Genomic DNA, 144179 nt, shown 5'->3' on the forward strand with positions numbered 1-144179 from the left:
GCTCTCAAAATGTGGTAACGCAAAAAATATTTTTTGCAATAAAAAGCGTCTTTCAGTGTGTGACGGCTGCCAATCATAAAAATCAGCTAAAAAACCTGCAATAAAAGTAAATCAAACACCCCTTCATCACCCCCTTAGTTAGGGAAAAAATAAAAAATTTAAAAAATGTATTTATTTCCATTTTCCCATTAGGGTTAGGGCTAGGGTTAGGGCTAGGGTTAGGGTTAGGGCTAGGGTTAGGGCTAGGGTTAGGGCTAGGGTTAGGGTTAGGGCTAGGGTTAGGGTTAGGGCTAGGGCTAGGGTTAGGGCTAGGGTTAGGGCTAGGGTTATGGTTAGGGTTAAGGTTAGGGCTAGGGTTAGGGTTAGGGCTAGGGTTTGGGTTAGGGTTAGGGCTAGGGTTAGGGTTAGGGCTAGGGTTAGGGTTAGGGCTAGGGTTAGGGTTAGGGTTAGGGCTAGGGTTAGGGCTAGGGTTAGGGTTAAGGTTAGGGCTAGGGTTAGGGTTAGGGCTAGGGTTTGGGTTAGGGTTTGGGTTAGGGCTAGGGTTAGGGCTAGGGTTAGGGTTAGGGCTAGGGTTAGGGCTAGGGTAAGGGCTAGGGTTAGGGTTAGGGCTAGGGTTAGGGTTAGGGCTATGGCTAGGGTTAGGGCTAGGGTTAGGGCTAGGGTTAGGGTTAAGGTTAGGGCTAGGGTTAGGGTTAGGGCTAGGGTTTGGGTTAGGGTTTGGGTTAGGGCTAGGGATAGGGCTAGGGTTAGGGTTAGGGCTAGGGTTAGGGTTGGGGCTAGGGTTAAGGCTACAGTTAGGGTTGGGGCTAAAGTTAGGGTTAGGGTTGGGGCTAAAGTTAGGGTTAGGGTTTGGATTACATTTACGGTTGGGAATAGGGTTGGGATTAGGGTTAGGGGTGTGTCTGGGTTAGAGGTGTGGTTAGGGTTACTGTTGGGATTAGGGTTAGGGGTGTGTTTGGATTAGGGTTTCAGTTATAATTGGGGGGTTTCCACTGTTTAGGCACATCAGGGGCTCTCCAAACACGACATGGCATCCGATCTCAATTCCAGCAAATTCTGCGTTGAAAAAGTAAAACAGTGCTCCTTCCCTTTCGAGCTCTCCCGTGCGCCCAAACAGGGGTTTACCCCAACATATGGGGTATCAGCTTACTCAGGACACATTGTAGAACAACTTTTTGGGTCCAATTTCTCCTGTTACCCTTGGGAAAATACAAAACTAGGGGCTAAAAAATAATTTTTGTGGAAAAAGAAAAAAAATTTATTTGCACGGCTCTGCGTTATAAACTGTAGTGAAACACTTGGGGGTTCAAAGCTCTCACAACACATCTAGATGAGTTCCTTAGGCAGTCTACTTTCCAAAATGGTGTCACTTGTGGGGGGTTTCAATGTTTAGGCACATCAGTGGCTTTCCAAACGCAACATGGCGTCCCATCTCAATTCTCGTCAATTTTGCATTGAAAAGTCAAACGGCGCTCCTTCCCTTCCGAGTTCTCCCATGCGCCCAAACAGTGGTTTACCCCCACATATTGGGTATCAGCGTACTCAGAACAAATTGTACAACAACTTTTGGGGTCCAATTTCTTCTCTTACCCTTGGGAAAATAAAAAATTGGGGGCGAAAAGATCATTTTTGTGAAAAAATATGATTTTGTATTTTTACAGCTCTGCATTATAAACTTCTATGAATCACTTAATGGGTCAAAGTTCTCACCACACATCTAGATAAATTTCTTAGGGGGTCTACTTTCCAAAATGGTGTTACTTGTGGGGGGTTTCAATGTTTAGGCACATCAGGGGCTCTCCAAATGCAACATGGCGTCCCATCTCAATTCCAGTCAATTTTGCATTGAAAAGTCAAATGGCGCTCCTTCGCTTCCGAGCTCTGCTATGCGCCCAAACAGTGGTTTACCCCCACATATAGGGTATCGGCGTACTCAGGACAAATTGTACAACAACGTTTGGGGTCCATTTTCTCCTGTTATCCTTGGTAAAATAAAACAAATTGGAGCTGAAATAAATTTTTTGTGAAAAATAGTTAAATGTTCATTTTTATTTAAACATTCCAAAAATTCCCGTGAAACACCTGAAGGGTTAATAAACTTCTTGAATGTGGTTTTGAGCACCTTGAGGGGTGCAGTTTTTAGAATGGTGTCACACTTGGGTATTTTCTATCATATAGACCCCTCAAAATGAGTTCAAATGAGATGTGGTCCCTAAAAAAGATGGTGTTGTAAAAATGAGAAATTGCTGATCACTTTTAACCCTTATGACTCCCTAAGAAAAAAAAATGTTGGTTTCAGAATTGTGCTGATGTAAAGTAGACATGTGGGAAATGTTACTTATTAAGTATTTTGTGTGACATATCACTGTGATTTAATTGCATAAAAATTCAAAGTTGGAAAATTGCGAAATTTTCAAAATTTTCACCAAATTTCCATTTTTTTCGCAAATAAACGCACGTAATATCAAAGAAATTTTACCACTATCATGAAGAACAATATGTCATGAGAAAACAATGTCATAATTACCAGGATCCGTTGAAGCGTTCCAGAGTTATGACCTCATAAAGGGACAGTGGTCAGAATTGTAAAAATTGGCCTGGTCATTAACGTGCAAACGACCCTTGGGGGTGAAGGGGTTAAAAAATTCCTAGACTGGGGAAAACCTAACTCTTTGATGGAGAAATTCTTGAGTGTCACTGCTCTGCAGAACAGTCACCTGCCTTCTCCCTTTGGTCACCCCACTGCCTCTTCCTACCTGTTTTGGTGCTGCCTCCCTCTCAGTGCTGCTGGCCTTGCTCTGCATGCCAGTTTCTCAGGTTGGGTCCGCATGTTTGTCATCCACCACCTTAACCCAGACCTGGACGTATGGATACGTCAAAGTTCATGAAGGGTTTAAAGACTCATTGTGGCTTGCCAGAAAAAAAAAACCTGTCATAAGCTGGAAGAGGAAGTCCTCCAGGACTTTGCCTGGGCTTGGACATAGAAAAAAAATGTTACCCCTTATTCCTATCTGTGCCTATCTTCCAGTAAAGCTGTGATTCATTGTCACTTATCCCTTTTAACACTTCATACTTTACAAGAAACTTTCAGGGTCTAAAAAATTCCACGTAGATCATTTCTTATTAAAAAAAAAAAATAATTATATTGTGCCTTGAGGAAGAAAATTTCCTTAAATTTATTTGCTTTTCCAAAGGTGGGTCAATAAAATTTTGTTCCTTAAAATAGGCAACACTTTCCTTTTGCACAGTTTCTTTACCAGTGAAAATTCACATAACAAAGATATTTCTCTAAATATTAAACTCTTAACAAAGAAATTGAATGAGTCCCAAGCTGCGATGACACTTGTAGATGACAAAGTCAATAAATGATAAAAGTTTTTAGTGTGATTATTTATGCTAGGCAACCAATTAAAGTTAAAGCATAGTAGTGCATTGCCCACAGCTTTTTTTCTTCTAATAAACCATGGAAATAATAACCAACATTTCTGAGGACCCTCCTGAGATTTTAACCTATCTAAACCATAAGCTATTAAACAATTAAAGTTCCCCGAAATCATAATCGGGCAATTTCCCTTTTCAATTACCGGTTTTAATGAGTTATATACACAAAGGCAAGCAAGCAATGTAGACTCTTCAATATCTCCCATGTTATCTAATTTATTCAAAATTAACAGTGCAGAAACATTTTTGTGGATCAATACACTGTCCCCCCTTGTGAATAGAGGAGTATTAAGAGTGATACTCCTATCCTACCCTATCCACTTTTTTAAATAATATAATTTTTCTTAAGATGAGTTTTCTGCAAACACAATTCCTGGGAGATACTGAGTGACTAAATCAAAAAGATCACTAGTCTTTCATCTTCCATACATTTAATATTCCAAGTTGACACACTTACTCATTCTCATACTAGGCCCTTTTTCAGACAATACTACAAAAAAAGAGCCTTTTTCTTGTCCAGCCATTTCGTGGTCTCCATATAAGTGAAGTAGGAAACAACACCCCCAATATCCTTATTATTAAAGTCCACCTGGAAATAATTGCTGATGGTTGTCGATACATGCTCCATGTCCAGTGGTTCATTAAGCAATTGGAAAACATTGACTGTAATGAACAAGTACTTATTAAAAAAGCTCCATTCACCAGTTTTAGCATGCCAAATTGATCACATCCTGGAATAGTGGCTGCAGAGCTGAATACAATGTATCATATATATACTTGAGTATAAGCCGAGTTTTTCAGCACATTTTTTGTGGTTTAAATGCCCCCTCTCGGCTTATACTCGAGTGAGGGTCCAGAACATGGAGGGAGAGCGGCAGTGAGGAACGGAAGCGGCAGAGCAGTGGGTCACAGGAGGCAGGAGCCAGCTGCTGAAGCCTGTGCCCGTTGCTAAAGACAAATGAATATTCACTGCGCTGGCATACGACGACTGCTGGAACCTGCAGAGCTGAATCCTTGCAGTGAAGATATTACACACTTTTAGGATTGGCTACAGGGCTTCATTTTATAATTAAAGGGTGCGTACAGGTTTGAGATTTAAGTCTATGTGACTGCATGCTTCTGAAATCTTTCAGCACATGCACCATACATTTTAGGATTCTCCCATGCTGGTGGCAAGAGTGGATGGTCTTGTCAGCACACGTATGTGATTTGTATACATCTGGCCACATTCCAAATAGATGTGCCCAGCCTCGCTCAGTTCATTTTCATTGAGTGAGGCAACTTATGTCCCGTCGGCTTGTGACCACATGTATGTAAATTGCCGGCATGAGAAAATCCTGACAGCATGCAGTGCACACAGAGAGAATTCAGAAGTCTGCAATCACATAGAATGACTGCAGACTCATTACAAACCTAGACATCCCTTTTAATGCTTCAAACAAATAAAAACATAAGAATTAGTCAGTATCACAAATAACATTAATATTCGGGTACCTTATAGATGACGTCATCTCTGGAGTCGTACACTTTCTTTTCATCTTCATCTTGTGCAGACTTCATGAGTTTTCCCATCCACAGCCATCTCTGCAGACTTCCATCTTCTCCAGTCTTGTGCAGTACATCCCGACACGACAACCTTAAAAGATAGCAGTGTCATTATAATGCTCCTGAATAAAAAATCCTGCCCTACATTGAGCCCCTAAATAAATAATTGCCCCTCACTATATTCCCTGCACAAAATATGACCCCATGCTGTCCCTCGTATGGTTCATGCCCCCCTTTCCATACTAAGGCCCCCCTCTTCACCCTGTCCTCTCACACTCCTCCTCCTTGGCATACTGTCCTCTTCTGGCTGTGCCATTACACTGTCCCGCACACTATTCAGTCTCTATTCTGTGCCCAGTCACACTTTTATCTCCCCATACTTTCTACTCACACATTTCCCCCTCCATCATCATGTAAGTCCCCCCGCTAACCATACTGGCCCTTTTCATATTTACTCCCTTGTTCTCCATATTGTGTCCGCACACATCTCATCCTGTCTCCTGCTCTCTTCTGCCCGCTGGCAAGAGACATCAGCAGCACAATCACATGATCACGCTGCTGACATCGCTCTGACCCGGAGGTCAGAGCTTCAGTTGTACACTCGTCTGAAGGACCCGAGTACAATTGTTCACTGGACTCTGGGAGCTGGCGCTGCAGCTTTTCTGTGCTGGCTGTCAGCCCTGCCCCTGGCTGCCCCCGAGATACGCCTCTGGTGGGCATAGTAGTCGCAGCCGCCAGCTTCCTGTAGCACCCGGGTGGTCACATGTGCCCGCTACTTAAGAGTAATGAATATTCACTTCTCTCCACTCCCATGGACAGCTGTGGCTTGACACTATGCACGCTACTAAATTGTAATGAATACTCACTGCCCTCCACACATGCAGTCCCGGCATGGAGAGCATTGAGTATTCTGGCAGCTGTCCTCTGCTTGTAAGCAGTGCATGATGTCCCTGCCATGCGCTGCTTGCAAGCATAAATCAGCTGCTTGCCCCAGAGGAAGGAACTGCGAGGGAGCGCATGAACTGTAAATAGGATGGTTTATTTTTTTATGTTTTTTGGTGGGTGCCATACATACAAGGATAGGGATGGGAACCATGCAGACTCAGATAGGGATGATGAGCCATGCAGACCAGGATAGGGATGAGGAGCCATGCAGACCAGGATAGGGATGAGGAGCCATGCATACAAGGATAGGGATGAGGAACCATGCATATCATGATGGAGATGAGGAGGCATGCAGACCAGAATGGGGATGAGAGGGCCATGCATACCAGGATGGGGATAAAGAGCCATGCATACAAGGATAGGGATGAGGAGGCATGCATACAAGGATAGGGATGAGGAACCATGCATACAAGGATGGGGATGTGGAGCCATGCACACCAGAATATGAATGAAGAGCCATGCATACAAGGATAGGGATGAAGAGCAATGCATACTAGTATAAGGGTGAGGAGCCATGCATACAAGGATAGGGATGAGGAGCCATGCATACAAGGATAGGGGTGAGAAGCCATGCATACCAGGATGGGGATGAGGAGCCATGCATACCAGGATAGGGATGAGGAGCCATTCACACCAGGATAGGGATGTGGAGCAATGCATACCAGGATAGGGATGTGGAGCCATGCACACCAGGATAGGGATGAGGAGCCATGCATACCAGGATAGGGATGTGGAGCCATGCACACCAGGATAGGGATGAGGAACCATGGTGAACAGGATAGGGATGAGGAGACATCCTGGATAGGACCTGTGCACAGTATATACCGTATGGGAATAAACATACCAGAAATAGGAGGAAACCAATATGGCTAAATAAAGCTGTAAGGGGCGCAATAAGAGACAAAAAGAAAGCATTTAGGGAATTAAAGGAAGTAGGTAGTGAGGAGGCATTAAATAAATACAGAAAATTAAATAAATTCTGTAAAAAGCAAATCAAGGCAGCAAAGATTGAGACAGAGAGACTCATTGCTAGAGAGAGCAAAAATAACCCCCAAATATTCTTTAACTACATAAATAGTAAGAAACTAAAAAATGATAGTGTTGGCCGGGCCCCCTTAAAAATAGTCTGGGTGAAATGGTGGATGAGGATGAGGAAAAAAGCCAATATGCTAAATGACTTGTTTTCATCAGTATTTACAAAAGAAAATCCCATGGCAGACAATATGACTAGTGATAAAAATTCCCAATTAAATGTTACCTGCTTAAACCAGCAGGAAGTACGGCGGCGTCTAAAAATCACAAAAATTGACAAATCTCTGGGCCCGGATGGGATACACCCCCGAGTACTGCAGGAATTAAGTACAGTCATTGATAGACCATTATTTTTAATCTTTAAAGAGTCCATAATAACAGGGTCTGTACCACAGGACTGGCGTATAGCAAATGTGGTGCCAATATTCAAAAAGGGGACAAAAACTGAACTCGGAAATTATAGGCCAGTAAGCTTAACCTCTACTGTGGGTAAAATCCTGGAGGGCATTCTAAGGGATGCTATACTGGAGTATCTGAAGAGGAATAACCTCATGACCCAGTATCAGCACGGGTTTACTAGGGACCGATCATGTCAGACTAATTTGATCAGCTTCTATGAAGAGGTAAGTTCCGGACTGGACCAAGGGAACCCAGTAGATGTAGTGTATATGGACTTTTCAAAAGCTTTTGATATGGTGCCACACAAAAGGTTGATACATAAAATGAGAATAATGGGGATAGGGGAAAATATGTGCAAGTGGGTTGAGAGCTGGCTCAGGGATAGGAAACAAAGGGTGGTTATTAATGGCGTACACTCGAACTGGGTCGCGGTTAGTAGTGGGGTACCACAGGGGTCAGTATTGGGCCCTCTTCTTTTTAACATATTTATTAATGACCTTGTAGAGGGCATGCAGAGTGGAATTTCAATATTTGCAGATGACACTAAACTCTGCAGGGTAATCAATACAGAGGAGGACAATTTTATATTACAGGATGATTTGTGTAAACTAGAAGCTTGGGCTGATAAATGGCAAATGAGCTTTAATGGGGATAAATGTAATGTCATGCACTTGGGTAGAAGTAATAAGATGTATAACTATGTGCTTAATTCTAAAATTCTGGGCAAAACCGTCAATGAAAAAGACCTGGGTGTATGGGTGGATGACAAACTCATATTCAGTGGCCAGTGTCAGGCAGCTGCTTCTAAGGCAAATAAAATAATGGGATGCATTAAAAGAGGCATAGATGCTCATGAGGAGAACATAATTTTACCTCTATACAAGTCATTAGTTCGACCACACTTAGAATACTGTGCACAGTTCTGGTCTCCAGTGTATAAGAAAGACATAGCTGAACTAGAGCGGGTGCAGAGAAGAGCGACCAAGGTTATTAGAGGACTGGGGGGTCTGTAATACCAAGAATACCAAGATAGGTTATTACACTTGGGGCTATTTAGTTTGGAAAAACGAAGGCTAAGGGGTGATCTTATGTTAATGTATAAATATATGAGGGGACAGTGTAGTGAGCTGACCGGCTGTGACTGTTCTGTTATCAATGACATAGAATCTGTGACAGACACTGCCCCCGTGTGGCCAGAAGTTATACCTATGCCGAATGTGATTACAGAGAAACCAACTGTATTGGCTAAACTTCCCCCTGTTGTGTCATGTGAACAGGAAGGGGAGGAAAAGAGAGTCCGGGAAACTTTTCGGTGCAGAGAGAAGTCTGTGTGTGCTGGCGTCCTCCTGTAGATGCGATATAGAAGATTGCCTGGATGACCTCTCTCTCTTGGAAGCTGACATCCAGATTGTTCCCAGCTTCCACACTGCGGAGCACTCAGCGGTGACATATTCACAGATCCTGGAGCCCATGAACTGTAAGCGGGTCCTCTGTTGAGAGGCCGAACATTCCACCCTTACCTGCTGAACCCCAAGGACTACAGTCTGGACCTGAGAGACAGAGTTTGTTTAATCCCTGTTGTTTTCTCTTCGGCCGGAGCGTCTCCCTGCAGTGACAGACAGGCCTGCGACGTGGGAAGATAACCTCCTGGAGCAAAGGAACTGATAACGTGTGGATAGGGACAGTGATGGACAGTTTGTTATTACACGTTATCTCTGTGAATAGGCATATTTTGTATTGTCTATTATTGTGTTCCGCTGTGTGAAAATGTATAACAGTAAAGATACGTTTGTTAAGATGGAATCTGAGTGTGGAAGTTTTGCTGGGCCAGATCATGGATATACATGGGCAACCTTGCCCTCGGTCACTTCATCTGGCGTAGTCGGCAGGATCTGTGCCCAGCAAGATTCCCACCCAGGCCCAGTGTACAGTCAGAAACCGCCGCCGGTGTCCATTGTAAACCAGGAAGTTTGGCGGGCGAAACTACCCCGTACCAGAGTGGGCGGAACAAGTGCGGATACTGGGAGAAATGTATAATATTGACCCTAAGACCTTGGCAGAAATGGCGGTACTGACGCTAGAGGGCGAGGCATGGACGACAGTCAGACTGGAGACGGTCAGGGGGCAGCATGCGTTGGAGGATTTGGTGCGGGTGCTGGAAAAGACCTATGGGCCTACTACGTACCAGGGAACACTGCGATACCTGTTCTTTAGACGGACACAGCTTGAATGGGAGGACATTCCCCAATATGCAAATGCCCTTCAGGTACTCCTTGAACAAGTCTGTGCAAAAGGGGAACAACTGGCTAACCTAGCTCCTCGTGATCTGGTACTGAGAGATCAATTTGTTATAGGGCTGAGAGACCAGTATCTTAACCGTACGCTACAGGACTTGATTCGGATGACGCCGACACTCACCTTCGCTGAAGTCAAGCAGGAAGCCATAGAACGTTCTAGGGGACCCGTCATGGATGTGGGGACTCAAAGCGCTGCGTGCAGATCCATATTAGACATTAAACAGCCCAACAGCGACACCGAGGAGCTGAAACAGATGGTAGCAGATTTACAGCAACAAGTGTCACAGTTAACACTAGAACGACAGAGAGACCAGCGGATGCAACCTAGCCGTCCTGCGGGACCGTGTTGGTCATGTGGTGACCCTCATCATAGGGCGAATCGTTGTCCTCAACGAACAAACCATCAGTTACCACGACGAACAGAATATCAGCTACATCCACGAGCAGAGACGCCACGCCAGGTCTCACCACAATGGCCGCCGTTAAACTAGACACCCCTGCAGCTGAGGTTCGAGCAGCAGGGGGGGGCAGAGAATGGGGTGTAGAAAAACAGAGCCAGCAACGGAGTACTCTTGCCTCGAGTAGTCCTACACTTGAAGTTATTCTGGAGGGAGTTGCAGTGCAAGGATTGATGGACACTGGGTCGCAAGTGACCACGATCTCTGAACAGTTTTATGAAAAGTACCTCAAACCAAGAACTGCTTGTGATCCAGATACCACCATTAAGATAATTGCGGCTAATAACCTACCCATTCCAGTAACCGGAGTCGCCTGGATGGATACGAAGACCTGCGGACAAGACCTAGGGAAACGAGGAATCGTCATTGTCAAGGAAGGCTTTGGCTCCGAGACCCCAGTAATAATCGGAATGAATATCTTGAAAGACCTGGATCTTATGCTGTTGACAAGAAAAGGGCCCAAGTACTGGCATAAAGTTACCAAACATAAACCGACTCATCTGGCGTTCCAGCGCGTAATCCGGACCGTTGGACTTCAACAGGTGGCAAAGGAACAACTACCTCTAGCAGCCATTAAAGTGCCCCGCTGTACCCGGATTACTTTGCCCGCTGAAAAAGAGACAGTCATTTCCCTACCTCTTAACACCAACTGACAGCTTGAAGGAGTTGAAGTGTTAATCGAGCCGAGGGCTCCAAGTGGGAGTAAGCTAAACCCACTAGTCGCCCGCACCCTAGCCATCGTGAGGAATGGAAGAGTCCCTGTCAGGCTGAACAACACCGCAGACGTAGGTGTAGCCCTTGAAGCTGGCACGCAACTTGCCAGAGAATATGCTCTACCCACAGAAGTGAACCCCATGGGACCCTTACAATTCACCCCGTCTACAGAAGATGGCTGGACGGTAACTGTCTCAGCCATAAATGCTCAAGCAGATGATGAAGACATTGGGCGAAAACTACTAGAAAAAGTGCAACTGGACCCGTCCCAGTACACCAAACAGGAAGTGTCTCAAGTGGAGAAACTACTGCGAGAACACCAAGACTCCATTGCAAAGCATGACACCGTCTTCGGGTACACCACCAGTATCCAACACGAGATTCCCACGGGCGATACTGCCCCTATTCGCGAGAGGTACCGACAAATACCACCTCAACAATACCAGGAGGTGAAAAGCCTCTTAGAATCTATGCTACACGCCGGAGTGGTGCGGGAGAGCCAGAGCCCATGGGCTGCACCCGTGGTGATAGTCAAAAAGAAAGATGGATCCCTGAGATTTTGCGTAGACTACCGTCGGCTGAACGCCTGCACGATCCGGGACTCCTATCCACTCCCCCGGATCAAAGAGTCACTTACCGCCCTGAAAAAGGCCAAATATTTTTCGTCTCTAGACTTGGCCAGTGGATATTGGCAGGTCCCCATGAGTGAGAAGGACAGGGAAAAGACCGCCTTCATCCTTCCCATGGGCCTGTACGAGTTTGACCGGATGCCATTCGGCTTGAGTAACGCACCAGGGACCTTTCAGAGACTGATGGAACGCTGTCTGGGAGATTTCAACTTCGAATTCACAATGATATACCTTGATGACATCGTGGTATACTCCGCCACCTTTGAGGATCATCTTCACAAGCTTGGCAAAGTGTTCCAGCGCTTGAAGAGACACGGCTTGAAGTTGAAGCCCAGCAAGTGCCGTCTATTCCAGCAGGAGATCGATTACCTGGGACACCGGATCTCGGCCGAAGGTGTCCAACCCTCTCCGGAGAAGATAGCAGCTGTCCGAGAGTGGCCACAACCAACTACCATCAAAGAAGTCCAGGCTTTCCTGGGGCTAGCGGGCTATTACCGCCAATTTGTCAAGGACTTTGCCCGGCTTGCGGAACCACTGCATGAGACCCTCCGAGGGACCGCGAACAGTCCCAGAGGACGACGCATCAGCTGGGGGCCCGACCAAGAGAAATCCTTCCAGGCGCTCCAGGCTGCTCTGACATCACCCCCTGTTCTGGCATATGCTGACTACACCTTGCTGTTCCAGTTATACACCGACGCCAGCCTTCAAGGTCTCGGGGCGGTCCTCTCCCAAGTCCAAGATAACAAGGAACGCGTAATAGCCTATGCCAGTAGATCCCTCCGTGACACCGAAAAGAACCCCGTCAACTACAGCTCTTTCCGCCTGGAACTCCTGGCCCTGACCTGGACCATGACAGAGAAGTTTGCTGGCTACCTGACAGGGGCGGAGGTGCTGGTCGTAACAGACAACAATCCTCTCGCCCACCTAGAAAATGCCAAACTAGGGGCAATGGAACAGGGCTGGATGGCAAGGCTCTCTAGATTCCAATACAAAATTAAATACAGAGCGGGGACGGAGAATCAGAATGCTGACAGCCTTTCCAGAGTAACATCATCCCTGCCAGTGGGGGACCGGGATGAAGAGTTGGAGGAAGATGAACTGCCCGACATTGCCCGGCTAGCTAAACAAATAGAAGATAGCCGCCAGTATGCTGTAGGCGGGATCAAAGCCGTAGTGGGGTCCCCCCTGTCCCAACAAGAATGGGCCAAGCTTCAAGATCGAGACCCTGAACACGTCTTACTGAAGCAGTTCGTGAAGACACAAGAAAAACCACCCTCCGAAGTAAGAGCCCGACTATCAACCAGGGCCTCTGCCCTACTTGCCCAATGGGATCGGCTGATCATGAAGGATGGAGTCTTGTATCGCAGGGCCCTTTTATCCCATATGCTGGAAGAATGTTTGCAGATTGTCGTCCCGGTGCAGCTGGCCCATGAGATGGTGGCTGAAGCCCACAGAAGGAATGGCCACTTCGGCGTAGACAAGACCCTCCGGTGGACCCAGCAATTCATTTTTTGCCCAGGACTCCGTAAGCTGGTTGAAAACGTCTGCCTAAGATGTCGTACATGTGAACTCCACAAGTCTACTGAGCAGCGTGCACCCATCCAGACTATTAGCACATCCAGGCCCCTCGAATTGTTGATGGTGGACTATCTGTTGATCGGAACGGCGAATAGTGGCTACCAGTACAGTCTGGTGATGGTGGACCACTTCACGAAATTCGCCGTCGCTGTTGCTACCAAAGATCAGACTGCCGAATCAGCTGCACAGGCCATCTGTCAACACTTCGTTTGGGTCTACGGGTGTCCGGAGCGGCTACACTCTGATCAGGGGGAGTGTTTCGAAGGGCGAGTCATTGAAGAACTTCAGCAGATGTATGGAATCAAGAAGTCCAGGACCACCCCGTATCATCCACAAGGGAATGGCGCGTGTGAACGTTTCAACCGGACCCTCTTACAACTGATCCGAACCTTAGCAGAAGACAAAAAACCCGACTGGCCTCGATTCCTCCCAGAACTGCTGTGGGCCTATAACAATCAAGTCCATTCTGTTACCGGATACACGCCTTACACCCTCCTTGTTGGCCGCCCAGGCAAAGGCATCCATGAGCTACACCTGTCTAACTCTGATGAAGACACCTGTGGTACCCATCCTTCCTGGCTACAAGCACACCGTCAAAGGATGGAGACTGTCTACCGGCTGGTGGAACAGCAGATCCAGGACCAGGTCCACGCTGATCCACTTCCAGTACAAGAAGACCTACTGAATGTGGGTCAACTAGTCCTGGTTCGTATAAAGAAACCGCAAGGAAAACTCCGGTCCAAGTGGGAGACCGAAGTCTATCGAATAATCGGACACCCGTACCCTGGTGGCCCCATCTACCAAGTACAAGGCGAAGACAGCGGCAGCCTCCGCACCCTGCACCGTAACATGTTGCGCCCCTGCCGTTCTCAGCCTGACTCCCCTCCTGTGATACCTAGAGAGATGGATATCACTAATACTGTGGGAGACACCAATACCGGGGATGTAGAGGTGAAAGACATCCCTACCCCTGCTCGCCTGACTGACTTACCGACTGGGGTAGAGAGTGGGGTGACCGATCGGGGAGAGAGACTAGCACCCGTTAGGCGGACGGCGAGGACCACCGCAGGAGTGCCCCCGGGACAGTCCTACAGAGACCAATATGTGTGGCCCTCTTCACAGCCGGGTCCTACAACCTCCACAGCCATCGCCGCCCTGGAGTCAGTCGTTGACAGGGACTGCCAACCTTTGAGTGGGGGGGCGTGTAGTGAGCTGGCTGGCTGTGACTGTTCTGTTATCATTGACATAGAATCTGTGACAGACACTGCCCCCGTGTGGCCAGAAGTTATACCTATGCCGAATGTGATTACAGAGAAACAAACTGTATTGGCTAAACTTCCCCCTGTTGTGTCATGTGAACAGGAAGGGGAGGAAAAGAGAGAGCCCGGGAGACTTTTCAGTGCAGAGAGAAGTCTGTGTGTGCTGGCGTCCTCCTGTAGATGTGATATAGAAGATTGCCTGGATGACCTCTCTCTCTTGGAAGCTGACATCCAGATTGTTCCCAGCTTCCACACTGCGGAGCACTCAGCGGTGACATATTCACAGATCCTGGAGCCCATGAACTGTAAGCGGGTCCTCTGTTGAGAGGCCGAACCTTCCACCCTTACCTGCTGAACCCCAAGGACTACAGTCTGGACCTGAGAGACAGAGTTTGTTTAATCCCTGTTGTTTTCTCTTCGGCCGGAGCGTCTCCCTGCAGTGACAGACAGGCCTGCGACGTGGGAAGATAACCTCCTGGAGCAAAGAAACTGGTAACGTGTGGATAGGGACAGTGAGGGACAGTTTGTTATTACACGTTATCTCTGTGAATAGGCATATTTTGTATTGTCTATTATTGTGTTCCGCTGTGTTAAGGAAAATGTATAACAGTAAAGATACGTTTGTTAAGATGGAATCTGAGTGTGGAAGTTTTGCTGGGCCAGATCATGGATATACATGGGCAACCTTGCCCTCGGTCACTTCAACAGTACAAAGACCTTTCTGATGATCTTTTTAATCATAGACCGGTGACAGGGACAAGGGGGCATCCTCTACGTCTGGAGGAAAAAAGGTTTAAGCATAATAACAGACGCGGATTCTTTACTGTAAGAGCAGTGAGACTATGGAACTCTCTGCCGTATGATGTTGTAATGAGTGATTCATTACTTAAATTTAAGAGGGGACTGGATACATTTCTGGAAAAGTATAATGTTACAGGGTATATATATTAGATTCCTTGATAAGGCGTTGGTCCAGGGAACTAGTCTGATTGCCATATGTGGGGTCGGGAAGGAATTTTTTTCCCCATGGTGGAGCTTACTGTTTGCCACATGGGTTTTTTTTGCTTTCCCCTGGATCAACATGTTAGGGCATGTTAGGCTATGGGTTGAACTAGATGGACTTAAAGTCTTCCTTCAACCTTAATAACTATGTAACTATGTAACTATGACATGCAGACCAGGATGGGGATGAGGAGCCAGGCAGACCAGGATGGTAATGAGGAGCCATGAAGACCGGGATGGGGATGAGAGGGCCAAACATACCAGGATAGGGATGAGGGGACAATGCATACCAGGATGGGGATGAGGGGGCCTTGCAGACCAGGATGGTGATGAGGAGTCATGTGAGTCAGGGCCGTGGGGTACTCGGTACCGGGTACATTCTTTAAAGGGGTTTTGAGAATGTTTGTGTTCGTGATGCCACCTGTGATATTCAGTCAGTGGGGACCAACGCTGCTTAAAGGGGTCCGCTGGGGTGATGTTATGGCAGTTAGATGGTATAACTTCCCACAGGTGAAATAGGTCCCCAGGGCTCCCGGTGTTTAGATGGAGATGGTGAATGGTACAGTGTAGCACAAGGACACAGATTTGCAGTCTCTTTACCTGGTTTACTGTAGCTTCAGGCAGCCACAGTCCAGGGCAGCAGATCACAGGTACAGGCAAGGTCCGGCCGGCTTGGAAGCAAATCCAGAGTCCCCTTTAACAAGTGGAGATGAAAGCCTTCTTCAAAGTGCGGTGGTGTTGTAGTCCCTTACTGCCTATGGCTTCTGATAAGGTCCTCACAGTTCTCCTCTGTCCCCCATATAAGTTAGGACACAAACCCGTATGACAGGTGACTCGAGCCTTTATACAGGGTCTCTATCATGACCCGGGCTCTATGTGTTATTGTGCCTCCTGGGTATAAAGGCAGGCAGGTGATTTATAATCCAGCTGTCCTGCCAGTTTCTGCTGTGCCTCCTAGAGTCCGACACAACCTTGGTCTTCCAGCTACCGGAATCTGCGCTTGGCCAAGGAGGTAGTCCAAACGCTGCTATTTTCCCCTGGTGTCTCTCTCCTGTGCTTTGCTCTCCTGCACACTTTCTATAAACTGTCCTTACCTTCTCAGTTCTCTTTCTCTAGGAGCTGCAGCAACTCTGGCTACATGACCCCTTCAGTCCTTCTGACACTCAATGTCTGACTGCTCTCTTCTCTGTCCTCTGACAGACTCACCCACTTCCTTTCCCACCAGACCAGAATATAGGGAAATTCCCCTTAATCCAGGTTCAGAGCTCCCCCTTCTGGCCTGGAGTGTGAATATGTTGTGTGTTCGGTGATTACACAGTGAAAGAGATCTTTCATCGCTTCAAAGCATGACATCACTCTCCCCGTGAGGAAAGCCATGCCACTGTGACGACCAGGACCCTGGAGCATCACACATGCATACCAGGATAGGGATGAGGGGACAATGCATACACGGTTTAAACTTGAGTCAATAAGTTTTCCCAGTTTTTTGTGGTAAAATCAGGTGCCTCGGCTTATACTCGGGTCGGCTTATACTCGAGTATATACGGTAGTTTTTAATGTTTTTAATTTCTTCTTTCAGTTGCAGAGATATTTGCTTGCAAAGTTTAGATTCTTACAGTGCTTTGAAGAAGTATTCATATTCTGTGAAGTTTCCACATTTTTTCACATTACACCCACAAACGTAAATGCATTTTGTTCAAATTTTATGTGATACCAGCAGAAAGTAACAAGAATATTTGAATTGTAAAGGAAATTATTCTTTTTCTAAATATGTTAAAAAATATAAATCAGAAAATTGTGACATGCATTTGTATCCAGCTCCCCTGAGTTAATACTTTGTAGGACCACCTCTAAAAGGTTTTCCTCTAGGATTGCCTGTATTTAGTTCCATCCATCTTCCCATCAACTCTGACCAGCTTCTCTGTCACTGCTGAAGAAAAGCTTCCCCACAGTATGATGCAGCAACAGCCATGTTTGATGGTGTTTTCAGGGTGATGTGCAGTGTTAGTTTTCTGCCACACATAGCATTTTGCAATTAGCCCAAAAGGTTCTACTTTGGACTCATTTAACCAGAGCCCCTTCTTCCACATGCTAGATATGTCCCTTACATGGATTTTTGCAAACTGAAAAAAGGGACTTTTTATGACTTGCTTTCAAAAATGACTTTCTGCTTGCCACTCTCATATAAAGGCCAGATTGTAGAGCATATGACTAATTCTTCTGTGGACAGATTCTCCCACCTGAGCTGTGGATCTCTGCAGCTTCTCCAGAGTGACCATGGACCTCTTAATTGCTTCTCTAATTAGTGGTTTCCTTGCTTGGGATGTCAAGCTAGGTGGACTGCCATGTCTTGGTAGGTTTGCAGTTGTGCCATAATTAGTGTTGAGCATTCCGATACCGCAAGTATCGGGTATCGGCCGATACTTGCGGTATCGGAATTCCGATACCGAGATCCGATACTTTTGTGGTATCGGGAATCGGAATCGGAAGTTCCCAGTGTATGGTTCCCAGGGTCTGAAGGAGAGGAAACTCTCCTTCAGGCCCTGGGATCCATATCCATGTAAAAAATAAAGAATTAAAATAAAAAATAGGGATATACTCACCCTCTGACGCACCCTGGTAGTAACCGGCAGCCAGATTTGCTTAAAATGAGCGCGTTCAGCACCTTCCATGACGTCACGGCTTCTGATTGGTCGCGTGCCGCTCATGTGACCGCCACGCGACCAATCACAAGCCGGTGCGTCATTCTCAGGTCCTAAATTCCTAGAATTCGGAATTTAGGACCTGAGAATGATGTCACGGCTTGTGATTGGTCGCGTGGCGGTCACATGAGCGGCACGCAACCAATCAGAAGCCGTGACGTCATGGAAGGTGCTGAACGTGCTCATTTTAAGCAACGGAAGCTGCCGGTTAACAGCGGTAAGGTGCAGGGGCCTCCAGACAGGTGAGTATATCAATATTTTTTATTTTAATTCTTTATTTTACACATTCATATGGATCCCAGGGCCTGAAGGAGAGTTTCCTCTCCTTCAGACCCTGGGAACCATAAGGGATACCTTCCGATACTTGAGTCCCATTGACTTGTATTGGTATCGGTATCGGCGAGATCCGATACTTTTCGGGTATCGGCCGATACTATCCGATACCGATACTTTCAAGTATCGGACGGTATCGCTCAACACTAGCCATAATTCTTCCATTTTTGGAGATGGATTGAACAATGCTCCGTGAGATGTTCAAAGTATTTTTTTATAACCTAACCCTGCTTTACTGTTCTATACAACTTTATCCCTGACCTGTCTGGTGTGTTACTTAGTTTTCATGATGTTGTTTCATCCATAATGTTCTCAAACAAACCTCTGAAGCCTTCAAAGAACATCTATGATTATATTGAGATAAATAAGAAATAGGCTCAATTTACTAATTATGTGACTTCTGGAGGTAATTGGTAACTCAGGATATTATTTAGGGGTCAAAGAGAAAAAGGGGATTCCTGCATCCCCTTGATGTTGAGATTAAAAAATGGCTTTTAATGATAACATTTAAAATGAAAAAATCCTAATGATAAAAAAATATGAGGGAAGAAGGAGGGAAGTGAGGAGTGAGGGGAGGGGGAATTAGTATATCTGTCTATGTGTTTCAAGCCCATACATAAACACTTCTTACAGCTCTCTTCTCACAGTAGTCAGTGTGGGGAGGGTATGTACCTCATCTGACAGTGTAGTGAGAAGAGAGCTTGAGCAGTGTTTGTAATGATACTTAGGTCAGCTGTTCTCCCCATCCCCTAAGGCTGGTTTCACATTTGCGGATAAGAGCTTTGCGGAGGGCTGCGTAGTTCCTGCGTTAAGCACCGCCCACTGTCACGCCTCTTCCTTCAGCTCCGCCTACGTCTGCATGCGTCCTGCGTACCCTGTCTTTAACATTGGGTACACAGGCCATGCGGATGTATGCGGATGCCTCCGCATACGTCATTTTAACGCTGTGCTGACCTGTGTCAAATGCAACATGTTGTATTTTGTTGCGGCCAGCGCAGAATCAAAACGACACATGCAGAGGCATCTGCATACATCCACATGGCCTGTGTACCCAATGTTAAAGATAGGTACGCAGGCCACATGCCTAGGTAGGTGGAGCTGAAGGAAGATGCGCGGCAGTGGGCAGGGCTTAATGGAGGATCTACGCAGCCCTCTGCAAAGCCCTCATCCGCAAATGTGAAACCAGCCTTAGTAACTGCCATGAAATGAAAGCTGAAAGAGGTGGTTGTTATCATACTCAGCTTTGCTCTACTCTATACAGTTGCTGCTGAGAACTGGACTATGGCTGTGTGCACACGATGCGGATTTTGTGCAGAAAATTCTGCACCTCTTTTCTTACGTGTGCGCATAGCCTTACAAATCATTAAATGTCACATAGGAGAAAGCATGTTCTTCTGACCTTTGGACCATATTGTTTTTCCCTGGTATGAAACCTTCTGCTGATAATTGGGCAACATCATGCAAGGAAAACAATAAACACCCCCAGAAACGCCCCTGGTAATGCCTCATTGGGTTTGTCATAAAGTAGAACCTGAACTTTACAAGATGATTTATTCACAATGGAGATGCGGAAGTAAACAATAAAAATGACATTTCATTCAGCTACCCAGTCACTATTCCATAATGTGGCCAATTTAACATGCAAAAACTGGTGACGTGTCTTCTTTAAATGATTCATCATAATTTAAAAGGCAGTGGCTGAAAAATTAAATACAAATTCCATTATATCAGCCTCTGTACAGTATCAAAAGAAAATGATTGAAACATATCAAATGCATTTAGAAAATTGAACGGCAATAAATCTTTATAGAGACATGAATTCACAAAACATAGTCTGTTGAACAACTGTAGTGGAATGCATGGAAGAACCAGATACTAGTAAAGCACCAACCGTCAGCTTGAAAGTACCACGACAGCACAAGAGATGTAGACGTAATTATGGAGACGTAACATTTATCCATAGTATAAATGGATATACATATAGCATGGCTTTAACCTTCAAACTGATGAGGCTGAGCAGAATGTGAAATACACTTCAAAAGATTTGAACACCAAGAGATGGTCTGGTTACCAGTGGAGATGAAGACGCAGGATTAGGCCTAGAGTCTGGACACACGAATTGGCCTGGATACAGTCAGAGGTCTGGACACCTGCAAAGGTATGAACACCAACAGATGTTTGGGCACAGGCTGAGGCAGATGTTTAGCCACAGGCAAAGATATGGATGCGGAAAAGAAGAGGCCACCTTATCACCAGGTTCCACTAAACCCGTTGGACAAGGACAATCTCTAATTTTGCTTAAACCTAGATCAAGATGAAAGCACAGGAGCACCAACACAGCCATGCAAAATGCTAGCACAAAATAATGGTACATATCCTGCAGCCCTGTGTACGGCCTTTCGGACAGACCTGGATGGTGAGTAGGTGTAGCCATGTCATGAAGTCTAACCATATCACAATGACCTAGGCTTCAGGTGGGAGGATGGAACAGGAGCATGACATGCACACCTGTTTCTCATTAGTAAACCTTTTAGCCAGGCATTTGGAAGCACATAGTTTAGGCTTACTTATATATATAGGCCAAGCTAACATGATTTATTTAAAATAAAGTTTTAGAAGTTACAAGTTTCTTGTGGTGACCTGTTGATAGACCATAGCTCCATGTTTGATATATTTTACTGCTCCCCTCAGCCAAGCTTTAATATACCCAGCAGTCTACCTTAGTCCACTGCAATAATATGGCTGACAATGTTTTTAATGATGATTACATGCAATCCTTGTTCTGTTAATGAGTATATCAACACGGCATGAAAGCACACTTAAATGGCAAATGGATTCAATTCCTTATAATACCTTAATCAGAACTTTACAAATGCAGATTAGCTGCTCATAATAAAGCCTCACTAGGCGGCAATTTGGATTTTTTTGGGATTAATATTAGACATTTAAAATGCGCTTTTCTGTTAAATATTGACAGGTGACATTATCCTTACAATCCTTACACATTAATAGTCTGAAATAAAACTTATTCTAACCCATGCTGCTATCTACACACGGGCACCCTGCCCAGTACAATTGTTCTTATTACATTTCCAAGTTCTACTGTAGATATGACCCGAACAAACTATCGGAACTGATTAAGGCCATTGTTAAAAACAAATCAATTACCTAATTATCCCTAGTAGCGAGGAATTGAAAGACCAAAACTTTTTTTTATCTCCAACACCATATTATATAAAATATGATACCAGAATTCTGGAGAGAAGAAAATTGTCCTGGGAAAGAAATTGGCTCTAAACCACTCGAAGATCTTAGAGCATAACCCACATTGTATAAAAAAAGCAGGAGCAGTACTAGACCCAAGAAAAATAGTAGGAAAAAGCCACTTGGGATGTCTAAAAATTAACTTTTATTGGGTAAAAGGGTAAAAAAAAATCAAAAAAATAACAAACAACATGTAAAGTGCAAATGTGCCAAGAGCGTAATAAAATCGAAAGTTCCGCGGATGCGGTCCAGAGACCGGAAATACACCACACGCTGTATGTCATGGTAGCGTGGGAACATTTAAAATGCAAACAAGATCAGATACAACCAGCGGTAGCTCACTATCGGCATAGGACACATGCCCCTACTCCCCTGATGAATCTATATTGAGGAAACGCGTCAAATAAAGAGCGTGTGTTAGGGTTGGCGGATTGCACTAAATAAAATAAATAGTAAAGTGCAATCGCAACTCGGGTCCACTGTGCAGAGATGTTGAACTGCTGCTAGTGAGCAATGATGGAACACACGGTGAGCGATTACTTGTACATACAGACTTGCCGCCACTCAGTGTGAACAGGAGGTTGAGTTCCAAGCTTTGTTACTCACACACAGAAACGAAAGAGCTGCTCTGCAATAGAGCTGTGTCACTCGCACACAGAAATGGAGGAGCTGCTTAGCAACTGAGCTATGTCACTCGCACACGGAAACGAAAGAGGTGCTCTACAACTGAGCTGTCTCACTCGCACACAGAAATGGAAGAGATGCTCTGAGCTTAATACCCTGACTAGAGATGTGCTTGCTCTGGAACTTTACTGTGCTAAACACACACATGTAGGAACCAGATGCTAAGCCAACAGCTAATAGACCCCACTGACGCTAGCTGCCTGCCTATGTGTTCAGTCCCAAGCTAGACAGTCACACAACACTTGCAGACAGAGTGGTAGAGACTCCACTCAAATAGTCGTTGTGGGAGCTGGTTTGGGATAATTTGCCAGCTGGGGCCAGCACACCAGTGGGTGGTTAGATGATCAAAGACATTGGGCCTGGCTACATCTATATACTATAGCACCTTCCACCAGATAACATCTAGACTGATCCCAGTCATGGATATACAACAGTGAGGATTAAGTGCAATGCAGCAAATTAATTATACTAATGATTTAGCAGGCACAATAAAATATGTTGCTAGATGGTAAAGCGTTAGATGACAGACAGCAGACAGCAAGCAGACGGGAGTTGTACCATTAGAATATACTGCAGCAGCTGAGACAGCAAGCAGAGGGAAGTTGTACCTGTGTGAAGAGAGAAGATGGATGTTAGTTCTTTGCCATGGAATAACTGCTTCTTCTTGATGTTTAGCTTCTGTGATGCTTTGCTTATGGGATGCCTTCATGCACCCAGAGCATCCAGTCGCTGCTGCCTATCGCTGGTTACCAAAGACTTAGCTGGAGAGCCAGCAGTAACCAAATGAACAGCAAGAGCTTGAGCAAGATGCTGGGACCAATGTCTATGCTCAGCAGAACCCTCAGCGGCTGAAACTAAATGGGGGACCACAGAGGCAGACAAGACTTGGGATCTACCCTGTGCAGTGGGAGAATCCTGGTGCCTAACATCACCCCACCCAGCTAGCATCCACCCCGGCGATGCTCGCCATCCTTGAATGCCGAAACAAGCTGGGGTCATGAATGTGCTCTATAGGCTGCCAGGTCCTATCCTCAGGCTCCTGACCTTTCCAATTCACCAGAAAAACAACAATACAATAAAGTATACATGTAAATATTGGCTTGTGCTTTTACTGTATGCTGTAAATGACTGTTCAAGCATGCCCATTAAGTTTTTTTTGACTGGCACTTTTTTGATAGGCAGATACAGTGACACTCAATGCTATTTACATGGCTACTTACAGGACAGATCAAACGTAGTTTAGAATAGAACACTGTGACTGATACTCTAGTTGGCATGTGCCGATTGTGTGGTAACTGCTGAAACCGGCAAGAAGAGCTGAAACCTCAGGGTGAGGAACCAATTGAGGGACAGTAGGGTAGAAAGGGTGTTATAAGGAAGGGTCTCCACTACCCCATTCCCTAGTGTTTGGGCTTCCTTCCCCTCATCCCTTCGTATTGCAGTTAGTCTTTCCCACACTGTGTGTGACAATAAGGCAGTGTAAAGCATTTCCAAAAATACTAGTTCTGTTGCTATCTGGTGCTCACCTGCTCTAAAATTCTTGTTTAATTACTAAGAAAATTAGCTTTGCAAGTTTATTGGTGGATGTGTCACTGCTCTTGCAGTCTTCGGTTCCACTCCGCTTCCATTGATTGATATTGTGGATTCTGGCAACATTGTGACATAATATAACAGAGCTACTCTCTTCGCTATTTATCAAGAAATAGGGCTAGTAGTGAAAAGAAAAAAGGAACCGAAGACTGCAAGTGCACTGATACACCCACCTGTGCACTTGAAACGCAAATTAGCATATGAATAACATATCCCATTTATTTTGGTTTCAAATTTCACCATTCATTTTACCATTCAATGTAAAAAACAAAATGCATACAATAGAAGAAATTTCAATGAGATGTCGAAAAATGTGCAATTACACAATCATTTTTAGGGTTTGTTTTTTGGTTGTTGTTTTTACAGCATTTACTGTATGGTAAAAAACAGTAGAAGATACAGATTACATATTAGAAAAAACTATTTAACAGTGAGGGTGAACAGGTTGTCACTAGAGGTGGTGAGTTCTCCTTCAATGGAAGTCTTCAAACAGAGGCTGGACAGACATCTGTGTGAGATGGTTTAGTAAATCCTGCATTGACCAGTGGGTTGGACATGATGACCCTGGAGGTCCCTTCCAAATCTAACATTCTATGATTCTATTACTCTATAGATAAGTACAATTATAGAGAATCCAACCTTGCATGTTTTTTTCTATTTAAGTGATAAACTTTTTTTTTTACATTTTTTACACTGTATTGTTTTTTAGTTTCCTTAGGACATTTGAGCGCCAAAGCATCAAGGTCTTTTGAAAACTAGAGTGCTTTTAGTCTTCCCAGCTAGACAGTTCCTCTATTTTGCAAATAGGGTCCATTTTATTTTATGGATAAGGGGGAGGGGTGGTTGATAACCAATTTAGCAGGATGAAGAGTTAAGCTTCTGTTTTATGCGGAGGAAAGTTGTTTTTGCTCTAGGGAAGGACGGATGATGGCTTCCAAAATGGAAGTGGCAAGATCATGGAGGTTTACGCAGATTTCCACGAAAGTGCTTTATATTAAAAAAAATCCACATAATAGCTCTATGTGGCAGAAATCCAAAAACATATTATTTCCTTCAAATATGAGCTATATTCTTGTACAGAAGTGGCCCTTGTATCCTCTGGTCCCAATAGCAGCTTCTATCCCCATATCTAGGGCTTATATGTGTATGGACAATAGTATGTGCATATATTTGCACTTCTCTATTGACACATTATGTTCCAAATACTAGATAACGGGGATGGGGGATACTGGAAATCAATTCTGCCCTTTCCAAGGAATTAAGATACAGGGTTGGTGTAGCAAATAAAATCTTTTTCCCTTGGGAAAGAAAAGACTAGATGCAACTGTAAGGGGCTGGACCAGGGACGTAGTCATGGCCGAACACTCTGGTACTTCAGTGCCCTGGTCTCCCAATACATGAAAACATTGTCCATTACTTTGTGTACCTGTGGTTCCATTCTCTGCATCGTCGGGTTCACCTCTGTTCTGCTGTGGGTTCCCATCAGTCGGTGTAATAAAGATTGAGACACAGTCAGTAGCATAGCTACCGGGGCGGCAGAGGGGGCGGTCGCCCAGGGCCCCGCGCTCTGAGGGGGCCCACCCGAAGCTATGCTACTGTAACTGTATCAGCGTGCGCAGCGCACCGATACAATTACATTCTGCAGCAGAGCAGGGGGAATCGATCTCCCTGCTCTGCTGCCGGCCACTATGGGGCCCCTGAGCAGGCGGGGGCCCTGGTGCCAGCAGTGGGCCCCCCGCCTGTCATCACAAGGTCAGCTGTACCGGCATTTAGCCGATACAGCTGATTGCATTGATGGGAGAAGGAGCGCTATGCTCCTTCTCCCATCATCCCCTGTCAGCGTCTGACATCACCGACACTGACAGCGGGCGCGATGATGTCACTAACCGGCAACGCTGTCAGGAGATGAGCATGCGCTCAGAGCTGTGGAGGAACCAGGAAGAAGAGAGGAGAGTATTTATCTATTTATTTTTTATGGGGGCTGCCTTATACTACAGGGTCTGCCTATAGAGGTGCTGCCTTATACTACAGGGTCTGCCTATAGAGGTGCTGCCTTATAATACAGGGTCTGCCTATAGGGGTGCTGCCTTATACTACAGAGTCTGCCTATAGGGGTGCTGCCTTATACTACAGGCTCTGCCTATAGGGGTGCTGCCTTATACTACAGAGTCTGCCTATAGGGGTGCTGCCTTATATTACAGGGTCTGCCTATAGGGGTGCTGCCTTATACTACAGGGTCTGCCGATAGAGGTGCAGCCTTATACTACAGGGTCTGCCTATATGGGGTGCTGCTTTATACTAGAGTCTGCCTATAGGGGTGCTGCCTTATACTACAGGGTCTGCCTATAGGGGTGCTGCATTTTACTACAGAGTCTGCCTATGGGGGTGCTGCCTTAAACTACAGGGTCTGCCTATGGGGTGCTGCCTTATACTATAGGGTCTGCCTATTGGGGTGCTGTCTTATACTACAGGGTCTGCATATAGGGTGCTGTCTTATACTACAGAGTCTGCCTATGGGGTGCTGTCTTATACTACAGGGTCTGCCTATGGGGTGCTGTCTTATACTACAGTGTCTGCCTATGGGGTGCTGTCATATACTACAGAGTCTGCCTATGGGGGTGCTGCCTTATACTACAGGGTCTGCCTATAGGGTGCTGCCTTAGACTACAGGGTCTGCCTATGGGGGTGCTGCCTTATGCTACAGGGTCTGCCTATGGGGGTGCTGCTTTATACTACAGGGTTTGCCTATGGGGTGCTGCCTTATACTACAGAGTCTGCCTATGGGTGCTGTCTTGTGCTATAGAGTCTGCCTATGGGTGCTGCCTTGTGCTATAGAGCCTGCCTATGGGGGGTGAATTATACAATATTGAGTTTGCCTCTGGGGGCTGCCTTGTACTGCAGAGTTTGCCTATGGGGGTGCATTATACTATATGGAGGCTATCTAGGGGGGCATCATACAGTGTGAAGATTACAGTGAGGGGGCCATCGTACAGTGTAGGGATTACAGTGGATGTGCCATCATACAGTGTTGGAGCCATCAAACAGTTTGGGGACTACTAAGAGGTCAGTATACTGTGTGGGTGGTACTATACATTGAGGGGGCATTGTACTGTGTATAAGAGAGCATCATACTGTGTATAAGGGAGCTGTACAGGAGCTGAGACTCTGGACATTATTAAATGTAAAGTGGGCACTTATTGTTATAGGGGAAGTCATGTTACTGTGACTGTCAAAGGGGCACACAGAGGGCAATATTACTTTATATGGGACAAAATGTGGGCAATGTTTTCTAGGGCACTTGCACCCGGCATTACTATATTCTAGAGAGTTGCTTTAGAATTTCTAAAGCACAGAGAACCACACAGTAGGTGCAGTAATAGTGACACATATGGCAGCGGCTCAGAATTGGGGTACCAGCAGGATGAGGAGTTTGTGCAGGTTGGAGATAGATGGTGATGGGGCTGGAATGTGAGATGTGAAATGTGTCTTTGTTGTTTTCTCTGCAGCTGAGTCGTGGCTGGAAGAAGCTGTCATGTCGGTCTGGGCCAGATGGAAAAGACAGGAAAAATGAACGATGTTCTGTAGGACTGGTATCTACCACTGACCATATGGCGGTAATATCAATATTGGTCTTTATATAGAGATTATTTTCAGTAACAGCGCGGTCATCTGCTGAGGTTCTCCTCCACTATTAGGGTGCGTCACCCAGCTGTAATCAAGGTTACCTGGTTAGGGGCCCACTCAGAAGCTTCATCCCCCCTGAACCAAAACCCTAGCTACGCCTCTGGATGTAGTCCTTTTCAACTTTCAAATCAACAACTTTACTGTTAGCTTTACGCAGCACATCCAGATTCTTCACAGCAATTACAACAGGATCGGCATTACACATTTCCTCTTCTTTCCCTGTACCTTCCTTTCTGTCACATAACACGTACCAAGGTCAGACCGTGCTCTGCCACGGTTAGGCCTCCTTTAGTCTGTTTTGCCCCAGACAAGAGAGTTTCCATCTCCGAAGCTAGTTGCCACCTGGTGAGTGACCTGCCCTTCAGTATTGTGCTCTTTGATGTCCCAGCACTGTCCTGCTCCAAGCTCACAGCTTCTGGGGTCTGCCCCAGCCACCGTTTCACCCCGGTACTAGCTATAAGCTTCCACATTCTAGGGCTACCTGTGCCCACGTCTGTCTTTTTTCCTCCTTTCGCACTGCTTGCTGGCCTCCGCTCTTCTGGCCTGATGCTGTGGATGGCTTGGCTCTCTCCTCTTGGTCAAACAACGTTGCGTGGTAACTGCTATTGTCCTGGGCACTAAAGCCCATGTGGACTGTCTGGGCACCCGGGCCCTTCTGAACTGAATTAGGAAATGTTCCTTCTCTAGCTGCAGCTGACCCCTCCTACATTAACTAGTAATATGTACACTGATCCACAACCATGCTAACCTAGGTGTACCAAAATGTCCCATCTAGTGGTCAAACCTGTTCGTGTAGCAGTACCATTATATAAGAGGTGGTAATACACTTAACCGTGTAGCAATACCATTATATATTTAACCTATATGCAAACAGTGAAAACATATTTTACCATACCCCCTACATAACTATGCATGTGAATCTAGTACGAAACTGTATATTAGCACATATATAGTGCTTATGGGTGCAATACAGATTTATTAATAATAATATAAATAATTATAACATTACTGTTAATTATACATAACAGACATTGCTCTGAAAGCTACAGCTGGACAATTCCCTGTAAATATATAATAGATTTCCTATAACCACAAGGAAGTGCACATTTCAATAACAACTTTATAGTCATTGTGGTAATTGGAAATCTATATTTTTTAAATAACTTTTATTAATTTTCAATTTTATGCAGATTGCACATGCAAAATAAATAGATTTTAGCAGCCAGTAATGGAAATGGAGACTGTAACTCCAGGGTACGAGATGTATCTGACATATCAAAGTTTCAGCAGGTTTTACAATGTTTGCTATTACAAGAACCCTCCAGACAAAACTGATACGTTGTGTTATGCCTACTGCAGGGTCTGACAGGAATTATTTCTGTCTGATAACCTAGAATACAGATTTCCTTTTAAAAATCCTTTATTGAATAATTATAAAAGAAAAAGCACTTACATCCTGATTTTTTTTCATTGATCCTTACTAGTGATGAGCGAGTGTACTCGTTGCTCGGGTTTTCCCAAGCACGCTTGCAAGGGTGACCTCCGAGTATTTGTTAGTGTTCAGAGATTTAGTTTTCATCATGGCAGCTGAATGATTTACAGCTATTAGACAGGCTGAGTACATGTGGGGGTTGCCTGGTTGCTAGGGAATCCCCACATGTACTCAGGCTGGCTAGTAGCTGTAAATCATGCTGCTGAGGCGATGAAAACGTAATCTCCGAACAGTCATAAATGCTCGAAGACCACCTGAGCGTGCTCAGAAAAACCTGAGCAATGAGTACACTCGCTCATCACTAATCCTTACTGCTACCACAAAGCATGCATAATTATGTAGTACGGTTGAAAAAAGACACATGTCCAACAAGTTCAACGAAGGGTTGGGGGAAAAAATATAATGCAATATAAGTATTCTGACTCCATAACTAGGCTGCTGGTGTAGGGTCCTTTTGAGACACCATTTCACACATGCCGAGTTGAACTTTGTGGAGAGCTTTATCCTTTTGCTCCGCAGTTATATGGACTAGGGGCTCAGCGGGTAAAACCAGAGACTGTTCGCTACCGCCAGAAGCAGGATCCTGTATAGGGCAGAAAAGCCTGAAGATGCATTGTTGACCGCCGCCGGTGTTCTACCATCCTTAGGACCTCGAGCAAGTGACAAGCTGTGAAGCCACAAAAAGTTAAACTGTTAACAAAAGACTGTCTACTCAGTAGCGTAGCTACTGGGGGGGCAGAGGGGGCCATTGCCCTGGGCCCAGTCACCTGAAGGGACCCACCGGGAGATCCACTGCTGCATCTGGGGTGTCAGGGAGAGAGCAGCACAATGCCAGCTCCCCTGTTTGATAGACTCTGCACAGTGGCAGGCTGCTGAGCCTCCGTCCGTGCAGTGTGGGATGTGGTCTCACCCAAGGAGTCTCTTCCTGGCTGGGCAGGCAGCAGCTGCAGTTACTTTGTGGCTATACACGCTTGGATTAACTGAGACATGCTGGGTCCCAGTGCCCTCCTCGCATATATCTGGACACTTCCTGGTTCTCCTCACTGTCTGCCTGAAAACTTCATCAATAAGTGGGGATGGAAATTATTAGATTAATTTGATTTAGGCATATCATGGTCACTGTGGGGTGAATGTGAGAGGATTGTGGTATTGTGGGGGGCTGAAGTGGGGGAGGGGGACAGGGCACTGTGGGGTGAATGTGAGAGGATAGGGATTACTGTGGGTGTTGGGGTGTGCAAGGGGGACAGGGCACTGTGGGGTAAATGTGAGAGCATGGGGGTTATTGTGGGTGTTGGGGTGTGCAAGGGGGACAGGACCCTCTGGGGTAAATGTGAGAGGATGGGGGTAGAGTCACTCTGAGACTACAGGGCAGCACGATGGCTCAGTGGATAGCACCACAGCCTTGCAGCGCTGAAGTCCAGGGTTCAAATCCCACCAAGGACAACATCTGCAAGGAGTTTGTATGTTCTCCCCGTGTTTGCGTGGTTTACTCTGGTTTGGTTTCCTCCCACATTCCAAAGACACACTGATAGGGAATTTAGATGATAATGTGTGGAAACTGTAAGCGCTATATAAAGATTATTATTATTACAGACTGCCAAATCATGATGGGGTGTGCCTGCCATCATGAGACCCCAAGGCCACTGGTGTGATCAGGCGGACCACGTTTGCTATTTGCACATGTTGAATAGACAAGTTTGACTTTTCTCAATAGAAGAAAATCGTCACTTGACCTCCTGCTCGATGCTGGGGCCATTATTACTGTACATAGGGGACTCTTAAATATTAAGTAGGCACTTACGAAGCATTGAAGCCTAGCTGCTGGGTGGCAGACGGTGCTGAACTGGCTGTCAGTCTGTGCCAGGGCATCAGTTACAGACGCCGCTCATTATATAAAGAACGGTGACTGAAAAAGAGCCGAGAAAGTAACAGACTCTACGCATTACTTTAAACCAACGGCAGGGCACTTAACTTTAGGTTGGCTGTCTCACCTTTTACACCTAATGAAGACAACGGAGGCAATTGTGGTAGAGGGGCATCTCTAGGGTCCCTATAAAATAACTCCAGGCCTACCCCATCATACGGGTGCGTCCTATCCATATCATCTGGGGGACGGAGAGAGAAAGAACAGAAACATACATGACAGTTGTGAGGACTATCCCGTGGTGCTCAGCAGGGAAGTACTACAACACCCAGGTGCTAGTAGGTAGGCTACTGATTTCCACCTGCAAAGGGAACTCTGGATGTGCCTTCGGACCGGCCGGTCTCTGCCAGCCCTGTTAGCAGTGCCCTGGATTGCGGATGCCGAAGCCTTCAGTAAAGAGGTAAAGAGACTGCAACCCTGTGTACTCGTTATTTACTGCAACCTACACCGTCATCTACATCTTTAATTGGGCGCCCCTTAGCAGGGCCACGGACCAGGTCAGGCCACCGTGACATCCCCAGAACCGAGAGAGAGAGAGACCCGGTACCGAGTACCCCGCTGCCCTGCATCTGGGGGTGCTCCAGGAGCTAATGAGAGGGCCATTTGCAGTGTGGACTACTGTGAGGGGGCCCTCATAATGTGTGGAGATTATCTATGAAGTGTGGGACATTATACAGTATGGGGGCTACTGTGAGGACCAATAAACATTGTCGAGGCCACTGTGGGGGGACAATATAAGGTGAGGACTACTGTGGGAGTCACTCTACTGTTTGGGACAGCAGTGAGGACAAAATTCTATGTATAGGGTAACTCTGGGGGACATCATACTGTATGTAGAGGAGCTGTGGGCCCATCATACTGTGTATAAGGAAGCTGTGGAGGAATTATACTGTGTATTGTGGAGCTCTGTCAGCATTATACTGTGTATAGGGGAGCTGTGGGCCCATCATACTGTGTATAGGGAAGCTGTGGGCCCACCATACTGTGTATGAGATAGCTGTGGGAGCATTATACTGTGTATAGGGCATTTGTGAGCCTATAATGCTGTGAATATAAGAGCGGTGGATCCATCATACTGTGTATAAGAAAGCTGTGGGGGCATTAAACTGTGTATAGGGGAGCAGTTGTCTCATTATACTGTGTATAGTGGAGCTCTGTCAGCATTATATGGTGTGTTGGGGAGCTGTGGTCCCACCATAGTGTGTATAGAGGAGTTGTACATAGGGAACTTAATTAAATGTTAAGTGGGCACTTAAACATTATTATAAAGAGGGTCACTCAGTAGTGTGACCATCAAAGTAGCACATGGAGTATTATTACTTTCTAGGGACAAAATGTGGACAGCACATGCACAAGAAATTAATATTTTCTAGGGGCAATTTTACCATCTAGAGAGCACAGAAGCGGCATTATCACTATGTGAGGGCACAGGGATGGCACTACTATATAGGGCACTAAGAGGAGCCGTTATTGTGCCACACAGCAGGTGCAGTAACAGGGACACATACGGCAGCAGCAGCTCCGTATTGGGATATCAGCAGGATGAGCAGTTTGTGCAGGTTGGGGTTAGATGTGAACAGTGCCAGAAATGTGTGAAGTGAAATGTGTCTTTGTTGTGATCTCTGCAGACAAGTCGTGGCTGGAGAAGTTGACATGTCAGTCTGGGCCAGATAGAAAAGATGGGAAAAGTGAACAATTCCATCAGAAAGAACGTCCTCTGTATGTCACCATCTGCAACTGTACTGCGATCTCTATGGAGCGGCTCCCAGATGCAGGACGATGGGGTACTCGGATCCGGGTCTCTAGGTTCTGAGGATGTCACGGTGGCCTGATCCGGTCCATGGTCCTGCTAAGGGGCACCCAATAAAAGGTGTAGGTGGTGGTGTAGGTCGCAGTAAATAACGAGGACACAGGGTTGCAGTCTCTTTACCTCTTTACTGAAGGCTTCGGCATCCTCAATCCAGATCACTGTTAACAGGGCTGGCTGAGACCGGCCGGTCCGAAGGGACACCCAGAGTTCCCTTTGCAGGTGGAAATCAGTGCCTACCTACTAGCGCCTGTGTGTTGTAGTACTTCCCTGCTGAGCACCACGGGATAGTCCTCACAACTGTCATGTATGTTTCTGTTCTTACTCTCCGTCCCCCAGATGATATGGATAGGACACACCCGTATGACGGGGTAGGCCTGGAGTTATTTTATAGGGACCCTAGAGATGCCCCTCTCCCACAATTGCCTCCGTTGTCTTCATTAGATGATTTAGGTGAGGCAGCCAACCTAAAATTAACTGCCCTGCCGTTGGTTTGAAGTAATGCGTAGAGCCCAATACTTCCTCGGCGTTCCGGCCACCGGCTACGCGCCTCAGTAGGATGTTGCCGATCTCGGGGCACGACTCCTACTGGTTCTATCGCCTTTGTGCTGTGATCTCATTTTTCACTTCTCCACAATATCCTTCGCTTCGTGTCCTTTCTTAGGATGCCGCCGCAATGAGGTGCCGACACGGCTCCGTAACGATCTGTCCTTGTGCTAGGCCTCTGTCAGGATCCCACCCCTGACAGGGACCCCCCTGAATCTTCCCAAGTAACGCTCTTCTCTCACTAGATGTTACCTGGGCAAAACCCAGTCAGCTTCTCCCTAACTTCCTATCCAGCCCCCAGTTTTACCAGAGTGTGAGGAGTGGCCTAATACATAGAACCCTTTGCTCCCCCTGGTGGCCGGAGTGTGAAGTGTAATGTGTGACTGTGATACCTGTTCAGGTGAACTCCTTTAGTGCCATCAGATGTAACATCACTCCCCCTAGTGGCAGAGCGACATTACTGCAACAACCAGGACTCTGGGGCGCTGCATGAGCCCTTTAAGTTCACTTTCACAGGTGTGTTTCAACTTATCTGGCTATCTAGAAGTTTGAGTAATGTGATGTTATGGTACTTTATTTACCTGATATTCTGTTTTGAAGCACAGAATGGAAGAAATAGGAAGGTTTTGCTGACTGGAGGTGCTGCTCAGAATGGAGTTCTGCACTATACTATTGAATGACTGCAGATGAAGCACCTATAAATGTAAAAGTGAAAAGTGCATAAAGTGCAATGATCAGTTATTCACATTATACCGAAATGAGGCTGCCCGTAATGCAAACTCATTTAAGGACACATGAGGCCCTTGTGAAATCTGCTGCTCAAATGTAACTTCTTCTGTTGCGCTGAACATCTTTAATAAAAATCATCTAAGGTAGTTTGGGCTTACTACGTTTAATGACTGTTATAGGTGCGGTTGTGTAGCTAATGGAGAGAAAGGTTAATTACATAGATTTTAGACTGCTTTAATTAGATTTAAAGACTGAATTAATGTAAAACTACCTGCAGAAAATAGTCTAATGGTTCAATTACTGTGCAAGTGTATAAAATATACGATTAAGCAGCTACACTGCTCTTCTCTGTTACAGAGTTGTACAAGATACAGTAGATAGGTACGGGCACCATAATATTGCAAATTCATAAACATTGGGGTTTTTTCTTCATTTTTTCGCCAAAAAGGCTGAATATGTGCACTGTTAATTTCTCAGACACTTATAGAGGGCATTACTATTTTAGCAGTCTATTCTATCATCTATTCAAAATAAAAGTGGGAATTATATTTTGTAAGGGGCACAGTGGTGGCATTATTATGTGGGGCACTAAGAGGAGAACTGTGATTGTGCAACACGATAGGTGCAGTGATAAGGACATGTCAGAAGTGGCTCAGCATTTGGGTATCAGCAGGATGTGGAGTTTGTATAGGTTGGGATTAGATGGTGATGGTGTTGGAAACGTGAGAAGTTAAATGTGTCTTTCTTGTAATCTCTGCAGCCACGTCCTGGCTGGAGAACTTGTCATGTCAGTCTGGGCCAGATGAAAAAATGGGAAAAATGAATGACTACATCAGAAAAAATGTCAACTGTAAGGCTACTTTCACACATCAGGTTTCTGCCGTCAGGCACAATCCTGGTGAGTTTTGAAAAAAACGGATCCATTTTTTTTTCTGCCGGATCCGTTTTTTTTCTCATAGAGTTGTATTAGCACCGGATTGCGCCTGATGGCTGCAAGTTTAATCCGCTTTTTGCCGGATCCATCAAGAAAGCTGTTTCTGGCAGAGGAACTTTTTTTGTTCCGGCGAAAAACCTGAAGGTGCCAGAATCGGCGCAGTCCAGCTTTTCTTACAATGGACGCCTAAAGGCGTCAGATGCATCATATGACGGTTTCCGGCACCGGAGTCCGCCTTCCAGACTGAGCATGCCCTGTTCGCATGTTCCAGTGTCCGGGGAGAGATCTCTCTATCTCTTTTTACTATTGATGCTGCCTATGCAGCATCAATAGTAAAAAGATATAATGTTAAAAATAATAAAAAAATAAAAAATTGTGATATTCTCACCTTCCGGCTGCCCCAGCAGCCTTCCTGCTCCTCGCGATGCTCCCGTTCCCAGGGATGCATTGCGAAATGTTGACCCCAGATGTCGTAGCATCACACAAGACTGCTACGTCATCACAGGTCATCGCACAATGCATCCCTGGGAACGGGAGCATCGCGAGGAGTGGGAAGGCTGCCTGGGCTGCCGGAAGGTGAGTATTCCGGATCCAGTGGAAAAATTGATGTGGCGCATCAATTTCTCCACTACTTTCACTGGATCCAGCAATCCATCCCAGACGAATGTGTGAAAGTAGCCTAAGTCACCAGCTATAATCTCTTACATGTTCTGCAGAGCTGTCATTTACCAATATGGTCACCGTGTGGCAGTAATATTTGTCTATGTATAGTGATTTTTAGGGCAGAGACAGACTGCCATATTTCTCGTGTGAGAATCGCATCGCGCTGCATGGACTGGCCTGACACCTGTCCTGACCTGAGCAAGTACGGTCAGGAGGGCCCACAGCCACTACGAGGGTTAGGATGCAATTTTCGTACGAGAAATACGGCAGTCTGTCTCTGCCCTTATTCAGTAGCCGCATGGTAATCTGCTGAGGTTCCCTTTTACCCACTATGACACCATAGTTGTCAACATGGTAAGCTAGGTTAGGGGTCCACTCAGATGTGATTTCCCCTCCTGTTTTGGTATTGTGCTATTCTCTTTGGTAATTTTATGACTTCCAGGTTCTGATCTAAAAAAAAATCACCACTCAAAGCTGTTTCCACACATTAGTGAAATACGAACAATGCTTGGAGAGAAAAACTCAGCCCAACCTTCATGTCTTTTCGCCTGAGCTAACTGCCTCATAGGTACAGTACAGACCAAAAGTTTGGACACACCTACTCATTTAAAGATTTTTCTGTATTTTCATGACTATGAAAATTGTACATTCACACTGAAGGCATCAAAACTATGAATTAACACATGTGGAATTATATACTTAACAAAAAAGTGTGACACAACTGAAAATATGTCTTATATTCTAGGTTCTTCAAAGTAGCCACCTTTTGCTTTGATGACTGCTTTGCACACTCTTGGCATTTTCTTTATGAGCTTCAAGAGGTAGTCACCCATGGTTTTCACTTCACAGGTGTGCGCTGTCAGGTTTAATAAGTGGGATTTCTTGCCTTATAAATGGGGTTGGGACCATCAGTTGTGTTGTGCAGAAGTCTGGTTGATACACGGCTGATAGTCCTACTGAATAGACTGTTAGAATTTGTATTATGGCAAGAAAAAAGCAGCTAAGTAAAGAAAAACGAGTGGCCATCATTACTTTAAGAAATGAAGGTCAGTCAGTCCGAAAAATTGGGAAAACTTTGAAAGTATCCCCAAGTGCAGTGGCAAAAACCATCAAGCGCTACAAAGAAACTGGCTCACATGAGGACCACCCCAGGAAAGGAAGACCAAGAGTCACCTCTGCTTCTGAGGATAAGTTTATCCGAGTCACCAGCCTCAGAAACCGCAGGTTAACAGCAGCTCAGATTAGAGACCAGGTCAATGCCACACAGAGTTCTAGCAGCAGGCACATCTCTACAACAACTGTTAAGAGGAGAATTTGTGCAGCAGGCCTTCATGGTAAAATAGCTGCTCGGAAACCACTGCTAAGGACAGGCAAAGGGCAGAAGAGACTTGTTTGGGCTAAAGAACACAAGGAATGGACATTAGACCAGTGGAAATCTGTGCTTTGGTCTGATGAGTCCAAATTTGAGATCTTTGGTTCCAACCACCGTGTCTTTGTGACGCAGAAAAGGTGAACGGATGGACACTACATGCCTGGTTCCCACCGTGAAGCATGGAAGAGGGGGTGTGATGGTGTGGAGGTGCTTTGCTGGTGACACTGATGGGGATTTATTCAAAATTGAAGGCATACTGAACCAGCATGGCTACCACAGCATCTTGCAGCGGCATGCTATTCCATCCGGCTTGCATTTAGTTGGACCATCATTTATTTTTCAACAGGACAATGACCCCAAACACACCTCCAGGCTATGTAAGGGCTATTTGACCAAGAAGGAGAGTGATGGGGTGCTACGCCAGATGACCTGGCCTCCACAGTCACCAGACCTGAACCCAATCGAGATGGTTTGCAGAGTGAAGGCAAAAGGCCAACAAGTGCTAAGCATCTCTGGGAACTCCTTCAAGATTGTTGGAAGACCATTCCCGGTGACTACCTCTTGAAGCTCATGAAGAGAATGCCAAGAGTGTGCAAAGCAGTCATCAAAGCAAAAGGTCGCTACTGTGAAGAACCTAGAATATAAGACATAATTTCAGTTGTTTCACACTTTTTTGTTAAGTATATAATTCCACATGTGTTAATTCATAGCTTTGATGCCTTCAGTGTGAATGTACAATTTTCATAGTCATGAAAATACCGAAAAATCTTTAAATGAGAAGATGTGTCCAAACTTTTGGTCAGTATTGTATATATGAGGAAGTCACAAGACCTTTGGGTAGGTATTCCAATCCGAGCATGTTCTGCATTTCACCAATGAGTGAAATTGCCCCAAAGTGAATTATTTAGGTGGAACTAGATTCATTTGAAATATTAAATATTGCAAACTTCAGCTAACAATTTAGAACTGGCCATTCAGAATACTAGATGATGATTTGGTTGGCATAGGCCCTAATAGTATCGGACGATCCTAGGGTCCATCACAAAAACATATGTAATTTGGAGCTTATATGTCAATAATTTGCCATGAGACCTGCTCTGTACAGAAGCAAAGACAAAGGGGGAGTAATAGGAAGTTCATTTTCTTGGATAATTAGCAAAGGACATTTGGCAATTCATCAAGATGACAACAGAAACAATTCATCAGTTTGCATGCCAGTCGTCATGAACAGAGCACTGGAGTAAGTTGATTTCATTAACGAGTGAGTGCTTTTTGAGCTATGTGCACACGGAGTCTATTTGCAAAACTTTCGATGCAGAAACTAAGTAGAACCTCTAAGTTTTTGCTCAGTGTCTGCTCCAAGAACTTCTCAAAAACTCCGTGTGCACATCAGCAAACAATCCTCTGCTCCCCTCGCTACTCCTTAATCTCTTTGCGATCAATACCCCAACAGAAACAATTTGAACTACGAACACTGACCTACAAAGCCATCCATAATCTGTTTCCTTAATGTATTTCGGAACTAATTTCCCAATATCTTTCTACATGTAATGTCTGGTCCTCACAAAACCAAATACCAGGAGACCTGGGTGCTGTGTGTGGGTCCTTGGAGGAAACAGGTGGGGAAATACAGACAGGTAAGGGAACACGCTGCTATCCCTGCTGGGAGAAGGAAGGGCACATCTGCAGTGGCGCCTGCACTGTTCTAATAGTCTGTAATTGTTAGTGTTTTTATTGTAATCTATATTCGTGTTTTCTATGTAACCCCTTCTCATGTACAGCACCATAGAATCAACGGTGCTCTAAAAATAATAATAATAACACACTTTATCAGTTTCATGAGTTATTCAGCATAACTGCTAGTTGTGGGATAAAAATGTAATACTTGAAGCAGCAACAACACAACTAAAGTAAAACTGCTTGATGAATTAAACTCAATATATTTACTATACCAGCTTATTACCCCAGAAGTGTCACGTTGTACCGCTTTGTGACATAGTGCCACCTGTATTCTCCACCTGCACTGCCATACAGGGTCCTTCTAAAAACAAAACCAGTCTTTGAGAATACCTTCAGTATAGTATGTTGTTAATGGAGTGTGTAGAAATTGTGTTAGGCTATATTCATAAGGAAAGTCTCAGAAATAACCTCCTTATGCCTCCGAATTAAAGGGAATGCCGTCTATATGGGCATGTAGGTCATATGGAGCTGAATAAACCTATACCTTGATATTTCCAATCTGATGTCTTATTTCAGAGAAATCCTCATTTTACTCATAAAGTAAAAGTTTGGGCACCCCTGATCAAAATTACTGTTATGGTGAAAGTTAAAGGCGTGTAATATATTTAACTTTAGGCCTTTTAGAGATCATTTCATCTTCAACTTGCTTGTTTGCAATAACAGTAATTTTGGCATGGGATGCTCAAACGTTTACATGCCGCTGTAGGGGCTAAACACTGATCTCCTTGAGAATCTGCCTCCAGAGCTTATTTTAAATGAAAGGGGGTGTTACTAGTTGAAACATGTAATGACTGACAGTGTGCTCTCCTGATCTACATGTCTCACACTGGTAATGCTCATTTTTGTTTATAATAATCTCTGGAGGCAGATTCTCAGGAAGATCTATGTCCGGCCCCAAAATCTTAACAGCTCATTTACATTTTAAGAAAAACATGGATTTCTCTGGAGTAAGAAATCGGATCACTGATACCAGGGTATCATTTTATTCATCTTCCATTGACCTACATGCCCATATAGGTGGCTTATCAGATTCCTATTAAAAACATTGCAGTAAGTATTTAATGGATCTTTATAGTAGTGCTGATACCTGTAATACAGCCATGATGTGCAAACGCCATGACAAAGGCCAGTTTCACATGCCCAAAATTCATAGTCTGAGTACAGTTCATGATGCCCGAACAGGGCGCGGGTCTCTTGTTATATGCCTTTTTGCTTTGCTGCCTGTGCCCTGGGACCAGCTCTTTTGTCATAGTGATCACTTTCAGATCAGATTCCTCTGCTCTTTTCTGACTACATTTCCCTTCATTCCTTGTACTAAGCTATAGTGACCACACCCCATGTAACTCCACACTCCTCCCCCAGCTTCACAGACATAAGCACCATCTCTTGTTCAGGACACTGCAGGGAACAGAAGTAAAGCACAAAGCACCATTACAGCAACCCTGATAATAAGGATTATCCCCTGCTCCCCCTCTCTGGGATGGATGATGGGATGCATCAGTAGATGGGTAGAGATGCTAATGTAGAGAATCTTTGTACTATTAGTATAATGAAGGCAACTGCTTAACAGGCAGTGCCTTACACCAAAGACAACTGGTTAACAGGCAATGCATGCATTAAAGACAACTGCTTAACAGATGGGTCTCTGGGCTGCTTTCTGGTGTATGGAATTGCATTTATCTGGGTTCTGTGAAATGGCCTTTAAGCCGGTGTCTGTGGTGTATGACTTTTCCTTTAAGTGGGTGTCTGTGCTGTGTGACATTGCATTTAAGCAGGTGTCTGTGGTGTCCAATATTGCCTTTAATTGGGTGCTTGTGGTGTGCAACATTGTCTTTAATTGGGTGTTTGTGGTGAGCAACATTGGCTTTAATCGGGTGTCTGTTGTGTATGACATTGCCTTTAAGTTGGTGTGTTTGCTGTATGACATTGCCTTTAAGCGAGCATCTGTGCTGTGTGACATTGCCTCGGTGTCTGTAGTGTGCAGCATTCACTGAAACAGTTCTGCTGAATGCAGCTACCCCCACACTCTTGCTAAGCCCCGCACACACTCTTGTGAAACCCCACTGGCATATACTCTAAGCTTTGCCAACGCACTTGTTAAAGGGGTTGTCCACTACTAGGACAACCCAACCCCTTCTTGATATAAATATTTGGCCCTGACAAAATAAAAAAGCTTATACTCATCTTCCGTGCCTGCACTGTTCCAGCGGTGTCGGCAGTTGCCCTCCCGGGACTACCGTGCGGTTGTTGGGACACGTGACCCCAGTGCCCAATCTGGCGTCACTGTTCCCACCTTCGTACAAATTGGACATGATAGAAAGTCTAGGCTGCAGCCAATCCTTGACTTTCTCTTCATGTCCAATTTTTACAGAAGGCAGGGACATTGACGCCAATGCTGATTGTGTGCCGGGGTCACGTTTCACAACAACCGGACGGGAGCCTCAGGAGAGCAAGTGCTGAAGCCCCGCACAGTTGCACCCAACCCGTCAACTTCCAAAGCCTGGAAATAAGGGAGAATCTGATGTGACATCACCAGAAGCAGGAGATTCAGCAAGAGGAGCAGCTCAGGTCACAGCTCAGGTTACAACTAAGTTTGCAGCAGTATTTGGCACAGCTCAGGTGACAGCTCAGGTCACAGCTCAGGTGACAGCTCAGGTCACAGCTCAGGTAGCAGCTCAGGTTACATCTCAGGTTACAGCTCAGGTTACAGCTAAGTTATGGGCCAGGTCACAGCTCAGGTTACAGCTCAGGTCACTTCTCAGGTTACAGCTCAGGTCAACTCTCAGGTTACAGCTCAGGTCACAGCTCAGGTTAAAGCTCAGGTTACAGCTAAGGTTATGGCTCAGGTTACAGCTCAAGTAGCAGCTAAGTTTACAGCAGGATTTGGCACTGCTCAGGTCACAGCTCAGGTCACATCTCAGGTCACAGCTCAGGTTACAGCTCAGGTCACAGCTCAGGTCACCTCTCAGGTTACTATAAACATAAGGGTGAATGACCTCTGGGAGATCAAAACATCCAACACTGCGGAGACACCATCATGTGTTTCTCAACGCAGTGATCCAGAACACTGCCCCCATCCCTGATGGGAAATATGCAAATGCATGTAGAAAAGCCACGGAGACACCATAATGTGTTTCTCAACGCAAGCAATGAATAGCCAGGTCTTTCACCGGGAAGGAACAACCACGGGAAGGGCAGCATCCAATAAAGGAAAACCACCTATGCCAAAACATGGTATCCATCCACAGACAGCTGTTTTGGGGTATTTGCCCCTCATCAGTGTGGAGTAGGAAACTGGCTATTAGGAGCAGTGCCTAGTGAAAAGACTATAAACGTAAGGGTGAATGACCTCGGGGAGATCAAAACATCCAACACCGCGGAGACACCATCACATGTTTCTCAACGCAGTGATCCAGAACACTGCCCCATCCCTGATGGGAAATATGCAAATGCATGTAGAAACAGGGACATTGACGCCAATGCTGATTGTGCGCCGGGGTCACGTTTCACAACACCCGGACGGGAGCCTCAGGAGAGCAATTGCTGAAGCCCCGCACAGCTGCACCCAACCCGTCAACTTCCAAAGCCTGGAAATAAGGGAGAATCTGATGTGACATCACCAGAAGCAGGAGATTCAGCAAGAGGAGCAGCTCAGGTCACAGCTCAGGTTACAACTAAGTTTGCAGCAGTATTTGGCACAGCTCAGGTGACAGCTCAGGTCACAGCTCAGGTTACAGCTCAGGTCACAGCTCAGGTTACAGCTCAGGTCACAACTAAGGTTATGGGTCAGGTCACAGCTCAGGTTACAGCTCAGGTCAACTCTCAGGTTACAGCTCAGGTCAACTCTCAGGTTACAGCTCAGGTCACAGCTCAGGTTAAAGCTCAGGTTACAGCTCAGGTTACAGCTAAGGTTATGGCTCAGGTTACAGCTCAGGTAGCAGCTAAGTTTACAGCAGGATTTGGCACTGCTCAGGTCACAGCTCAGGTCACATCTCAGGTCTCAGCTCAGGTTACAGCTCAGGTCACCTTTCAGGTTACAGCTCAGGTCACAGCTCAGGTTAAAGCTCAGGTTACAGCTAAGGTTATGGGTCAGGTCACAGCTCAGGTTACAGCTCAGGTCACATCTCAGGTTACAGATCAGGTCACCTCTCATGTTACAGCTCAGGTCACCTCTCAGGTTACAGCTCAGGTCACCTCTCAGGTCACAGCTCAGGTCACAGCTCAGGTTAAAGCTCAGGTTACAGCTCAGGTTACAGCTAAGGTTATGGCTCAGGTCACATCTCAGGTTACAGCTCAGGTCACAGCTCAGGTCTCACCTCTCAGGTCACCTCTCAAGTCACCTCTCAGGTCACAGCTCTGGTCACAGCTCAGTTTATAGCTCATGTCACAGCTCATGTCACAGCTCATGTCACAGCTAAGGTTACGGATCAGGTTTCAGCAGGATTTGACACAGCTCAGGATACTGCTTAGTTTATAGCTTAGGTTACTGCAGGATTTGGCACATCTCAGATCACAGCTCAGGTTGCAGCTTAGTTTACAGCTCAGGTCACAGCAGGATTTGGCACTGCTCAGATCACAGCTCAGGTCACAGCTCAGGTTACAGCTCAGAGCACAGCTCAGGTTACTGCTCAGGTTTCTGCAGAATTTGGCACAGCTCAGGTCACAGCTCAGGTCACAGCTCTGATTACAGCTCAGAATACACAGCTCAGGTTACTACTCAGCTTACAGCAGGATTGGGCACACTCAGAATAACTCGGGTTACAGCTCATTTTACAACTCAGGTTACTGCAGGATTCGGCACAGCTCAGGTCACAGGTCAGACTACAGCTCAGGCTTCAGTTCAGGATACACAGCTCAGGTTACTGCTCAGGTTACAGCAGGATTGGGCACGCTCAAATTACAGCTCGGGTTACAGCTCAGGTTACAGCTCAGATTACAGCTCAGGTTACAGCAGGATGTGGCATGCTCAGGTTACTGCTCAGTTCACTGCTCGGGTTACAGCAGGATTTGGCAGCATGGTATTTAGTGAGAGGCTTACTTTATGTGTGGGAGTTAGGGCACATGAGAGGAACCTAGGAAAGTAGCGACCAACCTCTGTAACCTGATACGTTTTTCATGAGCAAAGACAAGGAAATAAAGCAAATCCCAAACTTTCTGCTCTTCGCTGAGGAATTGTTTTTACTACAAAGATCAGAAGTCAATGGTCCCAGCTCTAAATGTTTCTGTTATATGTAATTGACTTTCAGAGTCATTTCCGCAAATGACTAGAAGATTTAATGAGCCCCGTGCCTTTACAGACTACAGACGACACTGTGCGCCGTCAGCCATTCATTCCACATTAATGAATTGCTGTCCAGAGAAATAACTGGGTTTTCTCTTTGATCACATGAGCAAATAAAATAAATATCAGAAGAAAAACCATAAAAGCTTTAACTCCACTCCTTTAGAAATTATTAACAGCTCATGTTGCTACAGGATTGCTATAGTCATGCTTCTGTGCTTGTGGAGCAAAAGTCACTATCAAGGCTCATACACATGGCCATATTACAGGTGTGTACAAGCCTCTCACTGTACGGAGTAAACATACGGCACAAACTGATGGTTGTGAAGCTTTAGCTCCTTAAGGAAGCTGCCAATTAAAATTTTTGTGTTTTCATTTTAATCCTCTCCTTTTACAAGTAGCCATATATACAGTATATACAGTATATTTTTTTCCACTGATAGAGTCAGACGAGTTGTAATTTTAAATGACATTAACTTTACCATATACAGTATAGTAAGGGACAATGGCAAAAAAAAATTGCACAGAAATGTTCAAGTAAGCCATGTTTTTTTAATTTTATTCTTACCGTGTTAAGCAGTGTAAATGACTTGACAATATGATTCTCCAGGTCAGTACAGTAGCACTGATATCAAACTTTTATAATTTTTTTTTTACTTTTTACTGGTTTAAAAAAATTCAGACCTTTCTGAAACAAAAAAATTGGTTTGTGGCACCACTTTCCTAGACCCATAACTTTATTCTTTTCCATTAATAGAGCTGAGTGAATGCTTTTTTTGAGTGGCAGGCTGAATTTTTATATCATGAGGAACTTATTATGTTTTAATCAATTCTTATTGCATTTTTTACTTGTTGAATCAACTGAAAAATCCTAAATTCTGGCGTTTTGATTTTTTTTTATTTGACATTTACCAATCAGGTTAATTAGTTTTATATTTCCTCACCCATCCCTTGTAGATTGTGAGCCCTCGTGGTCAGGGTCCTGTCTCCTACTGTACCAGTCGTGACTTGTATTGTTTAAGATTATTGTACTTGTTTTTTACTATGTATACCCCTCCTCACATGTAAAGTGCCATGGAATAAATGGTGCTATAATAATAATAGATAATAATATTTTAATAGTACTTTTACGGATGATGCGATTAAAATATGCAATTTTTTTTTTACAGTTTACATTATTTTTAAGTGGGTGGAAAAGTGAGTGATTTGAATAATTTTTTAAATATATTTTTTAGAACTTTTTTTACTTTTCACTGTGTTTTTAGTTCACTTGAATCGTTTGACTGCTTTTAGAATATACTAAACGTTGCTCTATATGGCAAGAATCACCATCTCCTAGGATGCCCAGCCTACGGCTGGACGTCATAGGAGAAATAACATGATAGTCTGCTGAAGTACCCATGTCTATCAATGCAACTTATTGACTTTTTGTGATCTCATCAGCAGTATAGTCTGAGTTTTCATATACTGGCCTGCTGTCCCACAACTGTCATTATTGGTCCTGGTAAATCTGTAAAGGCCAAGCTCAGTTTGGAAGACTAGGTACATGCAGACATAGGTTAAAAGTTTTCAATTTAATGTAGGAGTACTTAATTTTTTTGTACCCTGTGGTTTCACAGTTATAGGTATACATTGCATATAAAGTTCAGGATTCGGTACCTGGGCTACAGAGAAAATAGACATGTGGGACTGTGGGCAAATCCAGCAGATGGTTGACCTCTGAAATCAAAGATGATAACCTTAAAGCAGCTGTCCATTCCCTTTATCATCCTTCCCAATGTGACATTTGCACAGAGACATGGAGGTAAAGTTCCTAAGAAAATTGACCAGTGGCCATCAGGGACCTAATGTAATAGTCAATCTAAATGGTAATTGTCATCAAATGTAACTAATATTATTATTACACAGATTTTATACACAGCTGTACATGCATTCTCAAACTCCGGGTGCATGGTGTATGGAGATATTCTCATCTATCTAAATGAAATGCAGAGAATGGTCTCCATATAGTTCGTAAGAATCTATGTTAAGGGTTCACCTGCTGAGGCGCATTCTTTAAGCTGTAGGTCAGGGTGAACATCACGAACCAGAGGTGACAGCATAGCATTGTGTGTCTTAACATACGACATATGGATCAATGAAGTCCAGAAGAGCAGGACATGCAGGTGCAGCGCCCCAGAGTTCTGGTCGTTGCAGTAATGTCGCTCCTCCACCAGGGGGAGTGATATTACGTCTGATGGTACTAAAGGAGTTCACCTGATCAGGTATCACAGTCACACACTACATTTCACACTCCAGTCCACCAAGGGGAGCCTTGCTTCTATCTATTAGGGCACTCCTCACACACGGGTAAAACTGGTGGGTTGGATAGGAAGTGAGTGAGAAGCTACCTGGGTTCGACCCAGAGAGGACCTGTCAGGCAGACAGGGGGAGAAGGAGGAACATCTGAGCTGCAGACAGAGGGTCCCTGTCAGGGGTGGGATCCTGACAGGCCAAGCACGAGATATATCATTACGGAGCTGCGCCTGCACCCATTGCGGCAGCATCCCAAGAAAGGACACGAAGCGAAGTGTATTGTGGAGAGTGAGAAACTAAGTCACAGCACAAGGAGATAAGACCGGGAGGAGTTCTGCCCCAAGATCGGCAGCCTCCTTCTGAGGCGCATAGCCGGTGGCCGGAACACCGAGGGAGTAATTGTCTCTACGTATTACTTGAGAAATCGTCAGGACAGTCAATTCCAAGTTGGCTGCCCGACCTTAATACCTAAGAAGACACGGAGGCAAATTGTGGGAGAGGGGCGACACTAGGGTCCCTATAAAATAGCTCCAGGCCTACCCCGTCATACAGGTTGTCCTATCCATACCATCTGGGGGACAGAGAGAGAAGATCAGAAACATCCACAAAAGTTGTGAGGACTATCCCGTGGTGCTCAGCAGGGAGGTACTACAACACACAGGCGCTAGTAGGAAGGCTACTGATTTCCACCTGAGTAAGGGAACTCTGGATGTGCCTTCGGACCGGCCGGATTCTGCCTGCCCTGTGAACGGTACTCTGGACTGTGGACGCCGAAGTCTTCAGTAAAAGGTAAAGAGACTGCAACCTTTGTGTCCTCGTTATTCACTGCACCTTACATCATCCACCATCACCACCAACACATCTGGGAAGCCCTGGGGACATACTTCACCTGTGGGAAGGTATATCATCTAGCTGCCATTCCATCACCCCAGCGGACCCCTAACCAGTGTTGGTCACCCTGACCGAATACCACAGGTGGCGTCACGAACACCGTACAAACTACACCTTTAATTGGACGCCCCTCAAAGGGCCACGGACCGGGTCGGGCCACCGTGACATCCCCAGAATCTAGAGAGATAGACCCGGTACCGAGTACCCCATTGCCCTAACGTGGGGGCGCTCCACAGGCACAGCAGACAAACAAGAGGAGCAGTTATCACAAATGATACAGAGTCAGGAGAGTGGATACACACAGGAACTTATCCGTATAGGAAACTGATATCTTAAGGCAGGGAAGCAGTTAATCACAGGAAGAGAGTCTGGTCTCTTACAGCAAGGCAAAGGTCAATAGTGGCAATGTAATAGAAAAGTACATGCAGTCTGGTATCTTTTAACATTACTATGATTAATAGCAGCAATGTAATAGAGAAGTAAAATAAGTCTGGTATCTTCCAGCAACACAATGGTTAATAGCAGCAAAAAAAAGAGAAGTAAATGCATTCTGGTATCTTCCAGCAATGCAATTATTATTCTAAGGAATGCAGTGAAGTATAGGCAAACTGGAAATTCCCTTGAATAGATTTATTAACTTGATTGCAGAGTCCTGGTGTGAACAATTCATAAGTTGGTGAGAGGTAGTTATGGACACTACCTAATCGAATAGAACTGAGCTTGGATATAGCTGTGGTTGTAGCTTGAAAGTTAATAGAAGCTGAGAAGATGACATACAACTGGCGGGAGCTGGACCAATTTAAGTAGCAGCAAATGTCTGACAAACTTGAGCCAACTGTTAAAAATGCTACTCAGTGACCAAGCACCTAACCTTTGTCAGAGCCAGCCTTAAAACACCTAAAGTTGATGATGTCAGACGAGTTTATCGGATTGCCTGAGGAACCTGGAATTGACTATTACAAATGAAAGTAACCATAAGAAAAGTGAGTCAGCCAGCAAGCCTCTTCTGCAAGGACAGCCAATACCATGGCATCATTTTTTCCTCTTTTTTTGTATTCCTCCAAAATGAAGTTTTTTAAATATTCTCTAGCATGCTGTGCACAATGGGAGGTGTGTTTTAGGCTGAGATTTTACTTTGAACACTGAACATAGTTTTCGAAGAATGTCCATGAATTTAGTTCCCATTTGCCTATATAATAATAATCATTATTTTATTCATACAGTGCCAACATTTTCGCCAGAACTTTACAATTAGGAAGGGACACGTACAGACCATAACAAAACAAAGTAGCACATAGTTCAACTGTTACAAGAGGAGTGAGGGTCCGGCTCACAAGCTTACAACCTGTAAGGACATAGGAGGTACACAATGAGTAAAAAGTGCTTATTATGTACTAGATGGCAGCCCGATTCTAAAGAATCGGGAGTCTAGAATCCATATATACTTTATTTATTCAAATGTAAGAATAATACAATTAATAAATAATAGTAAGAAAGAACAAAAAATGGCTGCACTCACCAGCTCTTGACAATTCTTGACAGTACGGCACATTTCTGATTGGTCGCTCGCGGCAGGCGGCAACCAATCAGAAAAGTGCCGCGCACCACGAAGGCATATATCTTTGTCCACCCTGAGCGGGTGTAGGACGCTGGTGACGTCACTTATCTCCGGACATTATCTCCGGACAAAGCCACGGAAGTTGGCACAAATTGCCGGAAGTAGTATTCTAGGCAATTATATATTAGATTTTAATGTTATCAGTGTTTACCTTTGAACGTTTATATTGTATTGTCCTGTCACCACTCACCAGCCATGTGTACGATTATCGGCCGAAAGCCTCTCTGGAACCAATAATCACCCCATGTAAAGGTATCTTTATAAGTTAAAGATTCAGAATACTATGACTTTTATCATATCCTGAACAGTCAAGTTTTTTATGAACCGTTAAGGTTTTCTGGTTGAAGTAAAAAAAACTCTGAGTGTTTACAGTTTGAAACCATAAAATGTTGAAAAATTATGTCATTCTTGAGTATATCACTCAATGGTGCTCATAAACGTGTCAAATTTGATCTATAATATACTTTAATATACGTTACTTTAATCTTTAATATACTTAAGAACAGGGCTCCAGACATCACACAGGGGGTCTGAAACACCGCACAGTGGTCCAAAATATCGCTGTGCTCTGCCTGGGGCCCCATATGCTGCCTGGGGCCCCTGTGCTCTGCCTGGGGCCCCATATGCTGCCTGGGGCCCCTGTGCTCTGCCTGGGGCCCCATGTTCTGCCTGGGGCCCCTGTGCTCTGCCTGGGGCCACTGTGCTCTGCCTGGGGCCCCATATGCTGCCTGGGGCCCCTGTGCTCTGCCTGGGGCCCCATAGGCTGCCTGGGGCCCCTGTGCTCTACCTGGGACTACTGTGCTCTGCCTGGGGCCGCATATGTTGCCTGGGGCCCCTGTGCTCTGCCTGGGGCCCCTGTGCTCTGCCTGGGGCCCCATGTTCTGCCTGGGGCCACTGTGCTCTGCCTGGGGCCCCATAGGCTGCCTGGGGCCCCTGTGCTCTGCCTGGGACCACTGTGCTCTGCCTGGGGCCCCATATGCTGCCTGGGGCCCCTGTGCTCTGCCTGGGGCCACTGTGCTCTGCCTGGGGCCCCATATGCTGCCTGGGGCCCCTGTGCTCTGCCTGGGGCCCCATATGCTGCCTGGGGCCCCTGTGCTCTGCCTGGGGCCCCTGTGCTCTGCCTGAGGCCCCATGTTCTGCCTGGGGCCCCTGTGCTCAGCCTGGGGCCACTGTGCTCTGCCTGGGGCCCCATGTTCTGCCTGGGGCCACTGTGCTCTGCCTGGGGCCCCATAAGCTGCCTGGGGCCCCTGTGCTCTGCCTGGGACCACTGTGCTCTGCCTGGGGCCCCATATGCTGCCTGGGGCCCCTGTGCTCTGCCTGGGGCCACTGTGCTCTGCCTGGGGCTCCATATGCTGCCTGGGGCCACTGTGCTCTGCCTGGGGCCCCATATGCTGCCTGGGGCCCCTGTGCTCTGCCTGGGGCCCCATATGCTGCCTGGGGCCCCTGTGCTCTGCCTGGGGCCCCTGTGCTCTGCCTGGGGCCCCATGTTCTGCCTGGGGCCCCTGTGCTCTGCCTGGGGCCACTGTGCTCTGCCTGGGGCCCCATATGCTGCCTGGGGCCCCTGTGCTCTGCCTGGGGCCCCATAGGCTGCCTGGGGCCCCTGTGCTCTACCTGGGACTACTGTGCTCTGCCTGGGGCCGCATATGTTGCCTGGGGCCCCTGTGCTCTGCCTGGGGCCCCTGTGCTCTGCCTGGGGCCCCATGTTCTGCCTGGGGCCACTGTGCTCTGCCTGGGGCCCCATAGGCTGCCTGGGGCCCCTGTGCTCTGCCTGGGACCACTGTGCTCTGCCTGGGGCCCCATATGCTGCCTGGGGCCCCTGTGCTCTGCCTGGGGCCACTGTGCTCTGCCTGGGGCCCCATATGCTGCCTGGGGCCCCTGTGCTCTGCCTGGGGCCCCATATGCTGCCTGGGGCCCCTGTGCTCTGCCTGGGGCCCCTGTGCTCTGCCTGAGGCCCCATGTTCTGCCTGGGGCCCCTGTGCTCAGCCTGGGGCCACTGTGCTCTGCCTGGGGCCCCATGTTCTGCCTGGGGCCACTGTGCTCTGCCTGGGGCCCCATAAGCTGCCTGGGGCCCCTGTGCTCTGCCTGGGACCACTGTGCTCTGCCTGGGGCCCCATATGCTGCCTGGGGCCCCTGTGCTCTGCCTGGGGCCACTGTGCTCTGCCTGGGGCTCCATATGCTGCCTGGGGCCACTGTGCTCTGCCTGGGGCCCCATATGCTGCCTGGGGCCCCTGTGCTCTGCCTGGGGCCCCATATGCTGCCTGGGGCCCCTGTGCTCTGCCTGGGGCCCCTGTGCTCTGCCTGGGGCCCCCCCATATGCTGCCTGGGGCCCCTGTGCTCTGCCTGGGGCCCCTGTGCTCTGCCTGGGGCCCCATATGCTGCCTGGGGCCCCTGTGCTCTGCCTGGGGCCCCTGTGCTCTGCCTGGGGCCCCATGTTCTGCCTGGGGCCCCTGTGCTCTGCCTGGGGCCACTGTGCTCTGCCTGGGGCCCCATATGCTGCCTGGGGCCCCTGTGCTCTGCCTGGGGCCCCATATGCTGCCTGGGGCCCCTGTGCTCTGCCTGGGGCCCCTGTGCTCTGCCTGGGGCCCCATATGCTGCCTGGGGCCCCTGTGCTCTGCCTGGGGCCCCTGTGCTCTGCCTGGGGCCCCTGTGCTCTGCCTGGGGCCCCATGTTCTGCCTGGGGCCCCTGTGCTCTGCCTTGGGCCACTGTGCTCTGCCTGGGGCCCCATATGCTGCCTGGGGCCCCAAATGCTGCCTGGGGCCCCTGTGCTCTGCCTGGGGCCACTGTGCTCTGCCTGGGGCCCCATAGGCTGCCTGGGGCCCCTGTGCTCTGCCTGGGACCACTGTGCTCTGCCTGGGGCCCCATATGCTGCCTGGGGCCCCTGTGCTCTGCCTGGGGCCACTGTGCTCTGCCTGGGGCCCCATATGCTGCCTGGGGCCCCTGTGCTCTGCCTGGGTGTAGGACACTGGTGACATCACTTATCTCCGGACATTAGCTCCGGACATTATCTCTGGACATTATCTCCGGACATTAGCTCCGGACATTATCTCCGGACATTAGCCCAGGACAAAGCCACGGAAGTTTGCACAAATTGCAGGAAGTAGTATTCTAGGCAATTATATATTAGATGGTCCGGCCATCATTATAACAAATAGGGGTTTTGAAATAAGCTACAAACTCCGATCATCAGCCAGAATCTGTCTAAGGACAGTTACCAAATACTTCAGCTTTAATGTCGCTCAAAATGACTTCACAGCTCCATCTGGTGGGTAAGAGAGGTTTATATTTGTAAAATTCTAGACACCAAAAGAAAAAAATCTACAGGACAAATAATAAAAATACTATATACGTTGTATATTTTTAGGATGCAGGCCACTAATGATGAGCGAGTATACTCGTTGCTCGGGTTTTCCCAAGCACGCTCAGGTGACCTCCGAGTATTTGTTAGTGCTCGGAGATTTAGTTTTCATTGCGCAGCTGAATGATTTATTACAGCTATTAGCCAGCTTAATTACATGTGGGGGTTGCCTGATTGCTAGGGTATCCCCACATGTAATCAAGCTGGCTAACAGATGTAAATCATTCAGCTGAGGTGAGGAAAACTAAATCTCCGAGCACTAAAAAATACTCGGAGGTCACCCGAGCGTGCTCGAGAAATCTCGACTAACGAGTATATTCGCTCATCGCTACAGGCTACACATGAGTTCTTGAGTTTCACAACCCCCTACCTAGATAGATTACAGGGTTACTCCAATGTCAGCAGAACATCAGATAGTCACCTGTCTTGCTACAGAAGAGGTCACGGGAAGTTCTGTCATTTATTAAAAAATAATTGCAATTTTATTTTTTGTTTTTTCCATAAATAAATTGTACAAGTGAAAATAAGAAACTTTGTAATTTATCTTATTAGCGAAATCCACTTCTTTCTTCTTTCTTCTCCTGAACTGATCGTTCATTCTCAAAATCTTCAATTCTTCTGCAAATACAGATTTTGCCATTATGGAGATGGGAAATGATATTTGGTGCCCAAACTGTTCTAGGGAGAACGGTAACTGATGTTTCAAGAGTTGCGTATTTTCACGTGTACTTTTCAGATATGAAATTAAGCTTAAAATGACGGCTTCTCTTTAAGAAACTGTGTTTTTCGTGGTATGCAGGTTTTACTGGTCTTTTAATCAGAATTAATTTAAGATATTGCATGTGAAATTGATTGTGTAAGGCAGAGAAACAAGATATAAAGCTGTACGTTTTTTGATTTACCGTAGACTCATTATTGATAACCCCTTCTAGGTTGGAGCTACATGGTCTTGTTAGGGCTCCAAACACCCTGATTTATCCAGCTAGGGACAACCCAATAATCTGTTCAGATTATTGAGTTATCCATGTGATAAGAACCATGTCACCAGAACAGGAAGTGGCTTTAGAGATTGGTTTTCTGTTATGGTTTTCTGTTCTGGCTCATAATGGGGAAGTCCAAAGTAGAGGACTCTACTTTATCATTATATGGATATTGGTATACCTTTGTGAGACAATCCCTTCAAAGAATCTTCACAGTGAAAGAACAGTATTGTTGATGATTAGTGTTGAGCGATACCTTCCGATATCGGAAAGTATCGGTATCGGAAAGTATCGGCCGATACCGTCAAAGTATCGGATCTAATCCGATACCGATACCCGATCCAAATGCAAGTCAATGGGACGAAAATATCGGAATTAAAATAAACCCTTTCTTTCCTTGTAGGTTAATTCTACATGAAGGAAAACAACTAAGAATAATGTAGGATGTATTGGGGGAGGTGGCGGAGACATTAAAGGCACAGAGGTTTAGCCCAAACAAATAGAATAGCAGTTTGTTTTTGTTTTTTTTTATGACGTTCGGCGTTAGAAAGATTTTGACTATGTTATTTTTTTTTATTATTTTGTCAGATATTGATGTTTCACTACTTCCACGCCCTTCACCTTCTTTTTTACTTCTCCCACACTTTCTTCTTCATTATCCTCATCATCAGCTTCTTTGACATCAACTATCTTCACCTTATTCATCTTCTTCTTCTTCTACCTATAATTTTTTTTTTTTACATTGTTCATATTCTTTTTATTTAACTATTATCTTTTTCATATTCAACTTCTTCATCATATTCTTATTTGTGACAGGCATTCCCGTAGTTGTTATCTATAAAAGTTTGAAGATTACACCTTCCGTTCTGCCTGTCACAAAAGAGTTACATTTGTCCACGTTCAGTTTGGCCTGCAGCATCAGGCTTTATCCAGGGGCACCACGAGGAGGAACGGACTCACCCCCATACACTGCTTAGTCTTCTTCTGCTTATAATTTAGATAATATCTTTTGCTCTGATATTTAGTCTTATGCTTAATGTTCTTCTGCTCTTTGTTCTGCAGCCTCTTGTTCTTCTGCTTCTCGGTCTCCCATGTCGTCGTCGTCTCCAGGGTCGTCGTCTCCAGGGTCGTCGTCTCCGGGGTCGTCGTCATCGGGGTGGTCTTCAGGGTCATCGTCTCCAGGGTCGTCGTCATCTCAGTGGTCGTCGTCTCTGGTGTCGTCGTCATCTTAGAGGTGGTCTTCCGGGTCGTCGTCTTTAGGGTCTTGAACTTGGAAATGTAGCAGAAGGTACAAGAAGGCTGAGAAAATGCCGAGAAAAAGCTGATGGAACTGGAACTCGGATGGCTACCCGAAGGTCCAAGAGCCAATGGAACTACCGAGGACCAGCTGACGTTACTGGAACCCGGTTACTAAGCAGGAGGTACCCGTGCCTGAAAGCACTACCAAGGACCACCTGACGTTGGTGGAACTCGGATAACCAGAAGGAGGCACCTAAGCCAAAGGCTCTGCCCGGAACCAGCTGACGGTACTGGAACCAGGATGGGGAGCAGAAGGTACAAGAGCAAAAGACACTGCCGAGACCAAGCTGACGGTACTGGAACCCGGATGGGTAGCCGAAGGTCCAAGAGCCAATGGAACTACCGAGGACCAGCTGACGTTACTGGAACATGGTTACTAAGCAGGAGGTACCCGTGCCTGGAAGCACTACCAAGGACCACCTGACGTTGGTGGAACTCGGATACCCAAAAGGAGGCACCTAAGCCAAAGGCTCTGCCCGGAACCAGCTGACGGTGCTGGAACCAGGATGGGGACCTATTCAAGCTTATCTTCCTAGAGCCCCAACTAGCGGTGTTGGAGCAAAGGGTCAGCAGGGGGAGCAGAGTGTAGGCCGAAGCCTGCACTGGCGGCAGCTTTGTGTCTGCGTGGCTGTTGCAGGACACGTTGCCGGCTACACAGCAGGGGAACAGCTGGCGGTGCTGAACCCCACTGACACATTGGCGAGGTGTTTTTCTCTGTGCAGCCAGCACTTCGGGGCACCAACTGGAGCACAGGATCTGCGGGAGGAGCAGAGTGTAGGCCGAAGCCTAATTGAACCAATTTTAAAGGTAACCTTTAACCCCCCCTCAGGGGTTACAAACTAGAAGAGCCACGCCTTGGGCAGCAGTAATGCTGCACAAGTCAAAGGTTGCTCTTTTAAATTCTGTTCCTTGCACAAGCTGAATGAAACACGTACAACATTTTGGCCCTTATACAGTCAATCTGTCTTGGAGGCGGGAGTTCTTCCCTTCGTAATGAGACGCAGCACAGCTGGCAAAAATACCACCTTGGTGCTTGGCGCGGCCTCCTGAGCATCGCATTTTGATGTACAGGAGTCTGCGTTGTTGCGTTATCCCTTGGCCATGCGCTGCCCGTCTTCTGACATCATTTCATGTTGGCTGGTGCGGTTCGCGATGCCCATGAATCCCAGCCCCGCAGTGTCTTTACAGTGTTTCACACTGCGGGCCTGGGATTCATGGCCTGGCGCAGTACATATGTTCGCCTCTCGCTCGGGTCCTTACACCTGCTTCAGACTGTGCGGCACCAGCTGATCCCTTATGGCATGCCACGGCCATGAGGCCGCACAGTGTGAAGAAGGTGGAAGGAGATAAGTGCTAGGCGAAGATAGGCACTGCTCATGCCCATCAATCACACCCTCGTAGTCAAAATTAATTAGACACCGAGGGGCGTTGTGTCGGGCAGGGCTGCCGCAGAGGCGCAGCCAGCCAAACAATGATGTGAGAAGATGGGCAGCGCTACCAAGGGGGTTGCTGCCTGTCATTACAAAGGAAAGTCACACCTCAGGGACGTTTTAATGGTCTCAGGGGACACATTGTAGACGTGTTCCATTCCACGTGTGCAAGGAGAATAAGTGTATGAGCCACCTTGCACACATGCAGCATTACTGCTGTACAAGGTGGCTGTAAAACACACAAACACCTGGGGGTGGGGCGACAGGATCCCTTCAATTTCAGTTCTTGTGTCTGCGTGGCTTTTGCAGGACACGATGCCGGCTACACAGCAGGGGAACAGCTGGCGTTGCTGAACCCCACTTACACATTGGCTGGTGTTTTTCTCTGTGCAGCTAGCGCATCTGGGCCCCAACTGGCGGTGTTAGAGCCCAGGGTCAGCAGGAGGAGGAGAGGGAGCAGAGTGTAGGCCGAAGCCTGCACTGGCGGCAGCTTTGGGTCTGTTGTGCCTGCGTGGCTGTTGCAGGACACGTTGCCGGCTGCACAGCAGGGGAACAGCTGGCGTTGCTGAACCCCACTGACACTTTGGCTGGTGTTTTTCTCTGTGCAGCTAGCATTACCGGGCCCCAACTGGCGGTGTTAGAGCCCAGGGTCAGCAGGAGGAGAGGGAGCAGAGTGTAGGCCGAAGCCTGCACTGGCGGCAGCTTTGTGTCTGCGTGGCTTTTGCAGGACACGTTGCCGGCTACACAGCAGGGGAACAGCTGGCGGTGCTGAACCCCACTGACACATTGGCAGGTGTTTTTCTCTGTGCAGCCAGCACTTCGGGGCACCAACTGGCGGTGTTAGAGCCCAGGCTCTGCAGGGGGAGCAGAGTGTAGGCCGAAGCCTAATTGAACCAATTTCAAAGGTAACCTTAAACCCCCCCTCAGGTGTTCCAAACTAGAAGAGCCACAGCTTATGCAGCAGTAGTGCTGCACAAGTCAAAGGTTGCTCTTTTAATTTTGTTCCTTGCACAAGCTGAATGAAACACGTACAACATTTTGGCCCTTATACAGTCAATCTGTCTTGGAGGCGGGAGTTCCCTTCGTAATGAGACGCAGCACAGCTGGCAAAAATACCACCTTGGTGCTTGGCGCGGCCTCCTGAGCATCGCATTTTGATGTACAGGAGTCTGCGTTGTTGCGTTATCCCTAGGCCATGCGCTGCCCGTCTTCTGACATCATTTCAAGTCGGCTGCTGCGGTTCGCGATGCCCATGAATCCCAGCCCCGCAGTGTCTTTACAGTGTTTCACACTGCGGGGCTGGAATTCATGGCCTGGCGCAGTACATATGTTCGCCTCTCGCTCGTGTCCTTACACCTGCTACAGACTGTGCGGCGTCAGCTGATCCCTTATCGCATGCCACGGCCATGAAGCCGCACAGTCTGAAGAAGGCGGAAGGAGCTGAGTGACAGCCTGGCGAAGATATGCACTGCTCATGCCCGTCAATCACACCCTCGCAGTCAAAATAAATAAGACACCGAGGGGCGTTGTGTGGGTCAGGGCGGCCGCAGAGGCGCAGGCAGCCAAACAATGATGCCAGAAGACGGGCAGCGCTACCAAGGGGGTTGAGGCGTGTCATTACAAAGGAAAGTCACACCTCTGGGACGGTTAAATGGTCACACAGAGGACACATTTTAGACGTGTTCAGTTCAACATGGGCAAGGAGAATAAGTTTCTGAGCCACCTTGCACACATGCAGCATTCCTGTCGTACAAGGTGGCTGTAAAACGTAGAAACACCTAGGGGAGGGGGGACAGGCTTCCTTCAATTTCAGTTCTTGTGTCTGCGTGGCTGTTGCAGGACACGTTGCCGGCTACACAGCAGGGGAACAGCTGGCGGTGCTGAACCCCACTGACACTTTGGCTGGTGTTTTTCTCTGTGCAGCTAGCACATCTGGGCCCCAACTGGCGGTGTTAGAGCCCAGGGTCAGCAGGAGGAGGAGAGGGAGCAGAGTGTAGGCCGAAGCCTGCACTGGAGCAAGTTGAAAGGGAACCTTTAACCCCCCCCCCAGGCGTTTGTAGCTGAAAGAGCCATCGTGTACAGCACTAATGCTGGAAAAGGTAAACTTAGCTCTTTTAATTATGGTCCTTGCACATGCTGAACCTAACACTTATGAAAAGTGTCCCCTCCTACCGTGATACCGTCCGGTTGGTGGAACTTTCCTTTGTGATGTGACGCAGCACAGCCGTCATTCTTACCCCCTTGGCGCCGTGCGCCGCCTCCTCAGCGTTGTTTGAATCAGTCCCGGAGCCTGCGCTGTTAGGTTAGCCCTTGGCCATGCACACATTTTGCGCTGCCCGTCTTCTGACATCATTAGGTGTCAGACTGGCTGCGCTTGTGCGGCTGCGCTGGCCGAGATCCCGCCTCGCAGTGTCGTCTAATGTAATCCTACCGCGGGCCTGGGATCCGTGGCCATGCGCAGTGCATATCCTCGCCTCTCACTCCCCTCCCTACGGCTTCTTCAGACTGTGCGGTGTCATGGTCGTGGCATGCTATTAGGGATCAGCTGACGGCGCACAGTCTGAAGAAGGCGTAGGGAGATGAGTGAGAGGCGGAGGTTCAGATATGCACTGCGCATGTCCATGTATCTCAGGCCCCCAGTGGGATGCAATCAGAAGACACTACAAGGCGGGATCTCGTCCAGCGCGGCCGCACAGGCTCAGCCAGCCTGACACCAAATGATGTCAGAAGACGGGCAGCGCAAAATGTGTGCATGGCCAAGGGCTAACCTAACAGCGCAGGCTCCGGGACTGATTCAAACAACGCTGAGGAGGCGGCGCACGGCGCCAAGGGGGTAAGAATGACGGCTGTGCTGCGTCACATCACAAAGGAAAGTTCCACCAACCGGACGGTATCACGGTAGGAGGGGACACATTTCATAAGTGTTAGGTTCAGCATGTGCAAGGAGCACCACGAAAAGAGGCACTTTTTCCCTTTGCATCATTACTGCTGCACAAGGTGGCTCCTTCAGTAACAAACGCCTGGGGGGGAGAGGTTCCCTTAAATTTAACTTGTTGTGCCTGCGTGGCGGTCGCAGTACACGTTGCCGTATACACAGCAGGGGAACAGCTGGCGGTGCTGAACCCCACTAACACATTGGCGAGGTGTTTGGCTCTGTGCGTACAGCACTTCTGGACAGCAACTAGCGGTGTTGGAGCCCAGGGACAGGAGGAGGAGGAGGAGGTGGAGGAGATAGGAGGGATTGCCACACACACAGCAGGGGAACAGCTGACGTTACTGAACCCCAATAACAGAGGAGGGACTGTTGACTGTGCGTACAGCACTTCTGGACAGCAACTAGCGGTGTTGGAGCCCAGGTACAGGAGGAGGAGGAGGAGGTGGAGGAGATAGGAGGGATTGCCACACACACAGCTGGGGAACAGCTGACGTTACTGAACCCCAATAATAGAGGAGGGACTGTTGGGACTGTGCGTACAGCACTACCAGGCAACAACTAGCGGTGTTGGAGCCCAGGGACAGGAGGAGGAGGAGGAGGTGGGGGAGATAGGAGGGATTGCCACACACACAGCTGGGGAACAGCTGACGTTACTGAACCCCAATAATAGAGGAGGGACTGTTGACTGTGTGTACAGCACTTCTGGACAGCAACTAGCGGTGTTGGAGCCCAGGGACAGGAGGAGGAGGAGGAGGTGGGGGAGATAGGAGGGATTGCCACACACACAGCAGGGGAACAGCTGACGTTACTGAACCCCAATAACAGAGGAGGGACTGTTGACTGTGTGTACAGCACTTCTGGACAGCAACTAGCGGTGTTGGAGCCCAGGGACAGGAGGAGGAGGAGGAGGTGGAGGAGATAGGAGGGATTGCCACACACACAGCTGGGGAACAGCTGACGTTACTGAACCCCAATAACAGAGGAGGGACTGTTGACTGTGCGTACAGCACTTCTGGACAGCAACTAGCGGTGTTGGAGCCCAGGGACAGGAGGAGGAGGAGGAGGTGGAGGAGATAGGAGGGATTGCCACACACACAGCTGGGGAACAGCTGACGTTACTGAACCCAAATAACAGAGGAGGGACTGTTGAAACTGTGCGTACAGCACTACCAGGCAACAACTAGCGGTGTTGGAGCCCAGGGACAGGAGGAGGAGGAGGAGGTGGGGGAGATAGGAGGGATTGCCACACACACAGCTGGGGAACAGCTGACGTTACTGAACCCCAATAACAGAGGAGGGACTGTTGGGACTGTGCGTACAGCACTACCAGGCAACAACTAGCGGTGTTGGAGCCCAGGGACAGGAGGAGGAGGAGGAGGTGGGGGAGATAGGAGGGATTGCCACACACACAGCTGGGGAACAGCTGACGTTACTGAACCCCAATAAAAGAGGAGGGACTGTTGGGACTGTGCGTACAGCACTACCAGGCAACAACTAGCGGTGTTGGAGCCCAGGGACAGGAGGAGGAGGAGGAGGTGGGGGAGATAGGAGGGATTGCCACACACACAGCTGGGGAACAGCTGACGTTACTGAACCCCAATAACAGAGGAGGGACTGTTGGGACTGTGCGTACAGCACTACCAGGCAACAACTAGCGGTGTTGGAGCCCAGGGACAGGAGGAGGAGGAGGAGGTGGGGGAGATAGGAGGGATTGCCACACACACAGCTGGGGAACAGCTGACGTTACTGAACCCCAATAACAGAGGAGGGACTGTTAACTGTGCGTACAGCACTTCTGGACAGCAACTAGCGGTGTTGGAGCCCAGGGACAGGAGGAGGAGGAGGAGGTGGAGGAGATAGGAGGGATTGCCACACACACAGCAGGGGAACAGCTGACGTTACTGAACCCAATAACAGAGGAGGGACTGTTGGGACTGTGCGTACAGCACTACCAGGCAACAACTAGCGGTGTTGGAGCCCAGGGACAGGAGGAGGAGGAGGAGGTGGGGGAGATAGGAGGGATTGCCACACACACAGCTGGGGAACAGCTGACATTACTGAACCCCAATAACAGAGGAGGGACTGTTGGGACTGTGCGTACAGCACTACCAGGCAACAACTAGCGGTGTTGGAGCCCAGGGACAGGAGGAGGAGGAGGAGGTGGAGGAGATAGGAGGGATTGCCACACACACAGCTGGGGAACAGCTGACCTTACTGAACCCCAATAACAGAGGAGGGACTGTTGACTGTGCGTACAGCACTTCTGGACAGCAACTAGCGGTGTTGGAGCCCAGGGACAGGAGGAGGAGGAGGAGGTGGAGGAGATAGGAGGGATTGCCACACACACAGCAGGGGAACAGCTGATGTTACTGAACCCCAATAACAGAGGAGGGACTGTTGACTGTGCGTACAGCACTTCTGGACAGCAACTAGCGGTGTTGGAGCCCAGGGACAGGAGGAGGAGGTGGGGGAGATAGGAGGGATTGCCACACACACAGCAGGGGAACAGCTGACGTTACTGAACCCCAATAACAGAGGAGGGACTGTTGACTGTGTGTACAGCACTTCTGGACAGCAACTAGCGGTGTTGGAGCCCAGGTACAGGAGGAGGAGGAGGAGGTGGAGGAGATAGGAGGGATTGCCACACACACAGCTGGGGAACAGCTGACGTTACTGAACCCCAATGACAGAGGAGGGACTGTTGACTGTGCGTACAGCACTTCTGGACAGCAACTAGCGGTGTTGGAGCCCAGGGACAGGAGGAGGAGGAGGAGGTGGAGGAGATAGGAGGGATTGCCACACACACAGCTGGGGAACAGCTGACGTTACTGAACCCCAATAACAGAGGAGGGACTGTTGGGACTGTGCGTACAGCACTACCAGGCAACAACTAGCGGTGTTGGAGCCCAGGGACAGCAGGAGAAGCAGAGGAACACAATGTAGGCCGAAGCCTGATTGGAGAAAGGGAACCTTTAACCCCCCCCCAAGGCGTTTGTAGCTGAAAGAACCAGCTTGTGCAGCACAAAAGATGCAAAAGGAAAAGGTGGCTCTTTTCATTATGCTCCTTGCAAACACAGAAGTAAACACTTATAAAATGTGTCCCCTGAAACCGTGAGACCGTCCCGGAGGTGGGACTTTCCTTCGTAATATGACGCAGCACAGCTGTCATTCCTACCCCCTTGGCGCCGTGCCCCGGCTCCTCAGCATTGTTTGAATCTGTCCCGGAGCCTGCGCTGTTATGTTATCCCTTGGCCAGGCACACTTAGCGCTGCCCATCTTCTGACATCATTTGGTGTCAGGCTGGCTGCGCCTGTGCGGCCGTGCTGGACGAGATCCCGCCTCGCAGTGTCGTCTAATGTAATCCCACCGCGGGCCTGGGATCCGTGGCCATGCGCAGTGCATATCCTCGCCTCTCACTCCCCTCCCTACGGTTTCTTCAGACTGTGCGGCATCACGGCCGTGGCATGCTATTAGGGATCAGCTGACGGCGCACAGTCTGAAGAAGGCGTAGGGAGATGAGTGAGGGGCGGAGGTTCAGATATGCACTGCGCATGTCCATGGATCTCAGGCCCCCAGTGGGATGAAATCAGAAGACAATGCGAGGCGGGCTCTCGGCCAGCGCGGCCGCACAGGCACAGCCAGCCTGACACCAATTGATGTCAGAAGATGGGCAGCGCTAAGTGTGCCTGGCCAAGGGATAACATAACAGCGCAGGCTCCGGGACAGATTCAAACAACGCTGAGGAGCCGGGGCACGGCGCCAAGGGGGTAGGAATGACAGCTGTGCTGCGTCATATTACGAAGGGAAGTCCCACCTCCGGGACGGTTTTACGGTATCAGTGGACACATTTTATAAGTGTTAAGTTCTGCGTGTGCAAGGAGCTAAACAAAAATAGCTACCTTTTCCTTGTGCAGCATTACTGCTGCACAAGGTGGCTCTTTCAGTAACAAACGCCTTGGGGGGACAGGTTCCCTTACATTTCAGTTGTTGTGTCAGCGTGGCGGTCGCAGGACACATTGCCGGCTACACAGCTGGGGATCAGCTGACGTTACTGAAACCCAATAACACTGGGTCGTATGTTTTGACTGTGCAGACGGCACTTCTGAGCCTCAACTGGCGGTGTTGGAGCCCAGGAATTTAAGTTCAGGTGGTAGAAAGATGAACACAACAGGAGACCTGGATAACGTAGACAGTCACCTAATTATTTAATCAGGAAGAGGAGTGGCAAATTCCTGCGAGATCCAGGCCTTGTTCATTTTCAGGAAAGTAAGCCAGTCAACGTTATCGGAGGATAGTCGCATGCGACGGTCAGTTAGTACACCACCTGCAGCACTAAAGACGCGTTCCGATAATACACTAGCCGCAGGGCAAGCCAGCACCTCCAATGCATACTGGCTTAGCTCTGGCCATGTATCCAGCTTTGAGACCCAAAACTTGAAAGGTGAAGAGCCGTCTGGGAGTACAGCAAGAGGGCAAGACATGTAGTCTGTCACCATCTGACGGAACCGTTGCCTCCTGCTGACTGGAGCCGTCTGTGATGGTGTTGACTTTTGTGGCGGGTACAGAAAACTGTGCCACAGTTGGGCCATACAGCTCTTGCCTTGGGCAGAGGCACTGCTTCTGCTCCCTCTTTGTGCAGAGCCTCCACCACTGCCTGGACGCACTGAGCTGCTTTGTAATGCACTAGCAGCACTTCTCTCACTTGGAATGGAGAAGATGATGGAATTCACCAGTGTGTCTTGGTAATCCCGCATTTTTCGCTCCCGGTTCAACGGTGTGATGAGGCTTTCTACGTTGTCCCGGTAGCGAGGATCGAGGAGGGTGAACACCCAATATTCAGACATGTTGAGAATGTGGGCGATGCGGCGGTCGTTTCTCAGGCACTGCAGCATGTAATCCACCATGTGCTGCAGACTGCCAACTGCCCAAGAAACGCTGTCCCCTGCTGGAGGCGTGATCTCTGCCCGCTCGTCATCACCCCACCCTCGCTGTACACACTGAGTACTGGACAATTGTGTAACTCCCTCCTCTGGACGGATGTCTTCCTCCTCCATTGACTCCTCCTCATCCTCCTCACAAACTGTCCCCTGCCTACGCGTTTGTGAGGAACCACGTGGCGCTGACTGTCCAGAAGATGATGGAAATGTTGAATCCTCATCCTCCACCTCTTCCACAACATCATCCCTTAGCGCTTGCAGTGATTTTTCAAGCAGGCAGATAAGGGGGACAGTCATGCTGACTAGTGCATCATCTGCACTCGCCATCCGCGTGGAATAATCGAAGGGACGCAAAACCTGGCAGACGTCATTCATAGTGGCCCACTCTGTGGTTGTGAAGTCTGAACGGCGCTGAGTGCGACTTCTTTGTGCCTGAAGCAGCTGGTACTCCATTACAGCTTGCTGCTGCTCACACAACCGCTCCAACATATGTAACGTGGAATTCCACCTGGTAGGTAGGTCACATATGATGCGATGTGTCGGCGCTGCAGAGCCGCAATGCGCGCTTTTGCCGTGCTGGAACGCCGCAAGTGAGCACACTCTAGGCGGACCTTGTGCAGCAGTGCATCAAGATCCGGATAGTCCCTCAAAAAACTCTGCACGACCAAATTGAGCACATGTGCCAGACATGGGATGTGAGTGAGGTTGCTGAGGCCCAGAGCTGCCACCAGATTTCGGCCATTATCACACACTACCATGCCTGGCTGGAGATTCGCTGGCACAAACCACACATCGCTCTCCTGCTTGATGGCATTCCAGAGCTCCTGCGCTGTGTGGCTTCGATTAAGAAATTAATTTCAAGACGGCCTGTTGACGTTTGGCCACGGCTGTGCTCATGTCGGTCGTAACAGGTAAACGTTCAGCACGGGTCCATGTGGAGGTGGACTGTGACGGCTCCTGCAGCGATGATTCTGAGGAACTGGTGTAAGAGGAGGAGTCAATGCGTACAGAATGGATTCCTGCAATCCTTGGAGTGGGCAGGACACGTCCTGCGCCACTCGCACGATCTGTACCCGGCTCAACGACATTAACCCAATGGGCAGTGAGGGAAAGGTATCGCCCCTGTCCATGTTGACTGGTCCACGCATCGGTGGTGAGGTGGACCTTGCTACTGACGGCATTCAGTAGCGCGTGTTTTATGTGTCCCTCCACATGCTTGTGCAGGGCAGGGACGGCTTGCCTGCTGAAGTGGCTGGGCACATTGTACTGTGGGACTGCCAATGACATCAAGTCACGGAAGCTGTCAGTCTCCACCAGCCTGAATGACAGCATTTCCAGTGACAGAAGTTTGGCAATGCCTGCAGTCAGAGCCTGTGCTCGTGGGTGGTTTGACGAGAAAGGCCGCCTTTTCTCCCATGCCTGTACTACCGATGGCTGTAGACTGGGCTGGGAGTGTGTGGATGACTGGGAAAGTGGTGCTGCGGGTGGAATTACAGCGGGTCTCTGGACAACAGGGCCAGAGGTTCTTCCACGGCGATCCTGGGAGGAAGCCGAACCAGCTGCGTGTGAGCTGGAGGAAGAGGCAACACGAGCTGAAGAGGTGGTAGCTGCCGCTGTTGGTTGGCCTAGCTCTTCAGTGTGTTTTTCTAACAACGCCGCGTGCCTGGTCCGCACATGTTTCCACATGTTGGAGGTATTGAGGCTGCTGACATTTCGACCTCTTTTGACTTTGTGATGACACACCTTGCATTTGACATAGTAAATGTCATCTGCAACTGTGTCAATAAAGGCCCAGGCACTGCAAGTCTTGGGAGCGCCCTTTTTGGCTTTTGGAAGAGACATGCTCCTAACGGGTGCCAAAGTGGAGGCTGCAGGATCCGCAGTCTTCCCCCTCCCTCTCCCTCTTTGGGCCGTACAGGGAATCTCTTCCTCAGAGCTGCTCCCACCACCTTCCTGTCCCTCACGCCAAGATGGGTCAAGGACCTCATCATCTACACTACCCTCTGCCCCCAACTGCTCCTCCTGGGTAGTCTCAGCAGCAGAGCACGCACCAGAAAGTGGCACCTGAGTGTCATCAGCGGATGCGGCCTGCGATGTGGTGACCGGAAGCACTGGCCCACCCGCCTCTTCAGAGGAGGAGAGAAAAAGCTGTTGGGCATCACTGCACCCTGCCTCTTCTTCCATTTCTCCAATGCTGCTTGGCTGGCCCCCTGTTTCCAAGCCAAGAGATTCAGAGAACAGAAGTCGAGACGGCTCCTGTCCTGGGCTCTCTGTCTGCCTGGGCAATTTGGCAGGTGGTGAAGAGACAGATGGCTGCTCTCCAGTGCTCTGTGTCTGAGAGGATGTGGCACTAATTGAAGTTGATTCATTAGCTGCCATCCATCCGACAACGGCTTCAATTTGTTCTTCACGCAGCAGCGGTGTACGGCGCTCTGCGACAAAGCTGCGCATGAAGGACTGTTCCCTGGTGAAAGTGGGTGCTGATGAGTCACCGGTGCCCGCAGCAGGCACAGAATCCCCACGTCCTCTCCCTGCTCCGCGCCCACGCCCACGTGCCTTACTCACTGCCTTCTTCATCTTGGTTGACTGACAAAGATAAGCAGAAAAGTACTAACGGCTTTGTGTGCTTATTCCTGAACAACTCCTAACAGGTATAAGAAACACTAATTTTATAAAGTGTGGACTAGACCTTAATATGAGCTAATGTGGCCTACACAAATGTTAAGTGGTGTCACTGGTGTGTTTGGTGAACTTTATTATTTATTTATTTTTTGGGGACTGAACTGAAAACAGAGAGAGCTGCAGTCACACGGAGACCGTGCAGACAGCCGTAAACGGCGCTGCAAGGCCCAAAAACCCTCCTCTACCTTATCCTATGTAGTGTTTTTCCACAAGTTAGCTGGAGACGGGTGGAAAGACACTAATAGGAATTTTTTGAAAAAATGTGCAGCAGCCTGCACTACTTAAAACAAAAGGAAAATTGATTTTACGGTATGACGCAGTGAAGAACCCTGAGCTGGAGACAACCAGGCTATGGCTGCTCACAGACTACAGGGCGAGCTGCAGTCACACGGAGACCGTGCAGACAGCCGTAAACGGCGCTGCAAGGCCCAAAAACCCTCCTCTACGTTATCCTATGTAGTGTTTTTCCACAAGTTAGCTGGAGACGGGTGGAAAGACACTAATAGGAATTTTTTGAAAAAATGTGCAGCAGCCTGCACTACTTAAAACAAAAGGAAAATTGATTTTACGGTATGACGCAGTGAACAACCCTGAGCTGGAGACAACCAGGCTATGGCTGCTCACAGACTACAGGGCGAGCTGCAGTCACACGGAGACCGTGCAGACAGCCGTAAACGGCGCTGCAAGGCCCAAAAACCCTCCTCTACTTTATCTTATGTAGTGTTTTTCCACAAGTTAGCTGGAGACGGGTGGAAAGACACTAATAGGAATTTTTTGAAAAAATGAGCAGCAGACTACACTACTTGAAAAAAAAAAAAAAAAAAAAACAGTATGAGGCAATGAACCACCCTCCCTGAACTGAATACAACCAGCTATGGATGGCCTATGGCTGCACTCAGACTAGAGAGTGGGCTGCACTCACACACACACACACACACAGACCTTGCAGATCGCTGTGAAAACAGCGCTACAAGGCAAAAGCAAGGTGAATAGTAGGTGAACACAGCGGTTGCTAAATTAGCCTTTGAAAAGCACAAAGAAGCAAATCGCTATCTCTAAACTGGCCCTCAGTCAGCAAACAGCATCCTGTCACTAACTGAATTCACAGCAGAGTGAGCACAAAATGGCGCCAGCGACTTTTAAACTGCATCATGACATCATTTCAGCAGCCAATCACAGCCATGCCAGTAGTTTCATGCCCTCCATGCTGAACAGGATGTGCCCACACTTGGAATCATTCTCATTGGCTGAATTTGTGCAGTTTGAATCTGGGAACTTCCCATTCCGGTATCCGATACGCGGCAAGTATCGGATCTCGGTATCGGAATTCCGATACCGCTAAGTATCGGCCGATACCCGATACTTGCGGTATCGGAATGCTCAACAGTATTGATGATATTCAATCTTTGTAACTTTCTAACCTCTTTCTTTCAGGATTATAGGAGCTGGAACTTCTTTTTTCTCATGCATTATGCTTGCCATTGTCCAATGGTTTGCCTGCCCTGAACTGAAAGACTTACTCTCTGCCTCTTTGTTCCTCTTCTCTTGACCGTCAAACTGCACACACTCATAACAAATACTTGTCTCCATTTACTTTTGACTAAAACTTCAGTGACCATTTAAATCTGATACTACTAACTTATTCCAACATATTCTACTTATTCTATCATTACTGAACAGTGTTGAAGTTCCTAAAGGAGAAAAATTTGGCGCTATCTAAGCGTAGTGAAACATAATCAATTGAGTGGGGGAGTATCTATAGGAATTTGCTCACCTGATACGGTTGTGCAAACTGTGCAAAGAATGGATGTATTTGCAAGAGACCACTGGTGACCTGGTGGGGAGGGATTGGACCCTGAAACTGGAGAATCCCACAAAGTAGATGCCAGACAGAAGGACCAGGAAATGGCGCTTTCTTTGCCACCAAGAGAAATCAAGATGTAGAAATTTCAGGTTGGTTGTAGGTAAAAAATATTTTATTCAAACTGATAAAAACTATATACACAACCTGCCACACCTGTAGAAGGCTGCAAACTGCCGAAACGTGTTGAGTATATAGTTTTTATCAGTTTGAATTAAAAAAAAAAATTACCTGCAAGCAACTTGAAATTCCTGCACCTTGATTTCTCTTGTTGGCAAAGACAGCGCCATTCCCTGTTCCTCCTGTCTGGCATTAAAACATAACTATCTGTCATGATTAGGAATAAGCGTACTCATTGAAATTCGAGATTATCGGGTTCGACCAAACTGTAATCCAAAGTTTGGTTCTGGTACCAAAACTGTACCACAACTTGAGCCCGAACCCAATAAAGTCAATGGGGATCCAAACTTTTGGTGCTGTAGAGCTAGGGGGCTGCTAAAGGAAGCAGAGTACACTCAACGAGTCTCTCTCTTTCTTTTGCTCATCTCTAGCCGCGATACAACTCCTTAAATAGTTATTTTAGTTTGTGTTCTATATCAATTCAACTACCCTATATGTGTCGATAAAGTTCTAGAAAACAGATATCGAATATATATATACAGCTGTGCTCAAAAGTTTACATACCCCGACAGAATTTTTGATTTTTTAGCCTTTTTCCAGCAAATGTGAATGATAACACCAAAACTTTTTCTCCACTCATGGTTAGTGGTTGGGTGAAGCCAGTAATTGTCAAACTACTGTGTTTTATGAAGTTATTAACAATCTCTTAGAATTAGGGAATCATTTTAAACTGTGTGAACATGTAAACCCTTTAAAATACTTTTTATTAGATATCTTTAAAATTAAATATCCCAGTGACAAAAAACAGGATCAAAAAAGGATCAAACGAATGATCCAAAAAAATGTGCACCACTCCTACTGCTCTCCCTGCGCTCGACTGCTCTCCCTACCTAGCAGTGGAGGTTGGCACCCTGATAGAATAATTTTGGCGCCCCCACTCAACGGCGGCTATCCACTGCTACCCCTATTATCTTCCTGGATAGCTATAGGTGGGAAAACAATGAGCTTTCAAAAGAGATGAAATAAAGCGCACGAGAAAAACACAAAAATATAAAAATAGGTGCGCATAAACAAACCCCAATTGCTGTCTAATTAGGAACTAATTCACACCTGACAGTGATAGCATGGGGAATGGCAATATATCAATATCCAAGAAAAATGGTTCACAAAAAAAATATAATTAAACCAGAACTAGGACCACATAAGCCTCTTACGTTGAGTGGGGGCGCCAAAATTATTCTATCAGGGTGCCAACCTCCACTGCTAGGTAGGGAGAGCAGTCGAGCGCAGGGAGAGCAGTAGGAGTGGTGCACATTTTTTTGGATCATTCGTTTGATCCTTTTTTGATCCTGTTTTTTGTCACTGGGATATTTAATTTTAAAGATATCTAATAAAAAGTATTTTAAAGGGTTTACATGTTCACACAAAAACTACTGTGTTTTCTCTTTTTAAATCATAATGACAACTCAAAACATCCAAATGACCCTGACCAAAGTTCACATACCCAGGTGATTTTGGCCCGATAACATGCACAGAAGTTGACACAAATGGGTTTGAATGGCTACTAAAGATATCATCCTCACCTGTGACCTGTTTGCTTGTAATCAGTGTGTGTACATAGAAGCTGAGTGAGTTTCTGGGATCCATACAGACTCTTGCATCTTTCATCCAGCCACTGATAATCCTGGATTGAGACATGAGGAAAGCAAAAGAATTGTCAACGGGTCTACGGGAAAAGGTAGTTGAACTGTATAAAACAGGAAAGGGATACAAAAAGATATCCAAGGAATTGATAATGCCAGTCAGCAGCATTCACACTGTGATTAACAAATGGGAAATCAGGGGCTCTGTAAAAACAAAAATATCATCCACAACTGTCTGAAAAATTGTTTGGGATGCAAAGAAAAACGCACAAATAACATCAGCTGAAATACTGGACTCTGAAAACTAGCGGTGTGGCTGTTTCAAGATGCAAAATAAGGAGGCACTTGAAGAAAAATGGGCTGCATGGTCGAGTCGCCAGAAGAAAGCCATTACTGTGCAAATGTCACAAAGCATTTAGTCTACAATAAGCAAAACAGCACAGAGACAAGCCTCAAAACTTCAGGAAGAGAGGTCAACAAGGCCTATGATGAAAGGAACACCATTCCTACTGTTAAGCTCGTAGGTGGATCGCTGATGTTTTGGGGATGTGTGAGCTACAAAGGAACAGGAAACTTGGTAAAAGTTGAAGGAAAGATGAATGCAGCACGCTATCAGCAAATACTGGAGACAAATTTGAAATCATCAGCCTGGAAGCTGCACATGGGATTTACTTGGACATTCAAACATGAAAACACAAGGCAAAGTTGACCTGTCATTGGCTGCAGCAGAACAAAGTGAAAGTTCTGGAGTGGCCATCTCAGTCTCCTGATCTCAATATCTTTGAGCCATTCTGGGGAGATCTCAAGTGCACAGTTCATGCTAAACAGCCCAGGAATTTACAGGAACTGGAGGCTTTTTGCCAAGAAGAGTGGGCTGCTTTACCATCTGAGAAAATAAAGAACCTCATCCACAACTACCACAAAAGACTTCAAGCTGTCATTGATGTTAGAGGGGAGCAAAACACAACAGTTTAACAATAAATGGCTTCACCCAACCACTAACCATGAATGGGGAAAACGTTTTAGTGTTATCACTCATATTCTCAGAAAAAAGGCCAAGATAGCAAAAATTCTGCCAGGGTATGTAAACTTTTGAGCACACTGTACATACACCATATAGAGATACTGTAAATTCCATAAACCATATCGTCATAGTGTTTCTAAAATCAAGGAAAGTCTCTGGTGTACAAATAGATAAATACTGACCTCTAGTGATCATGCTAAAGAATTATTGCCAGATCATACAGGTCTTGTAATGCAAATTGTCTCTTCAGAGAAGAAGAGGACTAGAACTCTAGCACCACCTATTGAAAGTAGCAATCTTAAAAGTCAATATCGACTCTTTAACGAGCCTTGCAATATGATTTAGGATAAAAGCCAAACTAGATTCTCAATCTGACTTATCCTAAGTCATATTGCAAAGCTTGTTAGAGTCAATACTAACTTTTAGCATTGCTGCTTCCAATAGGTGGAACTAGAGTTCTAGTCCTCTTCCTCTCTCCGAAGAGGCAATTTGCTTATTTCATTTCCTAGAGGAGCATGCATGACTTATAAGTATCCTCAGTCCTGGCTTGTCACTCTCCACAACGAGAAACTTTACCCCTTGGACCAGAGATCTTGTAAAAAAATATCCTTTAATCTCTTAGTATTATTTTTACTATTTAAATTTTTTTTTCATTTCGTAGCTCTTATAATTTTATTTAATTTTTTTTTAACATATTATGAATGCATGTTGAATATTTGTAGCATCTTTTGAATAAAATGGATTTTTACATGGTATTGTTAATTTGTTCACTATATTTACATTATTTACTAAATATTTTTTATGTATTAGTTTATATCATTGCGGCTTACAGCAGCAGGAAACATGGTCTTATTATGGAATCATTAGATCCATGTTTTTGTCTTCTCAGCAAGACACTGACAAACTAAAAGTAGCAATGTCATCAATGACATCCAAAGTTTCCATGCCAGCCATTTGAATACACAATCAATTGCTACTGTATTAAGAGACACAGCAATAAGCATTGTGATTGGTTCATTTTGCCAAAAAATAAACAATTTGTTTAGAATATTCACACAATGATTTTCTGCTTTTTTTTTAATCAGTCTGATCTAAAAAATGGCTGAATAAGTGATCACATCCTATTCTTTTCAATGAAAAACGGCTTGGGACAGGACGGCGGCTCAGTGGTTAGTATTGTTGCTTTTCCTGTGCTGGGGTCAAATCCCACCAAGGACAATGTCTGTAAGGAGTTTGCATGTTCTCCCCGCGTTTCCGAAAGTTTCCTCCGGGTTCTCCCGTTTCCTCCCACACTCCAAAGACTGATACAGAATCTAGATTGAAACGTATGCACAGTGCTGCGGAATGTGATGGGGCTAAATAAGGAAATTAAATATGTTCAGGGTTTTAAGTGTCTTTTAACCCCTTAGTGACAGAGCTTCACTTCACTTTCTTTTTTTTTTTACATGATCGCTGTTATTCATTGATTAATGGCAATCACATGACCAGAAAAAACGTCCCTGATCGTGTTCTCCGGGGGTAGCTGAATCCCAGAAAATTTTGGACACTGGAGGGGTGCTATACCCTTATTGCCAATTGCCATTTTAAAAGGGCAATGAGGGAATAAGGCCCCTTAACGGCTGCCGTTTTAATGAGTATCAGCAGTCGTAAGACTTTGACTCATGGAATGTTTCCACGGTCAGTAAACGCTGCAGGTTGGATGCTGCGTGCAGCCGCAGCATTCAACCCGCAGCGTCCAGATGTTACAGAATAGTGGATGAGATTTCCCATCTCCACTATAGGTGCATGGACGCCTCCGGCTTCCCTGCGTATACGCACATGCGGCGCGTCTTTATAGACTGCAGCATGTCTATTTATCTCAGTCTCTGGAAGATAAAGTCACCCATACAATGTATAGGATGCAGTGATTCCACATGGTTCAATGAACATATGCGGAATCACCGCGCATACAAAAGCCGGCAGCGCTTTGGAAGGAGCGGACATGTGTTGCATCCAAAGCGCTGTCAATACTGACCATGGAAACATACCCTTAAAGGGAATCTGTCAGAGGGGTTTTGTTAATCTGATTGCAACATGATGTAGGGGCAGAGACCATGATTCCATCAATGTGTCGCTTGCTGTAGTTTCAATACAATCAGTGTCTTCTCAGCAGGAGATTATCGCTGCAGGACTAGGTGACATGTGCCAGGTAGTCAGGGTAATCTGTATAACCCCGCCCCCTACCACTGATTGGCAGCTTGCTCTCAATTTACACAGAAAGCTTCCAATCAGTGGTATGGGCAGGGTTATACAGGGCTCATATTTAATATTATTTGCTTTCTATAGTATGGGAGGAATAAGCTACTGACAACTTGTCCAGATGGACAGCAAAAAGTTTTGAAATATTTATACTTGATACTTGTCTAACCCCACATTAAATGGTCAGCTGGTCCTGCCGAAATCAACAAGTTTGTATCACTGTATCCTAATGTGTATGGTGGCCTTTAGACGGTACCTTCTGCTACGACGCATTGCAAAACATGGACAGCAGCTTCCTACTTTGCAGACATCTTTATTTCTTCCCGAATCTATCTCAACACAACACACAATGGGTGTGAGTAGGCACGGGAGATGATTACATATTTTGAAAATCGAATTTGCCAGGTTCAGAAAGTATTTCTACAAACAATGTGATTGATATTAGTGAAATAATTCTTTGTGAATCACAATAGTACAAAACCTCTAAAAAGACGCATGAAAGACTCTGGGGACTTCTAGGACTGTATCCAAACCCTGTTAATCTTTTTACCTTGATGTACAATAAAAAAAATTATATTCAATGTACATACTTTTACGTCCAAAATGACAAAAGTATTTTAGCACTGATATCTTTATTGATTGCCTAACCTGAAGAATTATGTTTGCAGCTTTCAGAGCACAGGGGCTCCTACGTCAGGCAGGTTTACAAATAAATTGCTGAGACAAGAGCACAACATTTAAGTGATATTAAAGCAGGACAATTGTGCTTAGGGTGGCTGGGGTGATGCTTCCATAACCAGAAGACAAGGAAATCAAATGAAGGTTTTGGGGCTTCATGTATAAAGCCAGCCGGTCTCTCCATATGTTTCATGCTCTGATGCCATCTAGTGGCCAAAATTCATGTTTGCAAGAAACTCCTTATAGTGATGAATGATATTAATTGCCCAAATCGCAATTTAAAGGAGAATTTCCATAAAGTTTATTGGGTGTATATGTGAAGAGATCCAAATCTTTGTAGCTCCCTAGTATTTTAAAGCTATGTTGTTTGCTGTCAGTGAATGAAAACACTCCAAATGCTGCATATCTGTTGAATGTATGATCCATGAGCAGATACATCAGCAGCTGCTGGTAGTTTGCTACAATGTTTAGGCTTCACTAGATTTGGTCAGAGAGCATTGTTTACACTGAATACAATTGTATCTGCTTTTCTTGGTTGCCTAATTGTTTCCTTAAAGGGATATTCTGGTTTTGGAAAATCTTCTATCCTCCAGCTTCAGTTTATTTTATTTTTTTTAAATCAACTAACTGAGCTTTACTCTCCCTTCTCTGGTCCAGTGCTGAGTCTTCCGGTCCTTCTGGTGTCTGCTATTGTCTGCAGTTCAGCCAATCAGACATCTCATTAGCTCTGAGCGACTCGTGCTGCCAACTCTGGTAATGCCGCTGAGCTCGCCGATTGGCTGCAGCACTGCCAACGTGAGACCATAATGACAAACACAGGGAGCAGTGGAAGAAACTCAGTGCTGGACCCCGGGAGGGCAAGTTAAAGTACAGTTTGCTTGATCATCGCTCCATTCATTCTTTATGTGGCTGCCAGAAAAAGTCAAGTGTAGACCTCGTCAGCCCATAGGGATTGAGCCGATTGGCGGTGTGCTGCTGCTCCATTTTTATGGAGATAAACGTTCTCTGTTCTGCTGATCAGTACGGGTCACAACGCTTGGACCATCACCAATCAGTGGGTAGGTGATAGCTTGTTTTCACCTGGGAACCCTTTTAATGTCTGTAATGGAAACCATCCCAACGCTATACTATAACTACCTTGACCTTATTAGCTCATATTGTTTCACCAATTACTCACTGGACACCAGGATGAGCTTTCAGTCTTCTTGAATAATATTTTGTTTGAGTTTTTGGTATCTTCCATAAGCCGACATGTAAGGTAATGGTCAGATTTTCACCTTCTATGAGAAAGTGGCAGAGCCACCAGTCCTGGGTAGCGCTGGCCTGTAACTGCTCCACCCTTCCAAAGATAATGGAGGATTACAGAAGATCGACTCTTCACTCTACTCTCAAGATCGCATCTAACCACCTGTGCACTTGACTCGCTCCCGTCCCAATTCATCCCAAACCTCACCACAGTCTTCATCCCAACCCTAACCCATCTCTTCAACCTATCACTAACAACTGGTGTTTTCCCCTCAAGCTTTAAAAATGCCTCAATCCAGGGGTGGATTAAGGGTAGCCAGGGCCCCGGGCTGTTCAGACACTGTGGGCCCCCCGGTCATGTGACGGGGGGGTCATGTGACGGGGGGGTCATGTGATGGGGGGTCATGTGACGGGGGGGTCATGTGACAGGGGGGTCATGTGACGGGGGGGGGGTCATGTGACGGGGGGGGGTCATATTATACCCGAACCAGATTATTCCAGAAAAATGGCCGGGCCCTACTCTACTGTAACCTATTAAATATTTGTTAAAATCTGCAATATAATTTAGGTATATTTTGACCAATAATATCACATACAAGGAACAAATACCACCGCGCCATGACCAGACCACAAATTACAAACACAGTGATCGAATAATATCACATACAAGGAACAAATACCACCGCACCATGTCAAGACCACATATTACCACCACTTGGTGACCAAATAGCACATTCAAGGGACAAATACCACAACACCATTTCCAGACCACATATTACCACCACATAGTGACTGAATACTACAATACTGATCAGTAATAATAAAAAAAACAACACAATCACCATAAGTGCCAGTATTCACAGGAGATCTATACTTAGTATGCAGTGTCTGTGTAGAGGTAATCCAGAGATCACTGGTGACATTATACACAGGAGCGCTGTATATAATGTATAGGTAATACAGTGATCACTGGTAACATTGTACACAGGACCTCTGTATATAGTATAGTGTATAGTGTCAGTGTATAGGTAACACTGACTCACCAGTGACGTCTCTAGGTGAAGTCCTTCATCTTTCATCCAGCACAGACCGCCATCATTTCTTCCAGCCAGGACTCGTTTCTGCAGGAAATAACACAGTTATCTCGAGCTCTGCTTGCAGAACACATTACTTAATTTTTCACAACTTCTACATTACACATGGAGAAAAAAAGGCGATATAGAGTCACTCTGCACAGTAACAGGACCGCCCCCTCATTTAAAACAGTATACTCAAAAAATAAAATAAATACATCACTGCAGTAATAATATCCCTTAATTAGCCCCTATGGTAATAATATTCCCCACCCTGGCCCCGTGTGTCTCATTCCTGGCTCCAGCCATATGTTCTCGCATCCTGCCCTCATGAGTATCCATCCTGCCCCATATGATCTCCCATCCTGCACTCATGAGTATCCATTCTACCCCATGTGATCTCCCCATCCTGCCCCATCTGTCTCCATCGTATTCTCCTGCCCCATGATCCAATCCTGCCCCATGTCTTTCATTCTGCCCATGCCTCCAGTCCTGCCCCCAGTGTGTCCAGCAATCTGCCTCAGTGTGTCCAGCATATTACCCCCAGTGTGTCCAGCAATCTGCCCCAGTATGTCCAGCATATTGCCCCAGTAACCAGCAATCTGCCCCAGTGTGTCCAGCATTGCCCCCAGACAGTGTCTCCAGCAATCTGCCCCAGTGTCTGACTCCAGCATATTGCCCCCAGACAGTGCGTTCAACAATCTGCCCCAGTATGTCCAGCATATTGCCCCAGTGTGTCCAGCATATTACCACCAGTGTGTCCTGCAATCTGCCCCAGTATGTCCAATTGTCCAGCATTGCCCCCAGTGTGTCCAGCAATCTGCCCCATTGTCTCCAGCATATTACCCCCAGTGTATCCAGCAATCTGCCCCAGTATGTCCAGCAATCTGCCCCAGTGTCTCCAGCATTGCCCCAGTGTCTCCAGCATTGCCCCAGTGTCTCCAGCAATCTGCCCTAGTGTCTCCAGCAATCTGCCCTAGTGTCTCCAGCAATCTGCCCCAGTGTCTGCAGCAATCTGTCCCAGTGTCTCCAGCATTGCCCCCAGTGTGTCCAGCAATCTGCCCCAGTGTCTCCAGCATTGCCCCAGTGCCTACAGCAATCTGTCCCAGTGTGTCCTCCAGCATTGCCCCAGTGTCTCCAGCAATCTGCCCCAGTGTCCCCAGCATTGCCCTAGTGTCTCCAGCAATCTGCCCCAGTGTGTCCAGCAATCTGCCCCAGTGTCTCCAGCATTGCCCCAGTGTCTACAGCATTGCCCCCAATGTGTCCACAGTCCACCGTTAGCTTATAAAAAAAACCCGAAAAAACCCAAAACAGTCTCCTCACCTTACCAGCGCTCCACGCGGCGAGCTCCCTCCAGCAGCGCACACTCGCCGGCGACTGACAATGACGTCAGACGCCGGCGACGTGTGAGCTGCGGCCAACTTCAGCTGCCAGCCTCCAATTGGCTGGCTGGCGGCTGTTGTTAACTATTGAGGTGCGGGCGCGCGCACGCACGTCAATAGGAAAGCGCCGCAGCGCCGGAAGGGGCCCGGTGAGCAGATGAGAAGGGGCCCGATGCGGACCCCCTCTCTCTGCCCACCAGGTCCGGGGGGCGGGGCACATAAATGCCGGCGGGCCGGGCATTCAGTCACACTCCGGCGGATTATCAGAGGGTCAATCTGCGGTGGCCCAGGGCCCCCCAAGCCACTGGGCCCTGGGCTACCGCCCATATTGACCCTCTGATAATCCGCCCCTGCCTCAATCACACCTATCCTCAAAAAGCCCTCTCTTGACCCATCCTCTGTGTCTAGCTATCGCCCTATATCACTTCTCCCCTATGCCTCAAAACTACTGGAACAACACGTCCATCTTGAACTATCTTCCCATCTCTCTTCCTGCTCCCTCTTCGACCGCTTACAATCAGGCTTCCGACCACACCACTCCACTGCAACTGCCCTAACTAAGGTCACCAATGACCTCTTAACCGCCAAGAGCAAGCGACACTACTCTATCCTCCTCCTCCTTGACCTGTCGGCTGCCTTTGACACAGTGGACCATTCCCTATTATTACAGACCCTCTCATCCCTTGGCATCACAGACTTGGCCCTATCCTGGATCATACCTCACAAACCAGACATTCAGCGTCTCCTACTCACACACCACCTCATCACCTCGCCCCCTATCTGTCGGAGTCCCCCAAGGTTCAGTTCTAGGGCCCCTTCTCTTCTCCATTTACACCCTTGGTCTGGGACAGCTCATAGAATCTCACGGCTTTCAGTATCATCTCTATGCTGACGACACACAGATCTACATCTCTGGACCAGATATCACCTCCCTACTAACCAGAATCCCTCAATGTCTATCCGCTATTTCATCCTTCTTCTCCTCTAGATTTCTGAAACTTAACATGAACAAAACAGAATTCATTGTTTTTCCCCCATCTCACGCAACCCCCCCAACGAACCTATCCATTACAGTAAACGGCTGCCCACTCTCCCCAGTCCCACAAGCTCGTTGACTCGGGGTAATCCTTGACACTGACCTCTCCTTCAAACCACATATCCAAGCCCTTTCCACTTCCTGCCACCTTGAACTCAAAAATATTTCACGGATCCGTACATTCCTAAACCAAGAATGTGCAAAAACCCTAGTCCATGCCCTCATCATCTCTCACCTTGACTACTGCAACCTCCTGCTCTGTGGCCTCCCCTCGAACACTCTCGCACCGCTCCAATCTATTCTAAACTCTGCTGCCCGACTAATCCACCTGTCCCCCTGCTATTCCCCGGCCTCTCTCCTCTGTCAATCCCTTCACTGGCTCCCCATTACCCAGAGACTCCAGTTCAAAACCCTAAAAATGACATACAAGGCCATCCACAACCTGTCTCCTCCATACATCTGTGATCTTGTCTCCCGGTACTTACATGCACGCAACCTCTGATCCCCACAAGATCTCCTTCTCTACTCCCCTCTTATCTCTTCTTCCCACAATCACATACAAGACTTCTCTCGCGTATCACCCCTACTCTGGAACCCTCTACCACAACACATCAGACTCTCGCCTACCATCGAAACCTTCAAAAAGAACCTGAAGACCCACCTACAAGCCTACAACCTGCAGTACCCACCGATCGACCAAACTGCTGCATGCCCAGCTCTACCCTCGCCTACTGTATTCTCATCCATCCCTTGTAGATTGTGAGCCCTCGCAGGCAGGATCCTCTCTCCTCATGTACCAGTTGTGACTTGTATTGTTTAAGATTATTGTACTTGTTTTTATTATGTATACCCCTCCTCACATGTAAAGCGCAATGGAAAAAATGGCGCTATAATAATAACATAGTAACATAGTAACATAGTTAGTAAGGCCGAAAAAAGACATTTGTCCATCCAGTTCAGCCTATATTCCATCATAATAAATCCCCAGATCTACGTCCTTCTACAGAATCTAATAATTGTATGATACAATATTGTTCTGCTCCAGGAAGACATCCAGGCCTCTCTTGAACCCCTCGACTGAGTTCGCCATCACCACCTCCTCAGGCAAGCAATTCCAGATTCTCACTGCCCTAACAGTAAAGAATCCTCTTCTATGTTGGTGGAAAAACCTTCTCTCCTCCAGACGCAAAGAATGCCCCCTGGTGCCCGTCACCTTCCTTGGTATAAACAGATCCTCAGCGAGATATTTGTATTGTCCCCTTATATACTTATACATGGTTATTAGATCGCCCCTCAGTCGTCTTTTTTCTAGACTAAATAATCCTAATTTCACTAATCTATCTGGGTATTGTAGTTCTCCCATCCCCTTTATTAATTTTGTTGCCCTCCTTTGTACTCTCTCTAGTTCTATTATATCCTTCCTGAGCACCGGTGCCCAAAACTGGACACAGTACTCCATGTGCGGTCTAACTAGGGATTTGTACAGAGGCAGTATAATGCTCTCATCATGTGTATCCAGACCTCTTTTAATGCACCCCATGATTCTGTTTGCCTTGGCAGCTGCTGCCTGGCACTGGCTGCTCCAGGTAAGTTTATCATTAACTAGGATCCCCAAGTCCTTCTCCCTATCAGATTTACCCAGTGGTTTCCCGTTCAGTGTGTAATGGTGATATTGATTCCTTCTTCCCATGTGTATAACCTTACATTTATCATTGTTAAACCTTATCTGCCACCTCTCGCCCCAACTTTCCAACTTATCCAGATCCATCTGTAGCAGAATACTATCTTAATAAATAATAATAATAATAATGATGATTGTTATTAATCACTGGTAGGGCTGGTTTTAGACAAAGTGGATCCCTGGGCAAAAGTTTAAAGCGGGGACCTAAATGCCAATAAATTGCACCATCACCCAGAAACATTTCGGTTTCATTTAAATCGAGTGAGTTCAGGCCATTATACGGTTTAATCGATTGAAGTAATTCGATACTTTTTTCCCTGCCTTGCTACACTACCTAAGAAATCTAGCTAGAAATCTATGTAATGCTATAGATAAGCCCCCGATGTATCCTGAAAGAGGTTAGATTATACTCACCCATGGGCAGTCCCGCTACGATGGGCGTCGCGGTCCTGTCTGGGGTCTGCCATCTTCTTACGATGACGTCCTCTTCTTGTATTCATGCTGCGGCTCCGGCGCAGGCGTACATTGTCTGCCCTGTTGAGGGCAGAGCAAAGTACTGCAGTGAGCAGGTGCCGGGCCTCTCTGACCTTTCCCGGCCCCTGCGCACTGCAGTACTTTGCTCTGCCCTCAACAGGGCAGACAAAGTACGCCTGCGCTGGAGCCGCAGCGTGAATACAAGAAGAGGACGTCATCGTAAGATTTGGACTCATCAGACCAAAGCACAGATTTCCACTGGTCTAATGTCCATTCCTTGTGTTCTTTAGCCCAAACAAGTCTCTACTGCTTGTTGCCTGTCATTAGCAGTGGTTTCCTAGCAGCTATTTTACCATGAAGAAGCAAATAAGAGTTCAGAAACGAACGGCACTAGGCGGTTTTGTACCAGCTCATACAGTAAAGAACATAGGATTCTAGTTAGGACTTTTATGGCACATGAGTGATCTGCAGTACCCTGGAGGTGCTCAACGAAAGTTCATAGCGCGATATACAAAGTAAAAAGAGACGTGGCACTCACCCAGATTCTGCTATAATTCAATGTCCTTTATTCATCTGTATGGCAATGAGGACATAACGTGGAGAGGTGGCTGGTATACGAAGGGGTGCGTAATATACCTTAATGTTGTATTACATTGGAGGCCTCTCATAATAATAATAATAATTTTTATTTATATAGCGCCAACATATTCCGCAGCGCTTTACAACTTATAGAGGGGACTTGTACAGACAATAGACATTACAGCATAACAGAAATCACAGTTCAAAATAGATACCAGGAGGAATGAGGGCCCTGCTCGCAAGCTTACAAACTATGAGGAAAAGGGGAGACACGAGAGGTGGAAGGTAACAATTGCTTTAGTTATTTGGACCAGCCATAGTGTAAGGCTCGGGTGTTCATGTAAAGCTGCATGAACCAGTTAAGTATGTAACAGTACAGACACAGAGGGCTATTAACTGCATAAAGTGTATGAGAACACGATGCAAGGAACCTGATTATGTGTTTTGTTTTTTTTTTCTATTTTTAATAGGCCACACAGGGATAGTTAGGTTAATGCGTTGAGGCGGTAGGCCAGTCTGAACAAATGCGTTTTTAGGGCACGGATAAAACTGTGGGGATTGGGGATCAATCGTATTAACCTAGGTAGTGCATTCCAAAGAATCGGCGCAGCACGTGTAAAGTCTTGGAGACGGGAGTGGAAGGTTCTGATTATTGAGGATGCTAACCTGAGGTCATTAGCGGAGCGGAGGGCACGGGTAGGGTGGTAGACTGAGACCAGAGAGGAGATGTAGGGTGGTGCTGAGCCATGGAGTGCTTTGTGGATGAGCGTAGTAGTTTTGTACTGGATTCTGGAGTGGATGGGTAGCCAGTGTAATGACTGGCACAAGGTAGAGGCATCGGTGTAACGGTTGGTGAGGAATATGATCCTGGCAGCAGCATTCAGGACAGATTGGAGCGGGGAGAGTTTGGTAAGAGGGAGGCCGATTAGTAGAGAGTTACAATAGTCCAGACGGGAATGAATAAGAGAAACAGTAAGAGTTTTTGCAGAGTCGAAAGTAAGAAAAGGGCGAATTCTAGAAATGTTTTTGAGATGCAGATAAGAAGAGCGAGCCAGTGATCGGATGTGGGGGGTGAATGAAAGCTCGGAATCAAGGATGACCCCAAGGCAGCGGGCATGTTGCCTTGGAGTAATGATTGAACCGCACACGGAGATGGCAATGTCAGGCAAAGGTAGGTTAGTAGAGGGAGAGAACACGAGGAGTTCAGTTTTTGACAGGTTCAGTTTCAGATAGAGGGAGGACATGATGTTAGAGACAACGGTAAGACAATCACTGGTGTTTTCTAAAAAGGTCGGAGTGAAAGCAGGAGAAGAGGTGTATAATTGGGTGTCATCAGCATAGAGATGGTACTGGAACCCAAATCTACTGATTGTTTGTCCAATAGGGGCAGTATACAAAGAGAAGAGGAGGGGGCCTAGGACTGATCCTTGAGGAACCCCAACAGTAAGGGGAAGGTGAGAGGAGGAGGAAGCAGCAAAACATACAGTGAAGGATCGGTCAGAGAGATAGGAGGAGAACCAAGAGAGAATGGTGTCCTTGATGCCGATGGAGTGGAGCATAGTGAGGAGGAGCTGATGATCCACAGTGTCGAATGCTGTGGAAAGATCCAATAGAATTAGCATGGAGTAGTGACCATTAGATTTAGCTGTTAGTAGGTCATTAGAGACTTTAGTGAGGGCAGTTTCAGTAGAGTGTAAAGAGCGGAAGCCAGATTGAAGCATCCATACATCATGGCCTCCTGAAGATCCGTGAAGGTGAAACGCGTAGAGGCGTATTATGACATCATAAAAATGATAAGTATCTCTTTTTGCTTGCTGCTATACTTTATCAATATTAGTGTACATTGGTAGACAATTTTGTCTTAGCCTGAAATGGTATATCTGTTGTTTAATCACTGACATGGCCTCCAATGTAATACAACATTAAGGTATATTACTTCTGCTTTTATAGCTACCCATAGGGTATCTAAGGGATAGAAGTCGTGGAGTGGGGGCGCCATATCCGCTGCACAGTAGGATGCCAACCGCCACAGCTAGGCATGATTTACAACAGCAGGGAGCTGCATAGTTAGGTAAATTTATGTTCACTTCAGCACTATTTTTGCACTTTTTGCACTTTTTTGTCTGTGTCTCTCACCCTGCCACTAATTAGCCCTTTTTGGCAAAGTATTAGCCAATATTGGCTTTATCTTATCTCTATCTTACTATCTCCTGTTGAGCAATTGTTAGCCCAACTGTGACACTAGTTCAGGGCAGTAACAGGAGATTTAGGGACAGCCGACGGTGAGCGGGGGCGCCAATCTCGATTATATTTATTAGGGTGCCAACCTCCGCTGGCAGGTAGTGGTAAACAGGGTTTATGATAGGGTTATATCTAGAGAGCACGGTTGTCTGTTGTGTCTGTCTGTGGTTGGTTTTCATGGTTTTAAAAAAACATTGATTAAAGGTATGTTTTATCTGCAATATCAAAAAGGATTCTAGGTCACTTGTTTATACTTTTGATTCCTCTTGGCCTATAGGTGGTATTGACTTTTTGGCTTTTTAGAACTCTGTGTGGCATTGACCTGGTCTCTAATCTGAGCTGCTGTTAACCTGCGATTTCTGAGGCTGGTGACTCGGACAAACTTATCCTCAGAAGCAGAGGTGACTCTTGGTCTTCCTTTCCTGGGGCGGTCCTCATGTGAGCCAGTTTCTTTGTGGCACTTGATGGTTTTTGCCACTGCACTTGGGGACACTTTCAAAGTTTTCCCAATTTTTCGGACTGACTGACCTTCATTTCTTAAAGTAATGATGGCCACTCGTTTTTCTTTACTTAGCTGCTTTTTTCTTGCCATAATACAAATTCTAACAGTCTATTCAGTAGAACTATCAGCTGTTTATCCACCAGACTTCTGCACAACACAACTGATGGTTCCAATCCCATTTATAAGGCAAGAAATCCCACTTATTAAACCTGACAGGGCACACCTGTGAAGTGAAAACCATTCCCAGTGACTACCTCTTGAAGCTCATCAAGAGACTGCCAAGAGTGTGCAAAGCAGTCATCAAAGCAAAAGGTGGCTACTTTAAAGAACCTAGAATATAAGACATAATTTCAGTGTTTCACACTTTTTTGTTAAGTATATAATTCCACATGTGTTAATTCATAGTTTTGATGCCTTCAGTGTGAATGTACAACTTTCATAGTCATGAAAATACAGAAAAATCTTTAAATGAGAAGGTGTGTCCAAACTTTTGGTCTGTACTGTACCTCCCATAGTCCTTCATATAGTATAATGCACATCCCATAGTCTTCCATATAGTATAATGCACCCCATAGTCCTCCATATAGTACAATGTGCTCCCCATAGTTCTCCATAGAGTATGATGCAGCCCCCATAGTCCTCTATACTGTATAATGCACATTTCATAGTCCTCCATAGAGTATAATACACACCCCATAGACCTCCATATAGTATAATGCACCCCTTAGTCCTCCATATAGTATAATGCCCTCCCCATAGCTCTCCATAAAGTATAATGCAGCCCCATAGTCCTCCATGCAGTATAATGCACATCTCATAGTTATCCATATACTATAATGCACCCCATGTACATATAGTATAATGCACTTACCATAGTTTTGTATAGAGTATAATGCAGACACATTGTCAGCCTTACTTAATGCATCTCATAGTCCTCCATAGAGTACAATGCAACCCCATAGTTCTCCATACAGTATAATTCTCTCCCCATAGTCCTCCAAACAGTATAATACACTCCCCAGGGTTCACCATACAGTTTAATGCATCACAAAGTACTCCATATAGAATAATGCACTCCCCGTAGTACTCCATACAGTATAATAATGCATCATATCGTATAATCCAGCACCCCAATAGTCCTTCATATAGTATAATGCACTCCCCATAGTCCTCCAGATAGTATAATGCATTCCATACCCTCAATAGAGTATACTGCAGTCTCCTAGTTCTCCATACAGTATAATGCATTTCATAGTCCCCATAGAATATAATTCAGCCCCCATAGTCCTTCATACAGTACAATGTACTCCCCATAGTCCTTCATACCGTACAATCCAGTCTCCATAGTCCTCCCTACAGCATAATGCATTCCATAGTCCTCCATAGAGAATAATGGAGCCCCCATAGCCTTGCATACAGTAAAATGCACCCCTTAGTCCTCCATAGAGTATAATGCAGCCCCCAGAGTCCTCCATAAAGTACATATAGTATAATGCAGAACCCAAAGTCCTTAAGTATTATGGCCACTATATCGTACTCACTGATTTAAAAAAAAAATACAATACTCACCTTTCCCCATTCCCAAGCTGCTCAGGTCTCCACAGTGCATCTCCTCAGCAGCTCCACTGCCTGTCACAGCGTGGTGCGATGAAGTGACATCATCGCACCTGCTAGCTAAGACGTCAGACTCTGTGGAAGAATAATGGGGGAGAGAGCAGACGAGTTCTCTCCTCCATCATTGCTTTCAACTGTATCGGCATCCTGGATGCCACTCACTGGGAGCCCCTGGGAGAGTGGGAGCCCTGAGAAAATGCCCAGTTTTTCTGTGAATTATGCCGGCCTTGATAACTGGTCACATGCACAGGGCTGTATAAATTGTCCATGTTCCATATTCCTCATATTTTCTGTATCTTTTTCTTGTTTAGATCAACAACATTGCAAAGCTGAAGGATTTTTTCCTAGAGCATAGGAAGGATTATATTAATGCCTGATCCAGACCAGGTTTTGAGTCATGTTTTTCCTTTTTCTTGATCTGGTCATGTCAAGAGTTAACCTTTCTCAGCTTCTGCCTGGGTTCAGGTTGGCTATTTATCACTGCTGCATCCTTCAGGTGATGCAAGTTAGTGTTTGAGTAGTGCTGCTGTAGCTGACTCTGTTTGCTCTGATTTGTCCTGCTGCATTTGCTGTCTGAACCCGTGTCTCTGTTTTCCCCTATTCCGTCTTGACTCCGTGTTTCCCTTCAGTGTGCTGACTCCCTGGTTTTGACTTGGCTTGCATCCTGACCTTCTTCAGTCTTTTGTTTTTTGGCTTATCCGCTCCTGACGATTACTGACTCCCTGGCTTGTCTCTGACCATGAGTTTGCTTATTCCTTTGGTACTGCTCTACAGTTTAGGATTTTATCCAGCTTGTTTGACTATCCTGCTGCCACCTGTGGTGGCCTCACTGCTGCACTGCAGGTCAGCTCTGTTTAGGTGCAGTCCTGCTTCACTCTACTGCCATCTAGTGGAGCCTGCACCTACCTGCATTACAGCAGCGTGACATTATAACTAGTGTTGAGCGATACCGTCCGATACTTGAAAGTATCGGTATCGGAAAGTATCGGCCGATACCGGCAAAATATCGGATCCAATCCGATACCGATACCCGATACCAATACAAGTCAATGGGACTCAAGTATCGGACGGTATTCCTGATGGTTCCCAGGGTCTGAAGGAGAGGAAACTCTCCTTCAGGCCCTGGGAACCATATTAATGTGTAAAATAAAGAATTAAAATAAAAAATATCGCTATACTCACCTGTCCGACGCAGCCGGGACTTCAGCGAGGGAACCGGCAGCGTTGTTTGTTTAAAAATCGCGCTATTACTTGGTTACGTGAATTCCCGGCTTGTGATTGGTCAGGTCGGCCATGTTGCCGGGACGCGGACCAATCACAGCAAGCCGTGACGAAATTACGTCACGGCTTGCTGTGATTGGTCCGCGTCCCGGCAATATGGCCGCCCTGACCAATCACAAGCCGGGACGTCACGGGAGGCTGGACACGCGCTCATTTTAAAATGGGCGCGTGTCCAGCCTCCCGTGACGTCACGGCTTGTGATTGGTTGCGCCGCGATCAACCAATCACAAGCCGGGAGGCTGGACGCGCTCATTTTGAAATGGGCGCGTGTCCAGCCTCCCGTGACGTCACGGCTTGTGATTGGTTGCGCCGCGATCAACCAATCACAAGCCGGGAGGCTGGACGCGCTCATTTTGAAATGGGCGCGTGTCCAGCCTCCCGGCTTGTGATTGGTTGACCGCGACGCAACCAATCACAAGCCGTGACGTCACGGGAGGCTGGACACGCGCCCTTTTTAAAATGAGCGCGTTTCCAGCCTCCCGTGACGTCACGGCTTGTGATTGGTTAATGGCGGCCATGTTGCCGGGACGCGGACCAATCACAGCAAGCCGTGACGTATTTTCGTCACGGCTTGCTGTGATTGGTCCGCGGCCCGGCAACATGGCCGCCCTGACCAATCACAAGCCGGGACTTCGCGTAACCATGTAAAAGCGGGAATTTTAAACAAACAACGCTGCCGGTTCCTGCGCTGAGGTCCCGGCTGCGTCGGACAGGTGAGTATAGCGATATTTTTTATTTTAATTCTCTATTTTACACATTTTAACATTAATGTTGTTCCGATACCCGATACCCGATACCACAAGAGTATCGGAATCCCGGTATCGGAATTCCGATACAGCAAGTATCGGCCGATACCCGATACTTGCAGCATCGGAATGCTCAACACTAATTATAACTTACCAGAAACTGACAGTTTTTTCTCTCTTCTCTGCTTTCTGTGGATCCGCTCCATACACTAGAGGGTCAAATGACTAGTTTGACACAAATGATGCAGGATCTCTCTGTGGAACATAGGGCCTTGGCAACATCTCATAATCACATGCAAAGAGAGTTTTCTGACACTGTTGATGTCTCATTGCACTCTCCTCAACCTATGGTCAGACTCCCAGATACCTTCTCCAGTGAAAAGGAGAGGTTCCGTACTTTTAAGGAGAGTTGCAAGCTATTTTTTTCTCTTAGACCCTGATTTTCTGGAGACGAGAGTCAGCATGTGGGGATAATCATTTCCTTACTTCGGGAGGGACCTCAATTGTGGGCTTTCTCTTTACCTGCTTCTGCCTATGAATATATGTCTGTGGATAGGTTCTTTGAGGCCCTAGGACTTATTTTTGACGAGTCTGACTGGGTCAGAGTGGCAGAGGACATAATCATATGTCTCTTTCAAGGTAAGCTCTCGGTTGAATGGTATAGCTCCGAGTTCCGTCGATGGTCCATTGATGTATCCTGGGATGATTCTGCGCTGAGATGTCAGTTCAGGAGAGGACTGTCGGATCACCTGAAGGATGTTCTGGCTCTCCATCCACCACCCAGCTAATTGGAGGAGGCTTTGACTCAGGCTATCCGTATGGATCAGAGGCTGCGGGAGAGAGGTGTTGCACAGCGAGAGGTTCCGTTGCTCCATGTTGTTTTGCCGCCATCTGAACCTATGGAGGTGGGGGCCACCAACCTCAAGGAGAAGGAGATGGCAACGTGAAGGAAAGTTATGTTTTTACTGCAGAGATCCTGGACATTGGAAAAAGGACTGTTCCTCCTGCCCACTGACTAACAAGCGGCTGAGTCTGGGTGATTGTCACAGAGGTCACTCAGACTCTCAGGTACCTTTTTCCTCAAGTTTTCTTGGAAGTGGAACTTAGTTGCGGACATTGCTTCATGCCCACTACTGCTTTCGTGGACTGTGGGTCATCCATGAACTTTATTAACTCTGACTTGGTGACCAAGTGTAAGTTAAGGACAGTTAGGGTATGTGTCCACGTTCAGGATAGCATCAGGATTTGGTCAGGATTTTACATCAGTATTTGTAAGCCAAAACCAGGAGTGGGTGATAAATGCAGAAGTGGAGCATATGTTTCTATTATACTTTTCCTCTAATTGTTCCACTCCTGGTTTTGGCTTACAAATACTGATGTAAAATCCTGACCAAATCCTGATGCAATCCAGGACGTGGACACATACCCTTAGGCTGGAGACTCCTATTCATATTGTTGCTATTGACAAAACACAACTGGCTAAGAATGTAATTAAATTTGTCTCTGAGGAAATTCTCCTTAAAGTGGGTTCCTTACACCAGGAATGTATTTCATGTTTTGTTCTGGACAATCTGCCTGTTGGACTGGTGTTGGGGTTCCCCTGGTTACAGTTACATAACTGTGTGATAGAGTGGGAATCTCAGGACATTGTCAAATGGGGTCCTAATTGTGACAAAAATTGCCTTTACTACTGTACTTGTATCATCCGTTAATCTGGAAGGTATTCCGGAGTACCTAATGGATTTTGAGGATGTGTTTTTCCAAAAAAGGAGGCCGAGGTCTTACCACCACACCGCCATTTTGACTGTACTATTAATCTGGTTCTGGGTGAGAAAGTGAGGAACTGCTATATTGGGTCACTAAACTAAGAAAGGAAGTGGTAGAGCAGTTGTTGGTTTCGGGTCCCTTTAGGAGTAGGGTACTAGACCTGGCCCATTCTCATGTCTTGGGTGGGCATCTGGAAGTGGACAAACCTCAAGAACGGATTCTTCAGAGATTCGACTGGCCTGGATCTCAGAGAGAGATTGCTAACTACTGCCTGTCCTGCCCTACTTGTTAGCTAAGTGCTCCCGTATCCCACTTCCAAAGTATCCTAGTGCTGTTGCCCATTATAGGAGTCCCATTTGACCAGATTGCCAAAGACCTTGTAGGGCTCCTAGTTAAGTCCAACCAGAAGGCACCAATACATACTAGTGGTGATGAACTATGCAACACGGTACCAGGAGGCAGTACCACTGAGAAACTCCTCCGCCAGGAGTATAGCACGAGAGCTATTCCATATTTTCTCCCGGATGGGCCTGCTAAAGGTGATCCTGACAAATTAAGGAACTCCTTTTATGTCCAAAGTGATGAGAGAGTTGTGAAAGGCTCTCCAGATTACACAACTCCAGACATCGGTGTACCATCCGCAGATGGACGGCCAGGTGGAGAGGTTCAACAAGACCTTGAAATCCATGCTTAAAAAGATCATGGAGAAGGATGGCCGAGACTGGGATTGCCTACTGCTGTACCTGTTGTTCTGTATCAGGGCAGTCCCACAGGTATCTATGGAGGTCCTTGGACCGAGACAGCCATAGGGCTGGAAACCACAGGTCCACAGTTCGCATCGTGCCCGCCCGCTCGCTGTCGCCATTGTCTCCATATGTGCTGACTGCATTGATGAAGGAGGGGCCTCTGGCCTCTTCCTACACCAATCAGCATTTGACATATGTCATTTCATCACGTCAGCTGTGTATTGCGGAGAGTCAGCTTACAGGTGGCAGGGAGTGCCCGGGAATGGGACTGAGGTGAGTATGTGTTGTTTTTTAGCTTTTTTTTCCTCATGTGTATGGGTTTTGTGGGTGGGCATGGGGAGGCTATGGGGATGACATGCTGCACATGGTGCTGCTTAAGGGGGTGACATGCTGCACATGGTGCTGCACATGGGGGTGACATGCTGCAAGTGGTGTTGCATAAGGGGGTGACATACTGCTGGCTATGGGGGAGACATGCTGCACATTGGGAAGCTATGGGGGTGAAATGCTGCACATGGGGAGGCTATGGGGCGTCATGCTGCACATGGAGAGGCTATGGGGCATCATGCTGCACATAGAAAGGCTATGGGGGCCTCATGCAGTATATTGGGAGACTATGGGCGTCTCATGAAGCATATGGGGAGGCAATAGGGGCCTCATGCAATGTGTATAGGAAGGCTGTGTGGGGCTCATGCAGTGTATATAGGGAGGCTGTGTGGGGCTCATGCTACATATGGGGGAGGCTGTTTAGAGCTCATGCCGCATATGGGGAGGCTGGTGTGGGGCTCATGCCGCATATGGGGAGGCTGATGTGGGGCTCATGCCGTACATGGGGAGGCTGGTGTGGGGCTCCATGCTACATATGGGGAGGAAGGTGTGGGGATCATGCCGCATATGGGGGAGGAAGGTGTGGGGCTCATGCCGCATGTGGGGGAGGAAGGTGTGTCGCTCATGCCGTATATGGGGAGGCTGATGTGGGGCTCATGTCACATATGGGGAGGCTGGTGTCGGGCTCATGCTACATATGGGGGAGAAAGGTGTGGGGCTCATGCCGCATATGGGGGAGGAAGGTGTGGGGCTCATGCTGCATATGGGGAGGAAGGTGTGTCGCTCATGCCGCATATGGGGAGGCTGATGTGGGGCTCATGTCACATATGGGGAGGCTGGTGTGGGGCTCATGCTAAATATGGGGGAGGAAGGTGTGGGGCTCATGCCGCATATGGGGGAGGAAGGTGTGGGGCTCATGCCGCATGTGGGGGAGGAAGGTGTGTCGCTCATGCCGCATATGGGGAGGCTGATGTAGGGCTCATGCCACATATGGGGAGGCTGGTGTGGGGCTCATGCTACATATGGGGGAGGAAGGTGTGGGGCTCTTGCCGCATATGGGGGAGGAAGGTGTGGGGCTCATGCCGCATTTGGGGGAGGAAGATGTGTCGCTCATGCCGCATATTGGGGAGGAAGGTGTGGGGCTCATGCCGCATGTGGGGGAGGAAGGTGTGTCGCTCATGCCGCATATGGGGAGGCTGATGTAGGGCTCATGCCACATATGGGGAGGCTGGTGTGGGGCTCATGCTACATATGGGGGAGGAAGGTGTGGGGCTCATGCCGCATTTGGGGGAAGAAGATGTGTCGCTCATGTCGCATATGGGGGAGGCTGTGTGGGTCTCATGCTGCATATGGGGGAGGCTGTGTGGGGCTCATGCCGCATATGAGGGAGGCTGTATGGAGCTCATGCCGCATAGGGGGGAGGCTGCATGTTGCTCTTACAGTGTATAAGTGGCTGTGGGGGGGCTCATACGATATACAGAAGGCAATGTACTTGGGTTAAAACTAAATATAGGCAAATGTCAGCACAATTAATTTTGCTCAATATTAAGTGATACAATTAATATTAATATGATTATCAATAATAAAATAATTATAATATATGAATATTAATATTGAGTTTTTTTGCATATTTTTTGTAAATGTATATACAGCTCTAGACAAAAATTGAAACAACTTGGATTTTAGTAATATGCTGTCTGTGAAAAATGCTTATGCTAGTGGTGCTGGTGTGCTATGTATTCTTGGCCAGGAAAGGCTTCTACAGGCTTGGACTCAGCACTCCACGGGCTTTAACTAAATCAGGCCTGGGGAGCAGTGTGCCACAGTCCATCATGTGGTCCAATGCTACAGGCAACCTCTTACTATCTTCATCTTCTGCTGCAAGACGTCCTTTTCAGCCATCTTCACTTCACTGTGCTGGGGCAATAGGTGCTGAGTAGGTCTCTGACATCACAGTGCACATTAGGGTATCATTACATGCGTTCCCTAGCAAGTTGCTCATGTGTTCCACTTCATTACATCATGATGTAAAAGGCCTGATTGGTGCTGGAAGCCCCAACACAGAGTAACTGGATCACCCCGTCTAGGGCTAGAGGTACTCGGTACTGGATCCTTCAGTTCTCAAGGGGGATGTCACAGTGGCTGACCCAGTCCATGGCCCTAGGGACGTCCATGTAAAAGGGGGCAAAAGGTCTTTAAAGGGGAATGTTCGTGACGCCACCTGTGGTATTCGGTCAGGGTGACCGATGCTGCTTTAAGGGGACCGCTGGGGTGATGTTATTGCAGCTAGATGGTATACCTTCCCACAGGTGAAGTGTATCCCCAGGGCTTCCCAGTGTGTAGATGGTGGATGGAGACAGGCGCAGTGAAGAACGAGGACTCAAGGTTGCAGTCTCTTTACCTTTTTCTGTAGACTTCAGCATCCACAGTCCAGAGCACCAGACCACAGGGCAGTCAGAGTCCAGCCTTTTTGGAGGCAAATCCAGAGTCCCCTTATCCAGGTAGAAATCATTAGCCTTCCTCTAGCGCCGTGGTGTTGTAGTACCTTACTGCTAAGCTTCTCATAAGGTCCTCACAGATGTTGTAGATGTTATTAGTGTGATGTCTCTCTCTCTCTCTGTCCCTCAGATGGATAGGACAAACCCGTATGACCGGTAACTTGAGGCTTTTTACAGGAACTCTATCATGCCCCGGCCTCTCGTGGGTGCCACCTTGCGTCCTGGGTATAGGGCAGATCAGTAACGTGAAATTAGCTGTCCTGCACGTCATTGGAGCAAGGCATAAAGGACTGTTGCACCCTCGGTGTTCCGGCTACCGGGATCCTGCACCTCAGAACCAGATCCACTCCTTTGCTATGACTTATTTTCCCTCTGTCTTCCTATCAGGAACTGAACCCTTTCTGTTGTGAATTCCGCTCTTGGGCTCCTTCCGGTGGTTGTAAGTGGCACTTTTGTGAGTTCTGCTCTTGGGCTCCCTCCTGTGGTTTTGAGTGGAATGGCTGCTTCTTGGATTTAGCATCAGCAGCTGCTTCCACTGATCGTCTTTCTGGCTCGGCTATTTTAGTCTGGCCTTATCCCTCAATCAATGCCAGTTGTCAATTGTTCCTGCTTGGAGTCACAGCTCTTTTGGATTTTCCTGACACTCTGACCTGTTCAGCAAAGATAAGTCCTTGCTTGTCCTTTTGCAGGCCACTTGTTGTGGACTTGATTGTTCAGCACATTCTATGTTTTTCTCTTAGTCCAGCTTATCAGTATGGATCTATTCAGCTAAGCTGGAAGCTCTGGGCAGCAGATTTTGCCCTCCACACCTTTAGTCAGGTGTGGAGATTTTTGCATTGTCTGCGGTGGACTTTTTCTAGTTTTTATTACTGACCGCACAGTGTTCTGTCCTGTACTATCTGTCTAGCTATTATTGGCCTCCTTTGCTACATCTTGTTTCATTCTACGTATGTCATTTCCCTCTCCACTCACAGTCATTATTTGTGGGGGGCTGTCCTATCCTTTGGGGATTTTCTCTGAGGCAAGATAGCTTTCCTGTTTCTACCTTTAGGGGTAGTTAGTTCTTAGGCTGTGACGAGGTGTCTAGGGAGTGACAGGAACATCCCACGGCTACTTCTAGTGTTGTGTTAAGATCAGGAACTGCGGTCAGTATAGTTACCACCTGCTCAGAGCTAGTCGCATGTCGCTCCTAAATCACCAGTTCATAACACCTTTCCCTCCAGATCAGGATGTTCTTATAGGGGAGTTCACCTTAAATAGGCTTAGAGCTCCCCCTTCTGATCTGGAGTGTGAACATGTTGCATGCATTGTGTTACCTGATAAAGAGATCTCCTTCATTATCTCCAAACGTAACATCGCTCCCCCATAGAGAAAAATGACATTACGGCAACGACCATGACCCTGGGGCGCTGCATAACAATAACTAAGGAGGATGCCATAAGACAAAGGAAAGAGAAACAAAAAGACCAAATTGAGAAGATGACCAGACGGTCGGTTGTGGCAGCGGCAGGATAAATGAGGTACAACTTCAGTATTACATTTTTATACATTTTCTCAACCTTTTACAATTTAATAATAACTGCAATTTTGCTGAATTTGCTGAAACATTTGGATTCAGGAGAATATGATTTTTTTTTCTAAAATTTTAAGTGTCACAGTCCATTATTTGTTTTTTTGCTCCATTTGACAACTTCTTTCCTCCTTCCTCAAGCATATGAGGTCTTCTTTGTCCATCTTTTCTCTGTCCTGGGGCCTTCAGGGCCATGTAGGCCTTTGATGTCATGACGTGCATCATCTAAGACATTGGCTAGGCCTCTGGCAACATCAGAAGCTACTAGACACCAAAAACCCCAGTGTATAGTGAAGGTGGCCAAAGAAGACATCATATGCCAGATAAAGAAGAAAAAAAAGGCCAATTAGAGCTGAGAACCAAACTATGGACTAGGGCGGCTGCGGAACAGGTAAGCGCTGAGGTAAGTATTACATTTTTTTACATCCTGTGTTTACTATGCACTGACATCTGGTGAGACCCTAGAGCATAATAAGGAACATTCAATTTGTAACACAATATGTGTTTGCGACTTGTTAATATCTTAGCTATTTGTACTAGGTCAAAAACACTCACTGTATATTAATGTAGCAAAAGTATACACGGTGTAGGATCCTGTACATATTTAATGGACCGCCTCGGCATCACTCCACAGTTTGCATTTATATGCCAGCTTTGTCTTACTCTTCCACACATGTTGTTTGACATTAGCCATTTCATCCCAACACTTACCACGTACTTGAGATTAAGACCTGTCAGCCACTTTCTGGAACAGAAAAATGGGAATGTTTAGCCCAGCTGTGTGAGTGTTTCCTAAACCTGTGTGGCATTGGCCTTATAATGCATAAAGGTTTGTAAGTGAGCTGGAACAGGAATTTAGCAGAAGCTGGGTCCCAGAGTGAATGCATGGCTGACATGCAGCTGAGTACATAAAGACTCGTAAAGAAAACCAAAACAATGACATTCCCTGTTGTTACTGTTTAGTCTTTCAGAAGAGACTCATGAGGTCTAATATATTATCTATTTTTAAAGTGACTTGACCCAAAGAGGGAGGGATGCTACCATATGTAAAAATGTAAAAAAAAAAAATAGATGATACACCATTGGAAATTCTGTGTGCTGAATGAGTCTATTTCCAGAAGTTGAACATCTTGTACAATCATTAAGTTCATCTATAACTTGTTTTTTTCCTTAATTTTTTGGTGTTTGTTTTATTTCACAGATGTCAAAAAATTATTGAGAATGACGTGAACATATTTTTTTCTGTTTGATTTGGAAGTTACAAAGGGATACATGAAAAAACATTAAGACGGTAGAAAAAATTGGCAGGACCATAAAAATGAAATGGCTAAATATGTGCATTGTCTTAAGATACGACCCTAGTTAATCCTAGTAACCCGTCAGGAGGACATTGCACGATCAGGCATTGACATGATCCATCTCTAATTCAATGTGGCTCTTTCACGGGAGCTACATTACTGTGTGAAGGAAAGGCCTGTCAATCTACTTCCGTATCATGCCAAGAAATGTTGGAATTTGATATAATGCTGGTCGAAAGGCACTCAACAAGTGCTGAGGAAGAGCCAATGGTCGACTTGAGTATGACCAATGCTCATGATGGGCCAGGATCAAAGCCCCAAGGACGTCTTGCTGCTGACATCGCTTAATCAAAAGGTATTATCAAAATCTTCAGAGATATCATAAAGTTCGGAGCATGGAATGGACAAACCATGAAGCAAGGCAAATTCAACAGCATAAAAGTGAAATGTACAGAACAGGACTTGCCTTACTTGAAATTAGCGAGCTAATATGGACTCAATCCAGACATTTCTAGTCAAATGAACATTGGGTCTTACCCATATTCACCACATGGACAAGCAAGTCACCAGCCCCAACATGTGTTTTGCGTGGGCTTCCTTGGGGGACAGCAGAGGGCTTCTCCAATGAGATACTACAACTGATAGCAGTTGAGTGATATGATGTCTTTAACAAAGGTGTGATACTATGTTCAGACACTGGCACTTTATTTTAATAACTCTTCTTGGCTAAAATCAATACCCCTTATACTTGGTAATAGATGAGCAATTCCTCTGTCACCTTAGCTTTTTCTACTTGATGTTGTCTATTTATATTTATATTTGTTTGTTATACCTGTATATCTTTAGTGGCTTTTTCATGTACAACGTTAGAAAGTGAACTTGTGAAGGGCAAGACCAGGAAGGCATACCAAAAGATCAAATAGGTAATGCGAAAGTTTCTACTAAGTGGAAATGTTGAAAGATGCCAATGAGAGCAAGCTAATTGAGCCAGAACAGACCAAGGATAGATGGAAATAATACACGGCGCACCTCTTCAAGAATGACTCAGTGATACAGGAAGAAACTGAGACAGGAAATAATAGCGAGCAGGACATATTGAAAGGCTAAGTCATTGCTGTGATAAAGCTTCTGTCAAAAAACAAAGGCCCTGGATGTGACAATATTCCAATAGTGCTAATAAAATCTTCTGAAGCCGTAGTTGATGTCATCACACGCCTGTGTCAACAGGTATGAACAACTGGTAAATGGCTCAATGACTGGACAAGATCCGTGTTTATTCCTATTCCAAAGAAGAGAGATGCTAACGATTGTGGAAAATATCTCATTATTGCATTCTTACCTCATGCCAGCAAAATAATACTGAAGATCCTACAAAGATAGCTACAGCCTTACTTTGACAAACAGTTGCCAGAGCAACAGGCAGATTTCAGAAAAGGCAAAGGAACATGAGATGTATATGTTAACATTAGATGGATATTGGAAAGGTCAAAGAAAACAACAATGAGATCTATTTTTGCTTCATCGACTACAGTAAAGCCTTTGATTGTGCTGATCACCAGAAACTGGAACACCATGAAGAATATGGGTGTTTTGAACCCTGATCAGTCTCATTAGGAACCTTTACATTGATCAAGAAGCAACAGTACTAACAGAACACGGCAACACTGCATGATTCAAAGTAGAGCGCGGCATCAGACAAGGCTGCATCCCGTCAACATTTATCTTCAATTTATATGCAGAAGCTGTGTTCAGGAAGGCTGGATTTGCCAAAAAAGAAGAAGGAATCAAAATTGCTGGATGAATTATCAACAATCTTAAATATGAAGATGATACAACATCGATTGCAACAAGCGTAGATGGAATGAAAGACTTATTACAGAGGCTCAAGATGGAAAGCTCAAGCATGGGACTCCTATTCAATACAAAGAAGACAAAGATATTAATTACTGCCAGGTACAACCGGGACACATTTGAGATTGACGACAACAGACTGAAAGTTGTAAAGAATGTCAACCTAGTTGGATCAATGATCACTCAAGGTGCAGCGATGACACTGGAAGTCAATAGGAGAATAGCTATTGGCAAATTAACAATTAAGTCACTGGACAATGTCTTCAAATCAAACAACATTTCACTGGTGACAAAGACACGGCTCATATATAGTCTGGTCTTTTCTATAGTAACATATGGATGTGAAGCCTGGATGATAAAGAAACAAGACAGAAGAAGAATCAATGCCTTGGAAATATGGTGCTGGAGAAAGATGCTATCAATACCATACATGGCAAGAAGAACAAGCAAATCAATTTGGGAACAAATCAAGCCAGACATGTCACTTGAAGCAAGGATCATCAAGCTACAACTTACCTACTTTGAACACGTCATAAGAAGAGAGCAATCACTGGAGAAGGACATAATTGTTGGAAGAATAGAAAGAACAGTACAAAGATGAAAACTAGCAACCCAATGGCTTGATACAATCTAGAAAATTGCAGAGAAGACCCTGGTTGATCTATCTAGGCTCGCACAAGATCGATCATCCATCAAGTCACCATGGCTCAAGTTCGAGTTGAAGGCCTTTAACCCCTTCCTGACATCTGACGTACTATCCCGTCGAGGTGGGGTGGGCCCGTATGACCACCGACGGGATAGTACGTCATACGCGATCGGCCGCGCTCACGGGGGGAGCGCGGCCGATCGCGACCGGGTGTCAGCTGCATATCGCAGCTGACATCCGGCACTATGTGCCAGGAGTGGTCACGGACCGCCCCCGGCACATTAACCCCCGGCACACCGCGATCAAACATGACCGCGATGTGCCGGCGGTGCAGGGAAGCATCGCGCAGGGAGGGGGCTCCCTGCGGGCTTCCCTGAGCCCCCCGCAGCAACGCGATGTGATCGCGTTGCTGCGAGGGTCTTACCTCTCTCCCTGCCTGCTCCAGACCCGGATCCAAGATGGCCGCGGATCCGGGTCCTGCAGGGAGGGAGGTGGCTTCACAGAAGCCTGCTCAGAGCAGGCACTGTGAAGCAGCCTGCACTTCTCTCAGATCAGTGATCTGTCAGAGTGCTATGCAAACTGGCAGATCACCGATCTGTATTGTCCCCCCCTGGGGCAAAGTAAAAAAGTTTAAAAAAAAATTTCCAAATGTGTAAAAAAAAAAAAAAAAAAAAATATTCCAAAATAATGAAAAAATATATATATTATTCCCATAAATACATTTCTTTATCTAAATAATAAAAAAAAAACAATAAAAGTACACATATTTAGTATCGCCGCGTCCGTAACGACCCGACCTATAAAACTGGCCCACTAGTTAACCCCTTCAGTAAACACCGTAAGAAAAAAAAAAAAAAATGAGGCAAAAAACAACGCTTTATTATCATACTGCCGAACAAAAAGTAGAATATAAATATAAATAACCATGGTACCGCTGAAAATGTCATCTTGTCCCGCAAAAAACGAGCTGCCATACAGCATCATCAGCAAAAAAATAAAAAAGTTATAGTCCTGAGAATAAAGCGATACCAAAATAATTATTTTTTCTATAAAATAGTTTTTATCGTATAAAAGCGCCAAAACATAAAAAAAAGATATAAATGAGATATCGCTGTAATCGTACTGACCCAACGAATAAAACTGCTTTATCAATTTTACCAAACGCGGAACGGTATAAACGCCTCCCCAAAAAGAAATTCATGAATAGCTGGTTTTTGATCACTCTGCCTCACAAAAATCGGAATAAAAAGCGATCAAAAAATGTCACGTGTCCGAAAATGTTACCAATAAAAACGTCAACGCGTCCCGCAAAAAACAAGATGTCACATGACTCTGTGGACTCAAATATGGAAAAATTACAGCTCTCAAAATGTGGTAACGCAAAAAATATTTTTTGCAATGAAAAGTGTCTTTCAGTGTGTGACGGCTGCCAATCATAAAAATCCGCTAAAAAACCCGCTATAAAAGTAAATCAAACCCCCCTTCATCACCCCCTTAGTTAGGGAAAAATAAAAAAATTAAAAAATTTATTTATTTCCATTTTCCCATTAGGGTTAGGGTTAGGGCTAGAGTTAGGACCAGAGTTAGGGCTAGGGTTAGGGTTAGGGCAAGGGTTAGGGTTAGGGTTAGGGCTAGGGTTGGGGCTAGGGTTGGGGCTAGGGTTAGGGCTAGGGTTAGGGCTAGGGTTAGGGCTAGGGTTGGGGTTAGGGTTAGGGCTAGGGTTGGGGCTAGGGTTAGGGCTAGGGTTAGGGCTAGGGTCAGGGCTAGTGTTACGGCTAGTGTTACGGCTAGTGATAGGGCTAGGGTTATTGCTAGGGTTAGGGCTAGGGTTGGGGCTAGGGTTGGGGCTACAGTTAGGGTTGGGGCTAAAGATAGGGTTAGGGTTTGGATTACATTTACGGTTGGGAATAGGGTTGGGTGTGTCTGGGTTAGAGGAGTGGTTAGGGTTACTGTTGGGATTAGGGTAAGGGGTGTGTTTGGATTAGGGTTTCAGTTATAATTGGGGGGTTTCCACTGTTCAGGCACATCAGGGGCTTTCCAAACGGGATATGGCATCCGATCTGAATTCCAGCCAATTCTGCATTGAAAAAGGAAAACAGTGCTCCTTCCCTTCCGAGCTCTCCCGTGTGCCCAAACAGGGGTTTACCCCAACATATGGGGTATCAGCGTACTCAGGACAAATTGGACATCATCTTTTGGGGTCCAATTTCTCCTGCTACCCTTGGGAAAATACAAAACTGGGGGCCAAAAAATAAGTTTTGTGGGAAAAAAAAGATTTTTTATTTTCACGGCTCTGCGTTATAAACTGTAGTGAAACACTTGGGGGTTCAAAGTTCTCACAACACATCTAGATAAGTTCCTTGGGGGGTCTAGTTTCCAATATGGGGTCACTTGTGGGGGGTTTGTACTGTTTGGGTACATCAGGGGCTCTGCAAATGCAACGTGACGCCTGCAGACCAATCCATTTAAGTCTGCATTCCAAATGGCGCTCCTTCCCTTCCGAGCTCTGTCATGCGCCCAAACAGTGGTTCCCCCCACATATGGGGTATCAGCATACTCAGGACAAATTGGACAACAAATTTTGGGGTCCAATTTATCCTGATACCCTTGGAGAAATAAAAAAATGGGGGCGAAAAGATCATTTTTGTGAAAAAATATGATTTTTTATTTTTACGGCTCTGCATTATAAACTTCTGTGAAGCACTTGTTGGGTCAAAGTGCTCACCACACATCTAGATAAGTTTCTTAGGGGGTCTACTTTCCAAAATGGTGTCACTTGTGGGGGGTTTCAATGTTTAGGCACATCAGGGGCTCTCCAAACGCAACATGACGTCCGATCTCAATTCCAGTCAATTTTGCATTGAAAAGTCAAATGGCGCTCCTTCCCTTCCGAGCTCTGCCCTGCGCCCAAACAATGGTTTACACCCACATATGGGGTATCAGCGTACTCAGGACAAATTGCAAAACAATTTTTGGGGTCCAATTTCTTCTCTTACCCTTGGGAAAATACAAAATTGGGGGCGAAAAGATCATTTTTGTGAAAAAATATGATTTTTTATTTTTACGGCTCTGCATTATAAACTTCTGTGAAGCACTTGTTGGGTCAAAGTGCTCACCACACATCTAGATAAGTTCCTTAGGGGGTCTACTTTCCAAAATGGTGTCAGTTGTGGGGGGTTTCAATGTTTAGGCACATCAGGGGCTCTCCAAATGCAACATGGCGTCCCATCTCAATTCCAGTCAATTTTGCATTGAAAAGTCAAATGGCGCTCCTTTCCTTCCGAGCTCTGCCATGCACCCAAACAGTGGATTACCCCCACATATGGGGTATCAGCGTACTCAGGACAAATTGTACAACAAATTTTGGGGTCTATTTTCTCCTGTTACCCTTGGTAAAATAAAACAAATTGGATCTGAAATAAATTTTGTGTGAAAAAAAGTTAAATGTTCATTTTTATTTAAACATTCCAAAAATTCCTGTGAAACACCTGAAGGGTTAAAAAACTTCTTGAAAGTGGTTTTGAGTACCTTGAGGGGTGCAGTTTTTAGAATGGTGTCACACTTGGGTATTTTCTATCATATAGACCCCTCAAAATGACTTCAAATGAGATGTGGTCCCTAAAAAAAAATGGTGTTGTAAAAATGAGAAATTGCTGGTCAACTTTTAACCCTTATAACTCCGTCACAAAAAAAAATTTTGGTTCCAAAATTGTGCTGATGTAAAGTAGACATGTGGGAAATGTTACTTATTAAGTATTTTGTGTGACATATGTCTGTGATTTAAGGACATAAAAATTAAAAGTTGGAAAATTGCGAAATTTTCAAAATTTTCGCCAAATATTCGTTTTTTTCACAAATAAACGCAAGTTATATCGAAGAATTTTTACCACTATCATGAATTACAATATTTCATGAGAAAACAGTGTCAGAATCGCCAAGATCCGTTGAAGCGTTCCAGAGTTATAACCTCATAAAGGGACAGTGGTCAGAATTGTAAAAATTGGCCCGGTCATTAACGTGCAAACCACCCTTGGGGGTGAAGGGGTTAATAATAATAATAATAATAATAATAGTAACCCTTGATAAAGGCAAGACTGGAAATGTTATGTTTTGGCTATTTATTTTAATTGTTAAAACCATTGGTCCTGCTAAGGAATCTCAAGTTCCCTTTGGTCTGCTTCCTCATAACAGACTAATGTCAAGCATGATATATCTTGGAAAGCAATTGTTGACCCCATTATCTGCTTTGTCTAGATAGGGACAATGTACCGTATGTATTCGAGTATAAGCCGACCCGAGTATAAGCTGAGGCACCTAATTTAGCCACGGAAACTGGGTAAGCTTATTGACTCGAGTATAAGCTGCGTATGCATTGTCCCCTCATCCCTGTCCTGCTATGCGTGGCTCCCCCATCTCTGTTTTGGTATGTGGCTCCCCTGTACTGTCCTGGTGTGTGGCTCTCCCTGTTGTATGCATGGCTCCCCCGGTCCCGCATGGCTCACCCCCCTCCCATTGTATGATTGGCTCAAACACCCTCATCCTACTCATCCTACTTGCGCACGTTGTGTACAACTATGTATTCTACTAATAATTATAGAATTTGTCAACTACCATTAGGAAGTGGCTATAACTATTAGGACTACTAATGTATTAGGAACCTCTATAGATCACAGAACTGTTCTTAAAGTATATTTACTTATATCTTTTTATTTCTTTTTTTTTAACTGAAATATTAAGTTGTTTGAATATATGAAAATTAGTTGGAAATTAGAGTGATATAATAAGTCATAATAATAATAATAATAATAAGTCATGCTTCTGTGAGCAACCTTCATAGTTTAAATATACTATCATGGCCCTAAATTATTAGGGATATGTCTCTCATTGAGTACATCTGGGACATCATTAGTTGGCAACTGCAAAAGGAGCTGCCAACAGTGGATCTTAGTGATTTGCTCAAGTATATTCAGCGCGGCCGAACATTCCATCTGTTAATATTCTCATTGATAGCATTACTAACATGTGATTCTGCGTGATCCTACCAGTGCTGTGATTTTCAGAATTCAACAACATTTCCTTCTTGGTGGTGCAATTTAATTATTGCGCAATTTAATTTTTTTTTTAATAAAAATTAACAGTTGCTGTTTGGTTACAGCCTATGTAGGTTCATTCTGTTAACGCTCCTACATAGGCTGGTTACAGTGTGTGTGTGCTCGCGTGTGTGTGTTTACTTATCAGCTTAGTAATAAGGGTGTCTGGCTGATACCAAACCCTAATTCCATGCATCAGAATGAAAAAGGTGTTGAACCAAGAAATTACATCACAAAACTTTTTTTGAAATATCTTGATTTAGCTAAAAAAAAAGCCTTCATTGCTGTGCAAAAACGCATTCAAAACCACAGTAAAAAATGGCAAAACTTTTACTATAATCACCTGGGGGAGCGGTCCGTTCCGAGGGGTGTCGCTGGTCTTGGTCTGCTACCTCTCATCTTCTTGCAATGCTGTCCTCCTGCTTGCTTGTGGATGATGCGTCCCTCCATAATCCACACAGGCTCCTCAGAATTGTGCTCCTGTGCAGGCGTACTGATCTGCTCTTTGAGGGCAGAGCAAAGTAATGCAGTGCACAGGCGCTTGGCCTCTCTAACCTTTCCCGGCGCAATTCCACCTAGGGGGGTTTCTGCTGTTCTGGCACTTTAAGTAGCCCACAATCTATTCAAATGAAATCTGTTTTCTAAAAGCCAAGCAGTGCTCTTTCCAACTGATCCCTGTTATGTGCTCCACCAGCAGTGTTCAACCACATATGGGGTACTGTCACATTCGGGAGCAATTGCATTAAAATATGTGGGGTCCAATTTCTCCCATTACCTCAAGTGTAAATTATAAATTTAAAAATAACCTGTAGGTTAAAATGCTCAGTACACCACTAAATGAATTCCTTGAGGGTTCTAGCTTCCAAAATGGGGGACTTGCATCAGGGTTTCTGCTGTTTTCGCATTTCAGGGGCTCTGCAAATTCAGCATGGCATTCACAATATTTTCCAAATAGCGCTCTTTCCTTTCCTAATCCTGCCATGTGCCCAAACAGAAGTTTTTGACCACATATGGGGTAGCATTGCGTTTGGGAGAAATTGCATAACAAATTATGGGGTCCATTTTCAACTATTATCAGTTGTGAAAATTACAAATTTGGGGCTCAAAAAATTTTCTTGAAAAAAAAAAGAAAATTTTCCATATGACGACCAAATACTATCGAATTCTGCATAGTACTTGTGGTTTAAAAATGCTCACTATACCCCTAGATAAAATCCTTGAGGAGTGTAGTTTCCAAAATGGGGCTCACTTGCGTGAGGGGTTCTTCAAATGTGACGTAATGTCCACTGGGCACTCCATCAAAGTCGCTCGTTTCCTTCAGTTCCCTGCCGTGGGCCAAAATAATGTTTTCACCCACATATGAGATATTGGCGTTCTCCGGAAAAATTTCACAACAAATTTTTGGTCCATCTTCTCCTGTTAGCCATGTGAAAATAAAAAAATTGGGGCTAAAAGTACGATTTTGTGGGGAAAATGTGATTTTTTTTATTTTCACAGCTCTACGTTATAAACTTCTGTGAAGCATCTGGGGTTTTAAGGTGCACACCAAACTATATATACATTACTTCAGGGGTCTAGTTTCCAAAATGGGGCCAATTGTGGATTTTTGTCACTGTTTAGGCACATCAGGGGCTCTCCAAACGCTACATTGTGTCCTCTATTGATTCCAGCCGTTTTTGCGTTCAAAAAGTCAAACGGTGCCAGTGCTCCTTTCCTTATGAGTCCTACCGTGTACCCAAACAGTAGTTTTTCCCCACCTATGGGTTATTGGCGTACTCAGGAGAAATTGCACAACAAAGTTTAGGGTCCATTTTATGCTATTACCCTTGTGAAAGTAAAACAAATTGGAACTAAATAAAATTTTTGTGAAAAGAGTAAAATGTTCATTTTTTTCTTCCACATTGCTTTAGTTTTTTTGACGCGCCTGAAGGGTTAATAAACTTCTTGAATGTGGTTTTGAGGACTTTGAGAGGTTCAGTTTTTAGAATGGTGTTACTTTTGAGTATTTTCGCTCATATAAGCTCCTCAAAGTCACCTCAAATGTGATGTGGTCCCTAAAAAATGGTTTTGTAAATTTAAAATTTGAGTTTAAAAAATGATGCAGGTGTAAAATAGACATGTGGGAAAAGTTTCTTATTAACTATTTTGTGTGACATAACTCTGGTTTACGGGAATAAGAATTAAAAGTTTGAAAATTGTTACATTTTCAAAATTTTTACCCAATTTCCGATATTTTTACAAATAAAAGCAAGTCATATAGGACAAATTTTACTACTATCATGAAGTACAAAATGTCCCAAGAAAACAATCTCACAATCACTGGAATCATCTGTTATTACCACATAAAATGACACTAGTCATATTTTAAAAATTTGACCTCGTCATTAAGGTCAAAATTATCTCCGTCACTAAGGGCTTAATAAACAAAATATAAATCTAAATCAAATCAATATTGGAGCGACCAGACTAAAATTATAGTCAGATGTATGAGTAACCAATTATACCATAATCATCTTAAAATATAGGTTGAAACACAATCATTAACTGGAACAGAAACAGCTGTGTAGATGGGTTAAAACTGGTTTAGGAACTAGCAAATTCTATTACAAAGGTGAGATGGTGGAAAACATTTTCATAGCACAGATCATACACCATGGAAAAACTAAGCACAGCAAAAATACGCAAGAAAGGTAGAATGCATCAACATGGTCTCTCCCAGGCAAATGTTTCAATAAGACTGGAGTTTCAAGATGTACATTAAAAAAAGCACGCCAATCAAAAACATTTTTTTTCTTAATATATTGCAATCATCATATTATTTAACTCATTATCTACCAATGTCCTTTTTTGGGGACGCCTAATCTTTAGCTTCTAGCACCTAAGATTTTATAATTTTTATAATTAGGTCCAATTTTTTGTGTTGTGTTTGTAAAATGAATGTTTTCAAAATAGGAAATCATGTCATTGTCCTTTTTAATTGAATATTGGGATGCCCTTTTCTGAAAAATCCGTACTTGTAAAAATTTTAACTTGGCAAGTAATGGGTTAACACTGTGTACTTACAATTGCTCATTTTGCCCTTATATCAAGTAAACTATTCTCTTTTCCATTAGGTCTATGACATCATGTGATTAAAAACTGACTAGCTGAGTCCTTCTAGGCTCTATGTAGCAACAGGAGATCAAATTTCCCCTGCGTGACTCATAAGTCATTGTAAATGTCCTTGGCTGGGGGGGGGAAGAGTTGAGCAACTGGGTCAGGAGTGGAAAGGAATGATATTAGCAGGGACAAGAGACTTCCTGTTTCTACACAGAGAAGAGAAAGCTGAAGAATTAGCTGAGTAAAAAGGCAAAATGAGCAATTGTAAGCGCAGAGTGCTGTATAATATGATAACTGCAGTATATTAAGATGATAAATACTTTGATGGGATTACTTCTTTAAGCTCTTTTGAGGAAATCCTGCTCTCAACATCATCGATTCTGGTCTTGGATTACATGAAGACACAAAAGGATTTGCATAAGTGACATTCACAGAAGATCTGTGGTTGTCCTCCAAGATGTTTGGAATAACCTCCCTGTTGAGTTCATTCAAAAACTGTGTGCAAATGTACGGGAGAGAAGAACTGATGCTGGTTGGAATGCAAAGGTTGAATCAAAGGCTTATAGATCCCGATAGGGTTAATGTGCTCCACAATGCACTAATCACAATAGCAATACCGACAAAGAGAAAATGGTTGTCAGGACTCTGAACATTTTTTACCTTTTGTGCATTACTGCCCTTTTCCAAGATGGCGTCTTTGGTCTCATGTGCACTGTGTCTTCCTGCTATAAAACTCCACCCCAGCCTTCAGTCTGTGCTAGAGTATTCTGCCTTGCATCCAGCTCCTGACCTCTGATTACTACCTGGCTATACACCTGCTCCTGTGAACCTGTGTGGTGATCCTGCTACTCTGCTCTGAGTTCCTGCTGCATACACCAGTTTCCAGTAATCCTCCTTCATCTGCTGTTCGTGTTTACTTCCATCTGCATTTGCTGGACATGTAAGCTGTTTCTGCTTTGCAATAACTTGAGACTATTAACCAGGCCTCCCTGGTTGAGCTAAGATATGATTTGAACTGCCTTATAAGCATATCTATCTGTGCCTGGACTAAGACAAGGATTTATTCGTGTCAAGTATCCTCAAGAATAATTGTGCTTCATAGACTTTCTGCTTGATTGCATTTTCCTCTGAAGTTTCCTATAGACTGCTAAGCTGCGTTTATTATTTGCACCAAGTGTTGTGGACTTGAGTTTCTCTCTGCACCTGTTTGAATCACCGTATGATAATATAGACTTTACCACTTATAAAACTGTGTCCTGTAGTTGTCTTGTTCCATGCAAAGAGTCTCCTGAGTTATCCCCTATAATTATTACAATGGTGCACAATTGTAACAAAAGTTATAGAAATTATATATATTAATTTTATTAAATACAAAAATACATAGAAAAAGTTAAAAAATTCCAAGACATACAGACACATAGAACAGCCCAGCGGGTGAGAAAACCCAAACAATTGTGAGTACCCTAAAGGTACAGAGATGCAACAGTTGTAGGAAATACAATAATATGATAGTTAAAGGGTAAACGGAGTGTCTCCAAAATCATCAGTCCATTTATAATATAGATCCATTCAAGAAATGCATCAAAGAGAGAGGAATACAGTAAACAGTGTGTTCGTAAAGTCATGGTGCACTTTTAACCAGTCACTGGAAAGCAACAAAAAATGATAGAAATGTGAAATCTGCTCCAAATAAAAGAAAAACTCTCCCAGTTTCATACCTATTCAGTGCAGTTCGATGTGGGCTCCATTTGTTTCCCTAAACACATCCAAACGATAGAATAAGCTTGTGGTTGCATGATGTCACAGACCTGGCAGTGTATTAATCAGAGTTCAGTTTATCAGGGGTTAATCTGACTGGGGGCTCAGCAACAGCTTAAATGAGTCTGTGTTGTTTGATTGGTTCTTGTTATCTCTGCTCATGAAAAGGTCTGATATGATTGGGCAGAGAAGGGGCACCAAAATGTAAACTATAAAAGTGCACCATGACTTTACAGACACACTGTATATCCCACAATTATATAGATCATACAATGTAGTACAGCAAATAGCTGAGTGCACAAGGTAAGTATCTGAATCACTATGAAAAGGGTCTAGAAATCCCCATGTATTTGATATCAAAGTGCATTAGACATAACGTATATGATATAGGTATAGATGGGGTATTCACCCACCAGGCACCCGATGCGCGTTTCACAGTTGCTTACCATTGCTTAATAAAATGAATATATAGCGTTCCTATACCTTTTGTCATAGCACAATTTTAAAAATGTTGGTTTGATTTAGATTTTTCTGTTGGTTATTCACTTTTACATATTGTTAATAATTAAAAAGAAACCATCAACAATAATATTCTTTTAAAGCATTCTTGCTGGATAACATTTTTTCCACACCTTATAGACTCCATATGCTGCAGTGCATGCTTAGTGTATACTATAGGCTACAGTATACTGTATGCACAGGCCTATAGGTTCCTGCACCCAACATTTAGGAACTATATCACTTTCTCAGGGACCGGTTAAATAGTACTCACCTCTTTAGCCATGAGTTTCCTGTTGGAGTGTGGCTAGGATGCCTGGGTAGGACTGTCAGAGTTGTACCACCACATGTAAATAGCTGAACAGACCAGTGTTTAGGTGTGCTTGTGCTTCCCCCTCTGCTAAGTGCTGGCTGTGACCTCAGGGGAAAGTGGTCTTTTTGCTTCTGGACCTCATGGGCCAAATAAATTGACACATGCTCTAACACACAAAAGAATTTGGTGAAATGAGCAGAAAGTGACATAGTTCTTAAATTTTGGGCAAAGAAACCAATTAGACTGTACAGTTTACACTGAGTGTGGTTTTCAGCATATGGAGTCAGGACGGTTTTAGATTTTATTGATCCAACGCAATGCCATTTTTCCATCACTCTTTCAGATACATATATACAGTATGGAGTCTGTATAGCTCTGCACACCCCTTGATCTTGTAGGAAGCCCATATAGTCGTGTGCATAAGTTTTAATTTTTAATAAATATTTAGTATGCAACACCAGACAAAGCCTGCAGACAAAGGTGGTGCTGTTTCTTGAAGAAACCATATATTTGCTTTTCTAATCCTGGATAACTTATATTAATTACCAATATCCCAGCCTGGTCAATATATTATTGTAACATTTTAATAGTTTACATTGTGGTGCCCATTAGTACATTCCAGTATTTGATGCATGCCATACATGTATATACATTATCATATGTAGATCGTCACTCCAGCAAGTGTTACTCTGCCAATAAATATTAGAAGCAGCTAAATGATAATATTTGTAGATGTATTCATTACAATAAAAAACTTTCCACAACCTGTTTATGTGTCCAGCGCTCTGCTACAAGCACTTTAGGACCTAATTGAGTGTGTGAGGGGTCTGTGATGTTTCATCTTGTTTTCAGCTGTGCAAATATTACATACTTTCCTTTTCCCCAGGAGAACCATATTGTTGTCTAGTAAAATATTCCTATGTAGCAAGGTAATGATGACTGAGGTTCTGCATGGTGGACTTGGTGGCCATCACCCTGACTGCAATGGTTGGATTTATTTTTTTTAGCTCTCATATAAATACATTAACAACAGTTTTGTATACATTCGAGTAGTAATTGAGTTGGAGAGCTCAACTTGTATTACAGCTTTTCCTGATTTGTAACATTCTAATAATCAAATGAATAGGAAACTCAGATTGAGCCGGGTTCTTGTAAAAAGAATGATTAAATGGGTATTGAAAGCAGAAATTCAGTGACTCACAGGCTATATTTGTAAGATATTGTCTGAACAGGCTTGGTACGTCTTTAAATCTATGGCTCATTAGTGTGTGTGTGTGTATGTGTGTGCATATATATGCTGTATATATATATATATATATATATATATATATATATATATATATGCAGCGCCCCAGAGTCCTGGTCGTTGCAGTGCTGTGGCTTCGCCGCTAAGGGGAGCCATGGTACGTTCGATGGCACCGAAGGAGTTCCTCCAATCAGGTATCACAGACACCAATATGTTTCATAGCTGGGCCTCCGGGGGGAGCTAAGGGTGCTATTCATTAGGCCACTCCCCACCATAGTGGGTAAACTGGGGGTCAGGCAGGAAGTTAGAACAGAACGCTGACGGGATTGAACGGAGCAACACCCTGTGGCAGGGGGTGTTGTGAAGGGAGAGACTGTAGGGTCTCTGCCAGGGGTGGGATCCTGGCAGAGGCTTGGCATTGAAAGAACGTAACGGGTCCGCGCAGGCTCCTGGAAGCGGCGGGACTCAAGAAAGGACTAGAAGCGAGATAGATTGTGCTGAGTGAGAAACGAGATCAAGCAGAAGGAGAATACCAGCAGGGGTTTTGTTGAAAGAGGCAGCACCCTGCTGAGGCGCAATACCGGTGGCCGGAACGCCGAGGGAGTGGATTAGAATACAGCTTCAAGCCATACTCCAAACAGCGGCAGGACAGTCGGTCTCAGGCGGGCTGTCTACCACATATCACCTATGAAGTCTTGGGGGGCAATTGCGGGAGAGGGGCGACTCTAGGGTCCCGGAAGAACTCCAGGCCTACCTGACAAACGGGTGCCATTCCAACCTGAATACAGGGAAGGGGTGGATTACAGAGGAACATCAAATCGAGTTGTGAGGGAACTTAAGAAACAGACACAACCGTTGTGGGGTTACTTTCCGTGAGCACAGCAGGGAAGGACTACAACACATAGCGCTAGAAGGAAGGCACAGATTTCCACCTGAGAGGAGAACTCTGGAGGTGCCATTGGACCGGCCGGACTTGCGTAGCCTGGTGAACCGTGTTCTGGACTGAGGACTCAGAGATCTCCAGTAAAGAGGTAAAGAGACTGCAACCTGGTGTCCTCGTTATTTACCGCGACTTACACCCCACAACCGCACCGCTCCATCGCTACCATTACTACCACCTATTACACCGGACGTCCCCCACTGACGGACAGGGCCACGGACCGGGTCTAGCCACCGTGACAACCCCGAGACTGAGAACTAGAGGCCCGGCTCCGGGTACCCCTCGGCCCTGCGGCGGTGCGGGGGCGCCGCAGACTTGGCGTCACGAACAGGATCTACTTAAGCCTGAAGAATCAGGTCATGTGTGCCTAGAGACTGTGATTTGTTGTGCTTGGACTGTACTTTATTACAAAGACTGTGCTGCGCCAGTTGCCGCCAAAATCCGCCGCCATTGCAGCGCTGAGGAAAGCGCAGGAAGAGAAGAGGGGCGTGGAGTGGGCGTAGACGAGCTGGAGAGCGCGAAGAATAATGGCCGCCCAGTCTAAGTATTTTTGTGTCCTGAGGACGTGCCCGTCAACTGCTGAGGTCCGCCTCCTGATTCTGGCCGGAGGGTGGATACCATGGGGACGGGGCCGCCCACGGAAGAGACCGCGGGAAGACGACGCGGAAGAGGAGAAAAAGATGGCGACATTCAGAGTACCACGCGGAGCTGACCCGGCTCGGCCTGAGGATACGCAGCCTGAGGTAGCCTCAGGGGCGCCCACATTGCGGGGTTCGGCCTTGGCAGGGCCACCGATGGGACGACCCCCTCCGCCGATGTCCGCGGAGTGTGCGGCTGCAGCCGAGACCCGACAGCTGGCACGCCGTCTAAAGAATGACACCCGTGTGCTAGCTCAGATGGGGCAGCCAACAGAAATCCGCCTGTCCCCAGTGTCCCCTGCTCATTCCCACCTGGCCGTGTCCGAAGATACACCACCGACGTCGGACTTGAAAATAATTCCGGATGCGGAACACTTCCGGCGTCTGATGGCAGCCTGGCGGAGCCGGCCCCAGCCCGCCGAGCAGATTGACCTGGTAAGCCCCCCAGGGATCCCACCGATGCACTGGGGTGTAGTGGTGGCCTTCAATCCCCAGTCTGGACGGGGAATAATCCAGGAGATTGGGGAGCAACTACAGGTCCGTGTGGATCGGATAGAGGTGGAACCAAGCAGCGGGAGGTTCGATTGCAACTTAGAGCCAGGTGATGCTGTCACCTACACGCGGTGGAGGAGGGCCGCGGGTGAGACGGGCTGGATAGCCCGAGGCGTGCAGCGATGCGTTGCCCTCCAGGCTGCTGCAGGGGCACCGGAAGACGATACTCCGGCGAGGAAAGCTGCAGAGCCCGGTCCCGCGGAACCATCAGAAGCTCGACTTCACCGTGCCCCGGGGGAACGTGTACGGTTGCCGACAACGAGGATCTCCCAGCGGGGGATTCTGGCAATGCTGGGACCGCAACGACGCCCTGGCTCACCGGAACGATCTGTTGGTTTGGTGAGGCCGGAGAGAAGACCCCCGGCCACATCTCAACGGTAAAGTAATATTACTGCTAAATGTACATAGTTACTGTTCTTCCAAGTTGCTGCTAGACCCGTTCAGGGTTAAAGGTGACCCCTTTGTTGACCCGGGGTCACTGTTGTTTTCCTGAAGTTTATACAAGATTTAAAGTTACACAAACTGCAGAAACCATGGACTGTGCATGATTCGAACTTTCTTTTGTAAATAGTTTGCACCTTCTTAAAGGTGCTCCCTACTGGTTTTAGCCAAAGACACTTTGCGAAGATATTTGCCCTATTGGTTTGAGCCAAAGACACTTTGTGAAGATACCTTTCCTACCGGTTCTAGTTAAAGACACTTTGCGAAGATACCATACCGGAACCTTTGCGTGGGCTGGTAGGCTGAGAAGACGAGCTACCTCAGAAAGACTTGGTCCCCTCTTAAAGGGGATGTGTGAAATTGAACTTGAGAAAGATACTGTTGCAGAACAGTAATGTGATAATGAAGCTTGAAAAAGAAATGTAACTGTTTTACATGCTAAGTTATATGTGTTGAATTTGTTGAAATGTGAAATCTAAATAATGTTTTGCAGAAAGAAAAGATGCAGAGAGCCCGTAGGGGTAGAGATAGAGATCTGCATAGCTGAAAGTAAGGAAGTAATGATGAAGGTGAGGATAGAAGGTCAACCCTGCGTCCCCATAGAAAGTTACTTTGTTACTAAGGACAGAAGGCGAACCCGTAGGGGTTAGAGAGTGAGTCCTTAAAGGAGCCGAGTAGAGCTGGCTCAGAGTTCTTTAAACGAAAGGAATGTTATGTCTATACTATGTATAGTAGCGAAAGGCAGTAGGCCCTGGCTGAACGGGGCGGTCCTGTAAAAGAAAGGAGAGGCAGTAGGTCTGGTGCCATAGGGACAGGCGGTCCTGCAGGTTCAAAGTAGGAGAATGTGAAGTTACCTTACCCTGTAATGTGATTATAGGAAGGCCTTTGGTAAACTAAGAGTGTATGTTTCTTAAAGGCAATGTTAATTTATTGTTCCAGAATTTGCACTAAGTAGAATACCCGGTTGGGTAACAGGAGTTATGCATAGCCTGTAATTTATAATGTTGACCATGTTTGTAACGTTAAAAGTGTCCTCACCTCCCATAAAGGGAAGCCTGTTCAAGTATACTTATCGTTTTGCACTCAACAAAATTGTATGTCTTTTTGCTAATCTGTATTGTTGTTTTTCTTCCCAGTCCCGGAGTACTGTGTTTAACCAGGGGGGAGTGCAGCGCCCCAGAGTCCTGGTCGTTGCAGTGCTGTGGCTTCGCCGCTAAGGGGAGCCATGGTACGTTCGATGGCACCGAAGGAGTTCCTCCAATCAGGTATCACAGACACCAATATGTTTCATAGCTGGGCCTCCGGGGGGAGCTAAGGGTGCTATTCATTAGGCCACTCCCCACCATAGTGGGTAAACTGGGGGTCAGGCAGGAAGTTAGAACAGAACGCTGACGGGATTGAACGGAGCAACACCCTGTGGCAGGGGGTGTTGTGAAGGGAGAGACTGTAGGGTCTCTGCCAGGGGTGGGATCCTGGCAGAGGCTTGGCATTGAAAGAACGTAACGGGTCCGCGCAGGCTCCTGGAAGCGGCGGGACTCAAGAAAGGACTAGAAGCGAGATAGATTGTGCTGAGTGAGAAACGAGATCAAGCAGAAGGAGAATACCAGCAGGGGTTTTGTTGAAAGAGGCAGCACCCTGCTGAGGCGCAATACCGGTGGCCGGAACGCCGAGGGAGTGGATTAGAATACAGCTTCAAGCCATACTCCAAACAACGGCAGGACAGTCGGTCTCAGGCGGGCTGTCTACCATATATCACCTATGAAGTCTTGGGGGGCAATTGCGGGAGAGGGGCGACTCTAGGGTCCCGGAAGAACTCCAGGCCTACCTGACAAACGGGTGCCATTCCAACCTGAATACAGGGAAGGGGTGGATTACAGAGGAACATCAAATCGAGTTGTGAGGGAACTTAAGAAACAGACACAACCGTTGTGGGGTTACTTTCCGTGAGCACAGCAGGGAAGGACTACAACACATAGCGCTAGAAGGAAGGCACAGATTTCCACCTGAGAGGAGAACTCTGGAGGTGCCATTGGACCGGCCGGACTTGCGTAGCCTGGTGAACCGTGTTCTGGACTGAGGACTCAGAGATCTCCAGTAAAGAGGTAAAGAGACTGCAACCTGGTGTCCTCGTTATTTACCGCGACTTACACCCCACAACCGCACCGCTCCATCGCTACCATTACTACCACCTATTACACCGGACGTCCCCCACTGACGGACAGGGCCACGGACCGGGTCTAGCCACCGTGACAACCCCGAGACTGAGAACTAGAGGCCCGGCTCCGGGTACCCCTCGGCCCTGCGGCGGTGCGGGGGCGCCGCATATATATATATATATATATATATATATATACGCTGCTCAAAAAAATAAAGGGAACACTTAAACAACAGAATACAGTATAACTCCAAGTAAATCAAACTTCTGTGATATCAAACTGTCCACTTAGGAAGCAACACTGTTTCACAATCAATTTCACATGCTGTTGTGCAAATGGAATAGACAATGAATGGAAATTATTGGCAATTATCAAGACACCCTCAATAAAGGAGTGGTTCTGCAGGTGGGGACCACAGACCACATCACAGTACCAATGCTTTCTGGCTGATGTTTTGGTCACTTTTGAATGTTGGTTGTGCTTTCACACTCGTGGTAGCATGAGACGGACTCTACAACCCACACAAGTGGCTCAGGTAGTGCAGCTCATCCAGGATGGAACATCAATGCGAGCTGTGGCAAGAAGGTTTGCTGTGTCCAGAGGCTGGAGCCGCTATCAGGAGACTGGCCAGTACACCAGTACACATGGAGGGGGCCGTAGGAGGGCAACAACCCAGCAGCAGGACCGCTACCTCCGCCTTTGTGCAAGGAGGAAAAGGAGGAGCACTGCCAGAGCCCTGCAAAATGACCTCCAGCAGGCCACAAATGTGCATGTGTCTGCACAAGTGGTTAGAAACTGACTCCATGAGGATGGTTTGAGGGAATGACGTCCACAGATGGTGGTTGTGCTCACAACCCAACACTGTACAGGATGCTTGACATTTGCCACAGAACACCAGGCAAATTTGCCACTGGTGCCCTGTGCTCTTCACAGATGAAAGTAGGTTCACACTGAGCACGTGTGACAGATGTGACAGAGTCTGGAGACGCTGTGGAGACTGATCTGCTGCCTGCAATATGCTTCAGCATGACCGGTTTGGCAGTGGGTCAATAATGTTGTGGGGTGGCATTTCTTTGGAGGGCCACACAGCCTGACTGCCATTAGGTACCTAGATGAGATCCTCAGACCCCTTGTGAGACCATAAGCTAGTGCGGTTGGCCCTGGGTTCCTCCTAATGCAGGACAATGCCAGACCTCATGTGACTGGAGTGTGTCAACATTTCCTGCAAGATGAAGGCATTGAAGCTATGGACTTGCCTCCCCGTTCCCCAGACCTGAATCCGATTGAGTACATCTGGGACATCATGTCTCGCTCCATCCACCAGCATCACAGACTGTCCAGGAGTTGGTGAATGCTTTAGTCCAGGTCTGGGAGGTGATCCCTCAGGAGACCATCCACCGCCTTATCAGTAGCATGCCCAAGCGTTGTACAGTAGGGAGGTCATACAGGCACGTGGAGGCCACACACAATACTGAGCATCTTTTCTTTGACACGAGGCATTTCCATTGAAGTTGGATCAGCCTGTAATTTGATTTTCCACTTTGATTTTGAGTATCATTCCAAATCCAGACCTCCATGGGATATTCATTTTGATTTACATTGATAATTGTTATGTTTTATTGTTCTGAACATATTCCACTATGCAATGAATAAATCTTTGCAACTGGAATATTTAATTCAGAGATATCTAGGATGTGGTATTTTAGTATTCCCTTTATTTTTTTGAGCACTGTAGTTATACTCAACCTGCTGTTCGACCCCTCCAGTACCTCTGCTACTCACCCCCTGACCAGCCTTCACCACATCATTTGATCCTCTGCCACTTGAGATGGAATTCCCAGATCTTTCACATTGTGCCAGACTTCTGGCTGTCATAGCCCCCACGAGGGTTGACATAATGACATCATGATGCCATTGACTTACTGCATGTGTGGCGCCCCGAAGGTCCAGATGCCACAGAGGTACTGCACCTCAGCCAGAGGTGTAGTATCCCAACTCTCTGGTAAGAAGGGAACACTGTACAGAACTTTAACACCTGCATCCAACACCGCACTTCTCCTGTCAGGGCACCTGTTCATACCCTAAGGGAGGATGGCCTCATCCCAGGCTGGAGAGAGTTAATAGGTAGAGGGTGTGGGTGGAGGAAGGTAGGAAAGAAAGAGGGGGAGCTAGGACACACTTAGACACAGAAGAGAGTTGGAGAAAGGAAGTGGAGCTGAGCAGACGTGAGGGTCTGCAGCTCCTGACAGGCTGAAGGGAGAAGGAAAGCAAGAAGCTCCCAGGGAGCCAGAGAGGGTTCCAGAGGCCCGAATAGTGACCAAACTACCCATGGGGCTCGTTCCAGAAGTGGAGGAACCAGGCCACAGTAGGGGACCGGTGCCTGAACTAGTGGGGCAGCTTCAGGCTCCAGCTAGCAATCCGGAGGCTGTTGTGACTGTAGGTGCAGCAGCCACATTTGCACCTACTGGCCAAAAAGGTGAACACTGAGGGTCCAGGGGACAGAGCACATCGCCCGACAAGACCTGTGTTCACTGGATTGGGACACTGGGTGGCAAGCCTATAGAAACAGAAGATCTGTGGTTCTCCAAGATGTTTGGAGCAACCTTCCTGCCAAGTGCCTCTCCACACTGAACAAGTCTAACTAGAAGAATTGATACTTTGATGCTGTTTTGAAGGCAAAGGCCGATCACACTAAATATTGATGTGATTTAGATTTCATTTTAGTTCATTCACTTTCCATTCTGTTAATTTATAAAAATAAATAAGCTACTAACACTGAAATCTTTCTTACTTTGCAGCATTTTGTCCACACCTGCTTAAACTGTTTTTAACACCTGCCTGTGGAAAGCTAAATAAATAAGGTGCACATTAATAAATGGGTTGTGCACCTTATTTATTCAGCTTTCCACAGTGGGTGTTAAAAACAGTCATGCACAGGTCAATATCTGACCTCGTCTATTTTGAGGCTTGGTAGCACATAGCAAGGTGAGAAATTAGATTTGTGGACCATCCTGATGAGCTGCACCTTCTAAAAGTAGGATGACGCTTAATGCTTTTTTGAGAAGAACTCTGTTTTTTACGTGTTACTATTTATTTACTTACTACAGTGTTTCTAGGCAATGTTTTTTATTCTTGATTACATTTGTGGTCAGAATGTATATTTCGACACTATTTTTATACTAGAGTGTTGACCCTTTTATTGGATTTGCGTTAGCTTTCCATTAAGTTTTAGGGTATGTGCACACAATGTCTTTTAGATGGCTTCATTCCCGACAGATTTTCAAAGCAGAAAACGCTTAGAAAATGACGGCATTTTTTCCAAAATCTCTTCGGTCATTTTTTAAGATATTTTTGCCACTGGTGTTTTTTCACTTGTACTATGTAAATTAATGAGAGGCTTCCAAATGGAAGCCACATGAAGAATGGACCGGTCACTTCTTTTAACCACTTAACATCTTCGGAAACTTGAATCTGTTAAAAGAAGCTCAAAAGACTATACAAATGAACAGCATCTTGTTATTACAATCTAATAGATCTGTTCATTCTTTTTAGTATTTAACCACTTTTTACAGGGTATTATGGAACATTCCTACCTGAAAAAGAAATTGTGTGCACATACCCCAATGTTTGCATTGAAAACCTTCAATACATTTTACTTGCAGCACTGTAACCAGCCACGTGGTAAAAATATTTTTAGAACATTGACAAATTCAATATTAACTTATTCTTCTGTGTCTACAGTGACACATAGTGGCTGTAGATAACAAATGTTTTTTTTTTTTTTAACCCCTTCCCGACCTTTGACGCCACGTAGGCGTCATGAAAACCCGTGCCAATCCGGCCCATGACACCTATGTGGCGTCATGGAAAGATCGCATCCCTGCAGATCGGGTGAAAGGGTTAACTCCATTTTCACCCGATCTGCAGAGACAGGGGGAGTGGTACTTCAGCCCAGGGGGGGTGGCTTCACCCCCCCCCCCCCCGTGGCTACGATCGCTCTGATTGGCTGTTGAAAGTGAAACAGCCAATCAGAGCGATTTGTAATATTTCACCTATGAAAATGGTGAAATATTACAATCCAGCCATGGCCGATGCTGCAATAGCATCTGCCATGGCTGGAGACCCCGATCTGCCCCCCCCCACCCCACCGATCGCCCCCCCAGTCGTCCTTTCTGCCCCGATCTCCTGTCCGCTCCCCTCCTCCCTCCTGTCCGCTCCCCCGGTCCTCTTGTCCGCTCCCCCGGTCCTCCGATCCCCCCCCCGTGTTCCGATCCCACCCCCCCATACTTACCTAGCTTCGATGTCCCTCCCGGTGTCCGGCCGTCTTCTCCATGGGCGCCGCCATCTTGGAAAATGGCAGGCGCATGCGCAGTGCGCCCGCCGAATCTGCCAGCCGGCAGATTCATTACAAGTACATTTTGATCGCTGTGGTAGGTTCTATCGCAGCGATCAAAATAAAAAAATAATAAATACCCCCCCCCCTTTATCACCCCCATAGGTAGGGACAATAATAAAATAAAGAAAATATTTTTTTTTCTTTTTCCACTAGGGTTAGGGTTAGAACTAGGGTTAGAACTAGGGGTAGGGTTAGGGTTAGGGGTAGGGTTACGGGTAGGGTTAGGGTTAGGGGTAGGGTTATGGCATGTGCACACAGTGCGGATTTGGCTGCGGATCGGCCGCGGATCCGCAGCGGATTGGTCGCGGATCCGCAGCGGATTGGCCACGGATCCGCAGCGGATTGGCAGCGGATCCGCAGCGGATTGGCCAAGGATCCGCAGCGGATTGGCCGCGGATCCGCAGCGGATTGGCCGTGGATCCGCAGCGGATTGGCCGCTGCGAATTCGAAGCAGTTTTCCATCAGGTTTACAGTACCATGTACACCTATGGAAAACCAAATCCGCTGTGCCCATGGTGCGGAAAATTCCGTGCAGAAACGCTGCGTTGTATTTTCCGCAGCATGTCAATTCTTTGTGCGGATTCCGCAGTGTTTTACACCTGTTCCTCAATAGGAATCCGCAGGTGAAATCCGCACAAAAAAACACTGGAAATCTGCTGTAAATCCGCAGGTAAAACGCAGTGCCTTTTACCTGCAGATTTTTCAAAAATCGTGCGGAAAAATCTCACACGAATCCGCAACGTGGGCACATAGCTTTAGGGTTAGGGTTGGAATTAGAGTTAGGGTTGGAATTAGGGCTAGGGTTTGAAATAGGGTTAAGATTAGGCTTGTGGTTAGGGTTACGGATAGGGTTAGGGGTGTGTTGGGGTTACAGTTGTGGTTAGGGTTGGGATTAGGGTTACGGTTGGGATTAGGGTTAGGATTAGGGTTAGGGTTGGAATTAGGGTTACGGGTGTGTTGCGGTTAGGGTTGTGGTTAGGGGTGTGTTGGGGTTAGGGTTGTGATTAGGGTTATGGCTACAGTTGGGATTAGGATTAGGGGTGTGTTGGGGTTAGTGTTGAAGTTAGAATTGAGGGGTTTCCACTGTTTAGGCACATCAGGGGTCTCCAAACGCAACATGGCGCCACCATTGATTCCAGCCAATCTTGCGTTCAAAAAGTCAAATGGTGCTCCCGCCCTTCCAAGCCCCGACGTGCGCCCAAACAGTGGTTTACCCCCACATTTGGGGTACCAGCATACTCAGGACAAACTGGGCAACAACTGTTGGGGTCCAATTTCTCCTGTTACCCTTGCAAAAATAAAAAATTACTTGCTAAAACATAATTTTTGAGGAAAGAACAATTATTTTTTATTTTCACGGCTCTGCGTTGTAAACTTCTGTGAAGCACTTGGGGGTTGAACGTGCTCACCACACATCTAGATAAGTTCCTTAGGGGGTCTAGTTTCCAAAATGGGGTCACTTGTGGGGGGTTTCTACTGTTTAGGCATATCAGAGGCTCTGCAAACGTAACATGATGCCCGCAGACCATTCCATCAAAGTCTGCATTCCAAAACGTCACTACTTCCCTTCCGAGCCCCGGCATGTGCCCAAACAGTGGTTTACCCCCACATATGGGGTATCAGCGTACTCAGGAGAAACTGGACAACAACTTTTGGGGTCCAATTTCTCCTGTTACTCTTGCAAAAATAAAAAATTCTGGGCTAAAAAAATATTTTTGAGGAAAGGAAACACATTTATTATTTTCACGGCTCTGCGTTATAAACTTCTGTGAAGCACTTGGGGGTTCAAAGTGCTCACCACACATCTAGATAAGTTCCCTTGGGGGTCTAGTTTCCAAAATGGAGTCACTTGTGGGGAGTTCCTACTGTTTAGGCACATCAGGGGCTCTGCAAACGCAACCTGATGCCCGCAGAGCATTCCATCAAAGTCTGCATTTCAAAACGTCACTACTTCCCTTCCGAACCCCGACGTGTGCCAAAACAGTGGTTTACCCCCACATATGGGGTATCAGCGTACTCAGGAGAAACTGGACAACAACTTTTGGGGTCCAATTTCTCCTGTTACTCTTGTAAAAATAAAAAATTCTGGGCTAAAAAAATATTTTTGAGGAAAGGAAACGCATTTTTTATTTTCACGGCTCTGCGTTATAAACTTCTGTGAAGCACTTGGGGGTTCAAAGTGCTCACTACATGTCTAGATAAGTTCCCTTGGGGGTCTAGTTTCCAGAATGGAGTCACTTGTGGGGAGTTCCTACTGTTTAGGCACATCAGGGGCTCTGCAAACGCAACCTGATGCCCGCAGAGCTTTCCATCAAAGTCTGCATTTCAAAACGTCACTACTTCCCTTCCGAACCCCGACGTGTGCCAAAACAGTGGTTTACCCCCACATATGGGGTATCAGCGTACTCAGGAGAAACTGGACAACAACTTTTGGGGTCCAATTTCTCCTGTTACCCTTGGGAAAATAAAAAATTGTGGGCTAAAAAATCATTTTTGAGAAAAGAAAAATTATTTTTTATTTTCATGGCTCTGCGTTATAAACTTCTGTGAAGCACTTGGGGGTTCAAAGTGCTCACCACACATCTAGATTAGTTCCTTGGGAGGTCTAGTTTCCAAAATGGGGTCACTTGTGCGGGAGCTCCAATGTTTAGGCACACAGGGGCTCTCCAAACACGACATGGTGTCCGCTAATGATTGGAGCTAATTTTCCATTCAAAAAGCCAAATGGCGTGCCTTCCCTTCCGAGCCCTGCTGTGCGCCCAAACAGTGGTTTACCCCCACATATGGGGTATCATCGTACTCAGGACAAACTGGACAACAACATTTGGGGTCCAATTTCTCCTATTACCCTTGGGAAAATAAAAAATTCTGGGCTAAAAATCATTTTTGAGGAAAGAAAAATTATTTTTTTATTTTCACGGCTCTGCGTTATAAACTTCTGTGAAGCACCTGGGGGTTATAAGTGCTCACTATGCATCTAGATAAGTTCCTTGGGGGGTCTAGTTTCCAAAATGGGGTCACTTGTAGGGGAGCTCCAATGTTTAGGCACACAGGGGCTCTCCAGACGCGACATGGTGTCCGCTAACGATTGGAGCTAATTTTCCATTCAAAAAGTCAAATGGCACGCCTCCCCTTCCGAGCCTTGCCGTGCACCCAAACAGTGGTTTACCCCCACATATGAGGTATCAGCATACTCAGGAGAAATTGCCCAACAAATATTAGGATCCATTTTATCCTGTTGCCCATGTGAAAATGAAAGAATTGAGGCTAAAAGAAATTTTGTGTGAAAAAAAAGTACTTTTTCATTTTTGCGGATCAATTTGTGAAGCACCTGGGGGTTTAAAGTGCTCACTATGCCTCTAGATGAGTTCCTTGGGGGGTCTAGTTTCCAAAATGGGGTCACTTGTGGAGGAGCTCCAATGTTTAGGCACACAGGGGCTTTCCAAACGCGACATGGTGTCCACTAACGATGGAGATAATTTTTCATTCAAAAAGTCAAATGGCGCTCCTTCCCTTCCGTGCCTTACCATGTGCCCAAACAGTGGTTTACCCCCACATGTGAGGTATTGGTGTACTCAGGAGAAATTGCCCAACAAAATTTAGGATCCATTTTATCCTGTTGCCCATGTGAAAATGAAAAAATTGAGGCTAAAATAATTTTTTTGTGAAAAAAAAGTACTTTTTCATTTTTACGGATCAATTTGTGAAGCACCTGGGGGTTTAAAGTGCTCACTATGCTTCTAGATAAGTTCCTGGGGGGTCTAGTTTCCAAAATGGGGTCACTTGTGGGGGAGCTCCAATGTTTAGGCACACGGGGGCTCTCCAAACGCGACATGGTGTCCGCTAAAGATTGGAGCCAATTTTTCATTCAAAAAGTCAAATGGCGCTCCTTCCCTTCCGAGCCCTGCCGTGCGCCCAAACAGTGGTTTACCCCCACATATGAGGTATCAGCGTACTCAGGACAAATTGGACAACAATGATCGTGGTCCAGTTTCTCCTTTTACCCTTGGGAAAATAAAAAAATTGTTGCTAAAATATCATTTTTGTGACTAAAAAGTTAAATGTTCATTTTTTACTTCCATGTTGCTTCTGCTGCTGTGAAACACCTGAAGGGTTAATAAACTTCTTGAATGTGGTTTTGAGCACCTTGAGGGGTGCAGTTTTTAGAATGGTGTCACTTTTGGGTATTTTCAGCCATATAGAACCCTCAAAATGACTTCAAATGTGAGGTGGTCCCTAAAAAAAATGGTTTTGTAAATTTTGTTGTAAAAATGAGAAATCACTGGTCAAATTTTAACCCTTATAACTTCCTAGCAAAAAAAAAAATTGTTTCCAAAATTGTGCTGATGTAAAGTAGACATGTGGGAAACGTTATTTGTTAACTATTTTGTGTCACATAACTCTCTGGTTTAACAGAATAAAAATTCAAAATGTGAAAATTGCGAAATTTTCAAAATTTTCACCAAATTTCCGTTTTTTTCACAAATAAACTCAGAAATTATCGACCTAAATTTACCACTAACATGAAGCCCAATATGTCACGAAAAAACAATCTCAGAATCGCTAGGATCCGTTGAAGCATTCCTGAGTTATTACCTCATAAAGGGAGACTGGTCAGAATTGCAAAAAACGGCAAGGTCATTAAGGCCAAAATAGGCTGGGTCATGAAGGGGTTAAATCTTATTGCTTTTTTACAGGGAGTGACATACCAGCTGTCACGCTCCATAAGGAGAAACGTTACCCCTTAGACCCCAGTCCAGAGCCTCTCACCTAGCCAAATCAGATCTCATACTTCGCACTGACGAGGGCCAACAGCCCGAAACACCGTGTCTGCGAATTGAGATACTGATTTGGCTTTTATCCCAAGTCATATTGCACGACTCGTTAAAGGGTTGATTGTGACTTGTAGGATCGCTACTTCCAACAAGTGGCGCTATAGAGTTTAAGTCCTATTTTTCTCAGAAGAGGCAATTTGAATGCTTTTTTTACATGCATTTAAGTAAAAATAAAGCTTCCAAAGTCTCCATCCTCTAAAGTAAGGACTCTTTAAATCATAATGTAATAGCTTTTTCTGACTTTTTGCAGAAGGTATGCATAAATATTCACCATAATGTATTAAAATCATTGAAGATGTTTATTTAATACATATATAAAACAGACGGATGTTATACAGTGATAATAGTTAGCAGGTTGCCTACAGGCGTTTCGCTCACAAAGCGCTTTCTCAAGGCATACTGGGAAATGGCAACTCATTGCTGGATTATGGATGTGCAAAATCGCCTAATTCAAGTGGTTGCAATTTAAGATGATGAATTGGGGAGGATGTGTCGATTTTAGGTGGTGGCAATAAATGCACTTATCTGGTGCCAACAGCAGATGCCAGTAATAATAATGATAATAATTATTATTGTATTTGTATAAAATCCCCATTTATTTCATGGTATTATTGAAGTACATAGATATGAGATAGAGATACATGAGATAGTAAAAATAATAAACAAGTATAATAAACATGAGTGCACTAAGGGGTTGTCTTGTCTTAATTTATAAGTCTGCAGTCACTCTATGCCGGCTCCAGGAACAGACTGCAACTATGTGATGTGCATACTACTGGTCACATTCCAACTAGACTTGTCCGGCCTTGCTCATTATACTTGCATTGAGTAAGGTCACGGCCATCTAGTTGGAATGTGACCGGGAGAATGCAAATGCGCCGGAGCATACTCGCCACACACAATGTGAGGACTCACAGGTCTGCATTCCCACAGACACTTACAGTTTAAGACTGGACAACCCCTTTAAGTTGCAGACAGGTTCAGAAGGAGAAAGGACTCTGCCCCCAATTACTTACATCCCAAAAATCTAGTGAATCTGCCATTGGAATTTTTGCAGTTACTAATATCGCACGTGTAGTATGTGTCCTTCCTTCTCATTACTCTTGGTCAAACACATGTCAAGATGTACTGCATAAGATGATCTTTAAAAAATGAATTAGATGGATTTTTTTTAAATGTAGATACTTTGTCAATAGAAAATTAAAAGTGTTTGCAATCATATATGTTTTAACCTCAACTGCTGGCTGTAGATAAAAATAATGAAATTAGCATGGTTTACCAATGCACTTCTCTAGCACCGGCCCTTTGCCCCTGCTCCTGTCTTTGTTGACAGGCAGCCGCTGTGATGACATGACTATAGAGCATGTGACTACTGCTGGCCATAACTGGTCTCAGGGGTGATGCAGCAATATCTAGCACAAGACTGCTGAGCTCAATAATTGGGTGCAGCAGTCACAAGCACTCTAGCTGTTGGTGCTGCAGCCTGTCAACAAAGACTGGGAGCAATGGTGGAGCAGAAGTGCTGGACCAGGGATATTTTTTGTAATGCTAATATTTGTATTAATATAAACAGTAAGTGGAGGGGGGTAGAAAAATATTGATGGAAAACTCCTTTAAGCTATATGTGTCCATGTATGGCTACCCAGTGGTTATGATGTTCGTTGCAGTCTTCCAAGAGTTTTGCTAGCACGTCACAATATTGTGTGAATTTTTTTTTTCGATGAGAAATTTGAGTCTTTAGCCAAATGAAAGCAAAATGCAAGGCTGTACATCTATAGTCTACCTGCCGTTTTTGCCATAAAACATCACAAAATAACCATAGGACATAGGTTGACCCTGTCAGTCAGTTGAAGAGACATTTTGAATTCCTTTTATCAGCAGACAGTTTTCCAACGTCCAGTTCAAGTCAAAATACAACAGCTGCATTATAGCCCGGAAGAATTTTGTTTCCCTTATGAGACAAATTGTTAGTGACTTCATTTGGGATTTCTATTTGCTTTGCTCAGGATTAACTTCTTGAAGCTTAGCAAAGGCTGATTTTGATGGATTTATTTAGTACCTAACTATGTAACACTGTTTTACATAGTGACAAATCACTTGCCATAATGAAACATTTCATTTCACCAAAGCCATAACACGCAATGACTTCTCTACTCCCTCCGACCACTGAATAATTACAGTGTGCGGGGTCAGTGATGTACCAATGTAATGGAACATTTAGAACTGTACCTAATGACTACCCAAGTGCAAACACCTGTAATAACAAAATTATCCCTGTAAATTTGTCTAAGGCAAAATGATTTCCAGTAAGTTAAAGCTTTAATATGCAACCCATTTAGAAAAGTCCAAAAATAACAGAAATACCATATTCGGATAGGAAAATATTAGAATAATGGCTAGAGAATATGATCCGTTATTTAATGTATAGGAATGTCATATTCTAAGTATTTTTTCATAGAACAACATAGACTCTGGGATGATATATAGTCATACAGCCCTGAACCTAAATGAACATATCTGAAATTTGCAAAAGAAGAATGCATTACCCACTTAGAAGCGTTTGATCTATTTTATTAGGTATAGCTGGAATCTACTTCATTTTCTGTGGTGGTCTTCAGTTTGTCTCATTCATCATTTTGAAATAAAGAAAAATACTTTGATTTATAGGAAAATCATTAAAAGTAAAACAAGACAGATCTGATGGATGTGAGGGTATGGTAATACCGCATTTATTAAATATTACATACCGTGGTTTTAATAAAACTGGGCAGAAAAGTGCTTTGGAAATGGGCAGTACTAGGACTCTACTTGAGCTACTTTCTTCACTGGAAAGTCAACTTTGTGTACCCCACAACCAGGGCCGTGGGCCACATTGTTTGCTTCACTTTTTAACAGTACACCAATACTGGTAACCATCGGCTCTGGGCTCCATCACTTATTCCGGCAGGCATCACCAGCGTCCACTGTAAGACAAGGTAGAAGAGGAAACGGAGTCTGCGGAGATTGAGGTGTCTGGATTAGGTGACTATGACTATAAGTTTTTTCATTTTTTGTGGGGAGGGGGACCATCATACTATATATGGGGCTGTATGTGCAGGGAAACATCATACTATATAGTGGGTTGTGAGGGGACCATTATTCTGTATTGGGGCTGTCAGGGATCATGATACTGTGTGAGGTAGCTGCGGTGGATCATCATACAGCATGTGGGTCCATGGGGGTTTCCTCATATTCTATGGTGGGCTGTGGGCTAATTGTGGCAGACTATGCAGCTGCTATGGGGTAAATTGTGGGGCCCTGTGCAGTACTTGCCTACCGGATCCTTCCGCCATCACACTTTCAACTCTATCTGCATCCTGATTGCAGGTGCAAATGAAAGCAATGATGAAACAGGGAACCATCAGCTCCCTCCAACAACATTCTCTAAGCATAGTGGGCACAATGATGTCAATATATCGCGACCGCTGTGCCGATCAATTGAGAACTATGAAGCCACATGCTGCAGAGACCAGAGTAGCGGGGAAACGGAGTGAGGTATTATTTTTTTAAATCAGTGAGCACTTTGTGGGGTCCATCATACTATTTGTAGCGCTATTTTGCACTCCATCATACTATTTGTAGGGCTATTTGGGGGTCTTCATACTATTTGGAGGGACATTTGGTGCCCATCATACTATTTTGAAGGGTATTTGGGGCAATTGTACTATTTGGAGGACAATTGGTGGCCATTTTGTTATTTGGAGGGCTGTGTTGGTGCCATTATACTGTTTGCAGGGCTGCATGGGGGCCAAATATACTGTTTGGAGGGCTACATTTTACTGTACAGTATGTGGCCATTATACAGTGTGGAGGGATATGTGGGGACCATTATACTGTGTGGAGGGTTGGGCGGGAGCCATTATACTGTGCAGATAGATATTAGGGGCCATTATAATAGGTGCAGGCCATTATGCAGTGTGGATGGTTGTGGGGGGCTATCATACTGTGTTGAGGGTTGTGGGGACCACTATACTGTATGAGGGGCCACTATACTATATAGAGGACCACAATACTCTATGGAGGCCACCATATTGTGTGAACGGCTGTGTCGAGGCCCTTATACTATATGTCGGAGACTATGTGGGCTATCATACTGAGTTGGGGTTACTGTGGGGATATCATATGTTGAGGGGGTGAAGTTGGGTTTTCTTATTGCACATGTATAGGGTACGGTGAAGGAATTCACTGTGGGACTATCTTACTGTATTGGGGCGCAGTTGGCCCTTCTCCATCATTCTCTCTGGGCATCTGATAGCTAAGCAGAGGGGGCACAATGATGTCGCTACAGTGCAGATCAGTAAGAGCTATGGAACCACATGCAGCAGAGACAGGAGCAAAGGCAGAACTAAGAGAGATAAGCATTATTTTTTTAATCAGTGAATATTTTGCGATGCCCATCATAATACTTGGAGGGCTATGTGCTTTGTTGGGGGCTATCATACTATTTGTAGGGCCATTATACTAGTTGAAAGGCTATTTTAGGGTCATCATACTTTTTGGAGAACTATGTGTGGGCCATTGTATTGTTTGTAGGGCTGTGTGTGCCATACTGCTTGAAGGGTTCTGTGTGCCAATTATACTGTTTGGAGGTCTGCCTGGGAGTCAAATATACAGTTTGGTGGCTATATGAATCCCATTATACTATTTGGAGAGCTACTTGGGGCTCCATCATACTATTGGGGCCATCATACTTTTGTTGTTTTGCTGTATGGGGGCCAATTACACTATTTAGAGGGCTATGTTGGTCATCAATTATACTGACTGAAAAACTGTGTGAGGGTTAATTATACTGTTTGGAGGGTTGTGTTGAAGCAATTATGCTGTTTGGGGGATTGTATGGGGGTCATTATACTGTTTGGTTGGCTCTGTGGGGGCCATCATTCTGTTTGCTACACTGTGTGTGGGCCATCAAACTGTTTGCAGGACTGTGTGGGGGCCTTTATACTGTTTAGAGGGCTGTTTGGAGGGCATAATACTATTTGGAGAGCTGTGTGGGGACCATAATACTATTTGGAGGGTTGTGTGAGTGCCATTATGCTGTTTGAAGGGCCATGAGAGGAGCAATTATACTGTTTCAAGGGATAGTGGGGCCATTGTACCTTTTGTGGGCCATTTTACAGTCTGGAGGGTAGTGTAGGGTCCATTATATTGTGTGGATGGCTGTGTGTGGGCAATCATACTGTTTGGAGGCCTGTGTGGGGGACATCATACTGTTTGGAGGGCTGTGTTGTGGTTGGCAAGGCTGAAGCACTGCTATGTAAAGCACCAGAGGCGTATCCAGGGGGGGCAGCCGGGGCATGTGCCCCGGGCACAGCCGACAGGGGGCGCCAGTGGGCCACCTGATGATGCGGCAGTCCAAGGAGGCTCCTCGTCGGCAGCATTCTGCCGCCCCCACAGTCCGAGATAATCCCGTTCTCTGAGACAGCCGGCTCAGAGAAAGTGCTGCGCATCGTCATCGAATCCCAAGATGTACAGCGACGCCACAGCTGTGCCGACGCTGTCGCTAGTACCCTTGGCTTGCCTGTTGTGAATCTGTGATCACTTCTAAGTTTAAACCCTGACGACTAGGGTTGAGCGAAACGGGTCGGCAATTTTCAGAAGTCGCCGACTTTTGTGTGGGGTCGGCCATGAGGTCGGCGATCTTCTGAATCTGGAATCGGAATTCCGATACCGATTCCCGATATGTTTAAGATATCGGGAATTGGTATCGGAATTCAGATTTAAGTGTAAAATAAAGAATTAAAATAAAAAATATCGCCATACTTACCCTCTGACGGGCCCTGGTACTAACCGGGAACCTTCCTTCCTTAGAATCAGCCTTCCAGGACCTTGCGGTGACGTCGCGGTAACATCGCGGCTTGTGATTGGTCGCGCGGCCCCCATGTGACCGCTCGCGCGACCAATCACAAGCCGCGACGTCACCGTGACGTCACCTAAGGCCCTGGAAGGGCTGATTCTTAGGAAGGAAGGCTGTCGGAAAGAAGCAGGGCGTGTCCGAGGGTGAGTATATACCTAATAGGAATATACTCACCCTCGGCTTCGTTCCGGCAGCCTTCCTTCCTAAGAATCAGCCCTTCCAGGGCCTTCGGTGACGTCACGGTGACGTCGCGGCTTGTGATTGGTCGCGCGAGCGGTCACATGGGGGCCGCGCGACCAATCACAAGCCGCGACGTCACCGCAAGGTCTTGGAAGGCTGATTCTAAGGAAGGAAGGTTCCCGGTTAGTACCAGGGCCCGTCAGAGTGTAAGTATAGCGATATTTTTTATTTTAATTCTTTATTTTACACTTAAATATGGATCCCAGGGCCTGAAGGAGAGTTTCCGCTCCTTCAGACCCTGGGAACCATTGGAAACCCAATGCACTGCATTGGGTTTCGAGTTTCGGCCGACCCCGACCCCGACTTTTTTATAGGATCGGCCGATTTCACTCGACCCGACTTTTGAAAAAGTCGGGTTTCGTGAAACCCGACCCGATCCTATAAAAGTAAAGGTCGCTCAACCCTACTGACGACTGCTGAGGTGCCTCTGACCGCCGCTGGCACTTCCGCATCAGTGAAGCGCCAGCAGCGGTGACGTCACTCTTCACAGACAAAGCAGGGCAGCGAAGCACAGGCTGCTGTGTTGTTGGACGGTGGTAAGTGTGCTCCAGCTCCAGACCGCGTGGACCGGCCGGGTAATGGAGCTGAAGACACCTATCGAACTTAGAATCCGATAATGTGTGATATTTAAGGGGGCTGGTCTGGTTGGGGGGTCGGTCGGCTATATGGAGCCTGCAGCCAGGATAGGGAGGGAGCAGGGGCCAGGGGCGACGGTATTAAATTGTGTGTGTGTCTATATAGAGGTGAGAGGTGCTGTGTGTGTGTTGTGCATGTTTGTATATAGGTGAGAGGTGCTGTGTGTGTTGTGCTTGTGTGTATATAGGTGAGAGGTGCTGTGTGTGTTGTGCCTGTGTATATAGGTGAGAGGTGCCGTGTGTGTTGTGCGTGTGTGTATATATGTGAAAGGTGCTGTGTGTGTTGTGTGTGCATGCATGCGTAGCGCTGCGGGTGAATGTGCAGGGATGTAAATGGTTTTGTGTGTGTGTACGGGGAGGAGAGGTGAGGGCAACGATGGGGCTGATGGGGAGAGGGCAATAATTGGGATGGAGGGGGAGGAGGATATGGTGGAATGGGCAGTGATGGGGTGGGGGGAGGAAATGATGGAGGTGGTGGAATGGGCAATGATGGGGGTGGGGGAGGCAATGATGGAGGTGGAAATTGGAATGGGCAATCGTGGTGGGGGGAGAATGCAATGATGGTGGGGGAGGAGGAAATCATGGAGTTGGTTGAAAGAGCAATAATGAGGGGGGAAGAAATGATGGAAGTGGTAGAATCGACAAGGATGGTGGTGGTGGAATGCACACTGATGATATTGGAAGGGGAGAAAATGATGGAGGTGGTGGAATGGGCAAGTATGGTGATGGCGGCAGAAAGGACAATGATGATGGTGGTGGGGGAAGAGAAAATGATGGATATGGTGGAAAAGGCAAAGGAGTAAATGATGGAGGTGGTGGAAAGGGCAATGATGGGGATGGTGGGGGAAGAGAAAATGATGGATATGGTGGAAAAGGCAAAGGAGGAAATGATGGAGGTGGTGGAATGGGCAATGATGGGAGTGCTGGGGAAGGAGGAAATGATGGAGGTTGTGGAATGGGAAATTATGGGGTGGTGGGGGAGAAGGCAAAGATGGAGGTGGTGAAGAGAGCAATGATGGGGAGGGGTAGAGGAAAATAATGGGCATATATGAGGAAACAGTACAGGAGAATGGGGGGGCATGTATGAGGAAACAGTATGGGGGAATTGGGGGCATGTATGAGGAAACAGTACTGGGAATAGGGGGCATGTATGAGGAAACAGTACTGGGGAATGGGGGGCATATCTGAGGAAACAGTATGGGGGATGGGTGCAGACAGTATGAGAAGCGAACGGGGAATGTATGTGGACACAGTATGAGTAGCGATGTTAAAAATGTATGTGGACAGAATACGGGGAGTGAGTGTGATGGGATGTGTGCAGACACAGTATGGGGAGTCAGGTGAGCAGGCAGTATAGAAAGTGAGAGGGTAAATATATGAGGAGACAGTATGGTGAACAGGGGGATGTGAGAGGAGACAGTATGAGGAGGGAGGGGAATAGTGTGAGGGGACAGTATGGGGGGAGAAAAGTGAGTGGGCACAGAATAGAAACTGAGTAGTGAGGGCGTAGTATAGGGGGACAGTGTAAGGGCACAGCCAGGAGGGGACAATATACCAAGGAGGGTGAGTGTGATGAGTACAGTATAAATACTGAGCCCTATAGGGGGACACAGTATGAGAGGACAGTGTGAAGAGGGGGCCGGTATGGAAAGTAGAGGTCAGTGTGAAGAGCATGTACCATAAGAGGGACAGTGTGTGGGTCATATTTTGTGCAGACAATATAGTGAGGGGCAATTTTTTTATTCAGGAGCATTATAATGACACTTGTATCTTTAAGGGCATCATGTGGAGATTTTCTGCAAAAGAGCGGAGAAGATGGAAGTCTGCAGCGAGGAGCTGTGGATGAGAAAACTCATCATGGGGTCTGGACAAGATGAAGAAAAGGAGAATGACTCCAGAGACGATGTCATCTATAAGGTACCTGGATGTAAATGTTATTTGTGATACTAACTAACTCATGTTTTTATTTATGTTAGAAGCATTAAAGGGGATGTCCAGGTTTGTAATGAGTCTGCAGTCATTCTTTGTGACTGCAGACTTCTGACTTCTCACAGTGTGCCCTGCAAGCTGTCAGGATTCTCTTGTGCCGGCGATTTACATACATGCGGTCACGTGCCGACTAGACATGTGTGGCCTTACTCAATGAAAATGAACTGAGTGAGGCCGGGCACGTCTAGTCAGAATGTGGCCAGAGGTATACAAATCACATGCTTGTGCTGACATGACTGCCCACCGGCAAGGGAGAATCCTAAAAGTGTGCAGCGCATTAGTTGTGAGAATTCAGAAGCTGCAATGTCAGGAATCAGCTCTGTAGGTTCCAGTAGTCGTCACATGGACACTTCACTCATATGTGATTTTCATACTTATGGTCCTGTGACAACGAGCTTCTCTTCTGCTTCTCTCAGTTTTTCACTGAATATTGAGAGCATTAGGGCGAGAGCCTCGTCGGTACAAGACTAAGTGTGCAAATCGCATGTGTGCTGGGGGGGGGGGGTGCCAAACTGAACTCTTGCCCCGGGTGCCAGAAACCCTGGATACTCCTCTGTAAAGCACAGACGATAGGATGATTGCAGCTTCAATTCTCATAATGGGTCTATTAAATAAGGTAAAAGTAAAAAAATAAATAAATAAAAAAATAAAAAAGCACAAAAGTTAAAATCACCCCTCATTTTCCCCATAAAAAAAAACAATCAAAAAAATATACACATATTTGGTATCGCTGCCTTCAGAAATGACCGATCTTTCAAAATATAAAATAAATTAATCATATCAGTAAATGGTGTGACAAGAAAAAAAAAATCAAAATGCCAGAATTACGGTTGTTTTGGTCCCTGCAACATTTCAATGAAAGGCAATAAAAGGCAATCAAAACATAGTATCTACCTCAAAATGGTATCAATAAAAACATCAGTACATGGTGCAGAAAAAAATAATAATAATAATTTTAATTTATATAGAGCCAACATATTCCGCAGCGCTTTACAGTTTAAAAGTTTCAAACACAACAGTCATAAGTAACGGCATAAATAATAATACAATAATTAAAGGAAAATAATACAACCCTGCTCGTGAGAGCTTACAATCTACAATGAGGTGGGGGGGGATACAAAGTACAGGTGTGTATTTACAAAATGAGCCATCACCCAGTCTCACATCATGAAAAATGGAAACGTTACAGGTCTCGAGAATGGCAACAAATGCAAAAACATTTTTTCAAGCAAATTTCAGATTTTTTTTCACCACTAAACTGAAAAAGAATGAATACATGTTTGACATTTGTGTACTCGTACTGACGTGAGGAATCATATTGCCAGGTCAGTTTTGCCATATATTAAACGTGGTGAATAAAAATTCAAAAAAACTGTTTTGGAATTGCATTTTTTTGCAATTTCATCGCAGTACACTACGTGGTAAAATCAATGGTGTAATTCAAAAGTATATCTCGTCCTCTACAAAACAAACCCTTGTATGGCTATATTGATGGAAAAATAAAAAGTTATGGCTCTTGGTTGAAGGGGAGGAAAATGAAAAACGGAAAATCGCCCAGGGGAGAAGGGTTTAATTTACATTTTCCTTTCAACATCACACACTGTTCCCCTCAATATATTTACCACAGAAAATGCCCAAGGAGCACATGCCATAGATAACTCCAAAGCAGGTGGAATTGTGCACTATTATGAGCTATTGAACTGAAAAGGCCCCATATATTGTTCTTTCACAGGGGTCCACTTCTGTCTGTGACTGCTCTTGCAGTGCCCCCTGAAAATGGCAATTCCAGACTTCGTGTCTACTAAATATTGTTACATCAAAATGTGCTCAATTTTAGAAGAACTGGGGAGAACAGGCTGAATCATCACTCTGAAATAAAGTGTATTAACCCATTAGTGATGGAGTTAATTTTGAAGTGAATGACCCAGCCAAATTTTGTCATTATTTATTTTAATGAAAAAAACACGCTTGGGGACCCCTCTTTTCTTAATAACCAGCCATGCTAAAGTTGACAGCTGAGGGTTGCAGCTAGTAGCTGTCAGTTTTGCCTTGCTGGTTATCAAAAATACAGGAGAACCCACGTCATATTAAATATTTCTTTATTTCTTTATAGCGCAGGCACTGGCTTATAAATACTCCCATCCCCTGCCACCTGCTCTCTCTGTTATCAGTGACAGCAGGCATAGGCTGATGGGAGCAATACTCTCATCAAACAACGCCTCTGTAACCAGAGGTAAACTTTTTACCTCAGGTCACAGTTGCAGTTACAGTTTCACTCAGTCATCTAACAGCGAGTGAGCGGTAGCGCTCCGACTGGTGGTAACATACTTATCGCCTATCAGAGCCAATGGTGTTTTTTGCACTGTCATGCAGATGACAGCATTAGAAATCCCAGGTATTTGGGGTACAGTAACATGGACTGCCTGAAAAAGTCCGTGTTCGGGGTCTGTGCCCGCACAGTAGGTGTTCGGTACGAATCCCGAATCTTACTGTTCAGGATCACCCTAGTGTTGAGTGCAAGTGCTCACTACTTGAGTTTGAATCAGATGCTAAGGTATGCACAGAGCATGTCACTCGAGTGCCGACCCTGCATATTTTGCGGCTGTTAGCAAAAAAATGTGGGGATTGCAGGCAATATTTGGTGCATAAGCAAGCAACTGAGGCAAACTTGAGTAGCGAGTACTTGCACTAAACACTAGGGGTATGTTTCCACGGTCAGGAAACGCTGCGTGTTTGATGCTGCATAGAGCCGAAGCATCAAACACGCAGCGTCCAGATGTTACAGCATATGGAGGGGATTTCCTGAAATCCCGTCTCCACTATGCGTTAAAAGACGCAGGTGGCAGACACGCGTAAACGGACATGTGGTTCATCTTTCCATAACGCAGCATGTCTGTTTACAATGCGGCGATGCTCTGCCGCCGCACCGTAAATTTACCATAGACTATCATTAGATGCGGTAAAACTGCATCTCATGATTAGTCACATGCATATTAACTGCGTAAACGCAGCTTACTATGAATGTCTCCTAATTAAAATAAGATCTTACCTGTCCCACCATAGGAAGTCTGCGTCCACTGCAGTTCTCGTGACAACTTAGCTTACCGTGAGAACTGCCGTGCACGTGACTGGGGGTTTTCTCTGGTCACTAGTCTGGTTCTCACGGTCAGCTGATGAGCTGATTGTGAGAACATTGCAGTGTAGGTGATCGCTGGAGGTCATCTACAAGCTTCGCTATGTCTGGATGTCAGGTATCCAGATGTAGCAGAGCTGAACTCATCGAGGGACACTAGTTATTAAATGGACTGCATTGGACACAGGGAGTATACTGTTGCTTCATTATTTTTAATTTTTTTCCAGGAGAACGAGGGCGTCGCAGGAATGAGCGTACAATAAAGATGTCAAAACTATGTGGTGTTTTATTTCATTAAAATTCTTTATTCTGCATGTGTGTGTTTTATTAACCCTTTACCAAAGGTGACATTAACCCCTTATACTTCATATGCCACTGCTACAGGGCAGTGGGAAGAGAGAGGCTAAGCACCGGAATTGGCGCATGATACAAATGCGCCATTTCTGGGGTGGCTGGGAGCTGGTATCTGTAGCCGGGGGGGGGGCAATATCCATGGTCCCTTCCTAGGCTATGAATATCAGCCCATAGCTGCCTGCGTAGCCTTTCTGGCTATAAATTATAGGGGGACCACACGTCATTTTTTTTGGAGTCCCCCTATTTTAATAGCCAGTAAAGGCTAAATACACAACTGCGGGCTGATACAAACATCGGTCCCCCAGTCGCTGGCTTTCCCTCTCTGGCGCAGAAAATTGTGCGGGAGCCCACGCCATTTTTTTCAATTTTTTTTCATTAAACAGATATTGCGTTTAAGGCCAGGGTCACACTTGCGAGAAACGCGCACGAGTCTCTCGCCTCACAACCGTAACTGCCGCCGGCACTAGGACCAGAGCGTTCAGCTGCATAGAAATACATGCAGCAGCACACTCCAGTCCCAAGTGCCGGCGGCAATGCTGGGTATTGAGGCGAGAGACTCACGCGAGTTTCTTGCAAGGGTGACCCCAGTCTAACGCAGATTTTGTGTGTTTGTCTTTATTTAAGGCCAGGATCACACATATGAGAAACTCGGACGAGTCTCGCATCTTAATACCCGGCACTGCCGCCGACAGTCGGGGGCAGAACGTGTGGCTGCATAGAAATACATGCAGCCACACGCTCCGGACCCGAGTGCCGGCAGCAGTGCCGGGTATTAAGATGCGAGACTCGTCCGAGTTTCTCATATGTGTGATCCCAGCCTAACTCTTTATTGCCATTTTATTATGTCTATTACTAAACATCGGGCTTGGTATTATCTGTAGATATATCTATCTATCTATTATCTATCTATTATCTATCTATCATCTATCTATACATCTATCTGTCTATTGATCTATCTATCGTATATCGATATATCTATTATCTATCTATAGATCTATCTATTATCTATCGATAAATCTATCTAACTGTCTATAGATATATCTATCTATAGATAGATATATCTATCGATATATATCGATAGATAGATAGATATACCGATAGATACGATAGATAGATCTATAGATCTATAGATCGATAGATAGATGATAGATCTATAGATAGATACGATACGATAGACAGATAGATCTATAGATAGATAGATCGTATCTATCTATTTATAGCTATATCTATCTATCTATCTATCTATCTATCTGTATGTATAAACATCATTCTTCAATGGAGTATGTAAAAGAAGAAGTTGAACAAGAAATGACATCACAATTCTTTTTTTTTGTATACCTTTATTTAGATTACAAAAACACACACAATCCGCATTAAAAAAATGCATGAAAAACGCATCAAAAACGCATGTAAAAACGCAGGTGACCTGCCAGTGACCTCAGGTGCAGATTTTACCTGCGTCAAATCCTGAGCAACTCCTGATGCAATCCTCTTTTTGCAAGATAAACATTCCCAGATCCTTTAACCGTTCCTCGTAGGACATATTGTTACGGAACTGCAACACAGAACTAGGATAGAAGAGGGAAAACTGACCCTGCACTGAAACTAGGCTGATACCCTACGATGGAGTGGGCGACCCATTCCTTGCGAATAGACCCACCGACAATCCTAGGTTAATCTCAGTGAAGACCTATAGATAGGGGGAAGGAGGTCCCTAAAAGATGTAAGGTCTGGATATAAAAAACAGGTCACCTTCTAATAAGAAACAAAGAGAAGGCTGCAGAAACCAACTGAAAACAGAAACTAAGAATAGCAGAACCAGAGGTCCCAGAACTGCATAAAATCCAACACAGAAAGCTATCAAAGCACCTAGCCAGAACTCAAGTGGATTAACACTGTTCTCCAGCAAGGACTGGGAGGCAGGTGCTGGGTAATAAAGGGTGATACAATCACCTGACCTAAGACAACCCAGTACCAGGGGAAAAAGACCAGCAGCCAGAAAACCACAAGATGGCGGATGGTCAAACACAAAACAGATTCTAACACATACTTTGCAGTCCGCTCCCCATCCTGGTAGCTTTTCTCTGAACTTGCTCCAGTTTTTCAATGTCTTTTTAAAATTGTGGTGCCCAGTACTAGACATAGTATTCCAGATGAGGCCTGACCAAGGAGGATTAGAGGGGGTAATTACTTCACGTGATCTTGACTCTATGCTTCTCTTAATACATGCTAGAACTGTGTTTGCCTTTTTTTGCTGCTGCATCACACTGTTGACTCATATGTGTCAGTGATCTTTAAGTTTACCTAAGTCTTTTTCACACGTGTTGCTGCTTAGTTCTATTCTTCCCATTCTATAGATCTAATATTCATTTTTTCTAGCCCAGATGTAGAATCTTTCATTTCTCCCTGTTAAATACCATACTATTAGGTTCTGCCCATTCTTCTAGCTTTTCCATAGCTTTCTGAATCTTTCTTCTCTAGTGTTAAGGCCCCGTCTCACACAGCGACGCTGCAGCGATACAGACAACGATGCTGATCGCTGCAGCGTTGCTGTTTTGTCGCTGTGTGGTCGCTGGGGAGCTGTCACACAGACAGCTCTCTCCAGCGACCAACGATCAGGGGAACGACTTCCGCATCGTTGAAACTGTCTTCAACGATGCCGAAGTCCCCCTGCGGCACCCGGGTAACCAGGGTAAACATCGGGTTACTAAGCGCAGGGCCGCGCTTAGTAACCCGATGTTTACCCTGGTTACCAAAAAAAACAAACAGTACATACTCACCATCTGTTGCCTGTCAGGTGCCTGGCCGTCCGCTTCACGCTCTGACTGTGTGCCGCCGTACAGTGAGAGCAGAGCGCAGCGGTGACGTCACTGCTGTGCTCTCACTTTACGGCGGCAGTCAGAGCAGGAAGCAGACGCCAAGGGACCTGACGGGCAACAGATGGTGAGTATGTACTGTTTGGTTTTTTTTACATTTACGCTGGTAACCAGGGTAAACATCGGGTTACTAAGCGCGGCCCTGCGCTTAGTAACCCGATGTTTACCCTGGTTACCAGTGAAGACATCACTGGATCGGTGTCACACACACCGATTCAGCTATGTCAGTGGGACCTCAACGACCAAAAAAGGGTCCAGGCCATTCCGACACAACCAGCGATCTCGCAGCAGGGGCCTGATCGCTGGTACATGTCACACATAGCGAGATCGCTACTGAGGTCGCTGTTGCATCACAAAACTTGTGACTCAGCAGCGATCTCGCTAGCGATCTCGCTATGTGAGACGGGGCCTTTAGTTATACCTCCTAGTTTTGCATTGTCTACAAACTTGATTAGTTTATCTTCAGTTCCCTTATCTAGATCATTTATAAAAATGTTGAATAACATTGGGTTCAGTACAGAGCCTTGTGGTACTCTACTTGAAACACTCTTTAAATTGGATGTGCAACCATTTATCACCACTCATTGAGCACTGTCACCGAGCCAGTTATGAATCCATGAGATATTTTATCAAACGCTTTGCTGAAAATGAAATATGCTATTTATACCACATTTCTCTGATAAACCCAGTTAGTGATTCCATCATAGAAGGAAATTATATTAGTCTGGCATGACTTGTTTGCTACAAACCCATGCTGGCTCTGGTTAATTACTGTATTATTATCCAAGTACTTGCATACATGCTATTTAATAATTTGTTCAAAGATCTTTCCTGGTATAGAAGTGTAAGATCGCAAGTAGGAACGCAGGGTGCAGTGAAGGATGGGAGGCAGAGCAAGGGTTAACAGGTTTATTTACAGAGGAGTACTCCGCAGGGAGGCAAAGATTTAAACAGTATTAAAGGCACAGTAAAATACAACAGTTCAAATATTATCAAACTTATAAGGAAGTCAATACTGCAGCTCCTTCTGCAAACTCAATGGTGCTAGCAACGGCCGATGCAGTGTCCTCATTAATGGTATTTAGCAGATGACAATACCCCCGTCTTCTGGTGACAGTGGTCGGTCTCTGGTTCCTTCCACTGACACTAGTCCATATACTGTGGCTGTCTACAAGGTTACGGGCCATGGTACTATCTAAGCCTGACGTGTCTCCTGCACAACTCTCCTGAGTCTCGGTCAAACGGGATCAAGTTGCTGACGGTAATGCGGGTCACGGTCTTGTACGAGCCCAGCATGGCTCAGCAGGTCTGTACTGTCCCCGGTCTCTCTTATGTGGCACGTGTGTAGTACTCACGGACTTGGAGACTGGACTCACACTGCACATCTCTTTCTCTCTGGTCCCCATTGTTGGTGGCAGGCGCTGGATTCCGGTCAGATGCCTCTCTCTCAGCCAAACCAGATCTCCACTTTGCACTGATGAGGGGCAGTACCCGAAACACAGTGTCTGCAAATTGAGATTCTGGTTTGGCTCTTATCCTAATTGAAGTGACAAGGCTCGTTAAAGGGTCGACATTGACTGTTAGGATTGCTACTTCCAATAGGTGTCACTAGGGTTCTTGTCCTCTTCCACTCTGAAGAGACAATTTGCATATTTCCCAGAGAAGCATTGCAGCTTTAAGTCTCCTCACCTCGACATGCTTAACTTGTCACTCTCCGCAAGGAGAAACGATACTTCTTGGATCCTGATCAGACGCCTCTCTCTCAGCCAAACCAGATCTCCACTTTGCACTGACGAGGAGCAGTACCCTGAAACACAGTGTCTGCAAATTGAGATCTGGTTTGGCTCTTATCCTAAGTCATGTGACAAGGCTTGTTAAAGGGTCGACATTGACTGTTAGGATTTGCTACTTCCAATAGGTGGCACTAGGGTTCTTGTCCTCTTCCTCTCTGAAGAGACAATTTGCACAATACCCTAGGATCTAATTCATCTGGACCAGAAGATTTAAATTAACTTAAATTAGCTAAGTTTACCTTACCATGTCTCTGTTTATGAATAGTGTTGATTCTTTTATTTCTTTGATAGCACGTTTAGGATCAGTTGATGTTGCATTTGCTTTCTTAGAGAACACAGATGCAAAGTTTGGCCTTCCAAAATCATTTACGACCACTTCACCCTTTTCATACTGTAAAAATCCTATAGCATCTTTGACTTTTCTCTTGCTTTTGACATACCCCCAAAATCCTTTGTTATTGCTTTTGGTCTCCCTTGCAAGCTCCACTTTATTACTGGCTTTAGCTCTTCAATGCTTGCTCCCCTCCATCCCCTGCAGACAGCATTATAATGTTCTTTAGATATGCCCTCCTCTTTGCGTTTGATATACATTTCTTTTTTTCCTTATGATATGGTTTATAACACCGATCAAAAGGAACCAACAGGAAAAATCCAATAGGAAAACTCCCTACTGTTGCCTGGTGCCGTCTGGCAGATCTCGGCGGGCGATCACTGCGCATACTCCAGCCATTTATTTTTCAGGAAGAGGGCAGGGGGATGGAGTAGGATAGACCAGGGGATGGCAGAAGTACCGGGGGGCTTGGGGACATCATTTGTATATCAAGTCAGAAGAGAGAGAAATGATTTTTAAAATGGACACACATTTTATTTTTACGTAATCGCTGCTATTCATTGAATAACGGCAATAACATGATAGAGCTGTAAGAGGGTGGTGCTGTTATGGACAGTAAGAAATACGCTGTCACTTTAAAAGGCTGCATCCCCTTGTCTGGTGTGAGATGGAATGGTCTGCTCCCCCCCCTGCTCTAATCGTTGTGATGAACCAGTCAGTGCAGTGGGGAGGGGTGGAGCTGAAGCAGCGTGTGTGAGAAGAAGCTGATACTGAAGACGGTGTGCTGTTCTGCTGCAAGAAGGGTTACACAGCTTGGGACTTAGTGCGTTTTTGAAATAGACTTTTCCAGTTACAGCAAAGGTGGCTGTTCTGTGCTAGTTTGTGAAGCCACAAAGATATTGAAAAGGGGACTTACAGTTTCCAGGAGCATCCCTAGGATCCAGAAGCAAGGAGAAGACCACACTTCGCAGAGCTGACAGGAATCTGTGCGCACCACCGTGTTGGACTTCTGGGGGCCCCCTGGGACTGGACCTGTGTCCCCAACATCACCGTGAGTTTGTTCCTGTTTGGTGCACCTGTTAGGGCCTAGTGCAGGCTTCAGTAGTTAGAACACGGTAGCTGTGTGGCCTGCATAGTAAAGGCCAGGGAGGTTATGCATAGAGTAGCATCAATATTTGTTTTATTGTTTAAAGTTGCTTGTGAGACAAATTCTGAGTTTGTAATTGTTGAAGCACCGTGCTGTTTTACGGACAAGATAACTCATGTGCATTATCTTTTGCTATTGAAAACCCCTGTTTGCATCTTCCTTGTTACTTCCATTCCCTGTCTCCCAATAAATCTACCCTTTGTTGTTTGCACCTCATCTTGTGTACAGTAGTCTTCCTGCACCGTGGTGGTCCCCCGGCCATCGCTTCAAGTGGCGCTGCGAGCAGGGTACTGTCACCAAGATGGAGGCAGCAGACAGCAATGGCAGGAATGCTAACATTAATGGGGATGTTGTGGGCATTGGTGGAACCCCTGCAAGGACACTCCCTATGGGCACCATATTTAGTGTGCTCCCAAAGTTTGACGGCAAGAATATGCCACTGTCCGACTGGGTGTCCCGGCTGCAAAGCACCCTGAAGATTTATAACATCAGCCCAGACCTTGAGGCGGACATTGCTTTAACTGCCCTAGAGGGGGAAGCCCGCAGAAATGTCTGCCTACAACCAGAACTCACCCACAGTACCCTGAAGGAGCTAGTGAAGTTCCTGGAAGAGATCTACAGCGAGACTGCTAGCGCGGGACATCTTCGCGCCAAATTTTTCTCTAGGCTGCAGTGGGAAGAAGAAGGAATTTCTCAGTATGCAACAGCACTGCAAGAAGTGTTTGCAGAGGTGCAGAGAAAGGAGGCAGATGGATTTGGTGGCATGGGCTCTAAAGACCGGATACTCCGGGAGTAATTCATTCTGGGACTACACAGCACATCCTTGAGGCGAGCACTGTCAGAACGGGTCCGGGCAGATCCAGCCCTTACGTTTCGTCAAGTCCTGGGGGAAGCAGTGGCCCGAAGTAAAGAAGAAAGCTATGCATCTGGGGTGATGCGTGTCCAGGGTGCCAATTCCAGAGGGGACCCAAATCATCAAGAGGTGCTGGTCCAGGTAGTGCAAGACTTGCAGCGGTCCCTTGTTAACGTGCAAGAGAAACTGACCCAGATGGAGCCAAGAGTGGGGGAACTACAAGTGACTGACCCACGATACTCATGCAACCATTCGTCAGCCCGATCGACAAGGGATCAGTGGGAACAAGCCCCCTCCCGTCAGGCATCGGCGGCACGAGGACAGGCTCGAAGTACCCCCCGGCGAGGAGGAGGCATTCAATGCTGGGAGTGTGGAGGACGGG

Source organism: Ranitomeya variabilis, chromosome 1 (genome assembly GCF_051348905.1).
Source record: "Ranitomeya variabilis isolate aRanVar5 chromosome 1, aRanVar5.hap1, whole genome shotgun sequence".
Classification (NCBI taxonomy): domain Eukaryota; kingdom Metazoa; phylum Chordata; class Amphibia; order Anura; family Dendrobatidae; genus Ranitomeya; species Ranitomeya variabilis.